A 144,179-nucleotide genomic window follows, 5' to 3' on the forward strand; every position below is an offset into this window, starting at 1 on the left:
TGAAGTAAGTCAGAAAGAGAAAGACAAATACCATATGATATCACTTATATGTGGAATCTAAAACATGCCACAAATGAACCTATCTGTGAAACAGAAACAGAGTCACGGACATAGAGAACAGACTCGTGGTTGCCAAGGGGGAGAGTGTTGGGGGAGGGATGGAGTGGGAGTTTGGGGTTAGCAGATGGAAGCTTTTATATCTAGAATGGATAAAAAACAAGGTCCTACTGTATTGCTATATTGCACAGAGAACTATGTTCAGTATCCTATGATAAACGATAATGGAAAAGAATATTTTTTAAAAAGGATATATATATATGTAGAACTGAATCACTTTGCTGTACAGCAGAAATTAACACAACGTTGTGAGCCAACTATACTTTGATGAAAAAAAAAAAGAAATCACAAAAATTGATGCATGTTAGATCCATGAATCCCTGACTCCAGCTTCCAGGGGCTGGGGAGGCTGAGTGTCCTCTTTGCTTTTCATGAGCTGGGAAGATCATCGGGTGTAAATCTATCTGGACTGGACCATTTGAAATCTGAGGGCCTGTCTGGGTTGGAAGGGCCTAGAACTTATAGCCACACAGAACTGGGTCTGAATTTCAGCTCTGCCATTTACTGCTTTTTTGACCCTTGGTGAGCCACTGAACCCCTCTGAACCTCTCTGAGCCTCAGTTTACTCTTCCGTGAAATAGGGATGATCTACATCCTCCTAGGCTTGCAGGAAGCATCCAAAGAGACGATGTATGTGACGTGCTGGGAAGTCGACCCTGGGTGTCCCTGCATCTCCACACTGGTGTCACAGTCTGTTTGCATCGCCACCACCAAACTGCTCCTGGGGGTGGGGCCCTATCCTGTTTCTCTGGATCCCCAGGACACAGCATGGTCAACACCTAGGCTAGGAGCGGACGCAGGCTCTCCAGGGGTTGACAGGTTCACACAAGAGAGGAGGAAGCTTCTGGAAGTGTCCACGGGAGAGGGCAGACATGACAGCTGTGCACGCAGGGCTGCCTGTGCCGTCCAGAGAAGGCAGAAGTCACTGGGCTCCATGCACCTGAGGGCTTTTGGTCCATGTGGTCAGGGAAGAGGCAGCTTCTGAGGGGATCTGCACAGCACATCCGATGTGGCCATGCAGCCAAGCCAAGGGGTGGGGGAGGGGAGCCTGAAACCTGCAGACGGGGAGGTGTGCACGTGGAGTGGCGCTGGGGGCAGCGGTGTGGGATGGCCCGGGGAAGGGCGGCCAGGCCAGAGACCGTGGCCAGGGCGCGGTCCCTAGCCGTCAGCGGGGTAGGTTTGAGGAAGTTCCTGTGGGCAGACCGAGGCTGGATGGAATGAGGCAGTGTTTGGGGAGAGTGGGGAGTGGGAGCAGCGCTGGGGGTGGGGACAGCGGAGGTGGGGCTGGACAGCCGATTGGAGGGCCAGGGCGGGACCCGCCGGATTTGAGGGCGGGGACGAGCTGGGACCTCAAGCATCGGGGAAGCTGAACCCCAGTGTCCAGTGTGCTGCCTGCCACGTATCAGATGCGCTGTAAGTATTTGGGGAATGACGGAATGAATGAGCCAATGACTGACAGCTGAAGTCAGGAGCCTGAGGATGTACATTCGGGAGAGCCGCTCCCCAGCAGAGGATGGGGAGGGGGCGTGGCCCGAGGGGTCGGATGTGCTGGATAAGGGCAGTCACAGCGGCGCCTGGAGTCTGGGCTGGTGGCACGGTTTGTGCCAGGGATGGAAACAGGAGACAGGGCATCAAAACTACTATGTCAAGGAAGTTTTCAGGCGCTTTCCTGACAGCTACTTTGGGAAGAGGGAGGAGGGAGCTTAACGGCTCCCTCCTGGGCGGGGGTGGGTTGCAGGGGAGGGTGGAGGAAGGAAGTGGAGGTCCAGTGGGGCCGGTCACTAGGCAGGTGGGGTGGGTGGGCATGGCCGAAGAAGAGGCCGCAGTGAGGCCGTCACCGGGAATCACGTGCCACTGCTCCCTCCACCTCACAGGACCATCTCCCGAGATGTCACACACGGTGAGTCTCAGCGCGGAGTCTGAGGGAAGCAAGGAGGAAGAGCTGCCCCCCACTGGCCAGGGGCAGTCATTCCAGCACAGCTCCGTGCGGCCACCGCGGTCACCTGTGGATCCCACCGTGTCCCACACCTGGGTGGCGGCAGCCCGAGCACGAGGGGCGAGGCTCACGGGTGGGCACGGGGCTGGCAGGCGGCCGGAGCACCCGCTGTTGTTTGCCGTGTTGGTCTCCGTCTGGAGTTGGAAGCGTGGCCAAAAGCCCCAGAAAGGCGGGGTGGAGACGGGAAGTGGCCGGGGGACTCTGCCGCTCTGGGCTGACGGCTCCCCAGCACCTGTCCTCTCCTAGGCTGGTGCTGCTTCCTGCCCACGGGGCACCTGCAGGGGTCAGCAGAGCCTCACACCCAGGCCTGGTGCTCCCCGCCTCACGCCCTGCTGGCCTCGGGGTTTGCTGCTGTGAGTCTGGCCAGGCTGGGGTGCTCGGGAGCAAGTACGAGGTTGGAGGTGCCCCACCAAATCTTCACCAGCCCCCAAGAGGGGACACGGGTAGGTGGCCAGTGGGCGGAGGAACTCTCCCTGTGGCCTGGGTGGCAGCCTTTTATTAATGACAGCAGTGACAGTGACAGCAATGGTGGCCACCACCCACCGTGCGCCTACTGTCTGCCAGGACACGTGTCCAGTTTCGGCAAATGGCAGCTCATGGAATCCCAGGTGGAGGTCGGGGGGTGTGCCACCGAGATGACAGCCTCCTGGCTCTCAGCAGGGACTTCCACGGCTCCCCTCCGCTGCCCTGCCCCCAGATGCCTGAGACACAGACCCTTTCCTCCGGAGCCGCTGCACTGAGCCGACATCCCCCTGGGCTGTCAGCTTGGAGAAATTCCAGGCCCCCAACTCCGGGCACACAGGGGCCTCCCAATTGCCTCCATGCAGCTGACTCTGAAGCCGTGGGGAACCCAGGTAGAGGTGATGGGGTCCAGCAGCAGCCCAACTGTGGGGAGCTAGTCTGGGTTGGGCGCCCCCTCAGTCGTGTCCAGTGGCTGCATGCTGAAGACACCCAAGTCTGGGTGCAAACCCCAGTCCCACCCTTTTCCTGTGTCTGTGTGACCTTGGCTGTGACCCCGTCTCCAAGCTGTTTCCTCACTCCTCGGATAAGAACGATGATGCTGCAGGGGTAACTGTTTTCTTTCTCCATCCCACCTGGCCCATCACACGGGAGCCTCTTCTCTCCAAAAGCACAGGGAAAGAGGGCTGCTCCTGCTGGAGCTGCGGTCCCTCTGCTTGGGGGCGCAGGGTAGGCCACACCACAGTGATCTGAGCAGCTGCAGACTGACCCTGGGGGCCGAGCTCTAGACCCGGGGGTAGATATAGTTGGAGGCCCTTCACTGGCCACAGAAGTAACCCGTCTCCCCTCCAGCGTGGCCCGCTGATTCTTGCCCCCCATGATTCCCGGGAGCACTCGTCAAATTAGAGTGACTGGCTCATCCAGTCCGCCAGGCACTTTTCCGGTTTCAGCTCTGAATGTTCCATATTTTAGGAAAACCCCCCAGTCCCAGGCGAACTAGGATGATTGGCCACCCTCCTCTCAATTGAGTCAAGGATCAAGATGGCCGGGTTGGGGATGAGGGAAAAGCTTGATACCTTGGAATCCCCACAAATGCCAGCCTCGGGGCATTACGATAAAACCACATAGAAAGCAGGCAAGCAAAGTACCACGGCCAGCCAGGTATTCAAGGTACCTGGGTCTATAGCAGGGCCTCAAGGAAGGACCACACCACCACACTCAGTCCGCTCTCTCCTTCCCCACTCCGCCACAAATGACCACTGACAGCCATCTTTATAAGTATATTTTTATTGAAAATAAAAAGGCATGGTGCTTTCTTCCTCATAAGTAGCATGGAGCCCACCCAGCGCTGCCGGTCCTGCTTCCTGTGCAACATCTCAGCAGAGTCGACATCAGTGGCTTGTTGGTGGGCAAGATGGCACCGATGCGTGTATTTGTCCATTGAGACAGAACTCCTGGGAATAAGAGCCATCTTCCCAGGTACTCTCGGCACACGGTTAGGAAGGCAGGTCTCGGGGTATTTACATTCATGCATTAGATATCTCACGCTACCTGGGCTGTTTACATCATACTTTGTACAGATTCAGAGAGTACAGTAATTATATATAGATATAGATATAGATATCTCTTTAAATATATATATAACTATATATAATATATATGTCTATATTTTTACAGCTATTGGTCTTTCTTCCAAAACTTGCTTTAGAAGCTTCTAAGGAACACCTGAAAACTCTGGGAGATCTATATGCCACTCTAAAGTTGGGCTCAACTAGGAGACGGTTGAAAAATATCTATTTGAGAAAATGCAGAGAAGGAATGTGCATTTCGTTCTCTAAAGTTCAGACTAGTCTGAGGATTGGTCCGTGTTTAGGGCCTGCCGATACAATCCTTAAATTAAAGTTCTAAGCTCAAACACCAGGCTGGGGTCGTTTTAGGGTTGCTTCTGTTGCTTAAGCTGAAAATCCAGTGGGGCCCTCCCCCTGCACCCGTGAGAGCTGTCTTCCAAATGGCCGGTTCTGGGTTTGTTCTCAAGTGAATTCTCTTTTAAAAACTGGGCCCTTCTCTTAGTTTTCACTAACGGGTGAGAGGAGATTTGACAAACCCAATTTGGGGGAATGTACGCACAAACGTTAGCTTTTCATGGAGCCCTGGCTGTGTGTCTCCAGGGAAGGGGATACTGGCCCCAGAGTGATGGATGGATGGTCCACCGGGGTTCCTCGTGGGGAGCCTCGCCGGGGCTGGAGGATTAGGTTAATTGCAAAATCCGGGCCTCCTAAGTTTAAGCTCAGGTTGGGGAAGGTGGACCAGTAGGTTTGTGCGAAAGCCGGGCTGTGACCTGCCCCCCTCGGGGTCCCCCCGAGACTGGCTGTCCAGCACTCCACGATCCCTTAGCCCGGATCCTTCCCTCTGGCTGAAGGTGTTCTCCTATCACTTCCGAACCCAGGATGGCGTGTGCTTAGGGCTGGGGTCCTGCCTGGGTCTCTGTTCAGGGATCAGGGGGGACTCAGCAGGAGCCTGCAGGCAGTGGGGGAAGTGCGCTGGGGTGGGGTGTGCCCCGCCGAGGACCCACAGCCTCTGGCCTGCTTGTCACCCAGATCTGCATCCTTGGGAACTGGAGGGCATGAACCATGAGTACTGTCAAGTGCTCACCAGGGATGAAGGCCACAGGTGGCCCTGTGCTAAGGTGAACAGGGAGGGCAAAATCCAATCCACACCCACACTCAGGCCTCAAGGCACGGGGAAAATGGAAAAGCAGGAAAAATCCTTTCTGGGAGAGTCTGCCCTGGACCTGTCCTCAGCCTGTACCCGCTGACCTGGGAGCAGGACCTGGGTCAGGGTCACAGCGCACTCACCTTTTCCCCTGCGCTCGGCCCACAGACAACTCTGTGGGCACCAGGGCTCCTGGACAATGGATGTTTCAAGGTTCAGCCCAAATGGGGACTGGTTTTCAGTCTATCAGTCTCCCCTGGATGGGAAAGTCTCACCTGTGGCCCAAACACCCCCCAGAGAACGACATTGATGGCTTAGGAGGCGGTCAGGGTCCCCAGGCTAAGTCCCTACATAGCCAGCCAGGGGAGCCGCTGGCTGGGTCGGGTCCCTTCTCAGCAGGTGTGTGGGCAGTGAGGGAACCACGGGGCGTGTTCTCCCAGCGCACGGGCTGTGCAGAACCACAAGGCTGCTGTCCCCAAGGGCCTAGCAATGTGCCCACGGGGCAGGTGGCCGCCTGCCAAAGAGGCTGGCAGATGGGGGTCACCGGGCCAGTAGATGGAGGTCACCAGGCCTGGAGGGTCCCTCTCCTCACATCTCCTTTTCTTCCCTTCATCTACCAACCACTCCGGAGGGTTCAGCGCTTTTAGAACATAAGAGACATTCAAAGCAAGCCACAGGAAGAACACTGCCTCCTTCTGGGCGACGGGAGGCCTGGGGACTCTCAGGGAAGGGTCTGGGTACCAGGCCTCAGGGGAGCATCAGGGGCCCCAGCGCCAGGCAGGGTGGGCCCAGCCCAGAGGGCCGGCAGTGGGTATGGCACAGGTGGTGGCCTCTGCCGGGGGCAAGGCAGGGCCTGGCTCACGTGGAAGCGTTGGTTCCTCTGAGGGTCAGGTGGGGGAATGAATCTGAGGACAGGCGTAGTGGCCCCTTGTTCTTCCCGGGCCCCGGGCCTGAGGTTCAGTGAGTCGTTTTTCCCTGGACGGCCAGACTCCACCCCGGGGTGTGAATGGGCCCCTCTGCTGGGTCCGGAGGGGACTCAGCAGGCTGCGCTCACGGCCCTCCGTGGCAGGGGGTCAGCAGACAGGGGCCCCAGGCGTCGGTGGGGACGGGAGGGAGAAGACAGGCCCTGAAGACTGAGACAGCTGCAGATGGGGCGGCGGACAGATGTGTGGGAAGCACCTTTGAACGGGGACGTCTCACGGATGCGCCCATGGCTTCTGTTGGGAACAGCTTGGTCAAGGAAGAAGCAGGCGGGCTTCCTGGGGAGGAGGAGAGGTTTCCTTTTGGCTAAAGGGGGATGCCTCCCCGCCCCAGCAGACAGACTCCCTGCCTGCTCAGAGCGTGTGCTTTAGACAGCAGCCCGGAGACAGTCAACGGATCAAACGCAAGACAAGGAAGAGACGGGGCCGCGGGTGGCAGCGCTGCCCCGGGTGCTGCACGCAGGTGAGCCTGGCTCAGCATGGCGTCCGCTGCCCCTGCCCATGGACTGACCAGGGGCGAGGCTGGGCAGAGTATGGTTTCTCCTTCGGGAGGCTCGAGGCCTGCAAGGCAATGAAGTCCCGACAAGCCCAGTGTCAGCTCGTGTCCACCTGCTTTCCTGTGTCCACTAGTGCCGCCGAGGTGCCCCTCTGGCCAGCGGCCCAGGGCCTGCAGACTCACACCACGGCGCTGTTCACGTCCACCCCTTTGTTGCTGTGCGAGGCGGTCATGGGATACTCAGCAACGCCGGTGCCGTTCTCCTCTTTTCTCAGGGGTTTCCTGGGGGCCGGTGCAGCAGCGGAAAGGCAAGGGAGGGGGAGGCAGGGGCATCCATTAGTTATCGATGCCTGGCGGGGGGTATCTCACCCTCCTAGTTTTCCCGCCAGGGTCTGTTCCAGGTCAGCATCCTTGGGGTGCTAGTCTTCGTGGGACTCAATCAGAAGCGGGATGTGGTCTTAAACTAGGGTGACAATATAATGTCATGGAAACGTAGCTGACAGTGAAAGAGGGGAGCCGTGAATAATGAAGCAGGGACAACAGGCATGATTTGGAACTGTTGTGGACAAACCAGAACGTGTGCTCAGCCTAGTATGATATCTGGTCAGGCTTTGGTTGGTCTCTTTGATTATGAGCCAACAGACGTGACGATGAATGTTTGGGGCGCAGACGGTTACAAGGGGAGAGGTGCTAGTGGCTGGACGTTATCATCTTATCTCTGTGTGATCAAAGGCAGGTGGAAAATGTGATGAAGTGGATGGTGGTGCTGATGGTAAAGCTGGTAGTGATGGTGGCTGGACGTGGTGGTAATAGTCATGGGGGCGGAGGTCCTGGTGGAATTGATGGTGGTGATGAGAGCGTTGGTCATGGTGCTGGTGGTGACGGCGATGACGGTGGTAATAATGATGCCGGTACAGATGAGAACAGTGGTGGTGGTGAATGTCCAGACTAAACTAGTGCACCCCAGTGGTTCTCAAACACTTCACATCGAGCCATTTGAAACTCACTCCAGAGGCCCTTTAACCCCAGGAGCCATTCCTCTTACAAACGCAGGGCATCGGGAAGGCTGGGAGGGAGGCTTTGAGAAGGCTCGTGCCCACTCGCTGAGACTCTGAATTCACAGCACTGCTTTCTGGCCTGGCTCACATCCCACCTCCTCTCTTGCATGGTTCAGGAGGGCTTCGGCCCCCAGCCCCAGGCCTGAGTGGCCACAGCCTCCCAACGGGCCCATGCCGTACATGCTGTGTAGCCCGACCCCATGTCACACTCCCGCTGTCTCTTGGGTGGATCTGAGGCCCAGGAGGCAGCGGCTCAGACACCTCCTGTATCCCCAGTAACGCTGGGGCTGCGCCTGAACTGGTTTTCATTGTGTGCTGTCTAAGTTGAACGCTGGCGGTCATGGTCGAAAGCCTAGGGACTGATTGCATCTGCCTCCTCAAATGTCCTCAGAGCCTCCCCAAACCCATCAGGAGAAGGCCTGGTAGGTGGAGACAGTTGGATGCCTATGGGATAAGGGCCTTGGTGATTAGTTTAGGGGAGGGAGGGTCTGTGAGCGGCTTATCAGTAGTTTCATGGGGTGAGACTACCAGGCCTGTTCAGAGGCAACATGGTTATCAGCCACACATTTTCTTGTCCCCTCTCACAACGGTCCCCTGAAGAAGCTAGGCCTGAAGTTATGAGATTCATTTCATGGGGAAGCTGAGGCTTAGGGAGAGCTGTGACTTGCCCAAGGACCTCCCAGCTAGTTTGTGGTGGGACCTGGAGCACCACCCACTACTACCATGTCCTGGTCCAGACATCTTTCTGCTAAATCAGCATCCTGCTGCTACTGATGAAAAAGCAGGCATCCCCCCTGCCCACCCCTGCAAAAGGGCTCTGTGGTCCAATCACCTTAGGAAGGCCCTCCTCCAGCCTCCTCTTGGAGATTCCCCAAAGTTCTCGAGTCCTCCCAGAAGCCTGTCTCATCATTTTGCTTTAACCCAGCACATGCTATGTTCTAGGGTCTGAACACCCCACTTATGTAGATGCTCACAGACACTTTCTGGAATTCAGAAAGGGCTCAGACAAGTTGCCTTGTTTGTGATGGGCTCCTGGAAATGACAGACTCTGAGTTGACCTCTCCCCCTGCACCTTTCTTCCCCTGTCTCCTTTACCTTTCCTCCTGTCCCACCCACCCCCTTCTAGGGGCCTCAAGCAGCTCAGACCTTGCTGGGTGGACTTGATTTCTGACTCAAGGAGTTTTACCCAGCCTGGAAAATTGGGTGTGGGGATGCATATTCTTACAGTGAGATCCTTGGTTGCCCCTAACATGAGGCCACCGATGGACTTAAGTGAGATTCCTAAATTTATCATTAACATAGAGGGATTTCATCAGAAGCAGGGTTCCAGAAAATAGAGGCAAAAATCTCTGGGCCCAAAGATTTTTCTGTTTTTCTCCCTAATAAATATTCACTCTTGGGCTAGGTCTGAAAAATCAGCTGCAATGGGTCCAGGGCGGGGGAGATGAGGCTTAAGGGCCTTCAAGGGTGGATGATGAGGGACTTCCCTGGTGGTCCAGTGGTTAAGACTCTGCGCTTCCACTGCAGGGGGCACTGGTTTGATCCCTGGACAGGGAATTAAGATCCCATATGCTTCATGGCACAGACAAAAACAAAAAGAAAAAAAAAGGGGGTGGGTAATGAAGAGATGAAGGGGGTCTGGAACTCACAGGGAAATGGACAAAGCCTGGAGGGCACACAGTTCCTGCCGTTTTTTAGGGAGTAGGTAGGAAATGAGCAGGATTCCTTCTGTCAGGAGGAGAGGAGAGATTTCTAACGCAGGCTGCTGGCTGGGAGACCCCTTTGCATTCCCGGGGCCTTGGGGGGAATGGTGGCTCAGAGGGCGTGGCTGGAGGGACACTGAGGGCAGGGCCAGGAGAGAGCTCCAGGGCCTTCTCAGTGACTCAGCCAGCTTCCCAGACAGGAAAGGGGGTCTCGGCAGGGGCTCCACCCAGCAAAGAAGGCAACATTTGGCTGGCGCAGCACTGCCTCAGGAGCAGTCCAAGAGCCCGGGTGCGTTGAGGGCAGAAGTGGCTGCCCCAAGGGCTTTTCTGAGAAGTGAACTTGGTCTGCTCCCCTCCCCCACTGGAGCTGAGCCCCCACCCACTCTGCTCCCTGGGCTGCTGCCCCAGCCCAGTCCTGAAGCCCTTCCGGGGTTCACTGGAGCCCGGTGGAAGCTGGAGTTTTACCTACGGCAGGACAAGGCTCTGCCTTGAACCCCATCTCTGTCCTCTCTCTAAGCACGGCTCTTCAGGGTGACGCTGCAGAAGTGCTGGGAGGAAGAATCAGGCTCAGTAAACCCAGCTCCACCACTTTCTAGCTCTGTGACCTTGGGCAAGCCACTTAACCTCTCTAGGCCTCAGTTTCCTGGTCTATAAAATGGGCACAATAACGGTGTCCATTTCATAGGCCCGTTGGAAGGATTAAATACGTTAATGCATGTCAAGCCCCTAGATGAGCATCTGGCATACAGTAAGTGCTCCATAAGTGCATGTTAGCTCTCAGTACTGCGGTTGGAAAGGGGTCAGCGGGGAGCAGCCAGTGGTCTCCAGTCTGCACAGACTTCCCACCTAGTGTGCACCCTGCGGGGTTCCTGAAGTGCTAGGGAGGCTTGTGCGGACCCAGCCGAGCCCCTCCGTGAGCCAGCTGGGGAGGTCCCGCTAAACCAAAGAAAGGCCTTTCCACCCGGTCTGTGTGGGAAGAGATGGGCGCAAACGGCTGCCTACGTGGCCTGGTTCCTAAAACCAAGAGAAAGGGAAGTGAGCGCTTCCTTGGCCCTGTGCCCAACTCCCAGCTGTCGGAGGGTGAGGTCTCCCACCTTGAGAGCCCACGCCCACCCCACCCTGGCCTGGCACACAGGGGGCCCCCTGTTCTCTGCTTGGAGGGTGGCACCGATGCCTCACTGTCTGCAGGACACCGGCTGGTCCAGCCTGGGCAGGGCGGAGCCCTCTCAGTCAACGCTGGCAAGGCTGCCACAGGCCCCGCCCACAGCCCCTGCTCTGTGGGGTAACTGGAAGCGAAGAACAGCTCTGAGGGCTTGAGAGGGAGGCTGCCGGCTGGTTTCTTGTCTCACGCACCCCACGGAGGGTCATTCTCAGCAAAGTGAGGTTAAAGGTCTCAGACCCCCTCTTCCAAAGGCATTCATCCTCCCCACAGCCCACTCCCAACACACACACACACACCTATGCACACACGCACACACACATACCACACTACACGTCCATCACACACACACATATACACAAACCCACACATACATGCACACATATACATATATACTCATACATGCCCCCACACCCATACATACACATACCACACACACGTACACATACATGCACATGTATATCACACACACACATGCTCACACACACCCATATACACACAATACACAAACCCACACATACATGCACACATATACACTCATACATGCCCCCCCACTCATACATATACACACATACACACATACATGCACACGTATATCACACACACATGCTCCCACACACAGACACACACACACACACACACAGGGTTCTACCATGAGACATCTCTGTAGACTGCAGATTTCTCCAAACCTCGTCAAGAAGCCAAAGAAAAGCCTTTCTGGGCCACAGAGGGCGTCCCTGACCGTGAGAAGCCACAGCCCCATTTCCCACCCCGCATCCTCTGCCACCACCAGGGGAAGGCGAGCCAGGCATGTGGCTGAGGAACCTCGCACTCCAGTTGCGCCCCCTGTGCTCACCGTCCCCCCACCAACCACCAGAGCTTCCTTGTTTGGCCACATCTGCTGAGCAAGTCGAAGGATGGCACCGGGGAGGCTCTGGGGCTCATGTCCTCCTCGGGACCTGGCTGGCAGGACAAAGCATCTGGATCTGATTCTGAGTGCAGTGGGAGCCATCAGAGGACTCCTTGTATCGGGGATTCCTGTCTATCCCCTCACCCTGCCCCATAACCTTGACCCAGCATGTCTGGAGAGACGAGCTCAGGGAGGTTGGAGCTTCTTGGTGACAAAAGAAGGCCTAAGCAGCAGGGACCCGTCTGAGTCTCCCATCCGCTGGTGCACCCCGCAGGGCCCCTGAACCGAGGATCCCGGGCAGACAGAGCAGCTGATCCCTACAGCCCACCTCCTACCACCAGGATGGGATTTCATCACCCACCACAGCATGTGGACCCCTTGGGGCGGGGGAGAAGCACAAATAAACCCAAGTAAGTATCTCAGCCCAAGGCAGGTCAGGACACCCTGCGCCCCAGTGCCTTCTAGGCCCAGTCTCTTCTTGGAGGGAGAAGTGTGGTGATGGTAAAAATAATGAGAGATACTGTGGCATCTGGGACTCAAAAGAAATCTGTGTGTTGGTCCCACCACTAGGACAGCCGTAGAGCATGGCAGCGTGGCTCAGGGGAAGGTGTGCTGGCCCAGGAGTTAGAAGGTTGAGTCTTGGTCCTGCTGCAAAGCACTGGAATCAGCTCTCTGAATCCAGCCCAGGTCCCAAAGGAAGTCAGACGGTTGCTGAGCACAGCCATGCATCTGTGCTCAACACCGATGCCAAAAGGGTCCCTCCTCGGAGCACACTACTTTTCACTTAATTCACGGTACAGCCAGACATGATAGTCTCAAATTCCAGCCAGAGAGGTTGGATTTGGGGGCCTGGGGGAGTGGCACTGCTATAGAAGTGGCAGATGGGAAAGGCTGGGTCTCAAGCGCCCAGTCACTGCATTAGGCCCCCACCTGTCCCAAGAGGTGTTGGTGCAAAAGATAACCCCAGCCTCAAGACCCCAGGGATGCAAGATGCATTCGAGGTGAATTTCTTGCTCCTGGAAGTTCATGGCAAGTTGAGGCTGGATGAAGAGGTTCCACTCCTGTTCTGAATCCTGGACCCAGCCCACTTGTCTTCCTCTGGCCCCTGCTCTGACCCTGACTAGGCAGCTCAGCAGAGGCCGGGGAAGAGAGGGCTGGGCTGCTGGGTGCGTCCTCTGGGGCGGAAGGGGAGGCAGCAGATGGCAGGGTGCATAGAGGCAGAGTCCCAGCCTGAGGGAGTGTCATGTGCGGGTGGCAGGGAGGCCAGGCCTCTCCGGGCATGACAGGGGGCTGCTGAGTCAGTGTGCGTGCACTGGAGCCTGGGTACCGGGAAGGGGCTTGGCGGGAGGGGGCAGAGACGGCAGACGGTCAGGAAGCTGACGAAGGGGTGAGGCCAGGCATGAAAACCGTGCACACGTTATTCACTCTAATAGCAGATTCTACTTCACTCACCCCGAGGGAGAGGAACAAAATGACTACATTTACTGAAATTCTACATAGAGTTCGTCATTTCTAAAGGCAGACCCTGGCAAGTCTGTACAAACAAGCCTCCATTCGCACCACAGGAAGTCATGGAAGAGTTACCATGTGCCAGGCGTGTGCCAGGTGCTGTGGAGGAGAGAGAGGAGATGAGTGAGACCGGACGACCACTCCCCCGTCTAACGTGCCTGTTGTGTGCGTGTGTGTGCGTGTGCACAGTCACTCACGCACTCGTGCACGAGCACGTGCACATGCAAACACCAACTTTAACCGACCTAGAGCAGAAAGCAGAAATGCAAATCCAGGGAGAGCTACGACGCTAGCGCTTGGCGGGGAAGAAAGCTCTACCGCCGCCCAGGGCGCCAGGTCCGAGGAGGTGTGCTGGAGCTGGGTCTTGAGTGAGCAGTAAGGACTCAGCTGGAAGCCAGGAGGGCAGCTCCCTGCGTCCTCAAAGAATGTGAGAGGAGGGCTGGACACCTCTGTGACCTGAGCCACGTCTCGTCCCCATCCAGCTACGACCATGGAGGTTTATTCTGGCTCAGACATCACAGGAATCTCCTTTGCCCTCCTCCATGGCATTCCAGCTGCCCGGGAACCAGGTCTTCTTGAGTTGCCACACACTCAGTAGGAGCTAACCCTCTCCTGGGCCATCCCAAAGCTCCAAAAAGCATGTCCATCCTAAAAAGAAAACTAACTTCACTAAACTGACTTGCTATCGAGTCTGTGATTCAGGAAAGATCTTGGACAAATTCCACGATGGAGTCAAGCTAAAGAAATAAAGAACCGGAGCGGGAGAAGGAGAGGGAGAGAGATGAGTGAAGCAAGTTCCCAGAGGGGAGCTTGGAAGGCTGTTGGAGAACGCAACGGCCGTGCGTCAAGCCGGAGAGCTACCATCCACCTGGAGAGGACAGATTCTCCAAGACAAACATGGAACTGACAGATGGACCACCTGATGTATTTGACCATACTGGGAAGAGGCATTGCTCACTCCAGGGAAGGAAACAAATCATAGTACACCCAGCTGGGATCAATATTTACATTATCACTTACTAAGGGAGACGCTGGCTAGTCACTGAGCCTCTCACAGGAGACACCTATAGGAAGTGGATGGGAAGCGGGGAAGCACTTTGTACGTCTGTGGGTAGTGTTAGGGTCCTGAACCTTGTATCTGCTAAAGTGAAAAGTCAGTTGATAATGTTTCCAATGGAAAGAAAATGTAAGGAGAGTATCCACACCACTTAGAATATGCAGGGAAATACCAGAAGGAACAACTAACAGTCAAAAGTGGTTGCCTCTTATGAATGAGATTTGGGGAGAAAGAGGGACAATCAGCGGGCTGCTGGTTTTCTTAATAGGCTGTGACTCATTTGACATTTTTAACTACGCGCATGTGTTGCTTTAATAAAAATAAAAATTAAATTAAAAAGTGATAATGAACGTTCAAAGCCCTAACCATACTTTCTAACCATAAAGCCGCCTCAAGAGGCATGCACGGCACTCCTGACACTTGGGGTAGGGGAAGCACCGCTCCCACCCTCTCCTCTTCTTCTCCCTCATTACCCCGAGGCTCTCTTTTTTCCTCTTCATAGCACTCAGTCTTTTAAAGCACTTCATTTATTAATTTGCCAGTGTGCGTATGTTTGATCTGCTTCCCCCAGAAGGAGGGGGCGGGCAGGGACCCAGTCTTGTTTATCGCTACATCCCTGACATCTAGTCTAGGTCCCAGCACACAGTAGGTGCTCGATAAATATGTGTGGACCAGCACTGGCTCACTGAGCAGCCTATGCCAGTCAGTGGGTTCTAAGGCCCATCAAGGAGACTTGGGTGTTCAAAAGTGCCTGTTCTCCTGGAAGCAACTCCACCACGAAAAGCTGATGGGCACGGGAGCCCAGCAATGATGCGGGTGCCCAGGCACCCTCAGGCACATGTGTGCACACTGCAGCGTACTCCCAGGGAGCAGCATGCTTGCTTATTGTCTGCAATTAGCAGCCTGCAGGATCGGCCAAACTGTTCTGCAGCCTTTTATTGGTCTTTCAGCCAATACCCTGTAAATTAGAAGGAAATGGCTGTCAAGTGGCTTCATGGCAAATCGGTGGCAGAGGGTGAAAGACCCGTTCCATGCACCACCAAAGGAAGCAGGGTGTTCTTTCTGTGCCTTGGGAGTGGGGGTAGCTCAAGGGAGGGGGCTGGGAGGGGTGAGGCCATCTCTGCAACACAGGCCTCTGCATGAAGGTTGTGGCCGGCACAGAAGCTGCAAACCCACCTAGGAGAACGACCTCACTCTTGAGGGCCCACAGGCCTGTGGGGTGCCACCTGGCCCTCCTACCCAGGCACTGGGCACCCCGCACCTTGGAGCTTGATCTCCATGCCTCTCGCTGACTCCGCCTTGTCTGAGGTCCTTGTCCAGCCCTGGACCAAGAGGTTCTTCTATCCTCCCTGCTCATAGAGGCTTGGTCTTCCCTCCAGGCAGCCCTCTCCCATTGTAATTCCTGGTCCTTCAGGGGTCAATCTGATTAACACCCACTTCTCCCCCCAGGGATGTGTGCAGTGAAGGCAGGGGCTGTGCCTGAAGCACCCACCACCAAAGCGCCCAGGCCAAGCACAGACCTGGCACCTGGCCCAGTATTTACACGTCTGGGCGGTGGAAGGACCTAGTGGCAGTGGTCCGCCTGCCATGCCAGGACAGAGAAACAAAGGCTCAGGGAACTGGACAGAGACTTGAGGGACCCTCACTTTGAAGATGAGGGCAGTGATACCCACTGAGCTGGGCTGGGGCTGGGAACAGAACGCGGGGGTCTTGACTCCCAGTTCTGGGTTCTTTTAACAGCTCCAGGCTGTCCTGTTGTCTGATGACAGGTACATGCCAGGCCTGGGGTGGGGAAGAGGCCTGGATGGAGCACGAGGTCCAGAACGCCCAAGGGCTCTGGGGCCTGACCATCCTGTGGTCACAGCAAGCTCAGAGCAAGGAGCCACTGAAGTGCAGACTGTGTGGGCTCCCCATGGCTGGGAACCCTCCAGAATTTGGGTTATTGACAGGGGACTTGGGGGCCACTGCACGTGTCAGTCCCACTGACTAACACGTGGGATGCCCATCTCCTTCCAAAAAACTTCTCAAGCCCCCAGGTCTAGGTGAGGCACCCCTTCCTCTGGGATCCGCCAGCCTGGATGCCCTGTGAGCATCTTACCTCCCAGCACAGATCTGGGACCTTGGGAACATTTATTGAGTCACAGGATGAAGTTTGAGTCACTGAGTCTGTGTGTGGAAAGTGCTAAGTAGACCCCACCTCCCATCAAGGTCAATGCCCTGTGAGGGCACCGTGGGGGTGCTCCTTCTGCATCTGCCCCCCGCCCCATCTCCTCTCATCCCTGCGGCCACACCCCACATGCCAAGCCGAGCTGGCATCTCCAGAATCATCTCCTTCCCATCCCAGCTGATCCTAGAACCATCCTCCCAGCAATCTGGCTCCAAAAGGCTGTGTTGTGGCCATTCACAAAGATCTCTTGAAAATCCTCCCCTAGGACTCCAGGCTGTGAGAGTATTTTTTTAAGAAAGCAGGGTCTATCACTGAATTTTCCTTTTAATGGTTTTATAGCGACATGCAATGCTTTTGTTCCCTGAGAGAAAAGGCATGTTTCAGATGAATTATTAACCAAAAAGAATTGACTGTGAGCAAGAAATCTTCCATTTACTCGGGAGAGAAGTGCACACAGACAGCTGCCTGCGCCAGGCTATCTCTTACAGGGTCAACTGGGGGAGCCGGGAGGGGGCATTTGCTCTCCTACACGGGGCGTAACTTCTGCTGTTCCTCCCCCAACCCACGAGAGGTTGATCCACCTTCCCCAGGTCAAGCTTACTTCCAGGAGGCTTCTGGGAGAACTGACCTCTATTTCTGCCCCCGCTGACCGTGAGTAGCAGGCCCTCCTGTCACTGATTATCTGTCCTCCTGCGCCAGGGATGCCCTCTCTGGACTGTGAGGGTCTGGACGGCAGAGGGCTGGGTCTTCACCCAGAGGAGGCTGCTGATCTGGGCGCTGGGGCAGAAAAGGGACTGTGCTCCATTTACTACGTGGGCCCGGGAGGCTGACACCTATGCAGTACCTCCTGGGCTCCTCTGTTTCTTGGGTTTGGCCAATGGGAGGCACCTGCAGGAGACCTGGGAGCCTGGAGAAAGAAAGGGTGGGGAGTTTTCTCCCCCGACCTGCTGTTTTGGGGCTGCATCTCCCGCAGTTCCAACCACAGGTCCTGCTGATTAGCCCGTCTTTCGAGTCTCCGGGCTCTCTAGGTTCCCCTTGTATTATTTCCGTTGTCCTAGGGGTGCTAAGAGCTCCCACCGCCTTTAGTCCTGAAATGCTTCACGAATTCCACCACTCGGTGCACCTGCCCACACCCGCTGGAGGAAGCCCCGCCCACACCCCCCCGGAGGAGGCCCCGCCCACCCTCCGGGAAGGAGTCCCAGCCACACCACGGAAGGGCTCCACTGAGCCGTCTGGGGTGAGTTCTCTGTCTTTCCAGGCGGCTGACAGACCCGGGAACCAAGAGCCCAGAGCCGGCGGAAGGAGACGGGAGGCCCCTCCGGTTGCCCCGAGGGGCGGTGAGGGCGGGGCCTCCACACACCTTCTGTGAGGGCCGCCGCTCCGCCGAAACAAGGCCACCGCTGGCCGAATCGCCACAGTGCGGAGCTGTGAACGTCAGCTTCTTCTGATAGGTTCACCCTGCCCTCCTACCCTTGGAGCAGGTAGCCCATTTCTTCAGGAGAGCTTGGGGCAGAGAGAGAGAGGCAGAAGCGACGCTGTATCTTTTGGAAGAGCCTGAGCTTATTAAAAAGATGGTGCAGCCTGTCTCGGGGGGAAGGAGGGTCCTTGAGGGGACTACTGCCCCGTTCTCTGGCAGTGCCCCGGGTGGATCTTGCACACTGTTCCCGCAGAACCTTCAGTAGCTCCGTGTGTCTACTGAATCACGGGCCAACAGCTCCGCCTGGTGGGACAGACGCCTCCCCCGTCGGGCTCAGGGCTGCCTCCAGCCTCATCTGCCCCGTTACAGGGGCTTGCTGGTGCCTGGTGCTTTTGCTCACACAGGTGCCTTTGCCTGGAGTGCCTCCCCTGCTCGCTTCTTAAAGTCGTCCTCCCGCTGCAGCAGGCTCTCAGCTCAAATGCTGTTTCATCCCCATCAGAGTTCACATGACTTCTGCCTTTCCTGCCTGGTCACCGGGACATCCCAGGCTGTTGGCCTGAAGCAGCCCTTCACCCTGTGTGCCTGACCATATGCGTGTTTTAAGACTTTTGACTTGATATTTTACTCTTTCTGCTTTTGAATTATTAAAGTGAAATCACACAGAACAACCGACTAAAAGGGTAAAGTTAAATAACTTTGGTCTTATGATTGCTCAGAATAGATCCTCTAACTTTGGGCCTTAGGGAATTTTTTAAAAACTTTCTTAAAAACATACTAACAATCCCTATGGCCCGCTGGCGTTTTGCAACACTATTGTTTGTCTTTTGATTTTATCTTCCCCTATCATCCCCCAAGGCCAGGGAGGCCATTTTTTTGGAGGAGGCTAAGAACTGGAAATCAAAGGACATAGCCAGAGCTACTGTATTGTAAGTGCAGGGAATGTCACACCGTGGCCTACTCGGCCGTACTTAGGGCCCTGGACACATCTCAAACCTCCTCAGGCCCCAACAATAACCATACTGAGCTACACACCCCAACTCAAGTGAGATGGTAGTTAACAGAAATGACGGCGAGTTATTGAAAGATAATTTGCTGTTTGGATCATTCATGATCCCACTGGAACACTCCTATTCATCCTTCAAAACCCAGCTGAGGTGGCACATTCACGGAAAACCTTCTCTGAGGCATCGCTACCTCTCCTCCCAAGAGAACCTCGCTCCCTCCTCTGTCAGCCTTCTTCCTGTCTTTGACTATGGAAACAGTGAAAGTTGGTGCAGCGCTTGGTGAGCACGTACTGTACGCCAGGCACTGCAGAGTATACATACTACGCAGGCCATTCACAGAAGGCATCTCACCGTTCCCCAGGGTGAGACCGTTATTCTTTACCCCCATTTTACCAATAGGGAAACTGAGGGCCAGAGCTGATTTCCTCCTGGTCACACAGCTTGAACTGGAGTCTGAATTTAGATCGGACTCCGAGACCCAGTTCCCACTCCAAACCAGCATGGCACCCACTCCAGCCGCTCCATCACCCACCCTGCAAGGATTATTTTCATACTCCCAGGCCTGGAGAGAGCTCTTGACAGCAGGGCCTGCGACTTACGGATAGGGGAGCTTTATACTGCATCGAGCCTGACATATAATTGGCGCTCATCAAATGCTCGCTGAACCCCCTAAAATGACAGGGGCATAATATCTGAGATCAACTTGAAATACTTCAGCAAAAAAAAAGATACAAAGAAAAGGAAAGAGAGTAAATAGTAGCCAAATCTTGATAACTGTTGAATCGGGGTGAAGGTAGCTGGGCGTTCATTGTACATTCTTTCTGCTTCTTAAACGCTTAACAATTTTTATTATTAAAAAAAACAAAAACAGGGGCCTCCCTGGTGGCGCAAGTGGTTGAGAGTCCGCCTGCCGATGCAGGGGATACGGGTTCGTGCCCCGGTCTGGGAGGATCCCATATGCCGCGGAGCGGCTGGGCCCGTGAGCCATGGCCGCTGGGCCTGCGCATCCGGAGCCTGTGCTCCGCAACGGGGGAGGCCACAACAGTGAGAGGCCCGCATACCGCAAAAAGAAAAAAAAAAAAAAAAAAAAAAAACAGAATGGGGGTGGGCAGAGGACCCCTGAGCCCAGCTGGGGTCCCCTCTGGGCTCAGAGCTGGGTAGGCACTCACCTCTTTATGGCTTTGTAGCAAATGATGACAAGCACAGTGAGAAACACCAGGGAGGCACAACATACCGCGATGATGATCACCAGCCCTGACCACCAGCTTTCCTCAGTGGGACACGAGGTAGCGTTGGGAGCTGAAAGAGACGGGAGCAGCCTGAGTGTCCCCTGGGTGAGTGGGTCCCAGCCGGCGTCGGAGGTGGACCGTTGCGGGTGACACCAAGGCTGGTCTCACCGCCATCCATCACCCAGATGAAGGCTTTCCAACCTGTCCTGCTGTCCCCACCCCCGCCCAGCGGCAGGTGACATCATGGTTGGCCTCCAGCCAGGCAACGTGCTGCGAGCTGGGGTTAAGCACCGCATCCCGGGCCATCCATCCTCCCTTGGCATGAGCTAACTGACAGCGGGGTCGGGTTTAATTTCCCATGAAAAATACCAGAACATCTCATTCTCTCAGTTGGGACATTAAACCTGCTTCCTCTGAAGGTGAGGGTGACAAGCAGGGCCCGCAGAGCACGACGGGCGGGGGAGGGAAAGGGAGGCCTGTCAACATCCGTTTCGTAAGCTAATTGTTTGCAAGAGGCAGATTTTCTCCCTTCTTGGGTGTGGTCCCTGTGGTGGGTTTCCACAGCTGTCTCAGCCTGCACAGGGTGGCCACAATTTGGAAAACATATGACATGGGTGCTGCAGGGCACCCTTGTCGTTACTCAGTCCGTGGGGTCCTTGGGGCGAACCTGTCCTCCCCCGTGGCATGAACTGCGTGGGTGGACCCCCACACAGGTGTCGATGAGGCTTTGCAACAGAGCCGGTTTACTCTGCTCTGAGAAAAGCAGAGACATCACACAGCTTTATCCCAGAGGCTCCGGAAGACCTAGACCCAACTGGAAAGAACTGCCTGGAATTGCAAAAGGAATGGAAGTGAGGGAAAGAGAGAGAGAAAAAGGGAGAGGGAGGGAGGGAAAGAGACAGGGGGCTGGTAAGGGAGGACAGATGGACAGACATACAGACATTACTAGTTTGGGGCAGTTCTTCAAGACGTGAATATATGCAAAAGAATCAAAACTATGCCCCAGACTTAATAATAGGCACCTCAGGGTACAACAGTGACAGATTTCCCAAAGGAAAATGACAGGGAATAGTAACAGGGAATAGTGACAGATTTCCCAAAGGATACCATGGGTGGCTTCATTATTAAATTACTATTATTGATGATGTTGTTATTGTTATAATCATCAAGGTGTAATTTACATATAGTGAAACGCACCCATCTTAAGTGTACCATCTGATCAGCATTGACAAATGCATCCACCAGTGTAAGCCACACCTCTTATCATGACATAGAATATTTCCATCACCCCAGCAAGCTTCCCTGTGCCTCCTTCTAGTCAACCCCTACCCTGTTGGCAACCAGCAAAACCCTGTTTTGCTTTCTAAAGTCACAGATTAGATTTGCTTGTTCTTGAAGTTCACATAAATGGAATCATGCAGTGTGTATTTTTGTTTGCTTCCTTTGTATAGCAGTGGTTTTGTGATTCACCCACATCCTTGCATATTTCAGTAATTGCTTCCTTTTATAGCTGAGATGTATTCCATTGTATGTATATACTGCAATTTGTTTATCCTGTTCACCTGCTGATGGACACCTAGGCTGTTTCCAGGTTTTGACTTTTGTGAACAAAGCTCCTGTAAACATTTGCGAACATGGTATAGACATACTTTCTTGATATAGACGTGTTCCTATTTCTCTTGGATAAACAGCTAGATCACTGGATCCTATGGTTTGTGTATGATTAACTTTGTAAGGAATTGCCGTGCTGTTTCCCCCAAGTGTTTGTACTCTTGTATGCTCCTGTTGGGAACAAGGCAAGATGGAGAGAAGGGAGTGGTTACAGGTTACCAAACCGTTATCAAATTGTGGCATTGTTGCATCTGGATTAGGAGATCCAGGAAGCCTTTATGTGCTTCCCAGGGAACAGGTGCTAAAGCCCCATTAGCAGATGCAAGGTCCCCAGAGGTGGAGCTCAGATCCTCACAGAGACCAAACAGATTCAGAAATGCATCCTAAGAAATGACTGGGACAAGGATGTCACTGATCTACCTGGCTGCTCTCAGCCCGGTGAAAGCAGGCCTTTAGAAACTCCAACACTGAAAAGATGGAGAATATAGAATTCAAAAGGGGAGTAAACTCTAGAATAAGGGAGAGGCAATCCAAAAGGATTCTCATTTTTCCCCATGATGCACTTCTTCAGTGGTTTTTCTGTGAAACATCAAACACAGAATCCTTCCCCCTCATTGTTCATCTTGGGGTGCCTCTGGGTTCGCTGAGTCTCCCCAGGGTGACTGGGCACAGATATTCCCCACAACAGTGGTCACTGCTGGAGAATCAGAAGAGCAACCAGATACACGGGGTCCCAGCCCCACATGGTTTGCATTTTCACCACCAAAGGAAGCAATTTTGTTTTCTGTCGATTCTACCCAGAATCTACCTCTGGGCAAGTGTCCAGGGCCAAGCCCGCAGCCCATGGGAACCCTCACACCAGTGGCCCACAATTTACCCAACACTCCCATGACCAGGGCATTCATCTACCAGTGTGTGGTCTCAGCCAGGGGCAGCATCCCTCCTGGGGGCATTTGGAAATCCGGGGGTGGGGGCTGTCTTTGGTCGCCTAGGAGCTATGGATGTTAACAACAGTGACCCGGATATTCCCACACAAGGTAGACTTGTCCCTCCAGAATGCCACCAGGGCCCCTGTTGAGAAATTCCATCAACTTGAAACAGAAGAAAGGGTTGATTCTAAACTTCATTTGGAATTAGATGCTAAATTTCAGAGTGCCTCTCTTGAGGTTCTTTTCTTTACATTCGCTGTTAATGAGGTGGGAATTTCCTTCTTGCTGACTTTTCTCAAACACAGTTGATAATGAAAGCAGGGAGGATTGTTCTAGAGGGTCCTTCTGCAGAGGGCCCCCCTCTAATATTCAGCAGTGTACTGCTCCCCACGTGCATGTGAGGAAACTACCCCAAGCAAAAATACTACCGGATATGAAAGAGGGAGGTGTTTTGTGAAACAGTCCAAGGCATAAATCTTGGATTTTGCCAAGAAAACAGCTATTGTGTTCAAAGAATGCACCCTTATTTATCCTTGCTTGACTCATTCTTTTTACATTAGAAAAGATCAGGGGATGTTGGAGTGTGAGGAAGCCTAGGAGGTGTCATTTCAGAAAAGAGAATAAATACTGAGGCTCAGGATCAAGCAGCTTTCCCAGGGGCCAGGATTAGGACCCCAGGATCTTTAGGCTGCAGGCCAGGTCTGCCCCTGCCTGAACTTCCTTCTCATTGGGCGTGGCCAGTACTACTTCCCAGATGTGATAAGACCGCTTACCCTGTGGGCAGAGGGATGGCTCATATTCGAGAAGACAGAATCATGAAGGTTCTCATTCATTCATTCATTGGTTCATTCATCCAGCAAACATTTACTAATCACCCTCTGTGCCTGGCACCGTGCTAGGAGCTGGGAGTACAAAGATGAATTAGATGTAAACTGTGCCCTTCCCGGGTCTAATGCCAGCTGCCCAAGACCTGATCACCTTGCTCAAGGAGCCAGCAGGCTCCAAGAGGAGAGGAGACACAGGAGGTGCTGATGTGCAAGGTGAAGGTCATTTGTGGCCGAGGAGAGGAAGCCACTTGGCGCCAAGGTTCAAGGGGAGGGTGATGCCTGGTGAGAGGCAGGTGGTCAGACGGAGGAGGAGGCTGAGGCCACCAGAGTGTGAAGCCCCAGACACGAGGCTGCCGCAGAGCTGACTTCTCTGTCACTCCCTCTCGCTCCCTGCCGAGATTCTGCAAACACGACAGACAGGCAGGAGCTGTCATGACATCTCAGGGGTCACGACACCCTCCCTCCTGGGACTCAATGAGGCTTTGTCTGCTGTATTCATTAAACACTCCTGATGCCTGTAAAGATAATGAGACTGGCAACCAGAGAGCGATTTAGAACAACACAGACTCCGTTTTGCTTTTTCAAAGTAGCTGCTGTCTTTTCAGTCAAGAAATGCATCATTAAAAGCTTATATTTGGGACTTCAGCTTCTGGCCAAGGTGGAGTTACAAGACCCAGAGTTGGCACCACTACCCATACCCTCCCAACATCTAAAAGATGTACCAAATATAGAAAACAATGGTTTCAAAACAATGGACATCAAGGCAACGAAAGGCAGTGAGAGACAAGAAACAAAGGAGGTGGGAGTTCCCTGGAGGCCTAGTGATTGGGATTCCGGGCTTTCATTGCTGTGGCCTGGGTTCAATTCCTGGTGGGGGGAACTGAGATTCCACAAGCTGTGCAGCGCAGTCAAAAAACAAAACAAAACAAAAACAAAGAGGGTGAGCTGTACGGCTGCCCCAGCTTACTGCCTGGAGACAGTTTCTAAATTTCAGTCCTGGAAGGGAGATGCTGCGCAGGTCCAGCCCACTGAGAACATCAAGGAAATGGGGCTGAGAGTAAGCAAGACAGATGAGGCCTCTCCCCAAGGGAACTCGCAGAAAAGCAGAGGGAGTCAACAGCAGGCAAGTTAATTCCACCCACAGATAAATAATTACAGATTAAGGCAAGTGCTAGAAAAGAAATGGAGAAGAGGCCAAGATGCCCCCACAGGTGTCCGGAACAGAAGCAGTTGGGGGCAGAGGGGTCACTTTGGATGTCCCCATCTGAACGGTATCACGGGGGCTAAGCAGACCAAGGAGATTCCTGCTGGGGTGTGTGGACCTGCCTGAGGTCCGGTGTCACAGAGGAACTGCGTGAGGTCAGCTGCTCTCTGGGACAAGCGCCTTTCCTGTATTCCTCACTGGGGTATTTGTGTCTGTCAAATGGGACGACAGAGACCGTGTTGTCGAGGGTACCAGGGGTAGCACCGTCATTTGTGCGGCACCAACTCTGAGGCCGCTATTAGTCCCCCTTCTGCAGTGGGGACACACAGGCAGGGGCCCGCCAGGACTGGAACCAGGTGTGCCTCGTGACAACACTCGTGGCCAAGTCAGCGCATATTTACCTTCGACCCGGGACCTGCCACTTCCATCTCTTCTTCAGAGCCCGCTGTGCACTGGAGATGTTTGATTGACAGGAGGGGAACGGGTGGGGCATGAATGAATCAAAGGAACAGCGAGTTGGGTGGAAACAACCTTAGTTTTGCAAGATAGTTTTCAAGAATCGCTAGAAGGGAGTGAGAGCCATGTTCTTTGTTTTAACCCGACGTTTCCATTGTGAGATGGAGGCTGTGATTTATCCCTGGCTCGGCCTCTGGACCGGCACGTGGCCACCTGCGGAGGCCAGCCCCACGCTCACGTGGCTCAGTGTTTCTTGAGCGCAGCCTGATTGCCAGGCCCTGCTGGTGACACCACGGGCATGCAGTAGCCTCTAGGGCATCCTTAGACGTCTCTGACTTTCACAGTCTGGTGACTCATGCCCAGGCTACCCGAGTGGCTTCCCGACAGATGCCCAGGAGCTGGCCTTGGTCACGGCCAGGTGAGGAGGTGTGACCTGCGCAGAGAGCTGCCACTCTGCTTCCTGCCCCTCGCAGCTCAGCTCCCAGCCCACCGGGCGGATCACAGCCACTGGGCGTGGGCTGCAGTGTCAAGGGTCCCCTGAGCTGCAGAGACCGGTCTCCTTTGAGGGGCTGACGTCTGTAAACATGCTTCCCAAACCACAGCGGACACGCTCAGCCTTTGCTGTGGAAACTGAGGTCAGAAGCTGGCCCGGGCCTCACGACACGGCCAGGGACTTTTCACCCTTGGGTGTCAGGTGCTGCCCTGGGCTTTGGGAGCAGAGGCGAAGGGGGCCACACAGCCCCGATCCCGGGGACGGTCTCGGGGCACAGTTGGCCCTCAGGGTGGGTGGGCTCCGTTTCACTTCCACACCCTGCCGCCCACGTGGAGGGTCTTGAGGACTGTCCAGCATGTCTAGGAGTCGTGCACACACTGTAAGTTGATGGAGTGTTTGAAGAGCCTTTAAGAGGATGTTTACTCTCATCTTGCTTCTGCCTGCTTGCCTAAAACCCCTGCTGGTTTTATGTGGCTCACGAGGACAGCAAGGGGTCCAGGAACTTTGCTAGTACATTTGTGTGGTGGCAACACCCGGCCCCCAGACCCTTCAGACAAAGGAGGACACGAGGCCGGGGCGGGGGGAGGGGCAGACCTGGGCTTCCCGTCCCCCAGCCCTGCTTTATGTGCTGCCCCCAAGGACCGTGAAGGACCTGGATTCTCAGAAGTCCCTTCACGGGCTGACGGCCCTTTCCCTTCACTGCCTCGGGGTCCCCAGCCCCACCTCTGTTGGGCTGCTTGACACAGACCCCAAATCCACCGGCGACGGCCCCTCCCTCTCACGGCCCACACAGAGCCCATTGTCTGCGGGACACAAGGGACCAACTCAGGCCGCTGTTCTCCATTCACGGGCACAGGCCTCCACCGGGAGGTCTGTGCCAGGGGCGTCCACCCCCCTGCCTGGGCCAGCTTGGGGTGAGGCGCTCACTCGTTTCCTACCAGCACGTTGCCAGAGTGTGTGGCCGGACTTTAAACCACAGATACAAGCTCAGCCCTTGATGCTTTACACAACGCCCTGCAATCAGCCCCCATTTCTGGAGAGGAAGGAGAAGCCCCCTTTGGGTGCAGCACAGAGACCCCCCCCTTTTCCATAAGTCTTCCCCATTCCTCCCCCAGACCCGAGGTTCCCACAGCAGGAAGCCCCAGGCTGCCTAGTACCAGCAGGCAGAAGGCGTGAATTCCCTGCTCCTGGGGGGCCTCAGCAGTTTACCTTTTCCAGAACCCAGGGCCCCTCCCTCTCCACCCTGCAGGTTGGACACTGCAGCCTGCATGGGGGTCCCTGGCCTCCGGGGCGGCCAGGGAGGGGCAGTGTTCCGGGGAAGCAGTGCTGTGCCGGGCCCGCGCGGAGGGCCATCTCTCTTGCCCACCACGCCTCCCGCAGTCCTGTCGCTGGTCTCCACTGCCTTCCACACCCAGCCCGGGAGACCCCTTCCTGTTCCTGCCAGCCGGGCTCTGGGGGCTGTTGCAGCTGAGCATTCCCTGGCTTTTCGTCCCCTGTAGATGGACTTCGTTGGTCTAGGGAAGCACGGGAGGCCTTGGCCAGCCTCTGGTGAGGGGCTCTGCCAGAAGACAGACCTCAGTTGGCCACCAGGACTCCAGAGGGGCTGGAGCCACAAGGGCCAGCCGGGCTGGACATCTCACTGGGCTTCACAGGGAGGCTGCCCAGGGCCCCGGTCCTCCCCTCACTGCGCTACCAGCGGCCCCCCAAACATCCTCTCCGCCTCGGCTTCTTTTCCGCCACTGTGTGCAGCCTCTCTCAAATCCCCACCTTCTGTGCTGGAAGCATCCATCAGTGAGCTGCCCCCTTCCTGTCCTGCCCTCCTCCCGGGCTCAGGCCCCAGCCCGGGGGTCAGCAGCCCTCTGCCCCACAGCTAAGCCGCCAGTGGCCAGTGTGGCTGAGCGCTCCGACCTCCTCTCCACCTGCCTCTCCCTGGCTCCTGGGGAGCCCTGTCTGCTTATCACTGTCACCAGGCCCCTCCTCCCTGGGGTACCTCCCCCAGTTCAGCACAGTGGCTCTTCAAAGGACCTGGAAGGATCTGGGGTTAAATTCCAGATTCCCACCCTGGGAAAATCATTTAATCTTTTAGATTTAATCTCAATTTAAACTCCACTGTAAATTGGGAGGAAACAACAGCACCTCCTCCACGGGGCTGGTGCAAGGATTAAATGAGATATGAGATCAGAGAGCTCGCAGCAGACAGCCCTCAGCTGCCCCCGCATCCTTCCCCTCCTCCCTCGCAGAACCCCAGTTCTCCTCCTGTGTCCCTGATCCCCTGTACAGGGCCCAGGCTTTGGGGAGGCGGGACCAGCCCAGGAGGTGGGTTCTCAGTGGTCTCAGCCAGGCCTGGTTGTTCCAGCCCTCTGCCCCTAATTGGGTCAGAGGTGGGCACGTCATGCAGTTCTGGCCAATGACACGAGGGGAACAGTCTGCTGGGCGCTTCCAGAACTGTCTCCTTGCTGTTAGAGGCACGGAAACAGGCAGGCCTCTTTCCCTGGGGACACTGCCATGCCCTTCTTTACCACCAAACAGAGCAGCTCTGGGGGCGCTGAGGGTGCCGGGGTACAGGGTGGGTGGACTGCAATGCGAAGTAGGGTGGCCTCCAGGGGTGACTTTTGAGCGAAGACTGGGATTTGGTAAGGGAGTTCATCATGCAGGTACCTGAGGGAAGAGCCAAAGCAAAGGCCCTGAGGTCACTGCGGGCCTGGCATGTTGGCATGACGTGGGCAAGGGGAGGACAGGAGGAGATGAGATGGCTCAGGGTCTGGAGGCCATGAGAGAGGTTTGGGCCTTTACACTGAGAAATGAGGTGCCTTTGAGGGGTCTGGAGAGAGGGGTGGTGAGGTGTGACTTACACGTTGGCTCAATCACTCTGTGTTTAGAGTAGACTATAGACCGTGTGTGTGTGTGTGTGTGTGCGTGTGCGTGTGCGTGTGTGTGGCAGGGAGTGTGTGCCAGTGTGGGAAGCTGGGAGGATACTGCCGATAGCCCAGGAGAGAGCTGACGGTGGCTCAGATGGGGGTCAGCAGTGGAGGTGGTGGGAAAAGGTAGATTCTGAATGTTTGGAAGGTAGGGTTCACAAAAGCTCGGATGTGGGTATGAGAGACAGAGAAGAGGTAAGGATGACTTGAAGGGTTTGGGGCTGAGCAAGCAGAAGGATGGAGCTGCCATCAAGGGATGGGGAAAGCTGGGGCAGGACAGGCTTGCTGGGTGTGGAGGTCAGGAGTAAAGTCTGAAATTCCCATCACACACCCAAGGGAGATGGCAACCCAGCAGCGGGATCTAGATTCTGAGCTCAGCAGCAAGGGCTCTGCTGGAGGCATAAATCTGGGAGCTGTCAGCACCCAGTCCTGAAAGGGGATGAGATCATCAAGTGAGGGAGCGCGGGCAGAGTGGAGAGGAGGGTCCAGGCCTGAGCCCTGGGGAGCTCCACGGGAGGAGGCCAAGGAACAGAGAAGGAGGCAGCAAAGGAGGCTGGGAGGAGAGGCCAGCAGGGATTGGGGCCAAGGCGATGTGGGGGGGGGGGTCCTGTGGCCAAGTCAGAGCAGGACGTCAAGGAGGAGGGGACAGTCCGCTGTGTCTGCTGCAGCTGACGGACAAACGCCACAAGGCTGAGAGCCAGCTGCTGAATGGAGCAACATGGCGGTCACCGCTGACCACCACACAGGTGGTTTTGCGGAAGCACTGGAGGAAGCTTGACCGGGGCCATCTAGGAGGGGATGTGGGGAGAGGAAATGGAAACAGCAAGTATGCACAGCTTTTTTTTTTTTTTTTTTCCGGTACGCAGGCCTCTCACTGTTGTGGCCTCTCCCGTTGCGGAGCAACAGGCTCTGGATGCACAGGCTCAGCGGCCATGGCTCACGGGCCCAGCTGCTCCGCGGCATGTGGGATCCTCCCGGACCAGGGCATGAACCTGTGTCCCTTGCATCGGCAGGCGGACTCCCAACCACTGCGCCACCAGGGAAGCCCTGCACAGCTTTTTGGTGGAGTTGTGTTGCAAAAGGGAACAGCAACATGGAGCCATAGCTGGGGCGAGCAGTGGTAGCAAGAGAAGGATTCTAAGACGGGAGATGCAGCGTGTGAGTGCTGGTGGGCGGGACCCAGACGAGGCGGCGGCCTGTGCACGGGTGGCAGGAGCTGTGCTGCGGAGGAAAGGTGGGGGGATGACAGGTGAGAGTCGGTGGAAGCTGCCTTCGGAGGGAGGCCAGGCCAGCGCCAGGGCTGAGAGCAGGATGGGGGGGGTGGCGTTCCAGGGGAGCAGAGAAGGTGATCTGGTTTTCTAGGAGGGCAGGTGGGTGACTGGTCTGGCTGGGAAAGGGAGGAGCTTGAAGGGCCAGTGACGTGAAGGCGAGTCCAGTTCCAGGTTGGCCATTGTGCCCAGCCGCCTTCAGCTGCTGGCGGTGGGCAGCCGGGTTTGCCCAGCGTGTGTGATGAAGTGGGTGCACCCGGGGAGTGAAGACAGTGCTGGACCAGAGGCGGAAACTGAGGCACACAGCCTGGTCACGTGAAGACGCCCAACTCCACTTGGGTGGGTGGGGGAGCTGGGATTTGAACCCAGACATCTAGCTCCAGGGCCAACCCGTAACTACGACACAGACAAAAACCAGCGAGCAAGCAAATCCAGGGGAGCAATGCCGGGTGTGGAAAGGGAAGATCGGTGTCACCTTGGGCTTTGGGGAAGCCTCTTTGAGGAAGTGACATTTTGGTTGAGCCCTATAGGGTTGGGGAGATGGGACAGCCCTATGGAAAGGTCCTGTCTGGGTTGGCCTAGGCTGCAAGGGAAAGAATGGGAAATGGGCAGCTGGTGCCCCAAGCCTCTGCTTCGCCCCTGGTGATGGGACCACCCTACTAAAGCCCTGGTGAGGGGCTCTGGGCCCTTCCATCTATGAGTCCCAGCTGGTTCCCTGAGCTCCACGAGATGCTCACTCCTCTGATTTATTTATTTCTGCCCGGCATCCCGGGCATGGAGCCCAGCGTGGTGGCAGTGTGGCTGCTTATCATAAAGGACACTGTTCTCAGGATCGGCTCCTGGGGGGCGGGCATTAAGAAAAAACCCAATACATTATTAATAATTGTCTCCATTGTTCCCGTGCCTAATTAGGAAAGGAAAATTATGAATTGGGTGGAAGTGTCTATGGTGGGGGCAGCCTTGGTGTTTCCTGATGCCAGGGAGAGGCCTGGGTGGAGGCCGGGCAGGAGCTGAGAACAGCAGGCCGCTGCCTGGGGCAATTAATTTTGCCTCTGATGGCAACTGCAGAACACGTCTCCCCTTGTTCTTCGCCCAAACAGCCCTCTTTGTGAGGCTCCTCAAGGCCGGGACTTGTACTCAGCAGCACTGCTGTCTTTCAGGAGCTGCAGCCCACACTTTCTCTGTACCCTGCCCTGGGGACCCTCCCCAGATCTGCCGAGCCTTCGGTTCCCACCCAGGGCTGCAGATGCACTGCTGCCTGGAAGGGCTACATTCAGCCAGCTTAGAACAGTGCAGCGCTGTCCAGAAGTGAGGAGACGGTACCGCAGGGGAAAGCTCTGGGGGACCACTTGAGCCCACTCTCATTGCCCCGACTCCTCATCGTTCGAGGACAAATCCATTCACTCACTCAACACCTATCTGCTAAGAGCCTATGACATGCCATGCACTGGGCTAGGTGCTGGGGAGAGGAAGGTTGGCAAAAACACACAGGGACGCTGCCCTTGTGGTATAGTCTGCTGAAGAATGGACACTAATTCACTAACCACCAGCTAAATGCACATTTGATTCCTGCCTCACCGAGATACTGGGCATGTGCCTTATGTACAAACTGCAGGAAGCTACAGAACAAAAAATAAGAATTCCCCGAACACGAAGACCCAACATAGGTTAACGGAACACAATGGGCTCATCTTCATGAGAGGCTCATGACCTTGGGACAGGAACATGCTCCCAATGGTTTATATTAAATGCCCAGCAGAGCCCCAGCACCTAGTTGATACTCAATATCTGTTGGAGAATTTTCTCCCTTTCCAGAGGGCACTTAGATGCTGGGGTCTCATGACTGCCCAGTCAGGTAGAATCTGCTCGGTCCAAACAGCTGTCATCACTGTGAAGAGGGGTTCAGGATCAACTCAGACCCAGGGTCAACAAACTCGGGCCCACAGGCCAAATCTGGCCCCCCACCTGCTTTTGTAAATAAAGTTTTATAGAAACACAGACACACACCCATTTGTTTACATATTGTCGTGGCTGCTTTCTTGCTGCATCGGCAGAGTTGAGTAGCTCTAGCAGAGACTGTATGGCCTGCAAAGCCTAAGTTACTTACTCTCTGGCCTTTTACAGAATGAGTGTGTCCACCCCTCCCTAACTTCCGGTGGTCTTCAGCTGAGATTCTCAGACAAGCTTAGAAAATTGATCTGAGAGACCCCCGAAATTATACCGCATGTTTGCATTTTACAAGTAAACGTTCCACGCCTTCCATTTTATATTTTAGAAAGTCCCTTGACTCCAAATGTCACACCAATGCCCTGGTGGGGAGGTGTCTAGACATGTGACACAGGGCTCTGTTCTGTCTGGGAGTTTTAACAGTGAGTCTTGACTTGGCCACACCGCACCTGCTAAGTGGTCAGTTGCCGGGGGCACAACATACCCTGGAAGGCTGGTGGGCAGCATCTACTGTGGTAATATGCTAGGTATCCTCCGCGGCCCTGCTGCAAGGGCAAACAACCAAGGGCAGGGTTACCACCGTAACATGTTTGGTGGCTCTTCAAGTCCGGTCTAGGGCCTGTGGGTAGAGGCAATGGAACTGGGGCAGATTTAGGACTGTCGTCCCCAGGAGCTGCCGACACTAACTGTCCTTCAATGGAGCAGGCTGCTTCCTAAGGCTGGGACAGCCCGCCACTTTGGCGTCAGGCTCCAAGACGCTTCTGGCTCCCGCTCTGTTGAAAGGCTTAGCCTCAGCTTAGCAGTGGCACAGGCCGCTCTGTTCCATTCCTCCTCTGACAGTTCTAAGCGCACAGGAGAGCCTCTGGCCCCTCCTTCCTCCCACTGGCCCCTCTCATGGGTACATCTCGGGATCTTTTTACTTGTTGGGCATTTGGACATCAGCTGCTGCAGCTGCCTTGCCCAGACTTGGCTGTGAAGGTGTGGGAGGTAAGGCGGGAGCTGCTTCCTACCTGCGCTGAGGTGCAGGGCGCGTGCAGCTACCCTGACTTTCCTGGGCGCCTGTACTTTCTTTAGATTTCCTGGGGCTGCTGGAGTGGCCGAGCACAGGCAGAGAACCTGGGAATTTACTCCCCCAAAGCCCAGAGAGTCCTCAACCCGTGACAGGTACCAGGTGGGACAGTCAGCCTTTGCCACCGGCTGGGGACAATGGTGAGACATCGCCAAGCCTCCAGAGCCCCCTGTGGGGTCAGGCTCAGGCCTCCTGGACTCTCACTTGGCTTCCTCCCCGCCCCGTCCCCCGTCCTCTGTTGCCTTCCAGTCTCCCCTGGGAAGGCCTCCTTTAAGAATCCTTGTCTGTGAGGACAGATTCCACGTCAGGAGCCCTAGACTCGAGGTCACCACGGTACTGAAAGATCGTGGCCTGCCTTCTAAGGCCTCAAATAAATAAAATTACATCCCAACGAGATTCATGTGTGATTTCTATGTTCTGGAAGATTCCTTCCCAGGACCACACTTTGCTAGTTCTCTGGACTGAGCCTAAGTTCTGTTTAAAAGGCCCCTGTTGGGTTAACCTAAGGACGATTTTTGTCCTGGATGCGACTACAAAGGGACAGTGACACAGCTGAAAAAGATCACTGCTGCTCAGTTGGTTTTTGTTAAAAAAGGAAGAAACCTGCCATGTCTATAGCTTTGGGGCAAAACCATAGTACTAAGAAGAAAAGAAACCTATATGGATGGTCCTTGGCTGTGCTCTGACAGAGTAGCCACTAGCCACATGTAACTACCTAAATTTAATTAAATTAAGTTAAAAATTCAGTTTCTCACTTGTACTAGCCATATTTTAAGTGCTCAGTAGCCACATGTAGCTAATGGCTACCCTACTGGACAGCACAGATACAGATCATTTACATCATTGCAGGAAGTCTACTGGATGGCACTTCCAGGTGTCCAGGGTGATGAGAGGTGAGATGTTCTGCTTCGCTTTCCAAAAAGGCAGCCAAGAGTAGTTTTCATACCTCGTGGAAAGCAAAATAAGATAGCCACACATACGACGACTGTGCTCTTTTCAAAGCCCTTTTTTCTTCAGATTCTTTTATTTCATTCTCACTTCTCCTCCCCCACAAATAGGCCACAGCAGGAAGTATGAGTATCATTTTATAGGTAAAGAAACTGAGGGTTCCTAAAGACCAAAGAGGAAGAGTCACAGAGTCAGAGCTTCCGAGCTGTAAGGCCTCCGCTGCTCCTGCTGGGAGGTCCCAGGACAATGACAGCAGCTGGGAGGCCCAACAAGTCAGCTCTCAGAGGAGCTGTAAGTGTGCCGGGGCGCAGCCTAACATCCACGCTTGGCAGGCCCACTCAACAGCCATGTGGCTTGGTGAGTGGAACACGTGACCCAGAGTGGTCACTCTGTCTTTGAGATAATGAAGCAGAAGGCTGCCCAGTGGCTCTGCCCTCCGTGATGAGCAGCTGTGCAGTGGTTTCACTGCAGGGAAGTGGGGCCACGCCCACGAGAACCCCACCATCACACTCCCCGTGGAAAACTTCCGTGAGGCTGGCCTGTCTGAAGGGTGGGGCAAGCTGACCCTGGGCGGAAGGTCTCAACTTGGCAGCTGGCTCCTGCCTGGGAATTCTGTTCTCTTTCTGGACAAGCAGCTCATGCTCAAGATCAAGGCCACACAACCTGGTGGTGTTGCTTGGAAACCCCTGGAACTTTTGAAAGTCACTTCATCAGTCTGGACTTCGAATGCCCATATGCCAGATGGGAGTGGTGAGCTTGGCCTAGAGCTGGGCTTCCTCAGCCTCGACACTGTTGACATATGGGGCTGGATCATCCTTTGCTGTGAGAACTGTCCTGTGCACTGGACACACTAGCTGCCGGCCTCTACCCGCTGGATGCCAGGAGCATCCCTCTCCCAACTGTGATGACCAAATGTTCCCTGGGGAACAAAACCTCTCGGTTGAAAACCAGGGGACTGGAAGGTCTCCAGAGCTGTTCCCTGGCTCCACCACGTATTGCAGAGATAGATGCCTCCAATGAGGGCACGGCCAATAGTGCAGCCCTGACCCGCCTCCCAGAGTCCAGCACACCATTCCCAGCCAATGGAAGGAGTTAGGCCTGATGGCCTCCCAGCTGGAACCTGAGATTCCAAGCCAACTGCCTCCACGACGACCCCCAGCTACTGAGAGGCTGCCCAGCGGAACTGCCCGTAACAGCATCCAAGAAGAGGCGAAGGCATTATTTTCCAAAGCAGCCATAATTCTCTCTGCCAAGGCAGGAGACAATGTGCCCTTGCCACCCACTGTCCAGTTCATTCTAAATCAGAGAACAAGGAGCCCATTCACTCGCGGGAGGGGCGGGGGGCAGGCCGACATCCCTTCCAGGAAACGGTAGCCTTTAGCCTTCCCTGATTGCTGGTGAGGCTGACACAGAAACTTGGGAGCTGTGAATGGGCACTGCTCATATTGTCTTGTTTTTTCTCTGGTGAAAGAAGGGGACAGAAACTAATGGACGTTCCTCCCTGACCCGCCAGGCAGAACTTTGTCATTTTTCCTGGGGAGAAGACTTAACAATAGTGGTTCTTCTCAAAAGCCACTGGACACCGTCCCTTTCTTAACTGGAGAGATGATACCACCCTCTTTTCAAACAGGACTCCCTTGAGAGTGGAAGGCACAGTGGAGCAGGGTGTCTCTGTCCCGTTCCGGGCAGAGCAACTCAAAGTCCGGGTGCAGGAGGTCACAGTCCAGGATGCATTAAATCCCACAAGGTGAGCTAGGAACAACTTGCCCATCATACAAAGGTGCTGTGATCACCATCTACACAAAGTCACGGCCACTATCGCCTGCGTTCACACACATCAGACCTCTAGACTGGGCCTGCCAGGCTGTTTCTGAGCCTTCACTAGTGCTTTGTGTTTGCTGTCTGTTGGCAGACAAGCAAATGCCTAAGGTTTCAGAAAATTTTATGGACTACTTTTATGTCTTAAAAATATTTCAAGGAGCTTAATACAACTATAATGATAATAACAGCCCCTCCTTTGCTAAGTGCTTTTTAAGCCACGTTGCGTGCGTGTGTATCATCTGATTGAGGTCTCCTGATCCATCAGGAGACATGGGTGTCACTGTCCCCAATTACAGACGCTCAGTGAGGAGAGGTCACCAGAGAAGTCAGGATTCCAGGACCATCTGACGTCAAAGTCCGTCTTCTTTCTACCACATCCTATTGCCAACCAGGCAAAGGCCACCGTTACTGGATTTTGGTGGCAGGGCACCTTGGCCCGGCTGGAAGAACAGATTGGAACATTGCCGGGGGATGCCTCGACCTCAGACCCATGGCTTCCATGGGGAGTGTCCCCGGCCACACTCCCAGCCTTCTCTAGCCCTTTACTCACTCCTCTTAAGGGTGGAGGGCAGGACTTACTCGACTGAAGATCCATGAGACATGCACAAGACCTGGGAACACAGTCATGCCCACCCTGGACCCCAGGAGTGATGGAAAAGGGAAATAAAATTCTCAGGAAGGGAGAGATTGGGAGAAGCTTTTTATACGACATTCAGGATAAATACTCCCCTATTTTTTTTTTTTTTTTTTTTTTTTTTGCAGTACGCAGGTCTCTCACTGTTGTGGCCTCTCCCGTTGCGGAGCACAGGCTCCGGAAGCGCAGGCCCAGCAGCCATGGCTCACGGGCCCAGCCGCTCCGCGGCATGTGGTATCTTCCCAGACCGGGGCACGAACCCGCGTCCCCTGCATCGGCAGGCGGACTCTCAACCACTGCGCCACCAGGGAAGCCCTCCCCTCTTTAATTCCTTATAGGCAAAAGTTCCCTGGACACGTTGTTCCAAAATCCAATGGCTGTTGAGCACCTCAAGAACTCAGACACTGTCGCCTGTTCTTTATTTTTCACGACAGCTGGCCACACAGGTCACCATAATCAACTGTCCCATCATCTGCCTTTGACAGGGACATCAATGGGGCCTTGAAACAAGGGCCGCCTCATACAGACAGGGTGACACTTTAGGAACCAGCTGCGTCCACCTGCTTCAGAAATTCCAAGGTACCAAAACAAATGCCATGGTGGCCACGGCCCTGGGCAGAGGCCAGCTCTGTGTCAGCCCCCTCACCTGAGAATGAGGTGGAGTCTCAAAAGCTCTTCTGATGCTGAGATTTCCTCAGTTCTAGGGAATCTGAACTGTAAAATATGATCAATAACCCTGAAGGTTCTCAAGACATCCAGACGCTGGTCAGTGAAAGGAAATGGAGGCCTAAGGGTTAGCCCAGGTACCCAGTTTCCTTCCCCAGAGGTTACTGGAACTGATTTCTTACATGTCCCTTGGGACAGCAGGTCTACTGTATTTATATATATTCCAAGTGACAACACCATTTATGGACTGCATGTTTGTGTGCCTCCCAACTCATATGTTAGAATCCTAACCCCCAAAGTGACAGTGTTAAAAGGTGGGGCCTCTGAGGGGTGATTAGGTCATGAGGGTGGAGCCCTCACGAACAGGATTAGTGCCCTTAGAAAAGAAACTGTAGAAAGATCTGTCGCCCCTTCTGCCATGTGAAGGCAGAGCAAGAAGGCACCTTCTATGAACCAGGAAAGGGGCTCTCACCAAACACCAAATCTACCAGCAACTTGATCTTGGACTTCCAGCCGCTGGAACTGTGAGAATTAACTTTCTGTTGTTTATAAACCACCCAGTCTATTCCATTAGAGTAGCCAGAACAGACTAAGACAGCATCCTATACATACACCAGGGATGCTATCAGATATAATATATATTTCACTTAATATATTTTGGCAATGCTTTCACGTCAGTATGAACAGAGCTGCCTTTTTTAAAAAAAATTGCTGAATGGAGTGCCAAGGTATGGATATGCCATGATTTATCTAGCCAGTTCAGAAGAGGATGTTTTTCAAATGCAGGACCTCGACTCTTTGTCATTTGCTGCCAAAATTAATTTGCTAGCAAAACCTGAGCTGTGGGGAAGTGGGTTTCTTTATGGTTGTGATTTGTCTCATTTAGTATGAATATCCACATGTTTCACTGCAGGAATATTATTGGGTGCTGGGCTGCCTGGAGGTGTTACTTAATCCATTGATATATGATATATATTGATATATGATACCGCTTTTGTAAAATCTGAAGCATTCTCATTTCCAAAACACAGCCAGTCCCAAGTTTCAGATAAGGGATATGGAGCCTTTCCAGTAGTTCTTTTAGACAGAGACGGTAAACCAGATGCCATGGGATCCTGGGGCCTTGCCTCCTGTCCCAAATTCACCCTGAGGCCAACTCAGCATCTCCCGCCCCCAGCCCCCGGGGCCAACCCACAGGCAGTAATGAGGAACGAGCATTTACCGAAGATTCCCTAGAGAAGCATGAAGGGATCACCAAGCTTAGCAAAGAACAAAGACTCACTCCAGTCCCTCCAGGCCCCCCTGTCCCCGCCCCCCGAAGTCCTTCCAGCCTCCTTCTCTCCGCTTTTCTCCCCTCCCAACCCCACACTGCCTCAAACTGCCCTCGTCACCTCGAGGACTCCACTCTGAGCCTTAGCTCACAGCTCCATTCCACAGCACTGCAAGGTGCTGATTTTTAAGAGAACACCGAAATCAGGATTTTTAAAATGTGAACTATCTTTGATGGTTACATATTGTTTCTTTCTCTTTTTAAACACTGGGTGTGGCCCGGGAGGCCACGGCCCATCAGTGTGGTCTCTGATATGGCTGCCATTCCCATCCTTCTGGGGGGCAATGACCCAGGTGATGGCCTCAGTAACGGATCAGCTTTAAAGGTTTATTCCTCTGGGAATAAAGGAAGGAAAGGAAGCTGTCATCTTGAAAAACAGAGAGAAAGTGAATGCAGCGTTCTTAGGTCCTGGGGCTGCAGGCAGCCTCGCCCATACCTGTCTCTCTCTCCATTTGCTCCCCAAAAGATGTTTCCAGTCCCAGGGCTTCAAACACCCGCCAGGTGCCAGCCACTCCCGTATTTACCGTTTAGACCCAGCATCTTCCCTGAGCTCCTGACTCAGCATCTCCACTTAGGTGGTCCACAGGCCAGCTTAGACTGTCCGTGTCGCAAACCCAACTCCTCACTGTTCACCCCTCAACCCCCTACTTCTCCAATCCTCCATTCACCCAGCTGCTCAATTCAGAAACTGGGGGGGTCTTTCCTGACATCCCCCCTCCCCTCACCGTTCCCTCCATTCAATGCAACAAAAGTCTCGTCATTTCTTCCTTCGAATGTGGCCTCCCGTCCCTTCCGCCCTCACCTGCCCTCTTGACAGCAGCCTCCGAACTGGTCTCTCCCTTCCCCCATCCATCCTCCGCACAGCTGCCAGAATCTTCCTTGTAAATTGTAAATCAGATGCCTAACTTTGCTCCCCGTTTTGGCCACGCAGGTTCAAACCCTTATAGGGAAGAATCTAGAAACTTTCCGGGCAGTGCAGCACAGAGTGGGATAACTTCCAAGGGGAGGATGGATAAGTTGTGGGATGTGCATTAAAAAAAAAAAAAAAGAAAGAAAGAAAAGAAAAGCAAGAAAGGAATTAGCGGTATTACTTAATGGCTGCACCTCGAAGACAGCAGCACTTAATAAACATCGGCCACCAGCACGCTCACAGGCCTATAGTCTCTCCCGGAATGAGGAGCAGTAAACGTCAGAGCCGGTAATCCCACAGGGCTTTAAGGGGCCCGCAGAAAGCCTCTTAGGGTTGAGAAAGGAGACAAACTGCTTTGTTGGTTATAAGGTCCAGAATGTTCTCAGAGATGAGACAAAAATCTTTTGTGTATTTCTCACCGTAAAGGAATGTAGGGTTCTGGCCTGGGGGTGGGGCCTGCGGGAGGGGGTGGGGCCTGAGGGAGGGGGATTTGCACTGCAAATCAGCCGTGGCTAAGGGCTGGGGTGACTCATCCCCCTCCGTGTGCACCCCTCTAGCTCTCCAAGTCTCTGAGGTGAGCTGGGCACTTCAGGGCACCGGGCTCTGTCTTGGTGGGAACAGGAGACCAGTGGAAATGGGGGACAAAGGGAATGAAAGGAACAGAAAGTGGGGAAACCCTGAGGGAAACATTAAAAAATCTCAAAGGTAGGAGGAGAAAATTGGGTAGGTCTTTAGAGCAAAGGATTCTGCCAGATTTGGGCCAAGAAAGTGAGGGCATGTTGTGAGGTACCTAACTTGATGGAGATGCTCCTTGCTTCTAAGCGATGTAGGAGACGCTGCTGGGGTCCCCCATGGACCACTGGGGCAGTCAGTGATTTGGAAGCATAAAAGGCTGCCCCCTTGCCTCACGGCTTCCTCGTTGGAGCTGCTCACATCCTGAGCTCCCTGTGGGTTCCCCTGAAACCATACCCCTGATTGTCTCCTTCCGTTTCGGGTCCTGTTTCCCTCACTTCCCTCCTAACACACCTGAACCCAGCTCAGGCTCTGCCCCTAGGGTACCCGATATAAGACAAGATGACCAATGAAAGTCAAGAAAAACATGACGCCTATAAAGACACAGCCTAATACAAGTACCTGACCACGTAAGACCATGCGTCAAAGTTCAATGTCATACATCAGCATTGACAGCATAGGGGAGAACAAAAGCCCTGGTGATGGGCAACCAAGAGCCCTGTCCTCCAGCCAACCAGAATGCCAACAGGCGTGAATGGCATCCTGTCTGTGCGCAGGCCACTGTAAAGCAGCTCTGTGGGGTGGACGTGGGAATGAAGTAGACCCATTCTCTGCCTTCCAGGGGACTGTGAGTTGGTGGGGTCATCAAAGACCACTAGAGCCACTCAGCAATGTAAACACAAGCTCTCTAAGGACCTGGGCCAGGTCTTGCCTATTCTGCGTCTCTCTGTTGTTCGCAAGGTGTTTCATAGAGTGTTGATAAATGAATGTGGACTAGCCTCAAGCCATTATCCAAAGTGAAACAGAATCATCGAAAGAGACAGTAACTGTCTTCCAGGGTAGCGATGCGGGTCACTGAGTTTTCCAAAAACGGAAAGTGTGAACCCTCCTGGGGACACCGGGTTAGGACTTGAAGTCTGGCTGCTTCAAAACAAGGCTTGGTGGCTGATGGGTTTCTCAGCAGGATCGCTTTGAGTATTATGGGGAGAGACTTTGTCGTGTAAATTGCCCCCTGCATGACATTTATTATCCCTGGCCCCTGACCAGCAAACGCCAGTAGCACTCACCGCCCCCCCAAACAAGAATTCCCCCACTTTTCTAAATGGACTCTAAGGGGCTGATTTACCCCTGACTGAGAACCACAGGTAGGATCAAAGTCAGCTCAAGGTGAGAGAGGGAAAGAGGGTGTCGGAGGGCAGGGCACTGCCTCTGTGTGTGTGTGTGTGTGTGTGTGTTGGGTGGGGGAGAGTCAGCTGAACTTGGAAAAGTATGAACTTGAGTATGAGGGAAAGGGCTGGAGAGAGAGGTGAGGGGAAAGAGGAAAAGTGCCTGTTTCAAAGAATCAAAATACTCTTGAGTAGTCAAGGTAACTGCATTTCCAGCACAATCAGAGTTTAGAATCTCTTAAGCCCAGCAATTCTCCTGGCCGAGTAAGAAAGGAAAAAAACCAGCTCTTCCCCAGGCAGCCCAACAAGCCAGCTGGAGCAACCCATTCGTAATCCCAACTTCCAGACCTAGAGGAGGGGAGGCCTTCCTAGAAGAGGAGGGACCAAGAAGAAGTACTTGCTTCACCACCTGCTCTGGATGTTGGCAGAGGCTCCAGTGCGAGCATCATGGTCTGGAAGCTTCCCAGACAGGCTGGTCCCAGACACCTTGAACCTTTACTGGGTTCTTTCTTTGGAGGCCAAAGGGCAAAGGGGAGCAAAGGTGCCACTGCCAGGTCCTGTCCAATCTTGATAAACTGAAGGAAGGCCCACGCTGCAGGACTAACAGATACCATCCGCATTTGCAACCTAATCATATTTAGAGAGAGGAATGGGATGGAGAGCCAGCATAAATCAAGTCCCCATAAACTGGGCTGTAAAGGGGAACAAAACAAGGCCAACATCTTGGCACAATCTTAGAAAGAGACACACAAATGTGCAGTGGACTCGGCCTCCTTCCTGTCTCTGTGAGATTAATAGTCTTCAAACACCACCTGGTCGGCTTAACTCAGCTGCTCAAAAGCTTTAGCTCTTCTCGAATCACACCCAGACCCCTCAGCCGGTTCCTCCCGAGACAGCGCCCACTCCCATCACCCTGCCCCGGTATGACCACGCTCAGGTTCCCAAAAGGCCTTAGGACTCCTGACTCCCCACATTTCTCATGCTGTTTCTTTCACCTGGAGTACCTATTCCATCAACCCTCATACCCCTCCCCACGTCTGCTCTTCAAAATCCTAACTGCTCTCAATTCCATGCCACCTCCTCCAAGCAGTCACCCTTGATGGCTCAGAGCTCCCGCCTCTGGGCTCAGCAGCACTTCGTATCCATTGTACTCTGCGCTGGATGACAGCTTTTTATCCCCCCTCCCCTGGCTGGTGAGCTCCTCCAGGGCAGGGAACAGTCCTTATTTATCTCTGTGTTGCTCAACCTAGCACCCAGTAAGTGCATAGGAGGTGTTCCGTACAAATGAGCTGAGTGAATCAGCATCCTTGCTCAGCAGATGGTACCAGGGCCACCAAACTGTTGGCAGACACTGGTTGGCATCAACTTCTCGTCCTTGTATCTCCTTCTTAGACTCTCTCCTTTTCCTCTTCATCCTTCTCCACCCAATCCTGCTGGCTCTCTCTCCAAACTGTGTCTGGGATCTGTCTGTCCACCTCTCCTTCCCCTTGGCCACTGCCCCAGTCCAGGACACCATCTCCCATCACCTGGACAACAGCGGCAGCTTCCTGGCTGGTCTTCCTTATAACTCTCTTGCCCCTCCAGCCCATTCTCCACTCGGCCACCAATGATTGTCTTCAAAAGTAAATCTGTTAGTGCCACCTTATTGGTCCAAACTTCTTTAGTGGTTTTCCATGGCACTTTGGAAAAAATCCAGCTCTGTAGTATGTAAAGTATGGTTTTCAAGGCCCTGCGTGATTTGGTACTAACCTCTCTAACATCATTTTAAACCACTTTTACCCTTGACCACCACGCCCAGCACAACAGTTGTTCCCACCACAGGGCTTTTGTACATGCTATTCTCTCTGCCTGGAATACTCTCCCCGGTCTTCACAAGGCTAGTTCCTTCTCCTTCAAATATCAGACAGCTCGGAGAGACCTATCCTGGCCACTCTGTCCAAGGTAGGGCCCTCTCTGTAGCCTCCGTTTCTGCCATGTAATCACCACTATATCCTCACATCCCCAGTTCCTGCCACAGCATCCACCCCAGAGCAAGAGTTCAGCAGATGTTTGAACACCTGCAACAATCTCCCACTGGGCATCCAGACTCTAGTTTCATTTGGTTCTTGACCAAAAAGTTAGAAGGGTTTTGGGTTGTGAGCTTTTTATAGCAGAAACCAAGAGTGGCTTCTTGATGGAGGTTTCTCAAAAAACTAAAAATAGAACTACCAGATGACCCAGCAATTCCACTCCTGAGCATATATCTGAAAAAAACAAAAACACTAATTCTAAAAGATACATGAACCCCAGTGTTCATCCCATGTACCCCAATTATTTACAACTGTCAAGGTATGGAAGCAACCTAAGTGTCCACCAACAGATGAATGGATAAAGAAGATGTGGTATATATACACAATGGAATACTACTCAGCCACACACGCAAAATGAAATTTTATGATCAAGGGATCAATCCAAGAAGAAGATATAACAATCGTAAATATATATGCACCCAACATAGGAGCACCTCAGTATGTAAGGCAAGTGTTAACAGACATAAAAGGAGAAATTGATAGTAACACAATAATAGTGGGGGACTTTAACACACCACTTACATCAATGGACAGATCATCCAGACAGAAAATCAATAAGGAAACACAGGCCTTAAATGATACATTAGACCAGATGGACTTAATTGATATTTATAGAGCATCCCATCCGAAAGCAGCAGAGTACACAGTCTTTTCAAGTGCACATGGAACATTCTCCAGGATAGATCACATGCTGGGCCACAAAGCAAGCTTCAGTAAATTTAAGAAAATTGAAATCATATCAAGTATCTTTTTCGACCGCGCTACAAGATTAGAAATTAACTACATGAAAAAAACTGCAAAAACCACAAACACGTGGAGGTTAAACAATATGCTACTAAACAACCAATGGACCACTGAAGAAATCAAAGAGGAAATCAAAAAATACCCAGAGACAAATGAAAACAAAACCACAATGATCCAAAACCTATGGGGTGCAGCAAAAGCAGTTCTAAGAGGGAAGTTTATAGCACTGCAAACTTACCTCAGGAAACAAGAAAAATCTCAAATAAACAACCTAATGTTACATCTAAAGCAACTAGAGAAAGAAGAACAAAGAATAAAATTTGCAGCAACATGGGTGGACTTGGAGGGCATTACGCTAAGTGAAATAAGTCAGATAGAGAAAGACAAATACTATATGATATCACTTATATGTGGGATCTAAAAAATACAACAAACTAGTGAATGTAACAAAAGAGAAGCAGACTCACAGATGTAGAGAACAAACTAGTGGTTACCAGTGGGGGGAAGGGGCAATACAGGAGTAGGGGATTAAGAAGACAAACTATTATGTATAAAATAAGCTACAGGGACTTACCTGGTGGCACAGGGGTTAAGAATCCGCATGTCAATGCGGAGGACACGGGTTCGAGCCCTGATCCGGGAAGATCCCACATGCCACGGAACAACTAAGCCCGTGCGCCACAACTACTGAGCCTGCGCTCTAGAGCCCACAAGCCACAACTAACGAAGCCCATGCACCTAGAGCCTGTGCTCTGCAACAAAAGAAACCACTGCAATGAGAAGCCTGCGCACTGTAAGGAAGAGTAGCACCCACTCGCTGCAACTAGAGGAAGACCATGCTCAACAACAAAGACCCAATACAGCCATAAATTTAAAAAAAAACAAAAAAACCACAAAGATATACTGTGCAACACAGGTAATATAGCCAATATTTTAAAATAACTACAAATGGAGTATAACCTTTAAAAACTGTGAATCACTATATTGTACACCTGTAACATATAATATTGTACGTCAACTAGACTTCAGTAAAAAAAAAAAAAAAGAGTGGCTTCTTGCGTCTGAGTATATTTAGACTCTTTACTGTTATTTTCATTTGTCAGCATTGACTCACTTCAGAGAAACTATCACCATGTTTCTTACAGAGTTCAACTCTTTTCCTGTACCCACAGAAACGACCTCCATGATGGTTCCTCCACAATAGGCCTCTGCTCTGGGCTAGACCTGGGCGCCAGGATTGAGACCCAAGAGGTGGCTTTGGGAATGCCAGTCCCAGGGCCCTGGAGATACAGGTGGGGCAGATCTGGGCTACATAGCCGATCACAGCGCCATGAAAGTGATGAAGGACTCAGGCTTCACGCCCGGAAGCACTGGGTGGTAGGGGTTCATCCCCCACCTGGCAGATGCATAAATCATTTCCCTCTTTTAATTACACCAGTACCAGCCCACTTACAAAGCCCTTCAGAGCCTTGTTCGAATCAGAGTGCTCATTGAGGGGCTGGCTGGGACCTGCAATCAGATGGTTCTGTCTTGCTTCCAGGATAGCCCTGGCCCCAGCATCTCTGGGGCAGACCCCACTGGGGCTGCCCGTCTTGTAGCAACTGCAGTGTCCGGCCACCCCTCGCTGCTTTCTTCCCATAGCACTTACATTTCTAGCACACTCTACAGCCTAAAGTTTCATCAAGTTTATTGTTCTCTGCTCTCTCTCCCCTGCCAGAGTATCAGCTCTGCATTTACTTTGTTCCACGGTGTAGCCCAAGCTCTTGGAATGTAGAAATGCTCAAGAAATGTTTGAATGAATACAGGTCTCCTGGTCTTGCCATCCCCTCCCCCAGCCTCAGCTCCCAGCGTCCCGGGGACTCTGACTCTGAACCCTGATCAGCACACCCACCTGTGACAACGCGGACCAGATCTTCCACTGAGGGCCCCTGGTTGCTCCCAGCCACGTCCACACTAGCTCCCCTACCTTGCTCATGCCCTTTCCCACTCAGCTCATCTTCCTGAGGCCAATCGTACCTCTCCCCACCTTCCAGGTGTGCACAGTGGGCTCGCCTCCTCCCTGAAGCCTCCTTGGATTAGACTAACTTTATCACCACCTGACTTCCAGTGGTCCCTAAGTGGGAGCCACGCATTTGTTTCAGTTCTTAAGCTTCTTCCTCCTTCATTCTTCTCCACTCTGGAGGAGAAGGTAAATGGATACAGGAGGGTGGATACCAGTGCCTGGTTACGAATCCCGTGAGCCCTCCCAGCCCTCGACTCCTTGCCTGTTCCCCTCTCCTGGTTTTCCTCCTTCCCCTCTGGCTGCCCTTTCTCGGGCTCATCTTTCCCCGAACCCCAGGCTCTGTCCTCCACATGCTCTCCCCAGGTGATTGATCTCCAGTGGCTTTGGCCTCAAAGCCATTGGTGCTCCCACCCCATCCTTAGGGCCAGCTCAGGCCTCTGCCCTCAACTCCAGACCCACCAGCCAACCATCTCCCCCGCCGTCCTGTGCCACCTCAATGCCTCGTGACAAAGCCTGGAACCCCTGAGGCCATCCCTCTCCCTCGTGTCCTGTCTCCACAAGGGGGATCTGATCAGACAGAGTCTTCCTTTTCCCTCACCCTGGACAGCGGCTGGTCACTGAGTCCTGAAATTTCTCGTGCCCCATAGCTGCTGCCTGGCCCAGGCCACCATCTCCTCCCTGCCCTCTGCCTTCAGCCTCCTTCTACTTTGTCCCCAGCCAGGGCTGAGTAAAGGCAGCTTAGGTGGCAGCTCTCCAGTCGGACCCAGTCGGACCCTCCAGGGCTCGCACCGCCCCGGCAGTGAGTCTGAGATTCCCGCACGCTGTCAGGCTTTGCCACGCCTCCACTCCCCTCTCACCACGCCTCCCATCACCGTGGCTTCCCATCCTTTGCCCCTGCTGTTCTCTGTGCTGAGAGCACGCCCAGCACTCACCTGGAGCATCATCCCCCCTCAGCTCAGCCAGCGCCTCCTGAAGGACACCTGCTCTAGGACAGACCCTCTCCTCTCAGGGGACCGAGGGCCTGCGGACACTTGGTGCTCCGTTTAGCCTACAATTCCTGTGTGTTCTGCTTTTCCTGGCTGTCCACAGGCATCCCAAGCTCCACATGAGAAAAAACAGAGCCCCATCGTCCCCCACTGAAGCTTCCCTGGGTTCGCCCTGTCTTACCCACTGTGTCCTCCTCAGTCTGTGGCCTCAGCGGAGAGCTCTCCATATATTTGTTGAATGAGTAAATGTCTGTGAGTGATTTACTGCTCTTTAAATATATAAATTAGGGGGCTTCCCTGGTGGCGCAGTGGTTGAGAGTCCACCTGCCGATGCAGGGGACATGGGTTCGTGCCCCGGTCCGGGAAGATCCCACATGCCACGGAGCGGCTGGGCCCATGAGCCATGGCCGCTGAGCCTGCGCGTCTGGAGCCTGTGCTCCACAATGGGAGAGGCCACAACAGTGAGAGGCCCGCATACCTCAAAAAAAACAAAAACAAAAAACATATATATATATAAATTTGGTATCCTTATGAAAGGAAAACACTCGCTTGAACACTGATGTGCTTTCTTGGGTGCTAAAGAGAGGTGTGGACTCCTAGCTAGAAGGTGTGGTTCCATCTGGGTCTGACCGGGGGCAGGGTCACCTGTGGCAATCACAGTGGAAAAAGGTGACAGCTTCTACCAGGTGCTGCTGGTGCCCTTCCTGGGCTTGCTGGCTGGTCTTCCAACTGCCAGGGCTGCAGCTCTGCCTGGGTAAGTCGACACCCCACTCTCCATCGAGCCCTAAATAAGACATGGTCCCAAATGCTCCTTGGCAAATGGCAGACTCTTAAAAAAATGTCAGTCCCCTCTCTACCTCCTTGTCCTGGACAGTTTCTCTTCTGTCTTCCTCATTTAGTCACACATGCATTCATATATTCAAACACTCAGCGTGCACTTTCCATGTCAAGCTCTGAGCTGTCTCTGGGGACAAAGACGAATCAACAGTCCCCGACCTCAGGGACTGGATCAGAAACTAAACAGGTCAGGCTGGCTGTTTTGACCCGGACGTAAGTGGGACATGCTAGATGACTTCCATAATAATATGAAATAGCTAAGTCTGGCAGGGCAATCACCCCGTGCTGGCACTGTTCTCAGCACCGTCACCTTCAAACTCATGTGACCCTCTCAACTGCCCTATGAGGAAAACGAGGTCCACGTGAGGCCAGAGTCACAGGGCGTCAGAACCAGCCTTCCATCCCGATGCAACAGGCAGGGCCCTTTAGCCAGGATCATGCCCCCCACCCAGCAGGCTCCCCTTCCGTTATGGGGGCCGCACCCTCCCTGCCCTGTTTGGCCCCGATTCTGGGGTCATCACAGCACCCACAGCCGTACCAGGAGGTCACTCACGTGCAAGCCTCACCAGTGTTTTGGGCCCTCACCTCTTCCCCCTTCTGGTACAGACCGCTTCCTGCCTCTGGCCTCTGGTTACAGCCAAGGGTCTCAACCTCGATTCACGCAAGAAGCACCTCCACTGAGGGCGGGCCCGGGAATCAGTCGTTTCTAAAGCTCCCAGGGGATGCCCATATGCAGCAGGGCTCAGGCACCCAGCCAGAGGCAGGCTACCCGAGGGCAGGGCTGTGCACAGTTCATCTCTGTAGCCCCAAGGCCTGCCAGGGCACAACCTCTTGGCAAACGTTTGTTCAATAAATCAACGAATACAGGTTTGTTAAGAAATTAAAGTCCACATCAATTTGTAATCTTTTATTTGCTGGATATGAGCAAATACATGGAAGACAAACAATTCCATGTACTGAAAGATATTACGGATATCAGACACTCAAGTTTGGGCACAAAAACATCATGCTACCATACACGTGATGCTCAGTGTCGAGGGGAACTCAGGGCAGAGCCAGCAGCCCTTGTTAGGGATGGGAGAGCGGAGACTGGTTTGGATAAGAGATGTGCTCGAGCAAGGGTTATATTGACAAGAGCCCGTTTACTGGGAGTGGGAACATAGCGGGTGCTGGGCTAGGCCCACATATTATTCATGTTCCCACAGTTACCTTCTGAGGACGGCCTCCTGATCCCCCGTCGGCAGATGAGGAAACGGAAGCTCAGAGAGGTTGAGGGACCAGCACACAGCTGGTAAGAGACACAGCCGGGCCCAGCCACCAGATCCTCCTACTCACAGACCAGACAAGCGGCTCAAAGGTAACAGCACAGAAACCCCACCTCCCGCAAATGACGAACATCCAGTACCCCAAGGTCCAGATCAATGGCGGCAGTGAAGACCAGCTGGGCACCAACATGGCCCGTGAAACAAGAAACGACCCAAGTGACACAGCCTGTGTGGGATATCCAAAGTCCCTCGTCACACGCTCACCTCTTCCCGGCACCACCCGGGTCTGCATCATTATCCCACTGCTGAGATCACAAACATCCGAGGGGACCAAGGACGGGGAGCTTGTGAGTGATGTCCTGAGGCTTCCCCCGCTTCTTCATTCCACAGGACCTCACAGCATCCTTGCTGCCCTCGTGCCCTACAACCGCAGCCATCACCTCACCTCCAAAACCCTCTTAAATCAGACCAGGCCTTGACACTGCCGCCTCTCCCCTCCCCCCATCCAGGCCACCTCACAGGCTCCCCCATCACCACCTGGACCAAAGGGACAGCCTTCTCGCTGGGAGCCGGGCTCTGTAAAGTATAAATGAGGCCACACCACAGCCCTGCTCAAAACCCTCTCGAAGCTTCTGCTTACACTTAAGAGAAAACCCCACCCCCTTCCCTGGCCTCCCAGGCCCTCCCTCTGGGCCTCGCCTCAGCCGGCAGCCACAATGGCCCCTCACACACCCCGAGCGCACGAGGAACTCGCACTGCTGTTCCCTCTGCTGAGAACGCTCTTCCCTCACGTCTTCCTTGACCACACCTTCCCTTCAATCGGGTCTCAGCTGAAATGTCATCTCCTGTCCCCAGACCACACAATCTAAGTGACCGCCCTGTCACCCCCTATCAGATCTTGTGATTTTAATTACCTTTGTAGGATACGCTATCTTCTATTTTTCTGGCGATATTTTTGGTTTGTTTATTTTCTGTCCCCCACACAGGGACCCTTCCATCCTGTTCACCACTGCACTCCCAGAACCTTGCACAGTGCTTGGCACAGTGCCCAGAACCTTGCACAGTGCCTGGCATACAGTAGAGCATAAAACTCTTTGCAAAAGAAACAAATTAGTAGCTACTGAGGACCTGTGATGTGCCAGGCATATGCTAACAAGCTGGGGCTGTAAGTGGACACGGCGGACACATGCAATTCTTTGTATCTAGCAAAAGGCCCAGGCATTAGTCAAATGATTAATTAGATATTTAAAGAGTAGGCTGATTGCTATAAAGGAAAAGAAAAAGTTCAAAGAGTGTGTGTATGTATGTGTGTGGTTTTAAAATGTACACAAATTCCCTGACACTCCTCCACCATGAGGTGGAACCGAATTCCCTGAACCTAGAAGATGACCAGCCTTCATTACTTGATTCCAAGGAACAGAATGCAGCGGAAATGATGCCGCATGATTTCCTCAGTTACATCATCAAAGGTGCACAGCTTCTACCTGCTTCTCAAGCTTGGAACCCTGCCACCATGCTGTGAGGAAGCCCAGGCCATGTGGAGGAACAAGACCAGCTGGGGACCCCTCCAGGAGCCATCATCAGCCACCAGGCACGAGCAAGGGAGCCTTCGAGATGGCTCCAGCTCCAGCCAACTGATTACAATTGCATGGAGACCCCGAGCAAGACCCTCCTGGTGGAGCCCCATCACCCCCTATAACTGCTGAGAGGAAAGGACAGTACACTTGGGTTGTTTTTTTAACCACTAACTTTTGGCGTGACTGACTCCATAGCCATCGAGAACCAGAACAGGGAACGGAGCGACCTCTGTAGAAGTCAGGGAAGGTTTTCCTGGAGGATATGTGAGCTGAGACCTCCCTGAGTTAAGGTTAACTACTTTGAGGGGATGCCTGGCAGACACGAGGACTAGTATATACAAGAGGCTCCGAGACAGGAAGGAGCGAGGCCCATTCAAGGAAAGGAAAGGGGACCCCTGAAGCAGACTCTCAGAGATGGAGGAGGAGGGTTAGGCAGAGGACTCAGCAGGAAGTAATCCGGTGACCTGGAAGTACTTCCCCTCCTTACCAGCTGGGCCGCTGAGAACAAGTCAGTCACCCTCTCTGAGTCCCAGGCTCCTAAGGGAAATTGGGGCTGATACAACCTCCTACAAAGGAGTACGTGAGGATTAAAGGAGAAGAGAAGCCCAGAGCTTCCACCTCAGTACGGGGGGCTGAGTACCAGTTCCTCCTAGTGTTCTGACTGAGTAAAAAAAGCATTCTAGAACTTCCACAGTCCCATCTGCTTCTCTCTGTTAAAACGTGGCCCTTGGCACATAGGAGGGGAACCAGGTGACCCCATTCCTAGCTCCACCACTGCTGTGTGACCTTTGCGGAGTCAACCTTTCTTCGGGTTTTTCTAAGAATAAAATGAACGCGAAGAATCAAATCTATCTCAGTGCTTTGAGCTCCTTAAAGACAGGCACTAGGGGAATGCAAGCTCACGCCTCTGTTCTGCCACAGCTATTTTTGGCCCCATCAGCCTCAGAAGCAGGTCTCGTGGAGGGGGTGTACATGCTCTTCCTTGAGGGCTGGTACACGTCTCCTTCCTCGGCCGCAGCGTCTGAGTCACACGCGGGGACGAGTGGGCCATCGCTGACATTTACAAAGTCGGCCCAGTCCTGAGCCCTGGCAGCTGCCGTGGGCTTTATGGTCGGGCCCTCGAGCACGTCTATTCCTTTGCTTTGCCAGCGTTCACCCCTGCCCAGGCCTTCCAGAAATACTTTCACCCAGGGACTCTGGGGCTGACCCTGGGGATCACAAGCCTGGTGACAGCTGCCCCTAATGGGGCAGGAGTGGTATTCTCAGTAAACCTTTTCTTTCCTGTTGAATACCTAGGGGCATCTACACATCCTTAAAGCACTCATTTCCTCCCTGAGTTTCTAACCAGATGCTCCTTTCTCAGCAGCGAGTTGCCGGAACCACGTTTAAACAACTCCCGACCTGAACGTCAGTGACCTGCCCTTATTATTATCACTTCTACTGTTATCATTGGTATTGCTTATGAGCTGCCATTCAGTGAATGTTACCTGGATCCAGGCTCTGCGCTGTGTTAACTTCATGGCATGGAATTCTCACAACCGCCCAGCCCATATGCAGCGGGTATTGTCCTTAGCCCCACTTTACAGATGTGGAAATTGAGGTCCCAAGCTGTTAAGGGCACGTTGCCCAAATCACTTAGCTCATGAACAAGGGTGGACCCCAGATCTAGAGGGCAGGACAGCCAGGCTGAGCCACTGTGCTCTAACACCACTTTTAAGCATGTCGCTTCTGCCAAGTACAGGCTGTACAATTTCCAGTCTTCACTGCAATCCCTCCTGAGGTTAAGTATCATTAGCCCCATTTTACAGATGAGGAAACTGAGGCTGAGAGGGATGAGACGTGCCCAGGGTCGCAGAGCTAGGAGTGGAAGAGCTGCACGTAACTCCAAAGTCCCTCGACTTGATTGCCATTCTCTAGGACACTGGTTCTCAAAGGGTGTACCCTGGCCGGCCAGCGCATCAGTGTCACCTGAGAATATATTAGAAATGCAAATCCTCCGGCCCACCCCAGACCTACTGAATCAGGAATTCTGGGGATGGGATTCGGCAACCTGTGTTTGGACAAGTCCTCCAGGGGATTCGGACCATGCTTGCGTTTGAGAATCACCCAGTCTAGTGCCTCCCACTGTTTGCAAAAGTTTACAAAGTGCAGCTGCCTTAGGCAGTCGCCACCTAAAGTGTGAAGGGTGTGGGCGGAGCTTGGGAAACAAAGGGCAGAAACTGGAGATGCTGGTCAAGAACCTTCCACATCACAAGAACCCTTTCCAAGTTCCTTCTCGGTGGCAAGTAGGGCTCAGGGCAAGACTGTCTCAACGGACGTCCCAGGGCGGCTGGGAGGGGCAGCCGAGCTGGGGACCCACAGACAAATGTGGGGCTGAGCTTCCCCCATGATCAACACGTTCTAGAATGGAGCTGGAGGCGGGGGGTGAGGGGACAGTGCTCTTGAAAGTTTCACAGTAAAACAAAATAAAACCTAAGAAATAAATGGAAAAAACATGTTGCCACTGCCAGAAGGGTGGCCCAGCAGTAGGTGACCCACCATCCCAGTTTGCCCAGGACTACAGGGTTTCCCGGGAGGCAGGGCTTTCAGGGCTAAAACCAGGAGAGTCCCGGCCAACCCGGGATACGTTGGTAGCCCGGAGCATCAGGGCAGCAGCAGGTGCTGTTTGGATGAAGAGGGAGGCCTGCCTGGCCACAGGGAGGATGCCCAACAATTCTGGCAAATGCTTCTGGCTCTTCCTTTTACAGGCGACTTTATAGGTCTGTGTGAGCAGGTACAGAGGTTTCCCTGTGTCCTCTTTCTCCCTCTACCCCTGACACATGTACCGAAGTCCACACCCCTGCAGGACATTCCTGCAGCAGGGCGCCTCCTGCCTGATCCTCAGGCTCCGAACTCCGGGCCTTTGCTTCAGCCTCTCCATGGACTGTCCAGCCACCCTGTGCTCCTGCCTATCCAAGGTCTACTTGGAAATTCTCTCACGTTGTCCTGGTCCTCCCTTCCTGCCCTTTTTGGAATTAAATATCTTTCCCCCAAAGCACCTCTTTTTTCCCTAAGTCTAACACTCAGAGGCTGCCCTTTATCAGAATGATTTTCACACAATGGTTAGCAGCAATGGATACCCGTCCAGTTTTCAAAAGTGCTTGCCACTTACATGAATCCTCCAGTCAACCCCACTAGTGGGTGAAAACCTCACACCTAAAACTCAGGCTTAAGTTTACCAGCCCTATTTCAACCCTTCTACACTGTTGGTGGGAATGTAAGTTGGTACAGCCACTATGGAGAAGTATGGAGATTCCTTTAAAAACTAAAAATAGACCTACCATATGATCCTGCAATCCCACTCCTGGGCGTATATCTGAAGAAAACCATAATTTGAAAAGATACATGCACCCCAATGTTCACTGCAGCACTATGTACAATAGCCAAGACACGGCAGCAACCTAAATGTCCATCAACAGATGAATGGATAAAGAAGATGTGGTACACATATACAATGGAATATTACTTGGCCATAAAAAAGAATGAAATAATACCATGTGCAGCAACATGGGTGGACCTGGAGATTATCATACTAAGTGAAGTAAGTCAGACAGAGAAAGACAAATATCACATGATATCACTTATATGTGGAATCTAAAAAAGTGATGTAAATGAACTTATTTACAAACTGGAAATAGGCTCATAGACATAGAAAACAAACTTCTGGTTACCAAAGGGGAAAGGCTGGGGGGAAGGATAAATTAGGAGGTTGGGATTAACATATACACACAACTATATATAAGATAGCTAATCAACAAGGACCTACTATAGAGCACAGGGAACTCTACTCAATATTCTATAACAACATATATGGGAAAAGAATCTGAAAAAGAAGAGATATATGTATATGTATAACTCATTCACTTTGCTGTACACCTGAAACTAACACAACATTGTAAATCAACTCTAGTCCAGTATAAAAGTTAAAAAAATAAAGTTTACCAGTCCTCTTATAAAACATTATAATGTGCTCTTATAATCATGCAGAGGAAGTGGCAGGGCTAGCCCACCGACCCAGGCTCATGCCGTGTTCTCAGACTCAGGCTCATGCCGTGTTCTCAGTCTTTTCATTACCCGGGCCCCGCCATTGAGAACAACTCTCTGTGGGCCTCCAGTGCACCCAACACAGGGCTGGATGCAGAGCAGACACTCGGCAAATGTTCACCAGGTAAATCAGAAGCCCTAGTGAGTGACAGGGATGCAGGCACATCTGATGACCAAAGGAGCAAAGGCTGGCATGTGCCTGGAGCCAGTGTATCCAGAAAGATGGCAGGAAAGGACACTCCTAGACACACCCTCTGCAGATTATGGACCACCGCACCGTGAGCTCCCTGTGAGCAGGAGCTGCTCCTCTCTTGCTCATAGCTGACTTCCAAGCCCCTGCCAGCACCTGGGGAGCTCCGTGCATACCTGCTGAAGCCCCGTGCCCTCTGGGAGAGGCTAATTCCTCAGGGATTAAAGAAGAGGCAGGGGCTTCCCTGGTGGCGCAGTGGTTGAGAGTCCGCCTGCCGATGCAGGGGACACGGGTGCGTGCCCCGGTCCGGGAAGATCCCACATGCTGCGGAGCGGCTGGGCCCGTGAGCCATGGCCACTGAGCCTGAGCGTCCGGAGCCTGTGCTCTGCAACGGGAGAGGCCACAACAGTGAGAGGCCCGCGTACCGCAAAAAAAAAAAAAAAGAAGAACAGGCAGAAGTTGTGGATGTGGCCAAAGCTCTGTCTGACGTTACCGGGCAGTACTCATGTGCGGGGTGCGGGGTTTTGGGCTGAGCTCAGTGAGGACCAAGACAGCACACAAAATACATTCTCTGCCACTGGTCTAATCTGCCAGGAACCCCATGGCTGTGGGGTACATCCGCTGTCCTCCTGCCCAGGGTCCACGTCCTCATCCTTGGGTTACAACCCCTCTACCTGGATTTTCCTTTCAGAAGCCACCACCCTCTTAACCTCTATCCGTAAACCTCAACTGTCAACCGTGGTCACATGGCCCAGGCCTGACCAATCAGCACATTCCATCTCGTAGGCCATCATGATTGGTTCAAGGATGGACATGTGACTCAAGCTGGTCTAGTGAAAGTCAGCCTCGGGTCTTTAGTTGAATGTTTGAGAAAGAGAAGCTCTCCTTGTAGGGAGATTACTAACTGTGAGGCTGATGGAATCCTGGAGCCTGGAGCCACAGAGACTGGGCCTGCCTGAGAGAAAAGGTGACTCCGGAGAAATCAGAAGAGAGAGATGGAGACGGAAACCCAGTACCATCATCACAGAAGACCTGCTGCTGGAATATTCCAATACATGAGGCAAAAAATGAACAGCTCTCTCTAGTTTTTGCATCACTTAAGCCACTTCAAGATGGGTTTCTGCTACTTGTAACTGAAAAAGTCCTACCATAGAATCAAACTACACCTGCCATCCTCTAACCCGGAAGTGCCCTCAGGCCTCAAGCTCACAGCAGGCCTCTTCCCCCTCACACCTGGCACCGCCACCCGCCTCCCCTTCTCCACAGCCCCCCACCTGGCTTCAGGCCGTCGTGGCTGGTCTGGGGCCTGAAGTACCTCAGTGGTCCCCTCTCTACCCCAGTCGGGTAGCTCACCCCAATCCACCCTCCACATGGTCAGGAAAGGTGACTCTGAAGCGGACGGTGTGGGATCGTGTCACTTCTTTGCTTAATACCTTCGTGGGCTCATCGCTGCCCAGAGTAGGTTTCCTAAAGGATGGGGCGCGTGTCCCTGCGGGCAAGTGAGCTGGTATTGGATGACACGTGGACCTGGTGCTCAGACACACAGAAACATAGAACAAGAAACTCAGGCCCCTTTTGATGCTCTCACAAACCTTCTGATTCCTTTCTTGAGAAATATCTCCGCACGGGGCTACTACAGCTCAGCCACCCGTCTACCACCTGCTGCGCTCCCTTTTTAGCAGAAAGAAAGAAGGCCTCGAGCTCAGAACCTTTCACGACAGGCTAGAACTTTAAAACGCTGGTTTGTTTGCATTTGTTTTTATGGTCACCTTCTACTTACACAAGTGATTCTGGTTTTTCACTGATGGTAATTATTAAAGTTTTCTTTGGAGATTAATTTGTATCAACACAAAAGTGAGTCTGTTTAAAGAAAAAAAAAATAAGGCAAACAACAGGAGGTATTTGCATAGATGAATGTTTGGCAAACAGCGATGCACAGGATGAAATGTGATCTACTCGGCCAGGCACACAAGGCCCTTCACAGTCTGAGGGGCTTGGACCTCCCATGAGAAGTCCCACAGAGTCACACCTCCAAGCCTTTACCCTCGGTGTTCCTTCTGCCTGGGTGCCCTTTCCCCACCATCCCTTCAATGACCTAGAACAATTCCACTTATTATGAAGACCCAAGTCAGTGTTACTGTTTACTGTGGCTGTAGTTCGGCGCAGCTACTCAAGGATTTCCAGAGCACCTGGAGAACGATTTCTGTGTTCTCTCAGGTCACTTTTTGTGGGTTGCTGACAGAAGGCCTTCCTTGAGGCCGAGAGATCCCAGAGACCAGAATGGTCTTTCAGGTCTGTGTCTGGCACAGATGCTCGGTTCGCACAAGATGAACTGAACAGACTCTAACTGGGGGATGTGGATCTATCAGGTACAAACACACCTGGAGGCAGCACAGGCCTGGAGCTGGAATAGCGGAGGGAGAAGGAATTTCATGGAAGGGATGGGAGTGAGGGGCCAGGGGCCTGAGGCGGGGCCCTACAGTACAGCCCAGGGATTCCTTCAGGAGAGAGCAGGAGGGTGAGCATCTTGGGATGGCAGGATCCTGCAGAGGCCTGGAGCACAGGGCCTGGTAGGTTGAGGTTCTTGACTTTAACTTGCACTTGAATCATCTCAGAACTTGTTAGGATGCCACTTCCTAAGTCCCACCCCAAAGGCTCTGACTTAGTGGGTGGAAGTGGCCCTGTGCAGCTGCACTTTAAAACGAATGCCTCAGGCGATGCTGAGGGCCACACTTTGAGAAGCACTGAGCCACGGGTGTCAGGGAAGAATGGAGACAGGTGGGGGCCTAGCAGACAAAGTGCAGAAACACATGTGAACTGCAAAAGATTCCACCAGAACACCGCATCCCTGCCTGCACACCGCAAGCTTGGAAACACGGCTTACCAGAGAATAAGCCTCGTCAAAGTTATTTAAAATATGCCCCAAATAACTCAACGGAGATGTGTTTAATGAGGTGGATCCACACATGAGCTTGGGCATTCTGTAGGCCGCAACTTGAGTGATCAAACCAAAATACAGAGTCTCTTGTTAGAGACCTTATCAACTGGCACTTGTAAGCAGGGAACTTAACCCCTACGGGTCAGGACTGAAGCCGTTTCTGGCTAAAGAAACCCTCCTTTGTTTGCAATCAAATTGTTCAGAGATGAAATCAAGGCAAACAAGTGACGGGGTGGGGGAGGGGATGCGCGGGTGTGTGTGTGTGTGTGTGTGTGTGTGTGTGTGTGTGTAGCAGAACTCGCTGCAAATAGCTGAATGGCACCCGAGTAACTTTGCTCTCAGAGCCTCCACCTCGGTTCTATCCTAATTGCTCCTTTACACATGAATTAAAATAAAAAAATGAAGCCATGCTCACGGGAGGGGTATTTCAGACCAGTGCCCACAGCTGCCCCCCTTCAAGGTCTGGCCTTCGGAACAATCCAGGCAGAGCCACTCATCAAATGGAGATTGACTTTTATCTGATTAACCCATGGAGAAACATCCTTCTGCATCTCACAGGAACATTCTGTGGGAAAGACGTTTTGCAGACTGCAGGGAAAAGTTGGGTCTTGGCTTCCCTCCTGCTCGGCCAGTGGAAAATTACAAAGGAAACAAGGCTGCCCTCTGCTTCCTGGCTTCCCGGGAACCTGCTTCCTGGGTCCTTCCTGGGCCCCGGAAAACGCGAAGAGAAACCGGAACCAGAGCTGAGCCTTTACTTACCTGGGGCGGAGAGGAGTCGGGGAGGCGGCGGGGGCGGCGGGGGCGGGGGCAGCGGGGGCGGGGGCCGGCACTGGCAGATGTGTTGGCAGCTGTCCGTCACCTTGGAGCAGGACTTCCGGGGCTCCCCGTGTGTCACCTGCAGGAATGGGCACGGGCGCCCGAGAGAAGCCAATGCGGCATCTGGGAGCCCAAACGGGACCACCCCAGCCCACGCACCCCTCCCCAGACCTAGGCAGGAGGAAGAGCCAGAAGCTGGGCTGGCTTGCAGGGAACAGTGTTACACGGGGCTGGCCTGGCAGGGATGGAGACCTAGGTTGTACGTCCAGCTCTGTGGGATCGGGGCAGTTGGCTTGGGTATTCATGAGAAGCTTCTAGAATCTCCCCATCGTGCAAATGAGGAAACTGAGGCCCAGGGAGGAGAAGTGGCCGCCTGAGGTTCTCACACCCAGATGGTGACAGGACACTGATTTTACCTTCTGCGTAACCTGACCTAACCGCTTCTCCCATCTGCCCGGCTACGGTGCAGGACCAAGCCCTCGCCTCCTCTCTGGCCACAGTTCCTGATGGCCTCTCTGTGTCCACTCTGGGCCAAGGTCCCCCCACCTTGGTGGAGGAACCTTACCTGGCCAGACCTCTGCTCTGGTGGCGCACGTGACGAAGGGAGCAGAACAACCACCCCAGTGTGATCCACGAGCCACCAGAGTGGCCTTGTGGGAAACACACCTGACCACACTGCCTGCACCCCCCGCCCCGCCGTGCCCGGATGCTCACCCATAGCTCAGGGGAATCACAGGGCCGCAGGGCCCTGCAAGGGAGGGCCCCCCTCCCCTCCTGCTCTGGCCTTCGGCTCTGCTCTGAAAGCCCTCCTTCCGGTGCCTGGCCCCTGGTCATGCTCCCTCCCTTTGAGCACGCTGCTCCAGTGGCCTGGAATCTTCTCTGACACCTTTCCCTCTGCTTTACCCATTACTCAGCTTGGCTATCACCTCCTCAGGGAAGCGTCTCTGACCCCCTCGACCAGGTCAGATCTCCATTTTACAGGTTCTCCTGGCACCGGATTTCACTCTGTGTGGCAGAAATCCACGTTGGGGTGTTTACCTAGCTCAGCCGCGTATTTACCACTGGACTCTAAGGTCTATGGGGTCAGGGGTCAGGCCTTTTATTTTTTCTCTCGCCATCATAACACCTAAGGAAATGCCTGGAATTCACCAGAATCCACACCTCTTGATTCCTGGGCTGCTGTTCTTTCAACACCAGTCCCACTCTCCCCATCTGTAAACTAAAAAGGGCAACAAAAGTGGGTTGTGTTCACCCAGCGGTTCCCAGCCCTTCTTGCACATCAGAATCTCCAGGCAGCTTTAAAAAATACTCATGCTCGAGCTTTTCCCATGCCAGTTGTCAGAATTTCTACAGGTGGAGCTGTGCATGCGTATTTTGTTGAAGCATCCCAGGTTAAACTTCTATGTAGCCAGTGAGAGAATGGCTGGTTTAGACCAACTGCCAGCATCCCTCTCTATGGCAGAGTGCCATAAATCTTGGAACCTAGCATTTTCTGCCTGTCCAGAGAACAGCGGATTTAAAGACATGAAGGAAGAGTTGGTGGTCACCCCCTACTTCAGTGATGCCCACAGTTCATTCCTCTGGCTATCATCTCCGCTGAGTAGAAACCCAGAACCCCAATTTCCCTGCCACCAGCCACGGAAGGCCTGCCTTTGGAGGCCAGTGCGGACCCTTTGCTGCACGTGTTCCAGGCCCGCAGGGCTCGGCTGATCCCTTGCCCCTTGGCAGATGTGAACAGGATGGGTAATGGCTACCAGAATGGCAGCAGGCGGTGGACTGATTTACAGCCCTGACTTAATACTGACGAGGCCACGAAGCTCCTGCTCACCACCTTTCAGTGTTTTTAAAGGACCACTGACTGCATTTCAAACTCTGGAAGGCAATCTTACCTCCCGCCGGGAAGAGCATATCCTCAGACCGTGAGCCTTTTCTGTTATTTTACGGAGAGGATTAACTCCTTAGACGTCATGGCAAATCCACTGGCTTCTCCCCCAGTGGAGTTGTCAGCCCTCCCATCACCATCTGGATTCTGACCTTCTAAGACCATGGCGGTTGCTCAAAATCTCCCTTCTCCCAACGGCTGGCCTCTGAGATTGCTTCTCCGCTGAACTCTACCAAGTGTGCAAACTTCAACCAATGCCATTGCCAAAGCAATTACTTTCCCACTCTCCAAGGTGCAATTTATGGAAGAGCGTTCAAGGGCAGCACGTTTCTTTAACCTGGCCCAACACAATGACCTATTTTCGTGAGAGGCTGTAAGGGCACATATGTATAGGAGTGCTTAATGTGATGAAATTACAGGCAGGGAAACCAGGGCCAAGTTTCAAGGCTGAAGTGGGGGAAGTGAAGGCACACACTGCGTGTTCAACATCTGTGGTCTCTCGTATCACGGTCCCACTGAAATGCGAGCGGGCACAACTGCTTACCCAAAGGTCATCACAAAATTAGTGAGCCTGAGTGGGCTGTCCTTCTCCCCGAGGCGGGGACCCCTTGGGCTCCTCACTGGTTTGGTCCAGTGCAAGCCTGTGGCTGCTGAGCCTCCCTAGACTGACAGCTGGTTACACAGGTCCTTTATCCACTCGCCAACTTCTATGCGTCCTTCAAACCCAGCTCTTATGTGGCTTTCCCAGGCAAGCTGTCCTGAACCCCATGTCCCCCCCAAATTAGACCCAGCTGCCCAGTGAGGGCTCTTCACCTTGTAAACCCTCCCCTTTGGGGCACCTTTCCCACTGTTAATGGCCTCCCACACTAAGCTGTGAGCATCTTGGAGCAGAAAGGTAGGTGGGTCTGTGCTTTATCAATCCTGACCAAGTGTGACTTCCTGAGCCCTACTGTGTGTCAGTCATGGGAAACAGGCTCTCCTTCACCATGAGGATAATCAAGAGAGGTAGCTCTTATCATCCACACTTACTGGCTGGGATGACAGGCTTGGCAAAAGCTAAGTGATTTACCAGAGTTGCATAGGGCCCGGCGTTCCGTTGGTGCTGAGTAAAAACGTGTGCCGGGGACTGTCTGCCCAGCAGTGGAGAAACATGCGATCTACCCCGTCCCCAGCTCCGGGTCCACTTTGGGATTCTGCGGGTCGGCAGTGTTGTGTTTAGACCAGCAGAGAGGAAACCTCAGTACCACGAGCTTGTCTCAATGCCTGGCTTGGTGGGTTCACATCCTGGGGAGTCTTACAAGGAGAAGAAACTTGCTCCTGAAGTCACTTGCTCTTAGCTACACTTAACCAAGGAGCAGAGGCCCAGAGAGGTCAATGACCCGCCTAAAGCCGGTGTCGTGACTTCCTGTGACCACGTTTTATTCCAGTTTTGCCATCTCCTGCCTTCCTGTCCCTGCTCTGCAGCGTTCTCCTGGGGCCAGAATCCTGAGGCACAGAGAGGTCCTGCAGTCACCTGGATTTGGTCCCTGGCGCCGTGGTCTGGGGGACACGGTGCTGTGGCAGCCAGTTCCCACTTCTGGCCAACCAGTGTAGCTCTCTGGCCCAGGCCTCCTAAATTGTCCTTGAATCCATTCACCTCTCCTCACTCCCAGTGTCCCTAAGCCAGGACACCATCACATCTCCATTGGGTAGACCTGCCTCTCTGCTAGCGTTGCCAGATAAAATACAGGACACCCTGTAAAGTTTTAGAGCAACAACACTTTTTAAGTATAAATATGTCCCAAATATTGTATGGGATATACTTAACGCTCAAGAACGATCCATTGTTCATCTGCAAATTTAACTGAACCGCCTGTATTTTTATTTGCTAAATCTGGCAACCCTACTCTCACCAGCCCCTGTGCCCCTTGCCTCGCCCCCTCCCTGAATCCCAACTTTGTGCTGGAGCTGGACTGAGATTTCTAAAATGCCAATCTGAAGATTGTGTCGTCTCTTTCTTAAAACTTTCCACGGCCCCCAGAGCCCTCAGGATCAAGTCCAAACTGTAAGACACGATGTTAGTGGCTTACAACGGAGGCCTCACCTGCGTTCTTCCAGTGCTCTGCGCTCTCCTCCCACCTCGGGGCTGTTCCCTCCACCGCCTGGACACTTCACTCACGCTTGCCTCCTGACTCCTGATTTCTCCTTGCTCATGTCTCAGCTGAAGCACTGCATCTGTGAGGTTTCTCTGAATCTTCCACAAGCTCCTGTTTCTAAGCTATTTGCTCCTGTTGAGCACTCCTGCCTATTATGACTTGTCTAACAATCTCTCCAGTGCTAGACTGTTAATGCCTTGAAGGCAGGGACCCCTAGATCCCTTGCACTTAACACGGGGGTCCCTGGCAAACAGTAGGTGCTCAATAATTGCAGCTGACTAAATAAGTGAAGCTGTAATGACTGACCACAGGGGCGGGGGGTCGGCATCGCTTGGGTCTGGGATGGCTCCTCATTGGCACACAGAGACCCACAGGCCCGGATCAGAGCCTGTCTCCATGACAATTGCTTTAGGGGGGCGCCCACAAAGATGATGGCTTCTGGCATCTTTTATCGAGACAGTAACTCGATACTGTTACAGCGCCACAGTAACTTGATGAGACACACTCCTGTCACACCTAATAAATTTGCCCGCCTGTCATCCTCTTCACTTGCAAAAAAAAAAAAAGACTCATCTGGAAGTGAACTTAGAAGAACCGTAAATCACAAAAGCTCAAAATCTCAATTCCAGACACATGAAGGAAAAAAGGGAAGAGCCTGAAGAGTGCCCCCACCAATCTTGTGGCTATTTCATGTCATCTGACTGTAATGATTAAGTTTCTTATCATCCAGGCAGCAGCCGGAGGCTCCGGGCTGATCTCAAGGTTGGAACCTGGTGCTTTGAGGGACCACAGACCTCTTGCTTCACCAATTATTGTGCTGGTCTCACCCTTCCAGATGTTTACAACTTAGAGGGATTCTTCTGGCAAAAAGCTCATGAAAGCACAGATAGATTTCTTTATATTCAAGAAACTCCTATAGACGTGACAAATGATACTCTCTCCACTTAAAGGGAAACACATGGCTTTGTGCACTTCGATTTTTCCTCTTCTCCCCTCTCTTCTCCTGGTTTCAGCTCTTTTGCTCAAAAACCAAATCCATTCCTTCCAAAGCCCCTTTTCCCTTGACTTCTCAGTCCTTATCATTTGTAGATGAATCTTTCCAATGCCTCCAGCCAAGATTTTACCCATTCTACTTGCCTGGAGGATTTCTTTTCTAATTGATTTTCACAAAATTTGATTTGTATTGAGTAAGGGCATCTGAAATACACACACACAAACTCACACACACATTTGCTTGTGCGAGTACTGCCTGGCTGAAGAACACTACTAAAACACGAAGCTACTTTACAAAATCCTTTCTTTTGGTGGTGGGAGTGGGTAGGGAGGTGGTGGATCTGCTGTTTCTATCCTGCTAGTTCCTGCAGAAAATTCCAGTCCTTGGAGATTAACAACATCATCATGTTGCTCTCCGTACTACCTGAAAAAGTCTCCCAGAAGAGGGAAAATTGTAAACAAATGAATACAAAAGGGAAGTGAGCTTAACACCTGAGGTTCAGCTAAAAGTTGAACAAGAGAAACTGGTCCCAAACCACCCAAGTGTTTCGAAGTGACAAAATTCTGAATCCCGCGGAGGCACAGCTGAGTTTAATAACTGCCGTTTCACACATTAAACAAAGCTGTCAATTCCGAAAGGAAAACAATTGTGAGTGACACGGAAGCAAGCCAGGGAAGAGAGCACAAGATGGGCCTGGCGCTGCAGGAGGGGGGTATGCCCCTCCCCCACTCGAGCTCTCCCCCCAGCTGGCTGGTTCCAGCATTAGAGCCCCTGGTTCTCTCCAGGGGTCACCAGGGCTTCCATACAAGCAGGACTGACCACCCTGGTTCCCAGCAACACCCCGTCACTTGGGACAGCTCATGAACCTTGGCAGCCTGGCAAGCAGCGTTGCTCAATCCCATCTTCTCTGGACTGTCACCTCTTATTCAGGGCAACTATCTGAATAGTCCCCAAGCCCCAAAATGCCAACAGAAGGACATGAAGCTGCAAATACCCCAGAGTGGGTATTTCCATGACTGAAATGGTAAAAATGCTGATCAAAACAATTCAAAATTGTTGATCAGACTACGTAGCAATCAACAGAATACCTGGCTAGCCAGATAGATGAGTGTCGTTACTATTACTGACATCAATAAGGGCAGCAACAGCTACCAGGTAGTGTTTATTATGGTTCAGGAGCTGCGCTAAGTAAACTTTATCTCATCAAGTACTTATAATAGCTCAGCGAGGAAGAAGAAACCAGAGCCCAGAGAGGTTAAGCGCACTGTCTAAAGTCCCCCAGCTGGTAAGGGGCAGAGCTGGGCTCAAAATTCAGAGCTGACACCAAAGTCCACCTCTTCACCATTCCACTGTACTGCTGACTGTGTGCATTCTGGGAGGGACTAGGGACCATCCCATCTTACCATCTCTCTGACCCTAACACAGGTCACTCGAGTTGGTGGCTACCTGGTCTCTGCCCTGGGGACCGGGGGGCCCAGGGTGAAGATTCCATCCTCAGGCAGTCCTTGTAGATGGACAGCTCCTTCTTACATTCCCCGACCAGTGGCCACCTCGCAAAATCTGTCCACATCCTCAACTCGACTACCTACAAGAAACAGCCCCTTCTGTGTTGAAGTCCCGTTTAAGAAGGCTAATATGAAGCTTACTAGTGGTTCTGATGGGAAATAAAGAAGGCATATTCTTGGTATCATTTTTCTTTTTAAGTTTGTAAAAGCTCTAAGGTTTCTTTGTATTTCTGCAATAGGATATTATCAACAAGAAGGCATTCCCTCAGCCCTTTCTGTTCCAAGGCGCTGTCCTGCAGGCCTCAGCAGGCCAGGACCGAAGCCTCCTTCAGGAGTTTCTTATCTTTTCAGGGCGAGAGTATGCATCCTTTCTTTTCCTAAACTCTTCCCAGGACCAATCAGAGGGGCGACTGCAGGAAGCCAGGGTCGTGGGAGTGAAGTGACAACCACCCCCTACCCGGTCCTGACCAGGAGGTCCTCGGGCGCGCGCAGCCCGCGCCACCGCTCACCTGCACGAAGCCCCAGAGCGGGTGGAGCGCGCAGTGCAGCAGCAGTGAGGGCCAGCAGTAGCCACGGCGCAGCGCCAGGTCCCGGAGGAGCATCTCGGCCCGCGGCACCCGCTCCCGGGGCGAGCTGTCAGGGGAGCAAAGCTCGGGTCAGGAGGGCGCCGCTGGCACCATCGTGGTTGCGCACCCGCACACACGTAGCAGTCCAGTTTGGGCGGGCACGCCCCGCACCCTGGGGCACCCTCGTAAACCAAGCGCGGCCTTTCATTCCAGCTTGCATCCTCGTTGACCCTTCATGCACACTCACAGGGGCCGGCATCCAAGAACTTACAGTCCGTCGTGGTGCACGCCCCCGGAATCCTGCGCGCAAACCCTGGCCCCAAGCACACCTCCAGAAACAGCCAAGCACGCTTACCGAGGCCCGTGCACCTCCCCAGAAACAGCCATGCACAACTCTCTCCCACTGTGAGCACACTTCAAACCCGGCGGGCACCATTCACCCTGCGTGCACACCCACAGAAACAGCCGTGCACACCCAACGACTCCCGCACGCACGCTCGCTGACCCCGCATGTACACGCTGCGTGCACCCTCTCTGCCCCGCCGGCCCTCACTGCGCACACTGCAACACATGCACCTCAGTGCGCGCCCCGTTTGCCCTCGCGCTCTGCCGAGCCCCGGCCTCCGGCCTCAGGGCACGAGCTCCCCCCACGTCTCCATCTCCGCCCGCACCCCTCCGGGGCCTTACACCACCTTGCCTGGCGGCGGCCCCAGCCGATCCTCGGCGCGAGGAAGGGAGGCGCTCGCTCCCCCCCGCGGCAGAATCTGTTCCCGAGCGGCGGGACGGCCCCCATTTAAAGCCAGCCGCCTCCCCAGTCCCCCGCCCTCTAGGCGGGGCCTCGGTCCTCACCCTGGTGACTGCGCGGGCGCCTGGGGGCTTCACATGCCTGGGAGGAGCGCCGGGCACTGGAGCAAAAGTTTGCGCGCGGTTTGGGCCTCCGGGGCGGCTGAGCCGGGGGCCCCGGCAGGGCGCGCTCGCACGGGGCGCAGGGCGCGGTGGCTCCGGGCTGCGCCTGGCCGCGCGCGGGGCGGGAGGGGCGGCACCCCGCGCCCAGGGCCGGGGCGGGCTGCCGAGGCGGAGGCGGAGGGCGGGGAAAGTCTCCTCCTAGCCGCCTGGAGCGGGCGGTGCGTGCCCTCCCCGGGTCCCCGCCCTCCCCGGTGGCGCCGCGCGGCTGCCCGGGGCGCTGGTGTGCCCGAGCTCCGGTCGCCCGTCACGCCGGCCCGCGAGAAGCAGCGGCTAGAGGCGCTGGCCTCGAGCGCCTGTTCTGGCCGCAGGGCCGCGGGCGGAGGCGAAATAAATAATGCACGAAAAAGGAAAACAGACGTGAGCCGAGCCAGAGCTCGCCCGCCTCCCGCCCGCGCTCCCCGCCGCCGCAGCTGCCGCCAGCGCCGCTGCAGTGATTCCTCGTCTCCATCTAGTGAGGCTATTGTGTATTGGGCGCTTAATAATTTATTTATCCACCCGCGAGGCAGAGGACTCCGGCTCCCGAGGGTCTTGCTCCTTGCCTGCCGTCCCCGCCGCCAAGTTTCGCCTAGGGGGCGGGAAGGGGGTAAGGACTGACTCGTGGAGACCCCTTTTTGCTCTCTATCCCTGCGGAATCCCTCCCCTCCTCCACCCCATTCGGACGGGGCCGCAGGCGCCCCGGTTGCCCGGGCTCGAGGTGCAGGCCGCCACTCTCGGGGCCAAGTGCTGTGTTCTTCCTTCTGTAGTCCCGGGCGGGGGGACCGTTCCAGCCACACGGCTGCACCTTGGAAGGAGTTGCCGACGGCCCCGGGGAGGACCTCTCCACCACTGCTTTTCGTCAGCCATCTCAAACTCCTGTTTGAGGCGAGATTATCAACAAGTCGGTGGCGAAGTAGCGTTACGTTTCTTTCAAACAAGCTGCCCCGGGCCCCGCCAGGCCGCACCACAGGTATGCACGGCCTCGGCTGATCGGGTGGGAGCACCTGGCGAGCGCTTGGATTGATAGAGGGGCTCTCCGGAGCGCCCCCGCCCCCAAGGCATGGACAATCTTATTTTCAGGTTGGGTGAAGGAAGCAGGGGGTCAGGACAGAGAGCGGAGAGTCAGACACCGTAGCTCATTCATCGAAGGAACATTTACTTAGTTCCTTTCCCCAATCTCTCTGGGCACCCTTAAGTCACCCCCTGTAAACACACACTCTATAAACTGCTCTGCAAACCGGCTTTCAGACCAATTTCCTAGCGACCTCTCTCATACTGAGTGCTGACCCGAGGCACTTCTCCATGCAAACTCGGTAGAGCCGCATCTGAACCAGGGAGACGTTTGGACACAATCGTGAACGAGGCCTTGTCCCTTCCCTCCAAGAGCTTGGGGTCTGATCTGGGAGACAGATAACAAAACCAGCCAGCCCACTGTCCATTGGCATCCTGCTGTCAGCTGTGTGTGACAAAAGCACTATAAGGGGAGGAGAGAGCAGTGAAAACTGGAGGGAGGGTCAGGAAAGGCTTCCAAGATTGGGTGACCGGCCGGGAGTGGGGGAGTATTTCAGGCATTGGGCACCCCCTGGGCAAAGATGTGGAGATGCTTGTTCATTTGTTCATTCATTCCATACATAGTGTCCGGAACACCTACTAAGGGCCAGACAGAGCATTCGATGCTGGGTAAACAACAGTGGACAAATCAGATCTTCTTGTTGCCTTTAAGGGGCCCACCATAGTGGGAGGAGGGACAGGAAGAAAATATTGACTGGTGTCAGGGCAGGAGGGGCTTCCTGGATGACTTGCTTTCACCAATGGTTTGAAGCAGGAGAATGAGGCACAAAATGAGCCCTATTGGTCAGCTGAGGTCAAAATAACACGGTATTTTAATGCCTTTCCAATTAAGCCAGCCAGGGTATTTTGTTCAGTCCACGACTTCAGTCTTTAGATATGAAAGCAGCCCCTGAGGTTTATACGGAACACTTTGCTACTTAAAAATGTTCTTAAATCACATTCTAATTCAGTTCTTACAATTCTGTGGGGTAAATGTAATTGCGCCATTTGACAAGCTCAGAGATGTGACTTTCCCAGGATCACACAGCTGCTCACCTGGGATTCAGAAGTACCGGCCCCAACCAGAGGTCCAACACTTCAGGAGAACCTAGGCAGGTTGTGCCTGTCAGAAAGCCTGCATCATCCATTCTGATCTTCAGTGTTCCTGTACTGGACCCAGTCTACACACCTCCTGAGTGCCAGCTGGCTCCACATCCTCCCAACCCTCCTAAAGCCATGGAATATCACACCTCTCTTAGGGTGAAGGCCAAGCAACCCACGGTACCTGGGATCTGCCTACCTGGGCCAGGTAACTCTCCTCAAGAAATGCAGGGGCCGGCTTCCCTGGTGGCGCAGTGGTTGAGAGTCCGCCTGCTGATTCAGGGAACACGGGTTCGTGCCCTGGTCCGGGAGGATCCCACATGCCGCGGAGCGGCTGGGCCCGTGTGCCATGGCCGCTGAGCCTGCGCGTCCGGAGCCTGTGCTCCGCAACGGGAGAGGCCACAACGGTGAGAGGCCCGTGTACCGCAAAAAAAAAAAAAAAAAAAAAAAAAAGAAATGCAGGGGCGTCAAACCTTGCAGCAAATTTTGACGAACAAAAGACAAGAGATGGGAGGGAGCCAGCATATGGATGGTAGTAGTTCCATTTGGCCTGTCAGGAGATGTCCAGCAGGTGTGACTGAGTAACGGGCAGTGTTTTCTTCCAAACCTGCAGCCACCTGGATAACCCACAGCCTTGTATTCACTGTCCTCCTTCCTTCCTTTACTTCCTTTTTCCTTTCTTTTTCTTGTCCTAGGATTGTAGCCCTCAATAAAGTGTTAGCAAGCAAGCATTGCTTCATGCTTTGTCTCCTAAGGAACCAGGGACAATGGGCACCACAAGGGGTCCAGAAAGCAAGTCTTCAGGATCAGATGTTGGAGCTGAATTTCCCATCTATCTGGAAGCCACGGGGGCCCCATTACTGACAGGAAGCAGGTCATAATCACGCATATATTTGACATTACTATTTGTAAAGCTTCACCTCTGGCTAAGTGAAATGAGATGTGGGTACAAAGCAAGGCTATGGGAGGTCAGGTGGCCACTGCGTTTGATCAGTGATAATCATAAGCATTGTGAGGTTAGATGGTTTCTTCTGACAGCACTGGAGATTTTGCAAAAAGAAAGTGATAGGGAAGCTATCTGCCAACTTGAGGCATACTTTGTGAAAGCTTTAAGGACCCTCTCATCTCTTGACATCCACAAGGCACCTGAAAAATAGGCTCAGGGTCTGATTGTAAGGGTGGCAGAACTGGAGAGAACACTACACGTGCAGCCACACAGTTGTTCACATCAGGGCTCTGACAGGGAAAGAGTTGGACCTTGTGACCTAGAATAGGAATCTTTGGGTGAACAAGCCTGAAAATCTTGGGTCTGCAGGGGGAAGTGGCTCAGCTAATTGTTTATGGAAATAACAATACTGAAAACTCAGGGGCATGGAGGTCAGGTAAATAGTCAATGGATGAACTCATAGGAGTGGACACAAAAGGTATGGATGGGGGCTTCCCTGGTGGCGCAGGTGTTGAGAATCTGCCTGCCAATGCAGGGGACACGGGTTCGAGCCCTGGTCTGGGAGGATCCCACATGCCTCAGAGCAACTAGGCCTATGAGTCACAACTACTGAGCCTGCACGTCTGGAGCCTGTGCTCCGCAACAAGAGAGGCCGCGATAGTGAGAGGCCTGTGCACCGCGATGAAGAGTGGCCCCCGCTTGCCAAAACTAGAGGAAGCCCTCACACAGAAACGAAGACCCAACACAGCCAAAAATAAATAAATAAATAAATAAATTAAAATGTTAAAAAAAAAAAGGTATGGATGTTCCTGCCTCATATTCATACTCACTAGGGAGACTCCATTGCCAGGGAGGCTCTCAGCAATCAGTTGGACAGGATGGGTGGAAGTCAGCCAGCCTCTCTCTCTGGCCATCTTAGTACTTCCCTGAATGATGGCTTGGTCTGCTGAAGGCTGAGCTATGGCATCAGCCTGGAGACAACAACCTGTGGGGTTGGGCTGTTGTTCTCCTGCTTGCAGTGTGAGTTGATAGATGTGTCCCCAGCAAGAACACACAAAATCTGGGAACAGAGGAGTGAAGTAGGGTTGGCCCCTCTGAGCCCACCTGTCAGAGAGATACCTGCAGACTCTGTGGTTTTTGTTCCTGCAAATGTAGACACTAAGGGGTTAGCGGTCCTGGCTCCTAGAAGCTGATGCCTCCACCAGTGAACACAGTAAGGGTTGCTCAAAACTGAAAGCTGTTAAGTTCTACCTGGGCACCTTGGGCTTCTCTTGCCAGTGGACCAACAGTCAGAGAGAGGAGTTGCTATACTGGTAGGGCGGTCATCTTTGATTACTGTGGGGATCTAGGCTTGCTGTTACACAGCGGGCACAAGCAAGAGTATATCTGGCTACGGACTGAATTATGTACCTGCCCCCACCCCGCAAATTCATATGTTGAAGCCATAATTCCCCAATGTGACTGTATTTGGAGAAATGGCCTTCAGGAGGAAACGAGGGTTAAATGAGCTCATAAGGGTAGGGCCCTAATCCAATAAAATTGGTGTCCTTACAAGAAGAGGAAGAGAGGTGAGAGCTCTCTTTCCTTCTCTCTGCATGTGCTCAGAGGAAAGGCTCTGCAAGCCAGGAAGAGAGTTCTCACCAGAAACCGACTCTATGGACCTTTATCTGGGACTCCCAGGCTCCAGAACTGTGAGAAAATGAATTTCTGCTCTTTAAGCCACCCCTCCTGTGGTGTTTTGTTATGGCAGCTCGAGCTGAAACTCTGGGATTCTCCGGAGCTTCACTGCTCAGAGCTAACATGAACGGGCAGTTAAGACATCCAAAGACCCTCCAGGTAAGAACCCCGGACCAGCTGAAAAGCTGGCCATAGACATCTAGAATGGGAGGTGTGTGGGGGGGGATGATGAATATCAATGATGGCCCTAGGCCCAGCTGCAGCAACGGCACTATAGCTTGGCTTGGGCGTGCTTTTCTGTCTTGTTAGGAAGTTACAATTGGACTTGTACCTTCACCCTCGAATTGATGGCGTTTTCTTCTCAAGTTAGTTGCAAATAGCATAGAAGCATGTGAACAGTTCTGAGTAATGCAAGCGGTGGACTGTATTAGACCACATTTAGGCACCTAGATTTGTTTGGCTCCACCTGCTTCCTTACTCTGTTCCCTGGAGAGGGCGGCCAGAGCTACCACCATCCCATCTCCTAACACTGTGGCTAGCTCAGCCTCCCCCCCTTGGCAGAACTGAGCTTCAGTGTGGCCTCCATCATGCCCACTGTAGGAAGGGTCCCAACAGCAATGGAGGGGACCAGACTCATGGAGGTTGGGCTCCTACTACCAATCCCATACTCAGACAAAGCCCCACACCATGGTGGATGGGATCCGACTCCCAGAGCAGCTATCTGTACGGGCCGAGGAACACGACCTGAAAGTGTAGAGAGTTAACTCCCTGTAATACAGGCTTTGATCAAGGAGAGACAGGGTCTGGAAAGATGTGGTAGATAATCCATCACCCTTTCTCCATCCGTGGCTCCATCTGGCCTCTTCGAGTCTGTCTTGTGTGACTGAGCAGTTGGCTGTGTTCCCCGGCAAAGCTGCGGCCAGACCAGTGAAGGGCCCACATTTTCTTTGCTTTCCTTCCTTCCCTGCCTCCCTGACAATTTCCCCTTGTTCTTTCTGACCTAGAAATGCACTCCCCCAAAATTTGTTATTACATCTGCTTTACTTACGGTTCCTGGGGAGTTTAGGCTCAGACAAGTTCTTGGAGGGTTCATGGGCTCTAGAGGGTGTGGCCACATGCATAAAATGAAGTAGGACACCACGGCAACCAGGATATTTCATATCTGCAACCTCTGAAGAACTGCAGCAAATTCAAAGGGGCGGTTCCTTAAGCATCCAGATGGTCTTCTTCAGGTCCCCACTCCTGTGCATCCAGGCAAGTTCTAGGTGGGAAGAGTCTCATGAGCGTCGAGAACACCAGCTCTTGAGCCAGACTGCTTGATTCTTATAACCTGTGGAATCTTTGTAGAATTCCCTAACCTTTAAAGCTGGCCTCCTTTTCTTTGTCTATCAGGAATTATAGTATTTAGATAAGAGTTAGATTGCAGAGTTCTTGGAAGGATTAACTGAGATAATTCATATAAACACTTAGCCTGACACATAATAATTGCTCAGCGAAGGAGTCTCTAATTATTTTGACGGATAAAGGGGCAAAAACACTGCCCTTTTGCAAAAGTGCTAATTGGCATCAGAAATCTTTCTAAGTAAAACACAAGGAAACAAAGGAAACACTTTATGACCAGTAAAAGAGCACTCATTGACCCATGAGGTTATGCAGGGTAATTATGTCTTGAAATACTGCAAATAAACACACAGTTATTGAAAAAGACATTGGTGTTGTCCAAATTGTTCATTGCCTCTGCTTGAATGAAATATGTAATTGCCTCTGTCACTTTTTTTTTTTTTTTTTTTTTTGCAGTACGCAGGCCTCTCACTGTTGTGGCCTCTCCCGTTGCGGAGCACAGGCTCCAGACGCGCAGGCTCAGCGGCCATGGCTCACGGGCCCAGCCGCCCCGCGGCATGTGGGATCTTCCCGGACCAGGGCACGAACCCGCGTCCCCTGCATCGGCAGGCGGACTCTCAACCGCTGCGCCACCAGGGAAGCCCCTATGTCACGTTTTATAGATCAGCTGTGACTCTGTCCAGAGAGAACATTTTCCTGATTGCCCCCGTGTCAGGGGAGCAGGAACCCAAGTCTCTCCTAGGTGCTGTCCCAGACCTCACTGGTCTTTCAGAGGTTGGTCCCACACTCCAACCAGTAACCTAAGAGTTGAGCTGGATTCATTACAAGGGCTATGTGGGCTGATTTGCCTTGCCCCAGGCTCTGAGTTGGGCCCTTTCCCCAAGAACTTTTTTTTTTTTTTTTTTTTTTTTTTGCGTTACGCGGGCCTCTCACTGTTGTGGCCCCTCCCGTTGCAGAGCACAGGCTCTGGATGCGCAGACCCAGTGGCCATGGCTCACGGGCCCAGCCACTCCGCGGCATGTGGGATCTTCCCGGACCGGGGCACGAACCCATGTCCCCTGCATCGGCAGGCGGGCTCTCAACCACTGCGCCACCAGGGAAGCCCCCTAATACACACTTCTAAAACTTGTTTCCTGTGATTAGTATGTGTCTCCTCTCATACTAAAATGTAAGCTTCCTGAGGGCAGGGGGTTTGGACTCCTCTGTTCATAGCCTGGAGCAGATACTTCCTGCATCCTGCACCATATCCGCTCAGCATACCGCTGGTTTCAGCACAGCCATGGTGGACAGCTCCTCTGCACACTGGGGTCCCCCCCAGTAAGCTGCTTATCTCTACTTTCCTGCCTGAGAGCCAAGGAAAGCAGGCAAAAACCTGAAGTGCAGGGGGCGAGGCTTCCAGAAGGACCTGAACAATGGAGTAGGGTTGTGGACACATACCCTGGCCTGCCTTTCTTTGAAGACTATTCTGAAGCTCATTCTTACAGTTCCTTGGGGGTCCCCCCTCAGTGGACTGAGGCCCTTCTGACTGCGGGGAGGGGGCCGGGTAACTGTCTCCATTAACACAGCCTTAACTGGCCCCTCCCTCCTCCTCTGGGCTCACCTTCCAAACAGATCACCCACATGGGTCCAGAACCCAAACCAAGAGGCAAATACTCCAAGCCTAGAGCATGCTTGACCTACGACGGCCCGGTACGTATTTGTTGAAGGAATGAATGGAAAGAGAGACAACTTACAGAATTTTACATTTTGCGTCTTGCTTTCTGATGAAATATTTGGATGACTTTTTTTTTTTTATCATAAGGTGAACTTGCTGAATCCTGTTTCTTCTTGTTTACACTAGGATTTTCACAGAATGACTTCTGCCTGGGAACCTGTCTTTGAGCTTTGTAGATTTTTCAGGGAATGAGGATTTTTGCCATTTACTTTAGTCAGAAATGTCAGAAGCATCCAGGAGCTTGAAGATCTGCTAACACCCGCGTTGACTGGCCCATCACTCAGCTATTTGTTATAACTTTTCAAAAAGCATGCCTACCTCAGAGTTTGATGAGAAGGATTACCTTGGTGTGTTTGTCCCTGAAATAATTGAGATAATCTGTGCTCATTTAGGCACTTAACGAACATTTATAGAATACAGATTATGTGCCAGACTTGAGCACTGGAGATCAGAATTGCCTGAATCAGGGTCCCTGCCCTCCCTCTGGGAGCTCCTGGCTAGTGGGGGAGACAGAGAAGGGAAGAGATGATTATAAACATGGTGTGAGAAGGGCTGTGATAGAGGTGAGCACAGGCTGCAAACTTTCAGGAAGAACCTAGTGCTGTCAGCATCTCGGCATAATTGTACTTTCTGCTTTAGATGAACCAGACTGTGATTTTCTGCACACGTTTGCTGTTTACAGCTCCCTGCCTTTGCATATACAGTTTCCTCTACCTGGAACGCTTTCCCTCCATCTTCCTGGCAAAGCCCTAGTCATACTTCAAATCCTGGCTTCCGTCGCTTTGCCCAGGAAAGATTCCTCCCCTATCACAACACCCCACCAACCTCATCCTGTCCTGTGCTGTCTGTAGCCTGCCTCTTAGGAGCTGCGCTTTTTACCCTCTTGTGTGAGCAATGAGTAATTGATGGGGTAGGGGTGGGGCACACGATTTGGGAGAAAAACATATTGACTCTGATATCAAACAGAGCTGGGTTGGGATCTTAGTACTGCTATTTCCTGGCTATGTGTTCTTGGGCATGGCTGGAGAAGAGGGTGGGAAAGTACAAGGAAAGAGGCTGCGGGAAGGAAAGACTCGACCGTGGTGGGCCTCGTGAGCCATGCTAACGTATCTGGAATTCATTTGGGGGGCAGTAGGGAAGCATTTAACAGTTTTAAGCAAGAAAATGGCATCGTACCTTTGTGACTTATAAAGACCATGCTGGCCTCACAGGGAAGAGGGATTTGAGGGAAGGGGTGCTCAGATGGAAGGAAGGTGGGCAAACCAAGTGCTGGTTGAGAGCCTGGACTTAGAGTCACACGGTCTAGGTTTGAATAGCAGCTTTTACCTAGCTGTGTGATCTTGGGCAATCATTTATACTCTCTGAGCCTCAGTTTCCTCATCTGTAAAATGGCAACAATGAATTACTTTCTTTTCCTGGGAAGATCACAAGAGAACATAAATGGGAATGGGTTTTGTCAACTCTAAAATACCATGGAAGTACTAGACATGATCAGTAATCAGTGGGGGCTTTAAACATGTTAGTTTATTTCTGGTAAAAGGAAGCCTGGGGCTAGTATGGTGCTCCACAGAGTAGGGTCCAGGCTTTTTCTAGCTTGTTGATCTGCAATTCTCAGCATGTAGGTTTCTTTTTACTTCATGGTCCAATATAGCTGCTTGAACTCCAGCCATCAGATCCACATTCCAACTAGCAGGGAAAAGGAAGAGAAAAAGAAGGGTAGGTTCCTCCCTTTAAGAACACTTTCTGAAAGTATGAAATGACATTTCTGCTTACATCCTATGGACCTGAGCATAATCACATGACAACACCTAGCTGCGAGGGAAGCTGGGAAAAGCATTTCATAACAGCTATGTGCCCAGCTTAAAATCAGAGATGCCATTACTGATGAATAAGAGAGATACTGATATTGGGGGACAACCAGACAACTAGCAATTTCTTGATTTGCACTGTGGAGTTCATATGTTAGAGTTCTTAAAAGTGAAATGTGTGTCACCCATAGGACATCGGACAAGAAAGAGCAACCCCAGAGGCAGTGTTCCAGGAAGGGTGCTTAATTATGTTATATAAGAGGTTCAAGGATATCCCTTTTTCCCCAGTAATGGGGCCCCTCTTTTGGATCGTATTCCAAGGAGACAGTGACACCTACCTGCTTGGGGGAGGCTTGAGCAGCCCCTCGTGTTGATGCAACCATGATGAGCAAGACAGAGGGCAGCCTCATGCAGCTCAGGTCAGAGAGGCAGGGGGCTGAGGGTCCCATGGCAGCAGCAGGCCAGGTGGACCGTCAGGAGGGAGGCAAACCTTTGAGTTTTGCAAGAGTGTGAAAGGGCCTCTAAACCAGAGGCAGCCGGCCCTTGTGGACAGCATGGGGCCACACAACCTGGAGCACACGGGGCTGTCTCCCTGAATGCCCAGCTCCTCTCTCCCAGCCTCTCTGCACTTCCTTAATGGGTGGAGCGGCAGGCTGAGACCAGACACCACCAGACTTCTCCTGGCATCCATGGTCCATACCTCACTGAGCATAGAGAAAGCTTTAAAAGAGTAAATCATTCTTCCCAGGTACTTTTTTTTTTTTTTTTTTTTCGATACGTGGGCCTCTCACTGCTGTGGCCTCTCCCATTACGGAGCACAGGCCCCGGACGTGCAGGCTCAGCGGCCATGGCTCACGGGCCCAGCCGCTCCGCGGCACGTGGGATCTTCCCGGAATGGGGCACGAACCCGCGTCCCCTGCATTGGCAGGCGGACTCTCAACCACTGAGCCACCAGGGAAGCCCTTCAGGTACTTTTATCTTTAGATCCTTAGCATGCATAGATTCTACACAGTGAATAGAATTAAGATGCTGGTACCCAGAGTTGGGTAAAGCAGGCAATAAGAAAGACAACCATTTCTCAGCTGTTTACTCAGCACCAGGCTCTGTTTCAAAGATATTACAGTGTTAACTCCTTATATCTTCATGGCAAACGTACAAGGTAGTTACTGTTCTTGTCACCATTTTATAGATAAGGAAACTGGGAAAGAATGATGAGTCTGCATCAGTGGTTCCAGAGTGTGCCCCTTGCGGCATCCACCTTCTATGCCATGTGACTTGGTATTGCCCTCCCACTGACTCGGGGCCTCTGTGACCTACTTTGGACCCATGGGAAAGTGTAGTGTAAGCAGAGCTTGGAGGGTGTTGTGTAACTGGGTTTTCTTACTTTTGCTTCTCTTCCCATGGTCACATGGTGCCCTGGCTAGCTTCCCAGAGGTGAAAGACACATGGAACAGAGTTGAGTTGCTCCCAGCTGAGGCCACCCTAGATCAGCCAACAGCCAACTGAACCTCAGACCTGTGGGTGAGCCCAGCCAAGATCAGCAAAGCTACTTAGCCAATCTGCAACTGACTCCAGGTGCATGAGTAAACCCACCCAGACCAGCAGAGCCCACCCAGATCGAGGGGGCCTCCACAGATCTGGGAGCTAGGTAGTTATTTCTCATTGTACACCACCGAGGTTTAGCAGCATTATCGTGGCACTGGATAGCTTGAACAAGAGATTACATAAATTCCCAGCCAATCATTGACAGCCAGGAGTTGAACCCAGGTGGTTTGCCTGCAGAGCCCACACTCTTAGATGCTCTTCTATTCTGGCTGTTGGCAAACTATGGCCTGCAAGCCAAATCCAGTCCACCCCCTGTTTTTGTATAGCCTATGAGCTAAGAATGGTTATTATAGATGAATATTTTCAATCGGTTTGATAGGGAACAGTTACTTTGAACCTCAATTAAACAAATGCTATCCCACAAAAAGGAATTCCATTCTTCTCATTGGTAGACTTATTATACAAAATTTATACTTAATTATTATATTTCTAATTTCATCAGTAACTACTTGTGGAAATTTGTTCTTATTATGTAGGTATCTATACAATATCCTTGATTTTGCCTCTTAGCTTGCAAAGCCTAAAATATTTACTCTCTGGCTCTTTACAGAACAAGTTTGTATGCTCCTGTTCTATATGATAGTTTGATTGAGATGTCTGGTCTTTGAATTTGGTCCTCAGGCCCAGAAATGGGAAGAATCAGACAGTTAAGAGCTTGATAGGCCCTCAGAGGTCTTCTAATCAAAACTCAGAAGCAGAATTAGACTCAAGGTCTCTGGCCTCCTAGTCCAGAGCTCTTCTACTGCTTTCTAGGGGGACTTTCTAGTTGGATTTGTTTAAAAGCCTCCAAATCTCCAACTGGAATGTTCTTGGTACCCACAGGACTCCTCTTCTTATCCTCCCTTCTGAGGGCCCGCACCCACTCACGTGAGAATGGATGATTCATTGTTTATTTCTCCAGCTCTGCCCCAAGCTGTCTAACATGAATCTGTGCTGTGTGCCTCTGTGATAATTTAAAAATTTGAACATTTAGGAATGATTTTTACTGCAGACGGTGGAGAAATTCTCTCCTGAAAAGTTTCACAATCTGGCCTCATTAGAAAGGAGAAATGGAATGGGAGAATTAAGGAGAAAACTCATTTCTTCCCTGAGTGTGTTAATGAGCTAAGCCACAGGAGGCCATGTGCAAGCTGGGCTGCAAGCTGCTGTAAATTAAATTTATTACGCACCAAGGGATCCTAATAAACATTATTTAAAAATAGCAACAGACAGTCATTTGTATTATGTCACGTGACCTGGTTATGGCGACACATTTGCGCCTCTGCTATTAATCAGAGTCACTTTGAGAGGCAGTTGATAAATACTTTTAGAGCTACTGGCAACTTCCACTTAATTAAGATTGTCCTGGAAAAAAACAGGGTGAGTCAAAAATAGTCATCGTGTATAGCATTGCACCCTGGAGGCCCTTGATGCTCATTAGGTGATGCTTATTACGCTTTCCAAGAGGGATAAACCTGAAAGAAAATGCCACTTTCCTTAATAAAATCCCGGGCCCTGGAAGGTTCGCATTGGAGGGCACTTTCTTAAGGTCGGGGTTGAGGTGAGGTGGGGGGATCCTGCTGAGCTTTGCTGGGAGAAAGTCACCTTTGCTTGGGAGGAGGACGGTGTTACCACCTGCTGCCACCCCACTCCAGCCTCATAGGGGCGCCGCTTGCCCTTTATCCCCCTGGGCCCAATATGGACAAAAACCTTTCTTTCATCCTCTGGAACATGGAAGAGAACGTTCTCACAATGCCTAGAATTATCTCTGGAAAATACCAGACATGAGCTTGTCACTCCCTCGTTTCAGCTCTCGGAGTCTGTTGCTCTCTGTGATCTAGCACCTGCCTCCTTTCCCAGCTCCGTCCCCACCACTCTCCACGTGTACCCTTGACAGTACAAGCAAGTGCATTCGTAGGGCTGAGACTTTGGGATCTGGAATCAGGTTGACCTATGTTTGAATTATGTTTCTGCCACTTACTGGGTGGGCCACCATGGACAAATTACTTAACTCTTACCTCTGTTTTCTCATCTATAAAATGGCAACAATTATGCCTAGTGCATAAAGTGTCATGAGGATTCCATGAAATAATCCATGTGAGGGCTGGGCACTTGGAAAAGCCCTCCAGAAGTGTTAAAAAAAACAACAACAGGGCTTCCCTGGTGGCACAGTGGTTGAGAGTCCGCCTGCCGATGCAGGGGACATGGGTTCGTGCCCCGGTCCGGGAAGATCCCACGTGCTGCGGAGCGGCTGGGCCCATGAGCCATGGCTGCTGAGCCTGCGCGTCCGGAGCCTGTGCTCCGCAACGGGAGAGGCCACAACAGTGAGAGGCCCCACGTACCGCGAAAAAAAAAAAAAAAAGCCGAAGAGCCTTAGCAGTAGTTCCTTGGCAATGCTGTTCCCTTTTAATTCTCTTGGCTCAAACCAACCTCACCGCATGCTTTGTCTCATTAACAACTTTTTATCCTTTGAACCTCTCAGCTCAAGCATCATTTATCTTGAGAAGACTTCCAGACCCCTGTCTGATTTAGAGACCCCTCTTCTGGGCTCCTTTCACACGCGGGTCCTTGACTTCATCAACGTGCTCTAATAGTCGGTGCCTTTGTCTAGGACCGCCGTGGGCAAGGCTGAGGTCTTCGAGGACTGAGATCATTACCTTTGCACCCAGTGTCTGGTGCAGACCAAGTGCTCAAAAAGCATCTGCTGAATAAAAGAACCAGCAGAGGATATTATGAATTGAGGAAATGGGGCCCACAAAGAATGTGAGGTGAAGCTTAGTTTGATTTCCCTTCATAGTAGAGTCTGAGTCAAGGAGTTGGGTGAAAGGTGTTTATTCCGAAGGGGAGAGAACAGGTAAGGCGAAACAGGCACTAATAAGTGTTTTATCACACTGCTGTGGGCCACTGGGGCTCAGCTTCACTGAGGACCCCTAAGGAACTCAGCATTGTTCCCGGAAGGGAAAGGAGGTAGGGGCTTGTACCCACCGACTACCACCCCTGTTGGTAGGGGTTGTTAACCCCTCTGCATTTCTGGGCTGCCCTGTGTCGGGGCCAAGTGAGCACCAGGCAGGGTAGCAAAATGTGTCTGGTGTTGTAGCTGACCCTCTGCAGCGTGCCCAGAACTGTCCACCACAGCTACAGCTGGCATCAGAGGTGAGTGGGGGGCGGGTAGGGCAGGTGCCAAAAGTGTTAGTGACATTGACCCATTTCCAGTTTGGGTTCCATTCCAGGGTCCTTTTATCTCCTCCTCAGTCTTATTTCACATGGTGGACAGGATTGTGGCACCCATAGTTTAGGAGAGTGTGGCTGGACATCTTGACACCTTCAAATCCAGAACCAAGGGAGGGATGTGGCATCTTCTCTTGGCCCCCAATTCCATTCCCACCTGGGGGACCTGCTTCCTCCTTGGGAATGATGTATATGGCAGCCAGCCTCCAAGATGGTCCCAATGATCATTGCCTCCTGGTATTTGTGCTCGTGTAGACACTTCCTCCACTGAATCATGGCTGGCCTGTGTCACCCATAGAATATGGTGAAAGTGATGGTGTGTGACTTCTAATACCGGGTGATAAAAGGTGTTGCAGCTTCCATCTTGGCCTCTTGGATATCTCACTCTGGAGGAAGCTGGCTGCCACGCTATGAGAGCCCTCAAGCAGCTTCATGGAGAAGCCATTGCGGAGAGAAACCAAGGCTCCCAGCCAACAGCTGGTGCCAACTTGCCAGCCATGTGATGATCCTCCTTAGAGGTGAATCCTTCAGTCCTGTCAAGCCCTCAGATGACTGCAGCTCCAATCAACATCTAACTGCACCTTCATTAGAGACCCCAAGCAAGAACTGCCCAACTGAGCCCTTCCCAAATTCCTGAGCCACAGAATCCATGAGCATAACAAAGGTCTGTTTGATGCTGCTATACTTCGATTTGCAGCTGTAGGAACTTGAATACCATCCTCTCCATGGGGGACCCTCAACTTCGGTCTAAAATGGAATAGGTTTTCTCTTATGGCTTTAACAAGATAACCATGTCTCTACATGGACTTTTTCAGCTTTAACAAGAGTCACACCCATGATGTTTCCATCCTGCCTTTTATAAAAGCTGAGAGGGTAGAGGGAAGAAAAGAACTGGGGAGGCAGCTCAAGATGGCAGTCGCCACCAAGACAATTCAAGTAGGTAGTTCATCAGTTACTGGGGGCACTTGATCACTGTGGATGTTCAAATGGAGAATTCATGTCCTAGCCTAGGTGGGCTTGGCCATGATGCAGGCTGGGAACTCAGGCATGACTTGGGTAAGGGGAGGAAGCCAAAGCTGCCCTGGCCTGCTGGACTGGCCCTAATGGCAGATCCCACGACCCACATCCAGGATCCAGGTATTAGAACACACCTGGACCCGATCTGGTCTAGTGCCAATGCTCAAGAGAATTCAGTTTCATGGGTGAACCTGGCAAATCAACAACCTCGGTTCTAGAAGGGTAGTTTGGATGAAGTCCCAGGTGTTCTGTCCATGATGGTTACAGTGTCTAGTTACCTGAGTAGAGGTCTCAGGACTTCCACCAAGTGGACCTGTTTTCTAGGATCAGGCCCTAGTTGTCCAAAGTAGTGTAGGGATCTAGTTATATGAAATGATGTTTACCTGTGTAATGTGTTCTAAACACTGCCTGACACAGTGTAAGCCCTTAATAAGAGTTAGCAGTGATGGTGATGATGATGATGGTGGTGGTGGTGGTGAGCAGGAAGGTGAAGAGGAAGAGGAGAACTGGCCAACGAAATGGGGTTGATGGAGGAGGTCCATTGGACCCCCAGGTACCAGGGCGTATGCCTGGGGCACACGATTCCTAGCTTGGGCAAGAAATGCAGCCATAGCCCCCTCCTGCTCGTCGGTCTGCTTTTGTCGGGACTGGCCAAGGATCTGGTGGTGTGGCCCCCTTTTATGAAAAAGTGAGTATTTGGGTGGGAGGAGCTGGGATTCCCTTGGGCTGCACTGCAGGAGGTGGGGCATGCATCATTAGAGCAGATTGAACAAGGAGCAAAGGAGCCTGGAATTTGCATCTGAAGAAGGGCTACCTCAGGATGATAGAGGCCGTGGGTATGGAGGATGGACAGAGAGTAGGGCCTGGACCAAAATGAAGGTTTGCTAGGGGAGGACGGCAAGAGGAAGGAGCTTGCTTAGATGACCAGTGAAGGCCAATTAACAAATCCAGTCTTAAAACCCTGTTCTTTCAGAAGAGAAAGGTCAGCGTTTTATGTTGGAGAATTCCAGGAAAAATTGCAGAGAGTCTCCTTCCCTCCGCAAGCCCTGCAGAGGACAGAGCTTGGGCCCTCCATTCCCAAGGGGCTTTTGGCAGTGGTCTTGGGCATGACCTGAGGCCTCTGTGAGCTCTGTCGTGGAGAGTTCTGCTCCCAATGTGTTCACCTGCCTCTGCTGGTGGGTTAGGAGTTGGGGTGCTGCCTGGAGGTCAAGGCACGTCAGCAACAGGTAGATGGGGATCATCCTGCATATCCAGCCTGAGTGACAGAGGCAATGTGTGGGTTTCAGGGATAAGAGGAATCATATCCCTGGCTCTGCGAATGCATAGCCATATGGTAGTAATTCATTCCTTAATTTAACAGATGTTTCTTGGCCTGCTGTGTGCCTGGCACTATGGTAAGCAACAGAGACAATAAAAGTAACAGCATTGGGACTTCCCTGGTAGTGCAGTGGTTAAGACTCCACCCTTCCAGTGCAGGGGGTGTGGGTTTGATCCCTGGTCAGGGAACTAAGCTCCCACATGCCACACAACGTGGCCAAAAAAAAAAAAAAAAAAAAAAGTAAAAGTATTTACTGAGCCCCAACTATGCACCAGAGACAGCACCAGGCATTTTACATTTATTAATTCATTTAAACGTATTGAGCCAAGTAAGATGTGAGTTACTCACAGTTTCGCTTTCAGGGTAGAAAATGGGTAACAGTGCAGTATGTGAAGCTCCATGATGAGGTGAAGGGCAAGGTTGCTATGGGGCCAGGTGGGCCCGGACCCTGCCTTGGGGAGCCACAGGCCAGGAAGGTGACTTCTTAGTTCACCCAAATGGTGACCAGGCAGGGAAAGAGGCAGAGGATGGACACAGGTGTGGGGATAGGGGAGAGCAGGTTACTGAATCTCTCCAGGCCTCAGTTCCACATCTGTGAAATGGGAATAATAGTTACCCTGCAGGATGGTTGTGAGGACTGAGATAATATAAGTCAATTGCCCAGCGTATGCTTTGGCTCTAATGGGTCCTCAACCAGTGACGTCTGTCATTACAATTGCTGTGGACCTCACCCTCTCCAGATCTCCCAGGTCACCCCATCCACCTTACTCATCATAGATAGGCGCATTCCTTTTTAAATAAAACACCACTCCCCAGAGCTTTCAGAGCCATGAGCATCTTGATGTGACTGGTAAGATGGGGCACATGCACCTGTCCACGGAGTCAGGGGTTGCTGAGCACCATCAACAGTCAACAGAAAAGAGCACTGGACAAAAAGTCAGCAAGTTTGGGTTTTCTCTTACCATTTACATGACCTTGGGCAAGTCATCATTTCCCTTTGCCTCCAGAGTCCTCCTCTGTTATATGAGAATAATGACACCCATTGCTCAGAGTTGAGAAGGATTAAGTGGGATAACACGCACAGTGCCTGGGACACGGTAATGCCTCAGTTCATTAGCTTTAGTCTTCACCAGCCCATTTATCATCATTCTCACCATCACTGATATCTGCCTCGCAAGTTCACTGGACAGAACAGTGGACCAGGAGTCAGGTATCTGAGCTCGAGGGGAGGGAGAGGATTGGGGACAATTTCAGATATGAGAGTGTCACGTGGCGAGAACAGCCTGATGCATTTACCAGGTATTTATGGTCCCGTGGCAGAAGCCATGAGTAATAATGAGACACTGATGCTACAAAAATGAAATGTCAGTAGCATATTAGAGGCAAAGAGCAACTGCACTGCCTCGAGGCCTAATACAAGCAATGCTTAATGCAGCGTGAGCTTCAATTATAGTTTTACAGGGCTGGAGGCACAAGGGACCCCAGGTTTGCTGGCTCGTGGGGAATTCCTGAACTATTGCAACTCTCTACCATGTTACAGACTGTAGTAAATTGTGCTGCCTGTGAAACTGCTCCTGGCTTCTCAGAAAAGGGCTGCTTTGGTTGGGTGGAACAAATGTGCATTGGGACCTACTGTGAGCCAGGGACACAGAGCTGAATACAACCCGTTCCTACTTTGGAAGAATCATAGTCTAGCAAGAGAGACGGGGGTGAGGAGATAGTACAATAATGTGCCACTGAGCGGTAAGCCCAAGGTATTGAGGGGCACAGAGAAGAGGCAGCCAACTCCAAATGGAGTTATCAGAAAGAGCTTCCTGTGGGAGAGATGTCTCACGAGCCTAATCTTGAAGGTCAGTAATAGCCACCTTGCATTAAATGCCTACTATATGCTAGGCTCTTCACATACAGTATCTTATTCAATCCTTTGAAAATCCTGCAAAGTAACTGCTATTATTCCTAGTAGCAAGAAGGGGAAATGCTCTAAGAGATGTTAATCTGCCCAAGGTTACACATGTAAAAAGTGGAGGAGATGGGATTTGAACCCTTGTATGTCCAATAATTAAAAAAAAAGAAGTGGGGGCTTCTCTGGTGGCACAGTGGTTGAGAATCCGCCTGCCAATGCAGGGGACGTGGGTTTGAGCCCTGGTCCGGGAAGATCCCACATGCCGTGGAGCAACAAAGCCCATGCACCACAACTACTGAGCCTGCACTCTGGAGCCCGCAAGCCACAACTACTGAAGCCCACGCACCTAGAGCCTGTGCTCCACAAGAGAAGCCACCAAAAATGAGAAGCCCATGCGCCACAGTGAAGAGTAGCCCTTGCTCACCAAAACTAGAGAAAGCCCTCACGCAGCAATGAAGACCCAATGCAGCCATAAATAAATAAATAAATAAATAAATAAATAAATAAGAAAAAAGAAGTGAGTAGGAACAGATCCAGAGATGACCCTGATGTTGGAATTAGCAGGCAAGAACATTAAAGAAGCTACTATAAATATTTTCAAGGACTTAAAGGAAAAGATGGTCTGATTGAGTAAACAGATGAGGAATCTCAGCAGAGGAATGGAAGCAAAAGAGCCATATGAATGTTTTAGAACAGAAAAATACAACGTGAAATGAAATGAAACATTCACTGGATGGGTTTAACATCAGATTAGAGAGTTTGTGAACTTGAAGACAGTTCACAGAAATTACCCTATTTAAAGAAGAGAGAGAAAAAAAATTTTTTTGATGAAGAGTACCCCAGTGACCTCGGAGCCAATATCAAGCAGTGTAACACACATGTATTTAAAGTCCCAGAAGACATGGAGAGAGAAAATAGGGTAGAAAAATATTCGAAGAAATAATGGTTGAAAATTCCTAAATTTGATGAAAATCACCAATCAATGGTCCAGGAAGCTCAGCAAACCTAGAAACATCATAGTCAGACTTCTGAGAACCAAAGGTACAAACAAAAATCTTAAAAGCAGTCAGGCAAAAATGACATATCACATACAGGAGGACAACAAAAATCAAGGCTGACTTCTCATCAGAAACAATGGAAACCCAAAGGAAAATGGAATAAGGTCTTAAAAGCACAGAAAATAATAAACTGTCAACATAGAGTTCTGTATCTTTAAGAAAGAAGAACAAACTCAAAGGAATTGAAAGCAGGAACTCAAACACATACTTGTATGTTAATGTTCATAGCAGCATTGTTCACAATTGTCAGAAGGTGGAAGCAACCGAAGTATTTACCAACAAATGAGTGGATAAACAAAATGTGGTCTATCCATACAATGGAATATTATTCAGCCTTAAAAAGGAGTGAAGTACTGACACATGTTACAACATGGATGAACTTTAAAAACATATGCTAAGTGAAATAAGGCATAGACAAAATGTCAAATACTGTGTGATTCCACTTATATGTGGTACCTAAAAAGGCAAATTCATAGAGACGGAAAATAGATTAGAGGGGCTGGGGTGGGGAATGGAGAGTTATTGCTTAATAGGTACAGTTTCCATTTAAGGTGATGAAAAAGTTTTAGAAATAGTGGAGATAGTCACGCAGATTGTGAATGTAATTAATGCCACTAAAAATGGTTAACATGGCAAATTCTATGTCATATATATTTTACCACAATTAAAAAAATCAATAATGTAATATACCAAAAACCATTGAATTGTACACTTTAAATATGTGAATCATGTGGGATGTGAATTACATCTCAATAAAGCTGTTTAAAAATGAGGACAACTTAAAGATATTTTCAGGTAAACAAAAGCTGAGAAAATTTCTCACTACCAGACCTGTGCTGCAAGAAACACTAAAGGGAGTTTTTCTGGCTGGATGGAAATGAATCTAGAGGGAAATTCAGATCTGAAGGTAGGAATGATGAGCACCAGAATGATAGAGATGTCAGTAAATATAACACGTTAGCTTTTACTTTCTTCTCTTAACCTCTTTAACAAAAAATGTCACAGCTTAAAGTAAAAATGATAACATTATAATGTTAAGTTTATCACTTATGTAGAAGTAAAATATGTGGCAATAATATCACAAAGGATAAGAAGATAAACGTAACTGTAGTCTTGTAATGTTCTTAAACTTGAAATGTGAAGAGTGAAATATGAAGTGGTACAATATTGATTCTAAGGGGACATGGTAAGTTAAGGATGTATATTAGAATCCTCAGAACAATCAGTAGAAATAATGAAAAGCAGTATAGCTAAAAATGCAATAGAGGATATAGAATGGAAAACTAAAAAAAAAAATCAATTAATACAAAAGAACAGGAGAAGTAGAAAAGCAAAAGTACTGGAGAAATAGAAAAGCAAAAAAGCTGAGACAAGAAGAACAAAAAAAAGCAAGACTGGAGGCATAGACTCAACCACTGCAATAATTATACTAAATGTAAATGGATCGAAATGTCCATTAAAAAATGGAGATTGTCAGACTGGATAAAAGAGCAACTATATGCTGCCTTTAAAAGATGTCCTTTAACTATAAAGATATAGGTTTAAATTAAAAGGACAGAAATAGCTGTACCACGTGTATGCTAACCAAAGAAAAGCTGATATGTGACTGTCTTAATATTAGACACAGTAGACTTCAGAACAAAGCCTATTATTAGGGAGAAAGAGGGACATTTCATAATGATAAAGGGGTCTATACAACAGAAAGACATAACAATCCTAAATGTGGTGGCACATAATAGCTTCCAAATGCATAAAACAAAACCGGCCAGAACACAATGAAGTGGACACATCCACAGTCAGAGCTGGTTATGGTAATGCTTATTTCTCAGTAACTGGTACTGCAACTAGACGGCAATCTGTAGGCTCAGATGCTGCCCCCTGGGGATGAACAGGGAACGAATAAACTGTTACCACGAGCCAGCTGTGTGCAGACCCTGTGTGCCAGGGTTAGCCATTTAATTCTCACCATGGTCCCACTTGCTTTCATTTGCTCCCATCTCATAGTTGATGGTGTCCCATTTTCCACTTGAGGAAACTGAGCCTAATTGAAACAAGATGACTTGACCCTCACTGCACAGCCAGCTAATGGTAGAGAGACCAGGCAGGCACTGAGAACTGTCCTGTCTCCTGTTCTTTCTACTCCCACAAAGCCCTGGGGACCCTGGACACAAAGCACTCACTTCTCTTCAAGGCTCTAACAATAGCCCCCAGTGGTCACAGGGCAGGGATTTCTTGTTGTAATTTTATAGGCAGAAGCACAGACATGTTAACTAACAACCCCAGTACACAGGGTACTCAAACTGGCCACCGTAGCCATCTCCCTTCCATCTCCAGGCTGAACCCCAGGCCCCTCCTCCAAAGGGGTCAGACTAGAAGCCCCGCTGATGAGATCGATGGCCTGGTCTGTCTTCCTTTTTAAAGGAGCTTCTCCTTTTCTTTATCTTTTTTAGTCTTCAGTGATTTGTCCAAAACTATTATGTGCCAAGCATTGAGAAGCCCAGCCTGGTGAATCAGGGAGTTTCCTGGTGGAAGTGACATTCCTTATTTTCCCCATCGTTCCCCTGCCCTCCCCGCTCCTCACTGCTCCCCAAGGCACACATATTTTTTATTACAATTTCCTCTATCCAAAATCTGTTTTTATTAAGGAACAATCTATACAGATAACAAAGAAAGAACAATGGCTCCCGCCACCAGAAGCCAAAGAAATGATAACATCGTGCAGAATAGAGTCACAGAGAAATTCCTTTTCAACTCATTCTCACCCAGCTATAGACGCCCCGCCCCACTGGCACGCTCACACCACGTGCTCGATATACACTCATACGCATAACCACTCGCATGCTTGTTCACAGCAGGCTTCCACACTCATTGGCCCACACTCAGGCACGCACACAAACACACACACATTCACACATTCATGGAAATACAATCAGGGTTTATTGCGACTTCAGGAAGACCAGGAGATGGCTTGACGGGTATTCACGAGTTTTTGATGATGCCTTCACCAGCAGGAAAATCATGAATTATTTATCGAATGATTCAATAATTAATAAAAGTCATCACAAAAAGCTCAGCCAAGATAGAACTCTGTAAATAATTCCTCGCTATCATCAGCATATATGTGCGTGTTTGTATTTATGTAAGAAAGAAAGAGAGAGGTGACAGTTTGAAAGAAGCCTCCTATTTTAAATTCGCTTCAAACTATGCTGTTTATGGCCTTGACTCAGTTTACAGGCTTTTTGTTTTTTTACCCCCTTGCAACTGTCAGGGAAAGAAATAGCCACAAAATCCCTCTCTGCAAGCTTACTCCCTGGTTCACTCCTAATGGGCTGTGTGGCCACCATTTCACTGAGATTTACCTCAGAGACTCTTTAAATATGCCACAAAAGGACAATTTACAGTAAGAGAAAAGACAAATAGCTAGTAAGCTTATGAAAAAATGCTTCACTCCAACATGAATCAAATAAATGGAAAAGCGGTACACACAACAATGTGTACAGCCACTTCGAGGACTCAATTCTGAGAAAACAGCGCACAATACAGAAACGGGTCGATGTGCAAAGATGTTCACCGCAATGTTATTTATACAGGGACCGCTCTGAGCACATTGCAGCCTGTGATTGGCACACACGAGCCCCTGGGTGCCTCCACCCTGCCCCCAATCCTCCCACACTCCTCTTTGCTCTCTAAGTGGACAATGCATACTTTTCCCTCTCTCAGCTGGTGGCCTTGCCTCAGCCAGAGGTCAAGTGGACAGGGGTTCCCTCCTTGTCTTGGCTTCAAAGCAACCAGTGGGTACACTCCGTGCCCAAACCCTTTGCCTTCCCTTCCAGTACAGCTTTGTGATTATCCATGATCTCCTAAATTGGCAATTCCTCCCTCACTACTGGATCATTCCCAGGGGCACATGAATATATTTTAGTATCTCCAAGCTTTAAAATGTTCTCTCCTTACTTCACATCCCCCTGCAGGGGTCACCCCATTTCTCTGCTACTCTTCACGGCACAAAAATTATGAAAAGCTCAGCTGAGCTGTGTTTCAGCCTCCATTTACCATCTTTGGTACTGAAGTACCTCCTTTCCCCCCGCCAAGCTCACTCCAGCCACGCACATTCCCAGTATCTGGCTGATGGTCATCAAGTGACTCCAGCGGCCGCTTCCTCCTTCTCCTCTTGGCCTTCCCTACTTCTCTGGCCGCCCAGCTCAGCTCTCAGTGCTGCCCTTGCTCCTCTGAGAAGCCCTCCACGGCATCTTGGTCCCTCATTCTTGTTTATTTCTGCACACCTGGGCCACCTCCTTTGTCTGACTCCCTCCCTCCTGAGAGGACCCCACCCAGGCTCACAGCTTTAAGAACCATCCATATGCCAATGACACCCAAATGGACGTCTCTACCCCACTAGATCCATAGCTCTAGGCTGGTGTTTCCAGAATGGACTTTAAGTGGGCATCTGAAGGAGTCCTCTTGATTACCATCCCCTCCCCAAATCCAGATGTGCCTTTGGAGGCACCACTGTCCCCCTGGTCTTTTGAGCAAAGCACCTAGAAATGGAGAATATCTCCATTCCCCTTTGTCCTCTATCTCCTCTATCAGGAGGAGCCATTGACTTCACCTCCAAAATGCAGTGTGTCCCCAGTGTGACCCTGTCCTCCATCTCCACTGTCACTACTCTGGACCTCAGCTTCCTCTCCTGCCCTCTGCAGTCCAATCCCCCTCACACAGCAACCAGCGTGACCTTGAAACAGTGGAAGTCAAACCCATCAACTCCCTCCAAACCTCCCCCAGCACTTGGACCAGAATCCAGCCCCCTCGCCCAGCACAGGAAGCCCCCATGATGTACCGTGCCTGCCTCTTCAACCTCGGCACATAGAACTCTTTCTCTCTTTCAGGGATGTGCCAAGTGGTTCTGACCTCAGGGCCTTTGCACTGCCCTTTCCCGTATTCTAGAATGGTCAGACAGCTGCCTTCTCGTCACCTCTCAGCTTAACTGTCCCCTCCCCAAGAGGGCCTCCCTGATCTGACCACCCATCTGAAGTAATCACCGAGTCACTGTGTATCACTTTGCCCTATTTTTGTTACTTCACCCTAGATTAATACTCTGCAATACTAAATTTCAGGTTTATTTCTACTTTTTATTTTTCTTATTTAGTTTTTTACTCATCACACTCTGTATCTCTCTCTCTTTCCATCATCCACTTATCATTTATTTTTGAATGTAAACTCTGAGGGCACTGTCTGCTTTGCTCACCACTGCATTGAGAATAATGCCTCACTGGCACACAGTAGGCGCAAAATAATGTTGAGTGTTGAGTGAGTGAATCGATCTTTTCTTAAATCAGTGTCATTTAGTTCTTCTTTCAAATTATTATTCCATATTATTTTAATTATATTACATATAATTACATGTTTATGTATTTTACATATACCTCTATTTTACTTTACAGCTAAAAAAAGATAATTAAAAATCAACACTGTAGGGCTTCCCTGGTGGTGCAGTGGTTGAGAGTCCGCCTGCCCATGTACGGGATACGGGTTCGTGCCCCGGTCCGGGAAGATCCCACATGCCGCGGAGTGGCTAGGCCCATGAGCCATGGCCATGGAGCCTGTGCTCCATAATGGGAGAGGCCACAACAGTGAGAGGCCCGCATACCGCCAAAAAAAAAAAAAAAAAAAAACACTACACTGTAGAAACATTTCTCTGAGTATGCATTTTCTTTCCCGTCCAAATAATATTGGACACAAAAGTACAGCAACTTAGAGACAAGGCAACATCATATCGTGGTGAAAAACATGAACACTTTATTTATAGTCAAGTTCCTCTCCTGCCTTTATCAGCTGTGTGACCTTGGGTAAGTTACTTGGCTTCTCTGGGCCTTGATCTCTTCATCAATTAAACCAATCAATTAAACAAAACAACAGCCCTTGCTTTAAATGGTCGTTATAAAGACTTAAAGGTGTAATCCTTGAACCTGCTTAGCACAGAACCAGTCACATCGCAGGGCTCCATAAATGTTAGCTTTCACTACTAATGGTGAATTTAGGTAACTCTTCAAGGTAGTCAGACACAGAACTCTGACCAGAGCAGTTTTTCCAGAAACTAAATCCATAAGCTACTCAGCTACGTGTTCTAGAAAACATCTGGACGAAACTCAGAAGAAATGGACACTGATTCACGTCTTATTCATTCCACAGATCTCTGTGGGGTGCCTAATGCATGCCAGGCCGTGGGTACAGGCCCAGCCTTGTCCACATGGAACGTGCAGAATTCACAACATACCTCACCTGCCTTGGAAGGACAGAGACTCCCAGTGCAGGGCTCTGCCCTCCTGGAGCTTCATCAGCCCTTCCAGCCTCCACACCTTTGCCGAGGCTGTGCCTGCTACGATGAAAGCCCCTCACCCATCTCCTGATTCAAATTCTATCCCCTAAAGCCCAGCTGCTAGAGCTCTTCCCTGACCTCCAGCTCCCCACTACCCCCCTCCTCCCACAGCCAGAATCGCGCTTTCCTTCCACCCCATACTCACTGCTTTTTACCTGCTTCTCTTTCACGGAGGCATCACACAGTGTATTGGAGCTATTTTTGTGTGTCTGAGCTCCCCAGAAAGACACTTGTTGAGGCTGGGACTCCCACCTCATTCACCTCCGTAGCCTCAATGCAGAGTGCTGCAGCTGGTGAAAGCCCTGCACATAGTAGGTGCTCAATAAATATTAGAATGACCTATGGGGAGGGAATCTTCTGGCGATCCAGTGGTTAGGACTCCGCGCTTTCACTGCCAAGGACCCGGGTTCAATCCCTGGTCGGGGGACTAAGAGAAGAATGACTTATGGGGAGCAGAACAGCCATGGACCTACCTCTGGGCCAGAGCAAGTTTAAGAGATGGTGCCCTTGATCACCTGGTGAGCTCTGCTTGTTCCACCCCGAATTCTTTCTTTTTAAAAAAAAATAAATTTATTTATTTTATTTATTTTTTATTTTTGGCTGTATTGGGTCTTTGTTGCTGCGCACAGGCTTTCTCTAGTTGTGGCGAGTGGGGGCTACTCTTCGTTGTGGTGCGCAGGCTTCTCATTGCTGTGGCTTCTCTTGTTGCAGAGCACGGGCTCTGGGCACGCGGGCTTCAGTAGTTGTGGTGCGTGGGCTCAGTAGTTGTGGCTCGCGGGCTCTAGAGCACAGGCTCAGTAGTTGTGGCGCACGGGCTTAGTTGCTCCGCGGCATGTGGGATTTTCCCGGACCAGGGCTTAAACCTGTGTCGCCTGCATTGGCAGGCGGATTCTTAACCACTGCACCACCAGGGAAGTCCCCCCACCCCTAATTCTAATTCTCAGTTACTGAGCACCTTTTTTGTACCAGCCCCCATGCTAGGCACTTTCTATTCATCGTTTCATTTTATCCTCCCAACAGCCCTGCAAGAATTCTTCTCTCTTCATTTTATGATGAAAAAACTGTGGAATGACTTGTCCCAAGTTGCCAGTGACTAACTGGAGGAGACTCAGCCCTCAGCCCTCTCCCTCCTGGTGCCCCTGCCCCAGTGTCTGCCCTCTGTGGTTGTCATCTATCTGGCCCAAACCTTTCACGCTGCTTCTTCTTTGATGAGAGTCCCACCTCCAGATGGATGGGAAACCCCTGCTGGGGCTCCAGGTCAGAAGACCCAAGAGGAAATGGTCACAGCAACCCACCCCAGGTGTGACCCGAAGCTTGGGGTGGGAGTGGGCTGCTGGATGTGGCTGAGGCATGGTCAGGCTTTGGGACAGCAGAGGAGAACTGATGAGGAGCCTGGACTTGGTGTCAGAACTTTGTGGGTTCCAGTCCTGGCTCCGCCCCTTGACAGCTGTGTGATCATGAGAGCACGGTGTTGCCTCTCTGAGCCTCAGTTTCTTCGTTTGTAAAGCGAGGTCTCACTGGCCTGCTGGGGGCACTAAGTGAGGCTGTAGTGGCTGCTGTCCGGTGTGTGCTGGGCACCCTTCTCTGCCCTTCATGTTCCTCAGCGCCTCTAGTCCTCCTGCCAGCTTGGATCATGGCTGTGATTACTCAGTCTTGCTGATGGGGAAACTGAGTCATGGGGTGATCCTCGAGAAGCCTGATTGGCAATGCACTGGTGGACTCCAAGTCCAAGTCCGGACTCCGCTTCCTGAGCACTGCCCCGGCATACAGCAGGCACTCAGAGAGTGCTCCAGAGCCGGGGAGGCAGAAGACAGCGCCTGGGGCAGAGTGCGTGAGGGTGGCACCGTGACACTCAGGGGCGGTTAGCAGGGCGGCAGTTCCCCGCAGCACCTGTCGTGGGCGGGGCTGCAGGTGGTGCCGACAACCAGGCAGCTGCTGACTCAGCCACTGCGGGGCGGAGCCTGCGTGGGAACTCCCTGGCGAGGGGGCCTCTCGACCCACGGGTCGAGGTGCCCTCGGAGGCGGGCTGTCACGCGGCAGCTCCCTGAGCCATGCAGCGCGGGATGTGGGCGAAGCCTCCGCCTGGGAGCTGGGGGGCCAGTCAGCAATGAGGGTGGGTGCTCTGTGCGGGGGCTGAAAAACAGCTCTTGTTGGCTTCAGCCTCAGGAGCCAACAGAACCTCGGGTCATCCCAGTGACCGGTTTCTGCTGCTTCTTGCATGCCTCCTGGGGCAGGTGTCTCACCACTTGTTCCACTTGGCGTCAGCCCTGGCTTTTAGTTCTTTCTTGGATTGAGACAGAGGCTTCATCTCTGTGACATCTCCCCATCAGATTCAGTTCTGCCCTGGGGAGACACCAGCCTTTTGTTTTATTATAGTATTTTTTTTCCACCTGCAGGGAGGAAGGACAGGAGGACAGATCTGCTTTCAAATCCCAGCTCCCTTCCTCACCAGTGCTCTGACTCTGGGCAAGAGGTCTTACATCTGAGCCGCTGCTTTGTCACCTACAAAATGGGAATGAATAGGGTCCCTCCTGCGTTTGCTGTGAGGATTGACTGAGAAGATAAAAGCCCCCAGTGCAGGGCTTGGCACATAGTAAGCACTCAATGAGCAGCAACCATTGTTCAAATCAATTCTAATTTCTCTCCCATGTAAAAATCCCTTAAAGTACTTACAGCTCTCGAGTGCCCCCCAAGATCTCCGTCCCAGGTTAAATCCCCCCTCCCTGGTTTCCAGAACCTCCCCATGGAGTGTGTGTGAGTACATGTGTGTGTGTGTGTGTGTATATGTGTGTGTGTGCAAGCACACAAGTGTAGGCAACTCAGTCACCACTCTCGGTGCTCCGCCCCCCGCTGGAGGTGTCCTGGCATTTCCCACCCACCTTGCTTGAGCCTACTTCTCCTGAGTGTGCCTTATCTAGTCATTAGCATGGCCTGGGGCTTTGAAAGCAAATTCCATTATAGAAATGACAGCTGGCAGCCCTCGTGAATGCCTTCTTTGCTTTGAAATGGATGATACAGAACTCTGACTAAGGACTCTACTAGCCTCTGAAAGGCAGTTGGAGCTCAGGGGGCATCCACCCCCATTGTGAGCTTGGGCACTAGAACACCGTGCTGGGGTGTTAACTTTAAGTCCTAATAATGTTCCTAGTTTCCAGGTCAGCACTGGGCTCTTGTCACTCTGGGTGTCACCTGGAAAATGCCATTTAGGATTTTTTTTTTTTTTTTTTTTTTTTTTTTGCGGCACGCGGGCCTCTCACTGTTGTGGCCTCTCCCGCTGCAGAGCACAGGCTCTGGACGTGCAGGCTCAGCGGCCATGGCTCACGGTCCTAGCCGCTCCGCGGCATGTGGGATCTTCCCGGACCGGGGCATGAACCCACTTCCCCTGCATCGGCAGGCGGACTCTCAACCACTGCGCCACCAGGGAAGCCCGCCATTTAGGATTTTAATTATGTCCTGATACTGAGTCAAGTCCCCAGAAGGCCTGGTGAGGGGAACAGTCCGTCAGGGAACCGAGTTTGCCTTCCCGCTGACAGTTGCAAACTTTATCACCTTGTCAAGTCGGTTCATCCTCCTGTGCCTCTGTTTTCTTAGCTGGGAAAGGGGAAGACAAATATCACTTCCCAATTAGGATCTTCAAAGGGCTCAAAGGAGAAAAGAACGTGAAAGCATGTCCTGCTGCAAAGAATATGCAGCTACGACCATCACTGCTGCCCTTGGGCAGGTTCTCTGGGGGCAGAGGGTCTTGAGTGGTGACGGCCTGTGTGGAGGCCGACTGGAGTCAAGCTGGAGGCAAAGCTTCCCACAAGGAGGAATTTTCAGGTGATTATCTGAGACCTGTTGTCACTGCCTGCAGCAGAGCTTCAGGCATGGGGACACTGCATTCATTGTCAGGAGGCCCTGTACAGTGATTACTAATAACAAAGGCGTCTGGTGGTTTTAGCAGCCCTAACCCAGCAGGTGGATCTTTTCCCCATCAGATGTCACACTGAGTTTTCTCCCCTCTCACTTGTCAGTGGTACTTCCCTGGCCTCCGTGTTTTGTTGGTCACTTAACAGAGATGGATTTCAGGAACCAGGAAATATTGATTAAATCACATCTCTAAATTACTCTGCTGTCTTTTCCAAAACATTGATGATGGCTTTCTATGAAGACCCCTGCCAACAGAGAGCTTTTCACTTCAGAGACCAGACTCCGTTTCTCTTTGTTTAACTCAGCGGCCTGCCCATGGTGGTGCTCAAAAAATGGTGTTGGATACATAGATAAATGGGTGATGGAGGGAGAGACGGAGGAAGGGAGGAAAGGAGGGAGGGAGGAAGGGGTTAGGCAGGAAATGACGGATGGATGGAAAGATGGAGGAATGGATGGATGGAAGGATGGTGGTTGGAAGGAGGGATGGGAGAGTAGAGAGATAATGAATGGATGGATGGAAATTCAATTTACAGCAGAGACCTTGTCTTTAGGAAGAAACATTGCTCTTTTTTTTTATATGCAGTCATTAACTTAACAAATGTTTACTGAGCATCTACAATACGCCGAGTAATTGGAACACAGCAATAAAAGAGACACCATTCCTGCCTTCAGGGAGCTTCTCCTTCACTGTGGAGAAGAGGTCTGATAAGTTCAAGTGTAGATGACGATACACAGGACTCAGTTCCCGGGTTGCTTGATGGAGACACCCAGTGCAACCGGAGGGGAGTCTTCAAGGGAGAATGCTTCTTGAAGGAAGGGGAATCAATGACCCTCAGGCTGAAAAACACCTTTAAAAATTTATTTATTTATTTATTTAAGGCTGCGTTGGGTTTTCGTTGCTGCCCGCTGGCTTTTCTCTAGTTGCGGCGAGCGGAGGCTACTCTTCGTTGTGGTGCAAGGGCTTCTCATTGCGGTGGCTTCTCTTGTTGCAGTGCACCAGCTCTAGGTGCATGGGCTTCTGTAGTTGTGGCACGTGGGCTCAGTAGTTGTGGCTCTCGTATTCTAGAGCGCAGGTTCAGTAATTGTGGCACACAGGGTTAGTAGCTCCGTGGCATGTGGGATCTTCCCAGACCAGGGATCAAACCCGTGTCCCCTGCATTGGCAGGCGGATTCTTAACCACTCTGCCACGAGGGAAGTCCTCATTTTCCCCTTTCAAGATAACTTATTTCACCACATTTCCCGCTCCTTCTCTGTTTAACACAAATACTAATAAAATCCAGCTGAGACTTGCTTGCTCCTGCTGCCAAGTGGGGTCTGTGCTAGAGCCTGCCTGGCGTTGACACATAGAATCCTTGTGCAGCCAGCTCAGTAATCAGATGAGGAGGCCGAGGCTTGGAGCAGTGAAGTGACCTGCCTGTGGGACTGGTGCCCATAAGCAGGAGAGCTGGGGCTTGAACCCAGAGCTCGTGACTCTTGTCATCACGTCTCTGCTATTTTCTTTTGCCTTGATGGTAGGCGCTAATGTTGAACTGCTGACCCCTTTCTGTGGAAGAGTCAAGACACCAATTGTTTAACAAAGCTAAGGAATTTTTTTGGAGTAATCACTCCTGCTCTAGAACCTTCCATAGCTCCCAGCTGCCTTGATGTGCAGTGTGAAGTCCTCAGCCTGGCCTATTGGAGCCTCCAGAGAAGGTGCACGCAGCCCACAAACATGCTGGGTTCCAGCCCCACCAGCCATGCCCCGTCTGCCTGTAACAGACAGGTACAGAAGTCCCTCCCTCCACCATGCCTTCAGAACTGTTCCTGACAAAGGGACCCCCTTCCGTGAATCCTTTGTGAATACCATTCTCATGTCACCAGGAGTGAAGGATTCGCTAAGCACGTGTCACAGCATTCTGCATGATTCCTCTGAGGCAGACGGGATGCAGACAGAGAGCTGGGCGGAGAGTGAAGATGATGAGTCAAAGCTGAGCCATCTTTGCCCCAAACGTCTCAGGACTGTGCCCTACAGAGCCACTCCCCCGGCCCTGCCTGGCCTTCTGGCTCTCATCCTACCCGTCTGGACTTTGGCTCATGACCTGACTCTCCCACCTGGCCTCTCCCTTGCCTGGGCACCTTGTACTGGATGCCAGCCACTGTGCTTTCTTTGTACGATGTCATTTCATCTTCACAACAACCCTGGAGAGGTAGATGTTCCTGGTTCCATTTTACAGATGAGGAAACTGAGGCCAAGACAGGCCATTTGATTTGTGCAAAGTGACTTGATCAAAACCTCATAGCTAGAAAGACAGAACAAGTGTTTGTTGGTTCATTCACTCATTCAACTAATATTTACTGAGTGCCTAATGCGTGCTGAACAAAATGGATTTGGTCCCCTGCTCTCCTGAAACTGATGTTCCAGAGCCTGGGCCTGGACCCCCAAGAGAGCACAAGGATCTGTCTTGAGGCTGGAAGATGCAGGGACCACGTGCCTCCTTGGATCTGACTGGCGTCTTCCAGTGATATATGGAGATTCATGTTTTCTTTCTGTGTTTCAGGCACTCAATCCATCACACTCTCTGGCATTTGGGGCTGCCAGCGGCCTGGGCTGAAATCTGATGGCGTCATCCTTCCTCCCATTTGATCTTTAAAATGAGAGTCGAAGGGCTGTTGGTCACTTTCATGAGAGGCAAGAGATGATGGCAGCCTGATGGGGCTGTAATTTCCCAAGCCCCGTCTTCTCTCCCATCCTACCAATTGATGGGACGGGGCTGCTTACCTTCAGGGACTATATACTCTGTCATCCCAGCCATGTGTTCTCTGTCGCCTCCTATTTGATTCTCCCTCAGCCTCTCAAGTCGGAGCCTGTGGGGTTAGGATCAGAGTCAAGACACATCTCCGGGTCCACCGAGGAAGCCAGCCTGGCTCCAACAGCCAGGCCAAGAGTTTCCACTTGTGTGGGCAGCACTGTAGCCGGAGGTGGAGGGGTCAGAGAGGAGCAAGCTGGGCTCCCATGGCCAGGTTTTCTGAGGATTAATGCCTGGAGAGGGGGAGGGGAAGTTAGGAGGAATCACTATGCCTAGAACTTGCCCTCAAGCTTTTTAGAAGGTCGGGGGAGAGAAATTAAGAAATACTATTTTGGAGATTCAGTCCTTGTCAGTTGAATCATTTGCAAATATTTTCTCCCATTCTGTAGGTTGTCTTTTCAGTTTTTTTATACTATACTGCAATTAAAAAAAAAAAGAAAGAATATCAGCAGTTGGTTCATTATGAGTCACACCCTATGCTAGACCCTTTTCAGATATTTACTATCTCATTTAACCCCCATAACAATTGGGTGAAAGAGACATTCTTGACTCAATTTTACCGACAGGGAAACTGAGACTCACAGAGGCCAAGCACCTTGCCAAGGTGGTACGGTAACTGAGCTGGGATTTAGACCCAGAGCCTCAGCCCGTGACTTCCCACTGTGCCGCTGAGGAGGTCCAGAAGCTTTGGGCTTAAGGGATTCACACATATGAAGTCATAAGAGACTGTTGTACAAACCAGAACGCAGAGTTATCGGTTTACCGCTTTGATATAACTTCTCTAGGCTCCGGAATACTCCTGGCCATCATGGCTGAATTAGTCAGCCTCTGGTTTTCAGTAGGCACAAAAGCAGAGGAAGCAAAGTTACACATTCTTGGGGAATGTTTCACTGAGGCTGTGGAAAAGCCTGATTAATTCTCCCACCACGTGTGTGTGAAGCTCCTCTAGTGGGTGGGTGGAGGCTTCCACCAGCTGCTAGCGGAACACTGATAAATCTTCCCTCTTTGCCTTTCTTTTTTCCTAAATCCCTTCTAGACCACCGTCCCAGATATCTATGGCTGTAACAAAACAACCCAAACTTAGTGACATAAAATCCCCATTATTTTATTGCGAGTACAAATTCTGTGGGTCAAAAATTTGGACAGGGCACAGAGGGGATGGGTTGTCTCCACAATGTCTGGGGCCTCAGTTGAGGAGTCCCCAAAGCTAGGGATGACTCAAATGGCTGGGAGCTGGAATCATCTGGAAGCTTCTTTACTCACACGTCTGGTTCCTGGGCTGAGGTGCCTGTTTGGGTTTCTTTTTCTGTGTGGTCTGCATGTGGTCTTGTTAGCACAAGTTCATGTGCCTGACACACAGTGAGGCCAAACAAACCGAAACGTTGGAGTTTGGAGCAGAGAAAGGTTTATTGCAGGACCAAGCAAGGAGATGGGTAGCTCATGTCCTAAAAAGCCCCGAGCTCTCCGAAGGGTGTCGGCAAAGCATTTTAAAAAGTCAGGTGAGGGAGGATATGTGATCAGTTAGTGCACAATTCTCTGATTGGTTGATAGTGAGGGAACAGTGTCACAGGGGTTCACATTACCAGTCTTTAGGCTCCAGGAGGCCTGGGGCTGTGTGCTCATGGTCATCAAGTTGTTAACATCTTCCATTTGGTGGGGGGCAAGTGGGGGTATGCTTTCCCATCTGTAAAAGAAGTCAGGAAACGTGCATCAAATACTGCTTTCTAGGTACTTCACAGAGAGGAGCTAAAGCAGAGGATATGAGGGAAGGCTTTTCCGGGAAGGCCCCACGGGGTCCTGCTCAGTTACAGTCTCACCCTTGCAGCTTCAGACGTCAGGATAGTCAGACTCTTAATTAACGGTGGCTCAGGGCTCCAAAAGCAGAAGGCCCAGCCAACAAGGCAGAAGCCACATGGCTGTTCATGGCTCAGCCTCAGAGGTCACACGCCATCACTTCTGCTATACTCTATTGGTGGAAGCAGTTGCAAGCCCATCCGGATTCAAGCAGAAGGAATAGAGACTCATATCTTGAAAGGAAGAATGTTGAAGAATTTGCAGCCATGTTTCAAAACCACCGTAATCACCTGCATTGTTTGTACGTTCTTTCTTCAGAAAAAAACACAGCTGAATGAATCCATAGGTGGTTTTCTTTTTCATGATCCAGCCTCACTTTCCCAAGAGAACAGCTACTAAAAAGAAGCAATTAGTAAGCACTTACTTCGTGCTAGTGGCCACACTAACAGCTTCACATGAGGAACGTGTTCCCATTTTACAGATGGGAAACCAAGGCTTCCAGCAGGCCAGGAGGTTGCCCCATCACCAGCAAGGAAGCATCAGAGGAAAGAGCCACATCTAGAGCTCCTTGTTTTCAGAGCTCATGTCCTTAATGCCTTACTCCTCACGACACTGCCGGTGACTCACTTGGCCCAGTTTTATTGGCAGGACCTGGCTGTTTCCCACAAGTCTTCTGTTATCACTGATGCTCTCCACATTTATCACAAGTGAGTTCTTCCTGCTCTCAATCCCAGAAAGAAATCTTATCTCCCCATTCCAGGGACGCCTTGCTCTCCACTAGTTCTGGCTACAATTGGTATATGTTTGGCATCTTACTGAATGGTTACACTATAAAAATGCATTATGAAACCATAATAATTAAAATTGGGAACAACCCAAATTTATTTTCAGCTGGGAAGTGGATAAACAAACTGTGATGCATGCATACAATGAAGTATTACCCAACTGTAAGAAGAGATGAACTACTGATAGCTACAACAACATGGCTGAACCTCAGATGCCTTATGCTGAGTGGGAGAAGCCAGACTCAAAAGGCTGCAAACTGTCAGATTCCATTTATGTAACAGCCTGGAGAAGGCTGAACTGCTGAGACAGAAGACTGAGAGGTGGGGAAGGCATTCACTACAAAAGGACTTGGTAGAGAGCATGGAATATTATTCAACCTGAAAAAGGAAACACATTCTGACATTTGCTACAACATGGATGAACCTTGAGGACATATGTTAAGGGAAATAAGCCAGTCACAAAAAGACAAATACTGTGTGATCTCATTGATATGAGGTATCTAAAGTCTTCAGATTTGTAGAAACAGAAAGTAGAAGGGTCGTAGCCAGGGGTTGAAGGGAGAGGGAATGAGGAGTTGTATTTAATGGATACAGAGTTATAGTTTTGCAAGTTGTAAAAGTCCTGGTGATCTATTGCACAACCATGTAAATATACTTAACACTACTGACTGGTACTATAGTACCACTATACTTAACACTTAAAAATGGTTAAGATGGCAGATTTTATGTTATGTGAGTTTTTTAAAACTATAACTTAAAGTTAAAAAAATTAATTTTAAAAAAGCATGATCGTTTTTTTTGAGGTAGTGGAACTATTCTATACATTGACTGTGATGGTGATTCCCCAACTGTATGTGTTTGTCAAACTCATTAAACTGGACACTAACAAGGGAAAATTTTTCTATAGGTAAATTAATACTCAACAAATCTGAGTTTAAAACTAAAAGAACATGATTCTGGCACAGAAATAGTCCACTCAATCATTCAATGTGTATTTCTTGAGTAATTACTTATTTTATTTTATTTATTTTTTTTTGCGGCACACGGGCCTCTCACTGTTGTGGCCTCTCCCGTTGCGGAGCACAGGCTCCAGACACGCAGGCTCAGCGGCCATGGCTCACGGGCCCAGCTGCTCCGCGGCATGCGGTATCTTCCTGGACCAGGGCACGAACCCACGTCCCCTGCATCGGCTGGCGGACTCTCCACCACTGCGCCACCAGGGAAGCCCGAGTAATTACTTTTTGATAGGCACCATTCTAGCTAGCCACTGATGGTACCAAGATGACTGTCATGGAGTTTACATTTTTATGAGAATGTAATAAAATGTAATGATCAGACAGACTAATGGAATAAAAGAGATTGTCCAGAAATAGACACAGATACATGTATATGCATATAAATTTAATAAAGGATAAAGATGGCATTCCAAATAATAGAGGAAAATTGACTATTCAATAATTTCTAACTTTATACTATTGATATATCACCAAATAAATTCCATATAAAGACTAAAATTTTAAAAAGTTAATGTTAAAAATATAGAAACCATGAAGAATAAAGAAAATATAAATATTTATGTAATCTTGGCCTGGGGAAGAGCTTTCTAAGCATGAAACCAAAGGCAAATCCATAAAAAAAAGATTAATAGGTTTGACCACATATAAATTGAAAAGCCTGACCTCAAAACCAGTGGAAACTGGAAGGTGAGAGGAGGAGAGAAAGGACTGTCTTTTGGCTTCCACCTGAGGTCTGTACCCCACCAGCAGCAGCCATGCCACTTGTACCCTCTGGAGTAGCACCATCCAGAAGTCTAAGCATCAGACACATGGTGCTCCATCAGAGATCACTTGTGTGCCCTCCTCTTAGATGTCTGAGCATCAGTTGTCAGTGCTCCCTCGAGAGTTCCAAGCACTGACGTTGCGGTGTCTCCTGTAGGAGTCTAAGCATGAGCTTTAGGGGGGCTCCTCCTCCACACTCCTGAGCTCTAGTAACATCAACTCTTTCCTTTGGTTCCCCAAGTCCTGGGGATGGTAACTGCTTCCTGCAGTTATTAATCTCTGAGTTATCTCAGCATCTTTTTGCTTTCATCTTCTTAACACCTATGTAATTAATTCCCTATATTAAATCCCCTCTGTTTGCAATACCTATGCTTTCTCTTTTCATGGCCTAACTTGGACTGATACAGTCTTTATCCTAGAAATCCCACTTCTAAGAATTTACTTTAAGAAAATAATCATAGATGTGTTCAAAAATTTGAGACATTAGGGCTTCCCTGGTGGCGCAGTGGTTGAGTCCGCCTGCCGATGCAGGGGACACGGGTTCGTGCCCTGGTCCGGGAAGATCCCACATGCCGTGGAGCGGCTGGGCCCGTGAGCCATGGCTGCTGAGCCTGTGTGTCCGGAGCCTGTGCTCCGCAACGGGAGAGGCCACAACAGTGAGAGGTCAGCGTACTGCAAAAAAAAAAAAAAAAATTTGAGACATTAGTAATAGCAAAAAGAAAAAAGAGTAAAGCAAATGAGCTAATTAAAAAGCCCACCAATATGATCTATTTCTATCCCCAGAAAGACATGTTAAAGTTCTAACTCTTTGAACTGCAGAATATGAACTTGTTTGGTGGATTTCCCTGGTGGTCCAGTGGTAAAGAATCCTCCTTCCAGTGCAGAGGACACTGGTTCGTTCCCTGGTTGGGAACTAAGATCCCACATGCCTGCGGGGCAACTAAGCCCGCATGCCACAACTACTGAGCTCACGAGCCTCAACGAGAGAGTCTGTGTGCTGCAAACTACAGAGGCAACGCACCCTGGAGCCCATGAGTCACAACTAGAGAGAAGCCTGCGTGCTGCTACGAAAGATCCTGCATGCCTCAACAAAGATCCCGCGTGCCTCAACAACAACAAAAATAATAAATAAATATAATAAAACTAAAAAATAAAAAAAATAAAGAAAATGAACTTGTTTGGAATTAAAGTCACTGCAGATGTAATTAGCTAAGTTAAGATGATACAGAAGCAGTATAGATCCTTAATCCTGTATGACTGGTGTCCTTACAAGAAAAGAAGAAGAAACACAGAGACACACAGGGTAGAAAGTCATATGATGACAGAGGCAGAGAGTAGAGTTATCCTGCCACAAGCCAAGGAATCCCAAGGATTGCCTGCAACCACCAGAATCTAGGAGAGAGGCATGCATGGAACAGATTCTGCCTTTGAATACCCAAGAAGGAATCAACCCTCGATTTCAGACTTCTGACCTCCAAAATTGTGAGAAAATATATGTCTTTTGTTTTAAGCCACCATGTTTTTGGCACTTTGTAATGGCAGCCCTAGGAAACTAATATAATGAGACTGGTTAAATAAATTATGGTATAGGCACATAATGGAAAACATAGCAATGATTAAAATGTAAAATAATATTGTGGAAGAATTTGTAACAATATGAAAAGATGTCCCCAATGTGTTAAGTTAGAAAATAAAATGTTACATAATTTGAGCCTGTTTGTAAATTAACAACAACAAAAGAACATATGCATGGCAAACAACAACCTGTAAGGTAATATGCTAAAATAATACTGGTTATATTTGGGAGGTGGTATTGTGAGTCGTTTTTGTTTTCTTTATTTTGATTATCTTGTTTCCTAAATATTCTACAATGAGCATCTCACTTATGAACAAGAAAATTAAGGCTTTTTAAAAAAGTATTTTCAGTTATAGCATTTCCTCTGCTCCTTTCAAGGACCCTACTGGAGATTCAAAGCAGGTTCCCTCATGCTTAATGTTCTTTGGGGAAACTGAGGCTCACAGTAGTGGGGGGCAGGGAAAGGCACTTCCCTCCATCCCACCATCAGAAGTTGCAGGAGCACTTATTCAAGTGGGGATGGGGGAATATTTCTTTCTCTCCTTGAAACCAAGCTCCATCCAGGACATCTAGAGAACAAATGCGGTAAATGTGAGCATGGATGATAAATTATCAAAGATGTCATGTGGAGAAACCAAATAAATCTCTCTGCTATTTTTAGCCCCCTCTGTTTCCATTGGCTAACTCCGCAGGACTAATTCCTAGCTTGGCTGGGAGGCTCTTTTGCTATTTATTTAGAAATTTATGTTTAATTTATTTTTAATTTTTATTGTGAAATTTCCAAACATTCAAAAGTAGAGACAACAGTGAGGGGCCATGTGCCCAGCACCCAGCTTCAACAGCCATCAGAACTTTGCCACCATAGCTTTCTCCCACCTCATCTTTCCCTGGAGTATTTTAAAGCCGATTGCAAACTTCATGTCATTTCACTCATGAATACTTGCATTTGCATCTCAGCAAAGAGGGGTGTGTGGATATTTTCTTATGTAACCTTGGTGTTGCATCTAATAACATGAACTATAATTCATCAACATAGCCTGATATTCAGTTCGTATTTACATTTCTCTGAGGCCTTATTTGGGCTCACTATATTCTCAGACACAAAGGAGGCAGGTACTGTAGAGATACTTTAAACCATTCAGCATTAAACCCATAGTCATATGATACAAGAGGGTGCTATTTCCCAAATCTCGGAGATTCTTGTCCTGTTCTATTGCTCCTTCCTGGGCAAGGAGCAGGGTGATGAGCTCTGGTTGGAGACAGGACAGGTAGGAGATGGGAGGCAACATAATCCAGTAGAAAGAGGTCTTCAAAAGAAGACTGATCTGGCTCTGCTCTGTGACCTTGAGCATGTTACTTAACTGCTCTGTGTTTCAGTTTCTTCTTCTGCCAAGTGCGGAGAGGGCAGCAGCTTGAGGACCAAAGCTGTGCCCTGAGGATGGCCCAGGGGAAGGTTGGGAAGAATCCAGTTCTTGCTGATGTTGTTTAACTAACCCAGAGCCGCCCACCTCTGGGCTTCCTGCTGTGAGATACAGATATGCTCACAGCTTCACTAAAGGAATGGGACTGAATTAACTCACCCAGAGCCACCCACCTCTGGACTTCCTGCTGTGAGATACAAATATGCTCACAGCTTCAGTAAAGGAATGGGAGTTTGGGTGATTACTTGCAGCCAAATCCATTCTAATTAAGATGGATTTAAGTGTAAGAGATTTTCAAATACAATTCAGAGGGTCCTCAGAGCCTAAACAATTTAAGGAAATTTTCCTCCTCACCTTTCCCCCAGACTTCCCCCAGGTCTGTGGTCATGTTTAAATTAGAGTCTTCCTTAAGACTGAAGATAGGGCACACTGGCTTACAGACACATTAACAATACATTCTGAGAGCTATTAACACAAAGTATTTAAGCAGGTAAGTCCCTGGGGGTGAAGATAGCCCAAAGCAGGAAAGGGAGATGGAGGAACAGAGATTTCTCACACAGAGGTGACCAGGGACTGTCACTGGGAGAATGCTCTGGGGTTTTCCTCTTCGTAAAGCCTGGGTTTCAGACAGTGCCTGTCTTTGAAGAATGAAGCTGTGGCAATTTCATGGGTAGATCAAGGAAAAGACATGCTCCTGTTTCTCAAATATCGAGGTCAACTGGGACACAGTTTCCAAGGCTGAAATACTCCAGGCTTGTCTTACTTCCCCCAGCTCTGTCACATCAGAGTGTCACAGTGGAGGAAGACTCCTGGTACCAGCAGCCACTGCTCTGCTGTTGTGGGCATCTGAGGCCCAGAGAAACCGTGTGCCTGAGGATTTTCCTCACCTGGAACAGGGGATGTGCAGGGTGCTGCCCCCCAGCTCACCCACCACCAACCTCACCCTATGACCTGCTCCAGCACTGTTCTCTGACCACTTTACAGAAGGGAAGACTGAGGCTCAGAGAGCTTCTGCCTTGTCAAGGACACATGGCTTCTAGTGGCAGAGCTGGTGTGCAATCCAGATGTGTTGGCATCTGTAGGAGGTATTGTTTCCACTGTAGGGGGGTACCTGGCTTTATTGGGGCCTGGAGCAATTCTTTTAATTGGAGACAGACAGACAGAAAGAAAGAAAGCAAGAAAGAAAGAAAGAAAGAAAAGAAAAGAAAAAGAAACCCATGGAAAATTAATTGAGAAAAACTGAACTTCCATAAGAACTGAGTGTACCTGTATTTATACATGCTTTCAGAGAGACTTCATTTGATCATGAATATTACGTAGTGAACGACATAGTAATAAATGATGCAAAGTAATAGCTAGAGTCTGATTCTGTGGTCCATCACTAATTCCTTAACCAGAGTCCATTAACCCTGTCATTTGTTCATTCATCCCATGACTATTTATTGAGCACCAACTGTGTACCTGACACCATGCTAGACACTGAGAAGTACAAAGATGAAAGTTACAAAAGATTACAGGCTTCAGAGATTGGGAGGCAGATCTGTAACTGGATGGCAACTGCTAGAGTGGGGTAAGCACTCTGAGTGGTGATCATACGTCCCAGTTTGCTTGGGACAGTCTCATTTTATGTCTGTTGTCCTGGAGTGAATCATTAATAGTGACCCTCCTTTACTCTCAAAAGGGTTCTGGTTTGATTGCTAATTACATGATCCCCTTAATAATGAGAGAAGTATGAACAAAGTCCAGTGGTTTAAAAAAAAGTCGTGATTCTTCTACATTATACGGGTAGTATGTTGTCACTTTTACTCCATCCTGGTCCAGGCTGGCCTAGGCATGTGTCAGTGAGGGAATTGTCTCATGGACACAATCTTTTCTTTTTTTAGTTTCTGTTTTGATACTAAATTTATACCTTGAACATAGAGAGTCAAATGCCGTATCTCATTGAATCTAGGATGATATTGATTGCAAGGTGAATTCTAATTTTATATACCAGTGAGAAAGAAAATAATGCTACCAGTTGTAACTGTACGATGCCATTGATGGTTAAACAGAATCTTAGTTTCAGAGATGTTAACTTGTGAAAAAGATGTCTTAGAATCTATGAAATAAAGTAGTTCTAAAAAGCTTACTATGGAAATGGCAGTCCCCTGATGCCTCTCACCACCATTTTCAAATGCCCTGAATCAAGCGCTTTCAACTCTTTCAGCTGACTTTCCCCCCATTGGTATCTGTGATGGTTAATTTTGTGTTAACTTGACTAGGCTACAAGGTGCCCAGATATTTGGGCCAGCATTATTCTGAGTGTGTCTGTGAGGGTATAACTGGATGAGATTAGCATTTTAATTGGTAGGCTAGGGAATTCCCAGGTGGTGCAGTGGTTTAGAATCTGCCTGCCAATGCAGGGAACACGGGTTCAATCCCTGGTCTGGGAAGATCCCACATGCCGCGGAGCAACTAAGCCCATGTGCCACAACTACTGAGTCTGCGCTCTAGAGCCCACGCACCACAACTACTGAAGCCCACATGACTAGAGCCCATACTCCGCAACAAGAGAAACCACCACAGTGAGAAACACGCGCACCGCAAGGAAGAGCAGCCCCTGCTCGCCGCAACTAGAGAAAGCCCTTGCGTAGCAACGAAGACCCAACGCAGCCAAAAATAAATAAATATAATTATATAAAAAAAAAATTGGTAGGCTAAGTAAAGCAGATTGCCCTCCCTGGTGTGTTGGGTGGGCCTCATCCAATCAGCTGAAGGCCTGAATACAACAAAAAGGCTGAGTTAGAAGGCACTCCTTCTGCCGCACTGCCTTTGAGCTGGGACGCTGGATTTTTTCCTGCCTTCAGACTTGACTGCGTCTTGAATCTGCTGGCCTTTGGATGGAAACTAAACCATCAGCTTTCCTTGGTCTCCAGCTTGCCAACTTACCCTGCAGATCTTGGGACTTGCTCATCCTTAATTGTGTGAGCTAATTCTTTATCATAAAAAATATAGGGCTTCCCTGGTGATGCAGTGGTTGAGAGTCCGCCTGCCGATGCAGGGGACACGGGTTCGTGCCCCGGTCCGGGAGGATCCCACATGCCGCGGAGCGGCTGGGCCCGTGAGCCATGGCCACTGGGCCTGCGCGTCCGGAGCCTGTGCTCCGCGACGGGAGAGGCCACAGCAGTGAGAGGCCCGAGTACTGCAAAAAAAAAAAAAAAAAAAAAAAAAAAAAAAAAAAATATATATATATATATATATATATATATATATATATAATACAAATTACCGCAATGCATCATCTCATACAGTTTCTACATTTCCGGAATCTAGGAGTGTCTCAGAGGGGTGCTTCTGGATCACTCTCTCATGAGGTTGCACTAAAGCTGTCGGGCAGAGCTGCAGTCACCTGAAGGCTTGACATGGGGTCGGGGATGCATTGCCAAGAGGCCCGCTCACACGGCTGTGGAAGGAGACCTGAGTTCTTTGCTGGCTGTTGGCAGAAGTCCTCTGATTTGCCCATCACATGAGCCTCTCCTCAGTGCTGCATGAGGGCCCTCACAACAGAGCAGCTGGCTTCCCCCAGGGGGTGGAATAGCAAGAAGCAGGGATCATGGGGGTCACCTTGGGCATTGGCTACCACAGGAGGCAAACAATTTGAGACTTTGCATTTCTGATAGTCTAACTGGCAACAAACTTAACTGGTAGTCCACTGGTTACATATTTCTACATTGGAGGTCATTTTTCTTCAGAATCTTGAGGCTCTTTCTCCATTATTCCTGGCTTCTGTTGTTGCTGTTGAGAAATCCAACAACATTTGGATTTGTCATCATTTTCTCTCTTTTCACATCTCCTCTTTTTGCCCCTGCATCCTGAAATTTCCCCAGCATGTTGGGGATAGAGATATCAGCCCAGAGTCCATCTCTATGAATATTTGTTGAATGATGCATGGATGGATGGATGCATGGATGCATGGATGCACAAGTAATGATCAGTCCCAGGCAGCACGTTGAGGTATGCTAAATGACTGCTATGGCCAATCATGAGCTCTGTAGCTGCCAAGCAAGAGGAGGAGGGAACTGCAGCTAAGCTGCAGAATCCAGCTCCCTGGCTCCAAGGCTGGGCTCAGCTTCTTCTGGCTATTAACTCACTAGTGAACAGGGGTTCTCAGTCTGGGTTCTCTCGACCCCCAAATGGTCTGAAGACAGAATTCAGGGGTGTCCATGAACTTGGTGGGAAAAATTATATCATAGGCAACAAACCACAGTAATGTTAGCGCTACTTTGAAACCAAGAAAAATCACAGATACTTTTGTATCATATTATAGTTGTCACAGGTATCTCAAAATATCATTTATGCTCCACACTACTCTAATATTATGATTGTTATTAGATAGTGTGAAATATAGAGTACTCTTGTCCAGTCTTACCATCAATGCACTGAAAAAACATATATGGTACTAGATCACAAAACGTTTTTTACAATAGTTTGATAAGTTTATTCCAATATCATTGTTTTAGGGTTTTTTTGTAATTCTGTGTACTTTATTGTATGCGCTTACAAATATTACTCAGAGAAGGGGTCAGTTGGCTCCATCACATCTTACTCAGGGGTCCATGGACAGAGATGGTTAAGAACGCTTACAAGGGCAGCCCCAGACTGTCCGGAAGCCCAGGAAGAGAGCTAAGCTCTGGTTAGACAGCCCTGGCTGGCTCGGCCGCTCTCACCCACTTTTCCTCTGAGCCCAGCGCACAGAAGTCGAGCCTCACGGGATGTGGAAGGAGAGGAGAGCCCATCACCGAGAGCCCTGAGCTGGGCCAGGCTCCCTCCTCAGCACCCACACCCGGGCCCGTGGCAGCTCCAACAGCGAGTCCTTTAGGTGGACACTTCGAGGGCTCTGACATTCAAGAGAGAACGCTTCCTCCTAGGCCCAAGAGGCTAATGACTAGGTATTTTTGTGTCTCTTGGAGCCCTGGGCCAAAGCTTGCCCCAGGTCTGCCGAAAAGGACACAAAGACAGAAAGCACATTTGGCTCGGGTAGTCAGAGCTGGAATTAGCGCCTAGAATAAGAGTTTGCGCAGTGCACCACCCAGATGCCCCTGCAGGACCCAGGCATTCCCTCATTCTCCTGGCAGCCGGGACTTCCGACTGCTGGGGGCTCACAGCTGAGTCCCTCACCAGGCACTGCCTTCGGCTGGAGGGCGCTGAATCCCCTAAGGCCACTCTTCATCTCTGGGCAGCCTGCATCCAATGGCTGTTCCTGTAGGGGTAGGAAGGCCCAGCCCCTTGCCTCAATATGGAACACTCTGAGGGCCTCCCCAGCTCTGGAGCTCCTGTGGGACCGGTTGGGGCCTCTGTTGCGTCTTGATCAGAGTTCAGCTTCTCTTTCTGCCTAATCCTGGGGCTGGCTAATGGAGGTGAAATGACTGAAGGGTCCCCAAGCCACGTATGTCACCAAATTAAAGATGATGTCAGTAACGCACAAGCACACGGCCTGTCTGTGACCCAGGAAGAGCAGCACAAACAATGAACACTTGAACATAATCTGGTGACGCCTACAGACCCCTTCTCAGAATAGCGTTTGTAAACGCACACAGTAAAGTGCAGAGAATTATGACTTTGGCTTTGGGTAAACAGCCAGTGGATACGTGGTAGACCCCCATGTCACTAGGGCCTGGAGCTGGGAAGGTGGGGGTGATATGTCAGATCCGACACACGAGGGAGGCTGGTGGCGACTGTTAACTGCCCCCAGCATCCTCTTTTCTCTTCTTTCTAGTAGAATCACCACTCTCCCCTAAGTTTAAGTGAGGAACACAGACACCCAGTTGTGGCCTGCATTCGTTCGCTTGGGCTGCCATCCCAAAGCACCACAGACTGGGAGGCTTAAATAACAGAAACTTATTTTCTCACAATTCTGGAAGCTGGAAGTGCCAGATCAAGGTCTTTGCAGGGTTGATTTCCTCTGAGGGCTCTCTGCTTGGCTTGCAGATGGCCGTCTTCTCCCTGTGTCTTCACAGGGTCTTCCCTCTGTGTGTGTCTGTGTCCTAATCTCCTCCTATATAAGGACACCAGTCATTCTGGATTAGGGCCCACACCAGTGGTCTCATTTTAATTTTAACTTAATCACCTCTTTAAAGGCCCTATCTCCAAATACAGTCACATTGTGAGGTACTGGGGAGTGGGACGTCAACATATGAATTTAAGGGGACATAATTCAGCCCATAACAAGCCTACATTCCCCAGCCCCCTTGCAAGCCACGTAACTAAACTCAGTCCTCTGAGCTATGCACAGAAGTGCTGTGCACAGCTTCCTACAGCTTCCGGGTCAATTCCCTAAAGGCAAGCCACGCAGCTGCCTGTCTTTGGTTCTTCCCCTCCCAGTGGCTCTGGAGCAGCTGCCGTGGACACAGATGGAAGTCACACGTTAGGATGGTGGAGCTCACCGCTAACCTGGGCCCATGGACAACTCCACGAAGCACAGCTGTCTGCCCATCCTGGATTGTCACTGTAATAACGACAAAATCTGCGTGGCCCACAGCAATCAACATTTATTCATTCATGTGTCTGCAGGCTGGCTGAGAGTCACATAAGGCCTCTTATGAGCTCGTTTCACTGGCACATTGTGGCTTCCACCCACATGCCATTGGTCATGACAAGTCAACTCACTGAGTATTATTAAGTCATGGTGCAAGGAAGTAAAATACCTGGCACCTCTAGTGGGGAAAGTGTAAAGACACACAGCAAGGAGGACAAATACGGAAAGGGGTGATAAGATAGGCCAATAATTTACTATGCTTGCCTACATTTAGACAATTATGTGAGAAAGAATGCAACCTCTTTCACAGGTCTTTTTGGATGTCACTGTTTTTGGCATGCCGTGTTACAGTAGTTTGGCCTGTAGCCTAATACAAGACCAAGTGTATACCCGCCAGAGCAGCCAGCATCGGGGAGCACTGAAGGGTGAGCCTGCAGACCAGAGCCAGAGAAGTTCAACCTCATCACCATGCCCATCACTGTGTCCAAGAGGCTAGTGGGGCCAGAAACAGCGAGCCAGCCTGAGAGGGCCAGGAGACAAGGAAGAGAGGAACACAAGTCAATCCATAACAACACAGAACATGAAGCCAGTGCAGAAGAAAGATCCAGAGTTTATTGAGAACAAGGGAGACGCTGGCCTCAGAGTAGGTAAGAGAACAGTAGGCAGTGAAGAATTCTGCCTAAACGTCTCTCCAGGGCTGAAGGGTGATCAGGCGTACAGAGTGGTAACTGGGAGTCTTGGAAGGCATTTGAGCAGGGGAGAAGCCCGTTTACATTTGTGCTTTGGAAAGATCTCACGAGGGGAAGGGAGCAGCTGTGTGACCACCATGAACCATCACCCCAGGGCAGCAGACTGCTGGTACATCTTGCCTGGAGCACAGATTGAGACAGGTGGGGCTGCTGGGGACAAAGATCCACTTAGATCTGACGTGGCGGGGACTTGTGTCCACAGAAATCCCCTAGGACTACTCTTCATCAGAACAGGTACAAATTCAAGGGATTAAAAGAGCTGGTGGCCTGTTGAGTTGAATCGGCATTAACACCCGTGAAATACAGTCACTGAAGTCTCGCAGTCCATCTCTCATCTCGAAAGCTCTTGCAAACCCATAAAATTAATGGCAAATCATTTAAAATCAGTTCAGTTAACTCTCGGAGCTTTATTTCAGCCTTGCCCTCCGGAAGCCAAGCCGCAGCTGCCGTGGCAATGATTGATGCATTGTCTTAGTTTTCCAGAAGCAGGGAACAGTCTTCAGTCTGCTGTGTGGTTAATGTCTTTTTCAGGCCTCCTCCGTAGGGGTGGCTAAATTTGTGGCAGGTCAAGTGACTTTCCCCAGGGAGTTTGTCCTCTGGTTCTGGCAGACTCTGTGTTGCCCGCCGAGAGAGGGGAAGTGTCTGGGCTGGCGACAGGAGGGGCCCGACCTCCTGGGCTTTACATTTCAGAACAAGTGAGAGCCCTTCTGGGTTTAAATTCAGGGCAGCACTGCCCGTCACTTCTCTCTCTTTGGGTCCCTGTCTCTCTCTTATTATTCCTCTGTCCCTGCGACTCCGCCCCTCGCTTTCTTCATGTGCCTTCACATTTGTCTTGGCCGGGCCTCTCTCCCTGCATTGAAATCTGAATCACTGGGCGTGCGTTTCTCTGTTTCTGTCTCTCCCTGTCCCCGCTCTCTTTATGTCTGTCTCTCTGTGTCCTTCTGTCTGCCTGCCTGTCCCTTTACCTTTAAGCCTCCGTCTCTCTGTGTCCATGTCTTCCTCTGAATCTCTGTGTCAGCGTATGTCACAGTGCTGGATTTTGGTCGTCGTTGTCCCCGGTGGTGACATGTATTGGGAAACCCTAGAGCCCCCTCTTGGAGATTCAGGACACCCACATTAGCACGTCAAAAGCACAGTATTGCCCTGCAGAAGAGAAGCCTTTCTGGTTCCTGTTTCACCTTGTGCTTTCCACCTGACTTGTTTGGAAACAGAACCATATCCCCACCTGCAAACACCTACGAACAACCCGCAGAATAATCTTAGACTTTCTGCTCTGTGCCCTGGCCCTGCTCATTGATATGTCTGCCTTCCCAGTTCTCCCTTTCCCTTTCTGCGTCTCTGTGTCTCTGTTTCTTTCTTTCTTGAGTACCTGCCCTTCCCCCAGCCCACTCCAGAGAGATGCTCATCTCTCTGTCTCTCTCTCTTTTTCTCTCTCGGTCTCGTGTCCCCTACTCCTCGGGACAGCCTTGGCCTGAGGCCCAGGGTGGGATGGGGGTTCCTTGGCCTCTCCCAGAAGCCAGGGGGCTGGGAGGGAGACGTGGTGAGCATGTGGGTCAGGGTGAGGCCGAGTGGAGGGGAGTCTCCAGCGGAGGACTGAGAGAGCCAGAGGATCACGATGCTGCGGCCACCGCGTGTGCTTCCAAGTCCTGAGCGGCAGGTGCAGTGGGCAGCATGTGGGGTCAGCTCGCCTGCCGCAGGACGGGGGAGGTGCCCGGCCCCGCTGGCTTCCACAGACACTGCCAGAGATCAACCCAGGCCCCACGAACAGCGGTAAAACGGGGGAAAAGTGAAAATGGGCTTTGGAAAGCACATTGCTATTTCTTCTTGCTGTCCACATGTTTCCTTCCCCTCTCTCCTGTCACCCTATAACTCCTCTCCTTATTTTCTGCCTGAGGCCCTACTTCCTTTACCTTGGTCTTTTGCAAGCGGTTCACGTGTCTCTGCCCTCTGAGAGTGTCCTAGCAGGAAGGCCTGGCATCTACCTGATGCTTTAGACCTTAGATGTCACCAAGAACTTTATACACACTGTTGCAACAACCCAGTGAGAGAGCAGCCCTGCTCCCATTTCACAGACGAGAAAACCGAGACCTAGAGAGAGTGAGTGACTTGCCCAGTATCACTCAGTAAACAAGTGAAGCTCAAGTCAGCCAACCCGACCACCTTCCCCCGCCCCAGCGCACCTATGGCCTCCTCCAGGGAGGGGTCTTTCGCTCTAGGAGGAAACGTCACTTCTCTCATCCTCGTCCTGGTCCCAGTCCTCCTAGTTTGGTGACTCCGGACAAACACTCAGATGACTCCAGAGTCCCCTGCGCTGAGTCGGGGCCCAGGCCAAGGGGATGGGAGTCTGCACCCTGGCCCTGGCAGGTCCTTTGCTGATCTATCTTCTTTTTCTCCAGCCTCGGCTCGATTACGCCAGGAGGAGCTGGCCCCTGTACAGATCTTTCTGGATCCTGGAACACTGACCATCAGCGACTTTGGTGGCAGGTGAATTTCCAATCCTGTCTTACATAAGGAAACACAAAGTTCATATTCCCAAACATCCCAGAAGATTGCTCCTTAGCTACGACCTGCCCTCATCAGGGACAAGATGAGGATGAGTGGGTGGGGGAGGATGGGCCGGGAAAGCAGGGGTCTCAGGGTAGGGCTGAGCTGGCTCTCAGACGGGCAGCTGCAGAAGGCAGGTATGGATCCAGTAGCTGATGGCGCTGAGCAGCTGGAAAGAGCTGGCCCTTTAACCCTCAGAGCAGCCCTGCAGGCAGGGGCTGCCATCCTCGATCTTTAGAGCAGGGATCTAAGGCTGAGCCTCCAGACCTCCAAGGCCCCCAAACCAACCATGTCTGAATGCAAACCCTGTTGGTCCTGCAGTGAAGTGACTTTCCCTTGGTGGGTGACGAGGGTTTCATTCCCGGGCTGTGGAAGCCATGACTCAGGTTGTTGTATAAATGGCAACAAACTTCAGAGGAGGGTTGCACTAAATGCCTTTAGTCTCAGGCACTTGATTCTGACCATCCTTAGACCACCAGCGTGGCTGGAGCCCAGGCCTTTGCTGTGCATATGGGCTGGAGGAGGACCAGAGTTTACCTGGGGCTCCAGTGTGGATCTGGAAGGCACTCACCTGGGAAAGGAAATTAGAAGACTTGAACGTGGTACTGTCACTTTGTTTACCAGAGGGAAGACTTGGGAGAAGCCTAAGTGCCCATCAAGAAGAGTCTAGATATGGGCTTCCCTGGTGGCGCAGTGGTTGAGAGTCCGCCTGCCGATGCAGGGGACACGGGTTCGTGCCCCGGTCTGGGAGGATCCCGCATGCCGCGGAGCGGATGGGCCCATGAGCCATGGCCACTGAGCCTGCGCGTCCAGAGCCTGTGCTCTGCAACGGGAGAGGCCGCAGCAGTGAGAGGCCCGCGTACCGCAAAAAAAAAGAAGAGTCTAGATAAATAAACAATAGATCAGCAACTACAAAGGCTTAGGGAACTCTCTGAAACTGACAAGGAGAGAAGTCCAAGATATATCATTGTGTGCAGAATATGATGTGAAATGGGATGTCATTTAGACTAAAAGACACACAAAGCCTTATGTTTCTGTATGTAGTTATAAATGTGTGTCAATGCATAGTAAGAAGTCTGGAAAGCGAAACCCCAAAGTGATGATGGCGTTCTCTAGGGAAAGGACTGGAATGAGGGCATAAGGTGATGGCTGGAGGGGGGGTTGACAAGGGGGAATTGGGATTTCTCTGTGGAGTTTGAACTGCTTACAGCAAAAATATAATTATGTTCTTCTTGAATAATTAAAAATAAATGCATAAGATAATAAAAAAATGGCAAATCTGCTTTGTGGATAATAAATACATGGGGTGGCAGCTTGATATGTTTGATTGATTCATTCATTCATTCACTCATTCAGCCAATAAACGTTAAAGAGTGTGTATCCTTTGGGACAGGCCCTGTCTAGGGGCAGGAGCTGCAGAGATGAAAGATGGAGCTTAGGATCCAATGGGGAAGGTAAATGTCAAACAAAGAATGACAGTCCAGGGTGATAAAGTCATCCTAGGAGTTGTGACGGCCCAGGGAATCACATAATCCAGCTGGCCTGCAAGTACCCTGGAATTTTTATTAAGAGGTTAACATTTAGGTGGGGCTCTGCAGAACGAGTAGGAGCCCAACGTGCAGACAGGGAGAGGGGTCCCGGCAGAGGGGACAGCAGGAGCAAACGCTGCAGAGCTGCAGAGCCCAGGGCCATTCTCCAGGGGGCTGGGACCCGTTTTCCCCACCAGCTCCCTTTCTCCTGGAGCCAATGCATCTGATGGCAGTGGCCACCGTGGCACCTGCATGAAGACACCAGATTCTAGTCGGACTCTGCCCTCTCAGTCACATAATCTCTCTGATCCTGTTTCTTGTCTGGAAAAGGGCAGAAAGCGGGGGGTGTGGGTAGGGGTAGAGGCAGGTGATAATTCCTGCCAAATTTCCAGGATTGTGATGAAGATCAAATGGGATTATGGTTGGAAAAGCGTTTCATAAAACACCAATATTATTTAGATTCCAGTCTTGCTTCTAGAAGCTGAGCCAGTTGCTTAAACAGAAAAATTAAATGAAAGAAGGGGAATCTGAATATGCCCCTCTCATATCCCCAGACCTCCATAAACCAGGGACAGGCAAAACCATTTCAGGCCATCTCCTTCCTGAGAGGTTAGGGATGCAGGGGAGAAAGGGTGGGGGTGAGGCAGGATGGACACAGCCTCATCACAGCCATGGGTCATGAGGACAGCCGTCCTTTCCAGCCAGCCTGTGTTGGGGCCAGGCCAGGCTCGGGCCCAGCTATGAAGTCACCAAATAAGATTTTCTTTGCTCTCAGACTTGGCTGTTTCCCACTTTTTTTACATCCTGCCAAGGAAACCAACTCTTGGAAGATTCTGTACTCTTTCCATCCTACAGAGGGGAGTTCTGGTCTTCCTTTTGGGGGTACCCAAGGGCCCCCATGCTGACAGGGCCATGGTCATCTCTGGACTTCGATGGCTCAGGATGTGAGCGGAAGTGCCACTCAGAACTCCCAGGGCCCTCTGACTTTTTCAGGGATCAGAGCTGTGAGGTGAAGGGAGACGGCTCAGTCAGCAATGAGGACGGGGATGGGGATGGAGGGCTCCAAGGCTCTGCTGAGCTTGTACAGCTTAGCTCACTGTGGATTTCCATTCAGAATCTCAGACCAAGGAGTGGTCCATAAAAGCTGTCAATGGAGCTGTTATCCCAGAATGAAATCCACAGTGCTTGCATGTAACCGCCCCTCACATACAGTGTTGGCCTGAGAAACCCAGGTTTATCATTTGTCGAGCAAAAATCAGAAGGCAGTTTAGGCAAAATCTATGGTAAGCTAGAGCCTTGTCTGTTGAATCCAGCTTGAGGTACAAGGGAGCAGCGTGGATGGTGGGATCTTGGGATGAAGATTTGGACACCTGGGATCCTAGCTCATGGGCTGAGGGGGTGGGATTGGGGTACAGACGTGTAACAAAGCAGATATGAATGCTCTGGTAGCAGAAACATTCAAGGGTCCCCAAGGCCACGTTTAGGTTTAGGATTAAGACTCACATGACTCAGAGAGCTATTTTATTCATGGTTATGCTTCATAATAGTGAAAGGACACAGATGAATGGGTTAAGAGGCACAGGGTAGAGTCAGGAGAGACCAGGCATGAGCTTCCACTTGTCCTCTCCCAGCAGAGTCCTACAGACAGAGCTAATTCATGTAGCAACGTGTGGCAACCAAAGATGCTCATCTGAGCTTTGGTGTCCGCATCAGTTGTGTGGGCATGGCTGACCTTAGTCTCCAGCCCCTCCAGAGGTCAAACTGGTACCCCGTGGCCCAAAGCCCCCACCGTAAATCACATTGTTTGTGTAGACTACCTGGTATGGCCCAAAGACACTCTCATGAGGAAGAATATTTCAAGGGTGAATGGGTTCTCTCTCAGGAGCTGGTCCAAGGCCACACCTCTCAGGGTGTGGACAACCCTGATCTGCTGCAAGTCAGCCTTTGCCAGCAGAACTCAGAGAGAACTCAGAGCCTGATTTCTTTCCCCTGCTGTGTAAGACTGGGTGGAGAGAGAGGGCAGGAGAGAAGCTGGCCCGGGTGGGCCACAGCTGGCAGGAGAAAACTGCTTACCCAGACCTGCGGCTGCATTAGCCCAAGGGAGGATTGAGAGCAGGAAAGCACTCGGGGGGACCAAAGCGCCTCCCTTCAGGGAGGGATGTTCAACTGGGTCCAATGTTGTTATAAAGATGCTGTGTAAGAAGAAGGGTAACCAGGACGGCCCGAGGTGGATGCACAGCTAGCCATCCTCGGCCCCTGGCACGGCCACTGTTGCATGTGAGCTGATCTCCAACCCAGAGTAAAAAGCAAGCCGGGGTAGCTCCTCAGACAACTAGGAGTAAAATCAGGAGGGAGGCTTGGGCTCACATGCGAAAGAATTTACTAACGACCAGAACTTCCAAAGGGAGGCAGGACTGCCTTGGCTGGTAGTGAGCTCCCTGTCACTGGAGCATGCAAACAGAGGCTGGGTGGCCACCTGTCAGTGATGCTGTGGAAGTAATTCTCGCTCTGGGAGGAAGAATGAACTCAGACGAGCCACTCCTCCTACTCTCTCCCCAGGTGACTGCACGTGGGCTGGGGCATTAACCACCTTTTATATGTTCAAAACTCCCCAATTTTAAATTCCAACCAAACCACTCTCCTTAGCTCCAGTGTCAAGTCAGTTTTTCCCATTGAAAGTCCATTACCATCTACAGCATGTCTGATACAAAGTGGGTGTTCAGTAAATACTTTTGAACAATTGGATGAACAGAAGTCCCACCCCCACCCCACTTCTCTTTTCCACTGGTTTTGTACCATCATCACCACTTTGGGCAAACAGCTTTCCTCTTGTGAACCATGACCCATGATGCTTATACCAACTGTGACAGTTTCATCCTTCTCCACTCCGTACCTCCACCCAACTGCCAGGACCCCCAGAGGCTTAGACCAGACATTCTACATTGCTTGCCCTTGTCCAGTGCCCTGCCACTGCGCACGAACCACCTTGTTGTGTGTTTGCCTTCTCCCAATACTGGGAGTTTCTGGAGGTAGTGATTGTACCTGATTTGTCATTGCATACCCAATGGCCAGCCCAGGCACTGGCATAGGGCAGGTGTTCAGAACCCTAGTGTGGCATCAAACTGCAGCATTCCCAGCTCTGACCTTAGCCCAGGTGTGCTGGGGCTGGCTGCCCCTCCCCGTGCCTTCTGCCAGTACAGCATGTATTAAATTAATGAGCTAGCTTTTCCAGTCCTAGGAAATATATTTCACTTTAATGAAATCCAATTAGTGCCTTCGCTGTGGAGTCCTGGCCCTTTCAGACTAAAGATGCCGACCTAGGGGACACCTCTTCCTGTAACCCAGATGTGCCTTCCCCATCCCCGTCTTCCTTCCAGGAGCAGCATTGCCAAAAACTATTACTCAGCTTCTTTTATCCAAAAATACACATCTGCTTCCCACATTTCCCTATCTCATGATTCTATGAGTGTTACTCTGCAGAGTAATATGGGGAGGGTATTCTTTCACTTATGCATCTAATCACCCACCTTCTCATTCTTGCACTTAGTCATTCTCCGATCTGCCCACATATTCATCCATTCATCCACCCTTCTGTCTGAACATTCATTCATTTACCCACCTGCTCTCCCAAAGACATATCTACCCAGTCGTCCAACCCACCCAAGTATCTACCCAGCTATCCATGCATCATTCCACCCATGAATCCATGCATCCACCCATCCATCCACCCATCTATCCACCCATCTATCCATGCATCCATCCATTCACCCATCTATCCATGCACTCATCCACCCATGCACCCATCCATTCACCCATCCATCACCCACCCATCCATCCACCCATCTATCCGTGCACCCATCCATTCACCCATCCACCCATGCACCCATGCACCCATCCATTCACCCATCCATCACCCACACATCCAACCATCCATCTATATGAACCCATCCATTCACCCATCCATCCACCCACCCATCCATCCATCCATCCATCCACCCATGAACCCATCTATCCATGCACCCATCCATTCATCCACCCATCACCCACCCATCCATCCATCCATCTATCCATGCACCCATCCATCCACCCACCCATCACCCACCCATCCAACCCCCCATCCATCCATGCACTCATCCATACATACAAACATAGCCAACAGACGTTTCCTTGAGCCCCTACCTTATATGAAGTCCTTTGCCTGGCCCTAGGGAAACAAGATGAACAAGATTCAGTTACTCCCCTGGAGAAGCTTCCAGTCTAGCAAGAAAAAAGGAACACACAATGTTGTGCTCTTGCATTAATGAGCTCTTACGTTAGGAAAATCTGGGGTAAAATACCAGCCCAACTACTTAGTAGCTCAAATTGCTTAGCGTCTTTGTGCCTCCGTTTTCTCATTGCAAGTAGTGCCTGCCTCATGCGTAATGGGATGATTAAATGAGATATTCATGTAAAGTGCTTAGTGGGAATCCTTGAATGTATTAAGTGATCAACAAGTGATCAATAATATTATTCTTCATAATATTGTTACCATGATCATTATTAACTATTCCCCCATACATTAATGATAAGATTTGATTACTTAGGCATTTAATGATTACTTTATACACTCAATGGGTATTTATTGAGTATATGCTGCATATCCCAGCCTGTGCTAAGCCCTGTGCCCTTCAGGAGTTTAGAATCTTATTGTGTAGGCAAGACAGATACACTTGAAATAGTTCCGTAGTAATAATAATCACAGCAATGTTTGCAATAATAATGACAGTTAATATTTATTGAGAGCCTATTATGTGCTGGGTGCAGTTCCAAGCATTTTCTCTATAGGAACTCATTTCATGCTTATAACAACTCTGAGACAGGTCATGGTATTGTTCCCATTTTACAGATTAGAAAATCAGGACAATATCACAGAGCTGATAAGCAGAGGAGGTGGGATTTGAACCACTTTCAACAAAAGGGGGCTCACCCAGAAGGCACTACTGGGATGTGCAGAGTGGGAAATTCCTGCCAGCAAGCCGCTTGGAGAAGGTGGCCAGGTGCGGACGGAGCGTCCTTGTGGAGACAAGCATTTAGCACAGCCCTTCCCCACATGTGGGCCGTGGACTGCTGCAACAGATTCAGCTGTTCCTGAAACTCAGCTAGACCCTCTGAATCAAAATCACTGGGCAGGGCCTAGGAATCTGCATTTTATGCACAACCTCCCACTTACCAAATCTTGAAAACCACGGCTCTGATGTTGAAAGCAGAGGCTCATCCCCAGCTTCACTACCTAGTCCCTGCGGGATGTCAGGCACATCACTTAGCCCCTCTGGGAACCAGTTTCCCCTCTGGGAAGTGGGGGTAATCATATTTGTCTCTTGGCCCACAGTGGCTCTCAGGGTGTTGGAGGGGAGGTCAAGGGCAAGTGTGGGTGCTTTCAGAGTCTGAGGATCCCTTGTGGGCTTTGTGTTAGATCCATCAGGCTCCCTCTGGGTTTCCAGGCCTTCAAGGTATCTGTAGAAACTTCAGCACTGACCCTTCCTCACGGGGTGACTTGCCTGATGTCTTGGTTCTCCTTGGAACCTTCCTCCAGGACGAGTGGCAGAGTGCTTGGGATCTGACGGGAGCTCATTGTCCTCACCACACTCCAGCCCAGATGGCATCTGTGGTGGGTCCCCCCACACATGGCTAGGAAAGCTCTCTCACCCCTCCCAGCTTGTAAGTAGCAGAAAGGGTGTTTTAGGATGCAGCCCTTGCTTCTGCCGGGTGAATGATGAGGTCGCCCCAGAAAGAGGGCTCTCTTGGGGCGGGGGTGGGGACATGACCGGGGGTCACTGTAACAGCTGAGAGATGGAAATTCAACTGTCAGTGCGCCTGTCACCTTGACTGTCACTGTGACGGAACAGCTCAGAGATCTGCCAGGCACTCCTGGTGGCCTGTTTATTGTCTTTTTGAAGAAGATGGTGTCACCTTGGAAGCCAAGGGCAGCGTTAGGCAGGTATCTGGCCCAGCAAGAGCACCCACATCGTGGCGTTCTGAAATTTGAATCAGCCTGGGTTTGGTCAGGGAACCAGAGTCACTGCCAGTGACATGGGCATCAGGGCTGCAGCAAGGGAGGGGAGGCCTGCATGGTGTGGCAGGGGCTGGGGGCTGGGGGCACTGGAGAAATGCCACCAAGCCTGAGCCCAAGGCCCCAGGGGTTGGAGCGACTGGGGAGCCCCAGATCCCAGGGGGTTTCTGGGGAGGGCACATCCACATCCACATGTGTGAAGGGTGCTGACTTTAAAAAAATGCACAGTGTGAGTTAAGTTTTATTTGGGGCAAAATAAGGACTATTACCCAGGAGACGGCATTTCAGATAGCTCTGAGAAACTGCTCCAAAGAGGTGGGGGGAAGGTCAGTATATATGTGATTCTGGTGAAGGGGGAGTGCATGCAATCAGACACATATTTTTTTGCAGGTTTCTGCTAATCTCGTGAAGGTTTCTGCTAGTCAGAAGAAGCAGACATCATCACATGAAGGATTTTAGTGCTTTTCTAGATATGAGGAGATACAAGAATTGAGCTCATAAAATCGTCTCCTGAAAATATCTAACTATCTGGAGGCCTGTTCTGCCAGTTTTTCCCAGAGCACAGAGGGCCTCATCTCTGCTCTCCACCCTGAACTCCTTTCAGGGGGTGTTGAAAGTCAGTGGCTGCAGCAGTTCATGGTTTAATCCTTGTAGAGCTCGATGGCAAGTGCCAATGGCAAGTGACAGTTTATAGTTGACAGGGGGGTCCACAGCAAGCTCTCAGGGGTGTCTGAGGAGCCCTATGTGTGAGGAAGACTTCAGTCCCAACCCTCATGCCTTTCAAGAATAAGGGCCCCTTCCAATCTCAATGGGAGTGTCTCACACTGACGATGTCTAACAGGGAGGTGTATTAGTTCCCGGGGCTGCAGTATCAGAGCATCACAGGCTGCGTGGCTTAACAACAGAAATGCATTATCTCACAGTTCTGGAGGCCAGAAGTCTGGAATCAAGTTATCAGCAGGGCTGGTTCTTCTGAGGCTGTGAGGGAGAATCTGCTCCAGGCCACACCCCGCCTCCTGGGGGTTTGCTGGCAATCTTTGGGGATCCTTGTCTGTAGAAGCATCACGGAGATTGAGTCTCCACCTTCAGCACATGGTGTTCTCTGTGTGTGTGTGTCTGTGTCCAAATGACCCCTTTCCATAAGGATAAAGGTGACTTCGCCTGCATTTGTCCTGGGCACAAGCAGACAAGTAAACATTTACACCACTCCCCCATCCACTTAAATACCAGGCAGCCTAGACTTGAGGTGGCTGACAACTGCAGGGATGAGTAATTCATGCTCCTCAGGGGCTTCAATTATGCAGAAGCGCCGCTCCTTCTAGAGGTGGAGATATTTAGAGCAGGCCCTCCCACCGCTAGTCTGCAAGCTTTGGCCTCTGTGGCGGTGTCCTGTCACCAGGGAGTCTCTCGAGAGTGGGACTTTGCCTTCCTCCCTGAGATCAGCCTGGCCCTGGGTGACCCCTGCCTAAAGCCTGGCTGTGGAGACCCTCTTAGCATAGGTTAGGTTAGCCTAGGTTTGAGACCTGGCAAAGTCAGAATTATTGTTACAGGTTGGGGGGAGCATTTACTGACCTGAGGAATCAGCTGGGACTCTGCTCAGAGCTCAGCAGGATGCAAGGAAGCTCATCCAACAATAGAAATAAGAAGGTCTGGGTGGGTTCAAGCCTTCTTCCTGCTGTGTGATCTTGGGTAGGTCATTTAACCTCTCTGATCCTCTGTTTTCTCAGCTGGGATATGGGGGTAATGTGAACCATTGTCGTGTAGGGGGGGTCAGTGGAGATGACAATGTGAAGACATTTGATAATGTACAAAGAGTTCAAGTTCTAAAGGATTTGGCAAAACAAAACATTCAATAGGCAAAAAGTGAGCAAAAGATTCTAATATTTTAAAATTCTTTTTTTTTTTTTTTTTTTATGGTACGCGGGCTTCTCACTGTCGTGGCCTCTCCCGCTGTGGAGCACAGGCTCCAGACGCTCAGGCTCAGCGGCCATGGCGCACGGGCCCAGCCACTCCGTGGCATGTGGGATCTTCCCGGACCGGGGCACGAACCTGTGTCCCCTGCATTGGCAGGCGGACTCTCAACCACTGCGCCACCAGAGAAGCCCTTAAAATTCATTTTTAAAAAACTTTTCCTGTGTGCATATAAAAAGAGAGAGAGAGACTGAGAGGGCTGCTTACTTTTCAAAAGGCCTCTCACCTGAGTAATCTTGTTCTGACACCTACAAGAGCTCTGGAGGGAAGGTGGAACAGGGATGATTTATCCCTATTTTACAGCTGAGGAAAGTGAGGCTCAGAGCTGCTTTGTGACTTGCTCCAGCTAGAGAATGCTTTGGCTTGGATTCGGGGTCACATGACATCTTGGTGGGTAGGGAGGGCAGGATGGAGGAGAGATGGTACAAATGCCTACTGGGCACTTTGTCAGCCCTGGGGTGAGTGCCAGGGCCTGGCTATGCCATTGGATGAGACCCATTCTTGCCCTCAGGAGGGTCACAGTCAAAGGCAGAGAGACAGAGGAGGCAGAAGTAACTACGGGCACCCCAGGGAAGAACAGGGACCAGGGACTTGGGCCTGGGTGTCCTCAGGCCCACAGAGCCAGGCCTGGCCTCTGGAGGGCACTGGGACTGTCTGGGGAAGGAACAGCAACAGGTTATAGGCACAAACAGGATTGATCCCAGGGCTACCTGGGTGGCAGGCCCTGCCCACTGAAAGGGTAGGGGCTGGAGAGGAAAAATGGCAGCCCAGAGTTCCTTCTTGGCACATTAGGATCAGGCAGGATCTCTTTCCCCTGAAATCCTCCCCATCCCTCAAGGCCAGCCAGTGCTCCCTCCTCCATGCAGCCTACCTGGATTCCCTCTGCTGGCAGGACCTATCCTTCCTCTAATACCCAGGGCACGATACCTGTGCCTCTCTTTGGCTGGAATTCCATCAGGCCACGGCATTGCCCCCTGTCAGTCCCTAAGCCAGGAGGGCAGTCACCTGTGATGTAGCTTCTCTTCATCTGAACCTCCGGAAAAGGGGGCAGCCAACTTTTGTTGAGTTCATGACACTTGACCATATGATCATCTGGTTTAATCCCCAGAGCAATGTCCCTTTGGCAGCTGTGGTGATGTTGTCACTGGTCATAGCCCAGGCTTTGAAATCAGTCTTGGGTTAAACCTCAGATCCAGGGCTCCTAGGGTGGGTGGACTTGCACTGGTTCCGGAGCCTCTCAGAGCTTGGGTCTCCTCATCTGTGGGCTGGGACATCACACTTGGGCCTCACGGTAACTATTACTGTTACAGAAACTGGGCTCAGAGCAGGTGGTAATAAATGTATATTCAATGAATGGACACACAAAAGTGCAAACGTTCTTTGGCCTTGAGCAAACTTTTTGCAACTGGAAGGAGGCAGGTGTCAGGGGAAACGATGATGCAAGTTGGAATTCAGATGGTGCTAAACCGCCAGGCTTGGGGAAGGTGGCTGCGAAGTCATCCTCTTCTCATTTAAAGTGAGTTATAGGTCCATCCACCTCACTACAAATAACTCAATTTCGTTTCTTTTTATGACTGAGTAATATTCCATTGTATATATGTGCCACATCTTCTTTATCCATTCATCCGATGATGGACCTAGAGTCTGTCATACTCTAGAGTGAAGTAAGTCAGAAAGAGAAAGACAAATACCGTATGCTAACACATATATATGGAATCTAAGAAAAAAAATGTCACGAAGAGCCTAGGGGTAAGACGGGAATAAAGATACAGACCTACTAGAGAATGGACTTGAGGATATGGGGAGGGGGAAGGGTAAGCTGGGACGAAGTGAGAGAGTGGCATGGACATATATACACTACCAAACGTAAGACAGATACCTAGTGGGACCGCATAGCACAGGGAGATCAGCTCAGTGCTTTGTGACCACCTAGTGGGGTGGGATAGGGAGGGTGGGAGGGAGGGAGATGCAGGAGGGAGGAGATATGGGAACATATGTATATGTATGGCTGATTCACTTTGTTATGAAGCAGAAACTAGTACACCATTGTAAAGCAATTATACTCCAATAAAAATGAAAAAATAAAATAAATAACAACAACAATAATAAAAATGACAACAATAAAAAAATAAATAAAGTGAGTTATAATTCTCCAGCAAACAGGGAACAGGACACTTCACTCTAGGAGAGAAATGGAACCTGGTTGGCCAGGCAAGGCCAGCAGAGCATCCCTACCTCTTGTGCCCTGATTGAGTCCCCGGAGTCGACAGTACCAGAAGGAGAAGGCGGGCAGACCACCGAGGGTCCAGGAGGAGCTGGTGGGGGCCTAGCCCAGTGCCAGGTCCCAGGGGAAAACCAGGAATCTCTGCTCTGGGTGCTGTGAGGAGGGGGACTTATAGGCACACCCCTTCCATGCCCAATTCTATCAGAAGATGACCAGGATGAACAGAATCGAGTCGGGCAGAGGGCCTCCCTCATTGACAATAAAGAATGCCAACCCTAACAGTGAACTTTTGAAAAGACTTTTGGGCACGAGGCCTGAGGGAAAGAGGTTAAATACTTTTCAGCATGATAACAATCAGGGAGAGTGGAGTGGCGGGTGGGAGTGGGCGGCGGCGGGATGCAAAATCCTTCCTAAGAAGGAAAAAACTGTCTTTCCCCCAAATGGAAAAGACTAGACTTTAAAGTCAACTCAAGATGTGTCTTGGGAAAGGAGGCTTATCTGTGAGGGACCCTCCTCCACCTGAGGGGAGGAGACTGGCCCCTGGGTGGGGGGGAGACACCCATTCACCCTCATGCCTGGTCCGGCCTCCCCCCTCCCCTGGGAGCCTGTGTGATGCTCCAGGAAAAAATGTTTGGGGTCTCTTCTGCTCTAGGGATGGTGTGAGCAAGCCCCTGATCAACAGAGATTGCCCACTGGGGGAGGAAATCTGGGGGGAGCCCAGCTGTGACGGTCCTGCGAGCAAGCCCACCAAGCCAGGATGAATTACTGGGGGTCAGCGCTGGAGGGGGTGTCTGAGATTGCCCCCAAAGTGGGAGACTGTGAGAAACCTCCATTCCCAATGTCTGGTCCAGACCCGCCAGCCAGGGTCACAGGGGACCCAGGACAGCTCCCAGGGTTTCTGAGGCCCCTGCCCAGGACACACCTGCCTAATTGCTTCTCCCCCTCTCTGCAGGAACCTCTGGGAAGGTGGTGCCCGATGGGGAGTGGAGAAGGGTCCACTGTGGGCTGGCGACTAGCTTCAGGTCACAGCAACAAGTTTTGAGCACCTGCTGTGTGCCAGGCCCTGGGAAAGGACAAGACTGTGCTGTGATTGAAGCCCAGAGGAGAACCTAATGCAGCAGGGGTGGGGGGGTGTTTGGGAGCATTGAGGGCGAGTCCAGATGGAGGTGACCCTCTTCCTCCCCCACAGGGTCAGTTGCTAATTCCTGAGCCTGCAGGAGGGACCCAGTCCAGATGAGGTCCCAGCAGACGCTGTTGCCAGGGGGCCCTCTCCCCCTGGGGTCCTGGGGTCCAGCACAGACACAGCGGACGTTTGCTGAGTGACTCCCTCCTGTAGAATGATCCACGTTACCTAGGCTTCCAGGGCTACTTGCCTGCATCGGGGAGCATCCTCAGGGCAAAGGAACAGAGCCCTGATGGGGTAATTTTGTGCAGGGGCAGAAAGCATCAGGCAGCCAGGTTCCAGTCTGGTCTCCCCTTTCCTCACTCTGTGACCTTGAGCTGACTCCTGAGCCTCAGTTTCCCCAAGGTCGGCCTGAGCTGGTGGATTTAGCTGGGTCCAACTCAAGCCTTTAAAAAGAGTGCTTCTGGGTCAGGGCATCTTTGCCCTCTTCCAGGCCCCTCAGGGATTCATTTGCATTCTTGGAATAAAAATGTGACTGTACTCCATGCTCAGCTGCACATTTAAATGCTTATGCGAGGTTTATTTTGGAGAAGTACCTCTCGGGACTGCTGGCTGAGCTGGCGCCACCGCCTCCCCTGGGTGAGGCAATCAGCCCCCCGCTGAGGCTGGAGCCCACAAGGGGCCGAGCCTCCAGACCTGGGGGAGGCACCGTCCAATGAGAGCCTCACCCCAGGGGCTGTCGCGAGGCTGTTGGGAAATGTCTCATTTTTATATGTAAATAAATCCTTTCCAGAGATTGCTCTGATCACAGCAGCCTGCTGCTAAAATGTTTTAAGTGGGTCCTTTGCCGCCGTAAACTTTGTTAAGCATTATTATCAAGTTCGGTTGTTTTCCTCTGCTGATTTCACAGAAATCGCCCCCTCCCGCGGCTCTAGTCTGTTTTGTGTTTGTACCCTGGGCGCATACCTCTGGGGACGGGGACCAAGCCACCCATTCCATAGTAGGAATGACTGACAGAAGAGTGAGCTGGAATGGAAATTCTCTTCCTGTAGCTGTCATTTCTGCACCCTGAGCCACGTCTTGCTCTGGCCTCTCAGAACCAGCTTTTGCCCCCTTGGCCACCCTCCATGTATGGGACCAGGGCTCCTACCTCCTTCCAAGGCCGGTCGTATCCTCCATCACTTGGTTGTGGCCTCTTCCTCACCCTCACCTGCTTCCCCCCGCTTACTTCCTATGCTCTGAAGCTGTCTATCCCTCAAATACACAAAGCACAGTCCCACCTTAGGCTTTTGCACGTGCCGTTCCCTGTGCCAGGATACTCTTTGCAGGTTTCCTTCTCAAGGATCCCTTCTCAAATGTCGCTTCCTAAGAGTGGCCCTCCCTGGTAAAGTGTCCCCTAACCCCATCACTCTTTATCGTCTTATCCTATGTCATTTCCTTCAGAGCAGGTACCATGGTTTAACTATAATGCAGTGCAATATTTACCTAGTCACACGTTGCCGTCTGCCTAATCAGAATGGGAGTCTTCCGCCAGGGATGGGTCTTTATCTTGTTCCTGCTATAATCTCAGGTCTAGCACACAGTAGATGCCCAAGATATGCTTGTTCCAGGAATGCAGTGCCATGTCCTCAGAGTCTCCTTGCTGCTGGTTCCTCAATGGTCACTTGCAAAAAGTGGATTCAGGGCCCTCATATCCACAGGCCCCTCTCTGGACATGTTTCCCTTTGTCTATATCACAGATGTCCAAACTCACTTAGCAGGAGCAGCTGTTCTCCAAACAAAATCTTAGCGGCACGCCCATGATATAAAACAGATAAACAGGAAGGTAATCTGGCTGAAGTGAGGGAGGAAAGCAGGGTACCCCAGCTCCCAGTGTGCCCCACCAGGCACCTCCAGAGATATCTGGTTCTGCCTGCCCATACTCATGCCCTCTTTGCTAACAGATCCTGATTTTCCTCCGGGGACCCACACTTACCCATTCTCAGGCAGCGATTCCATGCGCCAGACCCGGTCCATCAGCCAGTGCCACACTCTGGCTGCAGTGATTGGCTCTGGAAAGACACGTGACCTGTGTTGGTCCAGAGTCCAGCATTGGAACTTTTCCTAGAAGCACCGAATAAGAAGTCTGCTCTTTGTTCTGGGGTTGCTGGGCAGGTTGAGTGAAAGCCAGAATCTGTGAGCATCCACAGGAGAGAGCCTTCCTGATAAAGCCAAATCAGGGGTAGCAGACTCAAGAGATGGAGAGAAAGTAAGCAAGGACTAATGACATTGTTTGGACTCCTGGATCTGGCTGTACCTGCAACCCTGCACTTTACAGTTACCTGAGCTTATAGATTTCCTACTTTGCTTAAGCCTGTTTGAACTGGGCTTTCTCTCACTTAACAACTGTAGGAATCCTGACTGCTACATTAGGGTTCATGGAACACAGTTTAAGAACCACTGTTCTATATCATCCTTCAGGTCAGGCAGAATGCATTGGATGTTTTAATTTAATTTAATTTTAATCTCTGCTAGTTTGTTCTCATGGGTAATAATAATACCAATAATAACTATCAGTTCTTTAGTAGTTTTCGGCTTTCATCAAGTTTTCAGAAGAACACTATGAAAAAAATAACTGTTTCTGCTTGTAGATGAGGAAACTGAAGCTCAGTGAGGTTGAGGGAATTGCACAGTCACCTGATGAATAAATCACAGAAATGCCTCTGCAAGGGTTTTTTAGACGTTATGACCAATAAGAAAGAAATTGATTAATATTGATACTTTAATTACATAAAGAGCTCACATAAATTCGCAAACTAAGCAAATAAAAAAACAATCTTCCAGGGCTTCCCTGGTGGCGCAGTGGTTGAGAGTCCGCCTGCCGATGCAGGGGACATGGGTTCGTGCCCTGGTCCGGGAAGATCCCACATGTCGTGGAGCGGCTGGGCCCGTGAGACATGGCCGCTGAGCCTGCGCGTCCGGAGCCTGTGCTCCGCAACGGGAGAGGCCACAACAGTGAGAGGCCCACATACCGCAAAAAAAAAAAAAAAAAAAAAAAAAATCTTCCAGTAAATAAATGAGCAATAGAAAATTCTCTAAAGAAGTGATTTAAAAAATAAATGAATAAATGAAAACAATATACAGGCTCACTAGTATTCTAAGAAATTCAAAGGGAAACAGGAAGATATTATGTTTCTCTTTTTTTAAAATGTGTAAATATGAAAGCAAAAACAAACAAACAAGCACTGAATGCTGTCCTGGATGTAGAAAGACTGATGCTCTTCCATGACGATCCTTTTGAAAAGAATTTGGCCAAAACATGTTTAAAACAGGGGTTGGCAAATGTTTTCTGAAAACGGCTAGATAATAAATATTTTCAGCTGATTGAACCATATGGTGTCTGTTGCAACTACTCAATCTGTCATTGTAGTACAAAAGCAGCCACAGGGACTTCCCTGGTGGTCCAGTGGTTAAGAATCTGCCTTCCAGTGCAAGGGACGTGGGTTTGATCCCTGGTCGGGGAACTAAGATCCCACATGCTGAAGGGCAACTAAGCCCATGCACTGCAACTACTGAGCCCTCGTGCCACAACTAGAGAGAAGCCCATACGCTGCAACAAAGATCCTGCGAGCTGCAACTAAGACCGGATGCAGCCAAATAAATAAATAAATAAATAAATAAATAAATAAATATTTTTTAAAAAGCACCCATAGATGTGGGCAATGCTGTGTTCCAATAAAACTTTATTTATAAGAACAGGTGATGGACTGGATTTGCCCCAGAGGCCGTGGTTTGCCAATCCCTAGTTTTAAACATTTATTCTTGAATTATTAAAATGATGGTTGTAAAAACATGTACGCACAAGGAAACATAGTTTCAATATAAAGTTAAATGAAAAATAGCAAGTTATCCAATTATGTATAATCATAATCATGCAAAGAAAACCCACAGACAAATATGAGAGAAAGCAAATATACCTGAATTAGTTAGCTATGGCTACATAGAAATCTAAATTTTAGGAGCTTAAACCAACCATCATCACTTCTCCCAAGACTATGGGCTGGCTGGGCTGTTCTGTTGATCTGGGCCAGTCTTAGCTGTTTCCAGAGGTTTGACTGGGACTGGCCAGAAGGTTGGCTCATCTCTGCCGCATGTGGTTGCCTCTCCTCCAGCAGGTCAGCCCAGGCACTGTCACCTGGGGGTGCTGACGGCATTCAGGGAGTAAAGAAAAAAAAGCTTATTTCTTTTTATTACTGAATAATATGTCATTTTTTGGATGTACTGCAGTTTATATATTCATTCGTCTTTTGAAGGACATCTTGGTTGCTTCCAGTTTTGGTGAATTAGGAATGAAGTTGCTATAAACATTTGTGTGTGGGTTTTTGTGTGAGCATAAATTTTCAACTCCTTGGGGTAAATACCAAGGAGTGAGAATGCTTAATCGTATGGTAAGAATACTTTTAGTTTTGTAAGAAACCACCAAGCTGTCTTCCAAAGTGGCTGTGCCATTTTGCATTCCCACCTGTTGTTCCACATCCTCATCAGCATTTGAGGTCCATATTCCAGATTTTGGCCATTCTAAGAGGTGTGTAGCTGTATCGTTGTTTTAATTTGCATTTCCCTGATGACATATGATGTTGAACATATTTGCATATGCATCTTTGCTCTCTGGTTCTCTTCTTTGGAGAGATGTCTGTTCAGATCTTCTGCTCATTTTTAAATTGGGTTGTTTTGTTTTCTTACCGTTAAGTTTTAAGGGTTCTTTATGTATAATGTATATGAGTCCTTTATCAGATATATGTTTTGCAAATATTTTCTCCCAGTCTGTAGCTAACCTTTTCATTCTCTTGAGTGTTTTTTCATTTTAATTAAGTCCAAGTTATCAATTTTTCTTTCATGGATTGTGCTTTTGGTGATATACCTATAAACTCACTGCCAAACCCAAGGTCACCTATGTTATCTTCTAGAAGTTTTATTGTCTTACGTTTTACTTAAGTCTATGATCTCTTGTGAGTTCATTTTTATAAAAAGCAAAATGTCATTATCTAGATCCTTTTGTGTTTTTTGTTTTGCTTTTTTTGGGGGCGGGGGTGGTGTGTGGATGTCCAGTTATTCTAGCATCATTTGTTGAAGAGACAATCTTTTCTCCATTTTATCACCTTTGTTCCTTTGTCAAAGATCATTTGACTATACATGTATGGGCCTGTTTCTGGGCTCTTTATTCTGTTCCTTTGATCTACTTGTCTATTTTTTCATCGATACTACACTGTCTTGATTACTATAGGTTTATAATAAGTCTTGAAGTTGAGTAGCGTCAGTCCTCTGACTTTCTTCTTTTTCAGTATTGTGTTGGCTGTTCTGGGTCTTTTACCTTTCCAAATAAACTTTAGAACCAGTTCGGTGATTTCTAAAAAATAACTTGCTGGGATCTTGATTGGGATTTCATTGAAAGTATAGATCACGTTGTGTAAATGTACCTTTTATAAATGTACAGTTGATGCTGACAGGTGAAAGTCATAATATAGATTCCATTGCCCGCACATGCACATGAAAATTTGCAGATTGCAGGCAGTGGCTTGGAAAACAAGTCCTAGGGACGATGGCAGCACTTCCAGTACCCACAATGGCCCAGAACCGACACCATGTGGACAAACACAGACGTTATGACTCCAAGGCAAAGGTGGGCTCTGGGTGTGGAGAAGTTCTGAGGATGCCTTACTTGACTTATTTTGCTTATATTTCCCTTTTAATGTATGCACAAGGGTGATACATGATTTAAAAAAACTCTAAGTCTAAACAAGTCAAACAGTTATTTCAATAAATGTGAAATACGAAGTTTTAAGGTGACAGGGAAGTGTCCTAATTTATGGGTCTCCTTTGTGTCATCGTCGTGACAGAGGTTCATTCTTCCTTGGAGGGACAGAGAAATGATAGTGCACCTTAAAGTTGATGTCCCTAGATTCTACGACGTACAGTAAAGGGTTGTATCTGTCAGCATCCCGGGAGAAATGCCGTAGCATACGTAGCATATGTGGAAGAGGTCGTGAGTTTAATAGAGGGGATATTTACAAAGTTGTGGGCACGGCTAAGGGAAATCAACAAGGGTGGTGCAGCTTCTTGGGTTGGCCACACCTGGGAGCCTGAGGGGCAAGAAGAAGAAGCAGTTACCAAAACCTGGGGAGACGGTAGGAGAGGACGGCTTGACTCGTGCTGCCATCTTTGCGGGAAAGAGCGAGGGGAATGAACACCCCTGCCTCTCTCTCTGGTACCCCGATCCTATGCTCATGCCTACCATTGTGGGACCCCACTGAGAAGCAGAGGCAAGAAGTCATTGAAATGCACCCAGCGATTCCCCCGCTGGGCACGGAAGAGTGTGGAGAGTGGGCGTGGCTCTGGATGGGGTAAATGGAAATCATCCCGCAGAGGGTGGGCCAGTGTTCCAGTGGGCTGCTTCTTTTTTGTTTTTTGTTTTGTTTGCGGTACGCGGGCCTCTCACTGTTGTGGCCTCTCCCGTTGCGGAGCACAGGCTCCAGACGCGCAGGCTCAGCGGCCATGGCTCACGGGCCCAGCCGCTCCGCGGAATGTGGGATCTTCCCGGACCGGGGCACGAACCCGTGTCCCCTGCATCAGTAGGTGGACTCTCAACCACTGCGCCACCAGGGAAGCCCTTTTTGTTTGTTTTCTTAGTTTTTACTTTATTGTATGAAGTTTAAAAGTTTCTGAGTTCTGTTTTTTTTTTTTTTTTTTTTTACTTTTTGCAAATAATCTTTAAGGAGAAAGTTGAGCTTGTTTTCACAAATTTACTTTTTTTTCCCACATTGAAGTGTAGTTGATTTATGTTATGTTAATTACTGCTGTAGAGCAAAGTGATTCAGTTATACATATATATATACACATCCTTTTCTAAAAACATATTCTTTTCCATTATCGTTTATCTGTGGGCTGCTTCGAATTCTACCTGCTGCTCTCACCATGGCACCCTGTGCTGAGGTCCCACGGGCAGACGCTTGACCAGGTGCACGGGAGCCTTGAGCTCCATCGCTGTCGAGAAGGCCCGCTAGCTCTCCTGCACCCTCTGCGGGCTGTGCTGCTCCCACCCTGTGCACAGAGTGGCCGAGGTCCAGCCTCAGGAGCCTCCTCCCTCCCCTCTCCTGGCCCAGCACCTGATATACAACGTGGGACTCTGTGGGGAGAAATGAAATGTCAGCTTTGGGGCTGAAACTTGGCTCAGGGCTGGCGGACATCAGCTCACAGGCTGGGTGATGGATACCTGGAACTCAGATTGCGGGGTGTTTATAGTTTATAAGGTGAGTTGTGCATATTTCAGTCTTGGCCCAAACACCTGCTTGCCCGAGTGGCTTGTCAGGCAAAGTCTGTTCTGATTTAGTGCACTAGACCTGCCAACTTGATCTTGGAAGCTAACTCTGCTGTTTGCCAAATCCACCTCAGATACAGGATCAAAGGATCTGTGCGCGTCAGAGCTGTGTCATCACTCCAAGGCTTCCTGTCACTGGACAGACCAGGAAACTGAGGCCCAGAAAGGGAAGATGCTGGCCCCAGGCCACAGCCTGTGGGGTGGAACAAAGAACCTGGGGGTTGGAGTCTGCTGCCTGCGTTCAAGACCTAGCTGTGGGAACTTGGATAAGTCACCTAATCTTCCTGTCCTCAGTTTCCTACTCTGGGGCTGAGAATAATACCAAGTTCATTGGTTGTGAGACTCACATGAGCTCTGAGCCAGGCGGGCTGGGAGCAATTTTGAGCAATGCTGGTTCATGTCCATGGCCCCTGTGAGCAAGCCCAGAATGGGCCTTAGTGTTTGTTGAGTGACTTACTGAGCGTGGAAAGGGTTTTACAGACTGTAAAGTGTGAAGGACATGCTACTCATTATGTTAACTGGTTCTCTGTCATGAGGTCGAGTTTCTGCAGAGAAGTGAATCTCACCAACCCTATCCGTGGGCTTGAAGGTCCCCGAAATGAATGCCCTGTTTGCTCTTCTCAGCAGCAAATCCAGAGGTTTCACTCTTGGGATTTAAAGGAGATACTGACGGTTTGAACAAGAGCCACCCAGCTGTCAGGTGCTGCAGTAGCAACTGCTCAGCCTGGACATTTAATGCTGGCCTGGCAGCCAAGGCAGTCAGGAAGCCCTGGGTCATGGCCACAGCCAGGAGGAAGCAGCGGATGCAGGAAGTGAGTCCCCAGGGTTCTCAGGAATATGTGGGTCGGACTGAGCCCAGCAGAGTGTCTGCTCTGCAGTGTGTAGGCCCACGGAAAAGTCTCAGCTCCCAGGACTGGCAGGGCGTTGCCAAGAGAGGCCATGTGGCCCTGTCAGTGCTGAAGTGGTCATGACCCTGGCAGGGTTGCTGCAAGTTCCACAGAGAAAAGTGAATCCTGGCAATGGGAACACAGAAGCTGAACGAGGCCTCAGAGACCCGCTTGTCCCAGTTACTTTATGGAGAAAGGGACAGAGGCCCAGAAAGGGGAAGGTCTTGCCATGTAACACAGCAGGTCAGCCTTGAACTCAGGTCCTCGGTTTCCTGAGTCAGGGCTTTTCCTAGTCTCTCCAATCACATTAGAGCATAGTTTCCAGGCTCCCGGGAGTAGGCATTGCAGGTGTTCTGTGTGGAGCACGTCCATGGAACAGCCAGGATGCTCTCAGCACAGTGGCTGCTGTGCATGGCTCCCTCCTACTCTAGTCTAAAGAGATGGCAGTGCCTGGAGTTGTGCAGTGCGTAGCCTGTGCAGCTGTACACAGCAGCCCTGGCTGGTCTCGCACAAAATACGCTCTCGTGACAGTGTGTAGGGTATGTCCAGAAGTGGCCCATTTGTAGTGTAGATGTCTCCATCTTTCTTGCTAGCTGGTGTTTTCCTTAAGGCGTAGGGATATACTCTAATTAGACAACTCAGGAAGGTCCACACTATAAGGGCCTTTGAGGCCATGTCATCCACCCTTTTTTTTTTTTACTAAATAATAAGGAAACTAAGGCTGAGAGGAGAGGAGGAATTTGCCTATGATCACACAGTGAGTTGGTCCCAATTATTCTTTAGCGACTCCTCTGCAGACCCCTCTGTGGCCCTGGACATTCCCGTGAGCCTGCCCTTGGTCTCACTCACTTGGAGTCCACCCATGTCCCCTGCACTCCTGGATGCGTGCCCACCTCCGCATGCTCTCCTCTTCCAGCTGCTCTGTGCGCCACTGCGGAGGGAATTTTCCTACCATCTCTCCTGCTCCTCTTGTCAATCCTTCCTCCTCCCTCTGCTCCAGATTCATCTTCCTAAGGGGCCATCCTGGAGCTAGGCTCACCAAGCCACAAGCTCTCAGGGCCCCTCACACCCAGATGCTGTCAGCTGTTGGGTGCCCTGCCCCCTGCCCCCTCCTGCTTCCCTCGGCCCCGTCTGGTTGCTCTGTGGTCCTCAGCCCATCCATTCCTGCTGTGGACCCGCATCCCGCAGATGTCACAACCGAAACGTCTCCCATCTCTGCTGTCACTTCCGCTGCTCTGGCCCCCTGCTGCTCCTTCTATCTGGCCTCCTTGTCCCTCAGTCCATGCCCTCAAGGAGGTGAGAAGCCTTCAGAGGTCCTTGTGGGTTTCTGTATAAAATCTGAGCAGCCCAGCACGGATTAGGAGCCCTTCCAGGTCCAGCCCCCCACAGAGCTCTCCCACCCATTGCCCGTCTTCTGCTCCCTTCTCTCCAGGCTTTTCCAAATACATGTGGTTCTCATTAGGCTTTGGCAGTCCCCTGTCCCTTTGCACATGTGCTCTCATTCCCTGGAGCATCCTCTCACCTCCTTGAAGACTCAGCTCAAGAGTCCCCTCTGCCTAATGTGATCCCTTAACACCCCCCTCCCCACCCAGTGATGTATAATGCTCGAAGCACAGAGACTCTGCATTTTTTCCACTGCCCCACGGCAGTCTCAGCAGGACACATGCCTGTGGGTTGGACCCAGCTCTCTGCAGGGTCATGCTAAATCTACCCCAGAACATTCTGGAAAAGGTGTCTTGCGTGAGAGTGATGTTTGTATAGGAATAACTTGAAATCTGCTTTCATTTGTTGAGTCCATCATGGACAAGTGCTGGGCTTTTGGCAGTGGTTGGTAACGGTTGCCTTGCCTGGCACCTCATAGCAGATCACAGTGTCCCAGCGTGTATCCTGTCCCACTGCAGGGTCACCACTTCCCAGGCAGGGCTATAACAGTTTACATGTCTGCCTCCTGCCAGACTGAGAGTGGGGCTGTGCAGGGTGTCATGGTGACCCTTCTTCTGCCCTGGGGGAAGACAGCTCTGGTGCATGGGGCCAGCTCTGGGCCAGGGCTGAGGGTCAGGACACCTCCCTGTGAGTATTCTGTGTTGAGCCATATTCACCTCCACCTGCTTGCCTGTGAGGAGGGAGGACCCTCACGGGCGGATTTGCCTGCTCCAGACTCTCTGCATCTGACTCTGGGTCCCAGGCTGTGCTTATCAACAAGCTCCCAGAGGATCTGACTATGGTCTGGAATTCGGGAAATTTGGGGCTGCCATTCCCACAGGGCTCCACATCCATTATTGTCATAATAACTCTGTGAGTCAGGTGGCTATTAACACACCTGTTCACAGGTAGGTGAGGGAGGCTCAGAGAGAGGAGGTAATGTGCTCAGGCCCCCTGTGCTTCCACACCCCCCGAAAATTTAAGATCTGAACTTTCAGTGTTCTGTCGATTGAATTTACAAGGAGGGGAGAGGGTGGGGACCAACGCTGAGCACTCTGCCCTCTTACAGTCCCTAGGGGTGGAAACTGGATCTTTGGACCCTGAAGCTGTGGTTGGCAATGCCTGGGGCCACCTGGTGGCGACCCTGGGAGCTGCAGGCAAGTACCCAGGAAGACATAAGGAGCCTGCCCGGCATCAGCCCCGGGACCCCCAATCTGTGCACCTTTGGGGGGCAGAGGCCCGTCCATTTCCTATGGTGACAAGATGCCTCCACAGAGCCACCAACATCCATTTGAGGTGTTTGCTCCTTTTGATTCTAGTTTAGACATCTAGAGTCTTTGAGTCGGGTCTGGCTGGGCTCCAAGCAAATCAGGGCTCTTTGGGGCCTCAGTTTCCCTGCTTGTCAGAGAAAAGGCTGGGTTCGACCTCTGGGGAATCCTCTTGGCTCTGAACATTTTCTATGTTATGACCAAGGACAAAAGATGGCACTTTGATGGAGCTAAAATAATTCTTTTTCAAGTCTTAGGTTCAGGATTTGGCGAGGGGTCGCAGACCCCAGAGCTGGGAAATGTGCTTCCCCCCACCCCAACTCCACGAGGAAGGGAAAGACGGGCTGAGTCACACCCGGCTCTCCTCCTGTACTCCCGTGTTCGCCAGGCGTTTTCTGTAGATGTTCAAATTAAAGTATAATTGAAAAACGAGGCTGTAACTCCGGGATAAGGGATGGCAGGGCCCAGGGCTGCTGACTTAATCAGCAGAGAGCTGCTCACTGGGGCTCGGACACTTTCCAGCTGATGGGGCTTCTCTTCTGCCGCTTTTCACAGCAAACAAATGCCACTTGGGTTCTTTCTCCATTCCAGAGAATTCCCTGGAGTGAGGTGAACATATGGGTGAAGCTGGACTTTTTCTGCTTCTCTCTAAAAGCTTGAGCAGGAAAAGCTGCATAGTTTGCAACCTAGGAAGAAAGGATGGTTTATCCTCTGCCCGCGAGGCCCCAAGCCCAGCCTCCTGCCCCAGCCCTGGAGAAGTGGTGGCAGCTCACACGGGGAGGCACCCCTTTCCCGCTCTCCCTCGTCCTCTCTCCCCCGCTCTCTGCTCCCCTTCCTTATCCTCGGCACCCCCTCCTCTCTGTCCCCCGCCCCTCTGCTAACACACAACTGTGGCCTCATCAAGCTCCAGACAAACAAAGGCTGGCATGGCTGCTCTGGGCTCTGCCATCTCCCAAATGCTGGGGTCCTCCAGGCTCGGCCCTGGACCCTGGGCCTCATTTTTTTTTTTTTTTTTGCTGTACGCGGGCCTCTCACTGCTGTGGCCTCTCCCGTTGTGGAGTACAGGCTCCGGATGCGCAGGCTTAGCGGCCATGGCTCACGGGCCCAGCCGCTCCGCGGCATGTGGGATCTTCCCGGACCAGGGCACGAACCCGCATTCCCTGCATCGGCAGGCGGACTCTCAACCACTGCGCCACCAGGGAAGCCCATGGGCCTCATTTTAATTTAGGGAAATTTAACAGAGAAAAATCCTCATAGGAAAATGATGACATCACGTGTCCCCACTACCCTGAACTAACTGCTGTTATGATGTGACATGTGGGCATTTTCACTCACAGGTTTTGTTTTTTATTAAAAATTCACTTTCTTCCTTTTTATTCAAAATGATACATGCTCATTTAAGAGTACAGGTTAAACAACACTCACCACCTATTTCCACCACCCAGAATTGGCCACTGATATTTTGGCATATTTGCTCCCAGTCTTTTTGCTCTGTGTGTATTAAAGAAGCAAAAGAAAACAATATATAAATATATTATCCCTTAAAAATATCAGAACATTATAGATATAATTAGAATTCCCCTGGTCCAGCCCCATGTATTGCAGTGACACCCCTACCATGAAACCATGGTGGTCACTTTGTGGTGTCTCCTTTGAGCCCATTTAAAATGCATTTGCAGTATAGCACAGGGACCTATACTCAATATTTTATAGTTACCTATAAGGGAAAAGAATCTGAAAAAATAATATATATATGTATATTTATGTACAACTGTGCTGTACACCTGAAACTAACACAACATTGTAAATCAACTATACTTCAATTTAAAAAAATAATAAAATAAAATAAACTGCCTTTACATACAGTTACGAATTCATAGAAAATGCATAGATCATTTGGTGTTTTATATTTATCATGCCATACTTGTCATTCTCAACTTGCTTTAATCTCTCCATGTATCTTGAACTCTATTCCCATTGACCTGTCTTGAGTTAATTCCCTCCCTCCCTCCCCTCCCCTCCCCCTCCTCTCTCCTTCCTCCCTCTCCTCCCCCTCCTCTCCTTTCCCTCTCCTTCCATCCTTTCCTCTTTCTCTTGCTCCTTCCCTCATGGCCTGTCCTCTCCCCGGGCCTTTCTTACCGACCTGGAGTGATTGACATGTCCATCTGTGACTGCCGCAGCCCAGACCCGCCTCTGAGCTTCCTGGCCATTCTCCCACCCAGAAAGCCTTCCCCAACCATCCTCTCTCCTCCACCTCTGCTTTTGTGTTATTCTTTTGTGTGTGTCCACTTCTACTATTGCACTTATCACATTATGAGGTTCTGGAGTAAGAAGACAGAACAGCTTGTGTAGTGAGTTGAATTGTGTCTCTCAGAAAGATATGTTGAAATTCTAACCCCAATATCTGTGAATGTGACCTTATTTGGAAGTAGGGTCTTGGCAGATGTAATAAAGTTAAGATGAGGTCATACAAGATTGAGGTGGGCCCTAAATCCAATGACTGAGGCCTGTATAAGAGAAAGGAGAGGGAGATTTGGATACAGACACACAGAGGAGGCACCCAGGAGAAGGTCATGCAAAGATGGAGGCAGAGATTAGAGGGATGCAGCCACAAGCCAAGAAACACCAAGGACTGCTGGCAACTGCCAGAAGTTGGAAGAGAACAAGGAAGGATTCTCCCCTAGAGCTTTCAGAAGGAGCATGGCCTGCTGACACCTTGATTTCAGACTTCTAGCTTGTAGAACTGTGAGAATCAATATCTGTTGTTTTAAGCCATCTAGTTTGTGGTACTTTGTTATGGTGGCCCTAGGAACCCAATACAGCTTGTTACACAGTGAAAACTAGCTGATACACCCATAGATGTATTAAAAGATAATCATGTGACCTTATAAGAGCCAATGAGACTGTGTAGGGACTGCTGGCTGCTCACCAAAAATTCATTTCCTCTTCTTCCTGGGCAGGCTGCCAAGCTTGGTGTGGCCCCATGACTGGGGCTACTTAATAGAGTCTGGGCTGCAGTGACTTGTGCCACTGCTGGGCCAAGACTTGGAAGAAGTGGGTGTGTTACCTACTTGTTTTTCTTTTCCCTTCCACTGTCTAGATACAGATGACAAGCCTCTAGGGCAAGGGTGTAGCCAACTAAGGCCTGTGAGCCAGGTCTGGCCTGTGGGCCTATTTTTGCCTGATCCACAAGCTAAGAAAGGTTTCAAAAAGAAGAAGGAGAGGATGTGATAGAGAACTACAAAGCCTAAAATATGTACCATCTGACCCTTTACAGGAAAAGTTTGTAGATTCTTGCCCCTGACAATGGTGGAACCACAAGATACAAAGAGTCAGAATTCTTGAACAACCATATGGAGGAAGGACCAGGAATACCCACCATGGATATTACATGAGAGTGAAATACAATTTAATAGTTTGAACTGTTATCACATAATTCTGGGGTCTATTTGTTACGGCAGTTTAGCTTTGTCTAATCAATACAGAGACAGTGAGATTCTCACTTAGACTTCTGGGAAAGAGATTTTTATTCTTATCTCCTAGACCTGGAAACGGAGATGAGGGAGGGACAGAACTGATGGCCATCCTGCTACAGGCGAATCCTGGGGCCTAAGCTACAGAGGGGAGGACGTGGAAGAGTTAGAGAACAACCTGGTCCTGATAACATACATTGTCTGAATCCTGGAGCCAGCCGTACCTGCAGCTGATACTACTTTGGACTTCTCAGCTTACAAGAGCAAATAAATTCTCCCTTTTATTTAAGACAGCTTGGGACTGTTTCTATTACAGGCAACCAAAAGATTCCTAACCCATTTTTGTACTATTACAGCAATAACTTTCCATCTGCTGACATTCATTCAGAAAAACAATTAAATCATTCACAAGGCTTTGGTGCTTTATGTACTACTTGTTACAATTAATTGGCAACAGACTTCCCAATA

At 50.6% G+C, this 144,179-nt stretch overlaps 1 protein-coding gene across 1 annotated transcript; it reads right to left on the bottom strand.

Moving 5' to 3' along the window:
- Positions 1 to 6,649: 6,649 nt before the first annotated feature.
- PRIMA1 (proline rich membrane anchor 1) lies at positions 6,650 to 65,527 on the bottom strand (the record flags this gene model as incomplete). The annotated part of the gene is made up of 4 exons (XM_082618454.1): positions 6,650 to 7,042; positions 19,914 to 20,043; positions 58,353 to 58,488; positions 65,435 to 65,527. 4 exons carry the CDS (start codon positions 65,525 to 65,527, stop codon positions 6,940 to 6,942), a joined length of 462 nt encoding a protein of 153 aa, XP_082474580.1. The 3' UTR covers positions 6,650 to 6,939.
- Between the last annotated feature and the right edge of the window lie 78,652 nt (positions 65,528 to 144,179).

Source organism: Mesoplodon mirus (genome assembly GCF_964341445.2).
Source record: "Mesoplodon mirus genome assembly, chromosome: 4".
NCBI lineage: Eukaryota > Metazoa > Chordata > Mammalia > Artiodactyla > Ziphiidae > Mesoplodon > Mesoplodon mirus.